The following is a 120,969-nucleotide window of genomic DNA, read 5'->3' on the forward strand; positions in this document are numbered from 1 at the left end:
GGCATCACCGACTCGATGCACATGAGTTTGAGTAAACTCCGGGAGTTGGTGATGGACAGGGAGGCGTGGCGTGCTGTGATTCATGGGGTCGCAAAGAGTTGGACACGACTGAGCGACTGAACTGAACTGAACTGAACCATGGGCTGGGCATCGTGACAGATGCTGGGCTAACAAAGTAAATGGTGCTTCTAAAATCCTCTAGCTTCAGTGTTCAGTGTTTTTCCACACTCTCCTCTTCCTCTTTAATTCCACCTAAATTTTAACTCAATGAAAATCAATATCATAAAAAGTATTTGATGCAAACAGTAGTAGATAGGACTACTATTAGTACTACTAGTAGTAGATGTACACTGTGAGTGCTAGGTCGCCTCAGTCATGTCCAACTCTTTGCGACACCATGGGTCATAGCTCACAGACCCCTCCGTCCATGGGATTCACCAGGCCAGAATACTGGAGTGGGTAGCCATTTCCTTCTCCAGGAGATCGTCCAGTCTGAGAAATGGAACCCCAGGTCTCTTGTTTCCTGCATTGGCAGCTGGGTTCTTTACCACTAGTGCCACCTAGGAAGCAGCAGTGAAAGTGAAAGTGAAGTCACTCAGTCGTGTCCAACTCTTTACGACCCGTGGACTGTAGCCCACCAAGCTCCTCCGTCCATGGGATTCTCCAGGCAAGAATACTGGAGTGGATTGCCATTTCCTTCTCCAGGGGATCTTCCCGACCCAGGGATCGAACCTAGGTCTCCCACATTGCAGGCAGACGCTTTAACCTCTGCGCCACCAGGGAAGCCCTTAGGAAGCAGCAGTAGCTGCAAACAACTGCATATAGAATGAACAGACAACAATGTCCAACTGTATACTACAGGGAACCATATTCAATGTCTTGGGATACTATAATGGAGAGATTCCAACACAAAGAAATCTAGATTGCTTTATCACCTTTATATTTAACTCTCATGACAACCTCATGAGAACCTGACAAGTCGGGAAATAATGAGTAAATTACAGAACAAAATGAAAACCCAAGGTTAGGAGACTATCTTAGCACTTTGCCTCTCAGATAGAAGTCTGACCAATAAAGAAAGGACCTGACCTGATGGAGGTGGTACTTCATCATGAGCAGGAAGGAAACAGTAAAAGAACAACAAAAGTATTAACCATGGCCTCAAGGATTGATATGTCAATAGTAATAACACTAACTTATGGTTGAATATGTATATAAAATGCTTGCACAGTACTTCTGCATGTATTTTTGATGGTAACAAAAATCCCATATATCATCATTCCTACTTTACAGCATTAGAGAAGTTTGCCACTGCTGCTGCTAAGTGGCTTCAGGCGTGTCCAACTCTGTGCGACCCCAGAGACGGCAGCCCACCAGGCTTCCCCGTCCCTGGGACTCTCCAGGCAAGAACACTGGACCGGGCTGCCATTTCCTTCTCCAATGCATGAAAGTGAAAAGTGAAAGTGAAGTCACTCAGTCATGTCTGACTCTAGCAACCCCATGGACTGCAGCCCACCAGGCTTCTCCGTCCATGGGATTTTCCAGGCAAAAGTACTGGAGTGGGGTGGCATTGCCTTCTCCGTAGAGAAGTTTAATGGTGTACTAATACCAGCAAGTCACACTGCTGGTAAATTCTGGCGCCAGAATGCCAGCATTTATATTTGACATATATTTTAGTGATCTTTCCTCTTTTTTTTCCTTTTGGCATTTTTTTCTATTAAAATGTGCTGCCTCTCCATAATAGTATATAGAATAAGGGTTATTAAAATTTTTTAATCAATTCAAAATTTTGACACAAAGAATTAAATGGCCCCCATTAGTTAGATCACAAAATTTATAGAATAAAATTCATGATAGAGATACAATAATTATTTTTTGTATTAAAATCTAATAGAAAAGAAATAGCTCTAAAGTCAGTCAGGCAAAAATATAAAACCCATGTTGGATGTGGACTCATTTCTGCTGATTCACTGTAGAAAAACAACATGGTCAGGAGGTAGTGGAATTCAGCTTGAGCAACCTTGAAACTCTCCTTAGGAAATGGAGGGTTTAGGGGCACAGGTGGTGCTGCTCCTTCAGCTTCTATTGAAGATCATGATTTAGAAATGGAAACTGAACAGCAGCTACCCAGATGTCATACAAAAGTAAGGTTTGTTAATTCTTATGCCTTACTGTTCCAGTCTAGTTGAGGGCATTTAGATAAGGGAGGAAAAGAGATAATGATGTCATTACAGATTCTCACGTGGAAGAAAGGAGTGACACTTCCTAACACAGGTGACAAATCCAGCACAAGGGCAAGAGACAGCGGTGAGGGGTGTTTCAATAACATGGACATCTGCTAGAGTCAAAGCCTTCTTTTAAAAAACACATCAGAAATTCTCTCTCTTTCTCTCTCTCACACACATTTCTTGCCTTTCTGATACTATCCTCATGCACAAAACTGGAAAAACACGCTTTCAGACTAGTCTGTGACATAGCCATGATAAAAATTTAGGTAGGAAATTAGCTATTTATTTTGGGATAAAGAATAACAGTAGAAATAAATCCTGGACATACTAGACATAGTCAAACAGTGAAACTGTAGATTTTACAATCTATTGAGAAATAAAAGGAGAGAATAATATGATCTCAAAGTTTTAAAACATAAACATCACAGAAGTGATATAAATTCTTTAAACAGCTCCAGAAAGGCTTAAGCCAAAAACGTCCTGAATTTTGGAAAACATGAAAACAACTGAGATGCCTTTACTTAATTCCAGGGGAAGCAATAAATAAGGAATGTCTATTTCCCTGCTGGAGTTAGATAACAGAATGTTAATGGATAACAAAGAAAAGCCCAAAAGATCCATTAAGTGATTTCATTTTTATCTTCTCCAAGGAGTACAATCTTTACAAATGTTACCCCAACTTGCCTGAGATTTTCAGATACCAACCACAAATTCTAAACAAATTCTGGAGAGCCGAGGAGGCAGCACTAAGTAGTCCTTTCCAATAAAGAGAAAATAACAGACATTTCATTTTTACCCATAAATATTTTAGTTTGTGTATCTACAAGAAAAGGATTGTTTTTATTAAAAAATAACCATTATAACTCTCTTTAAAATTAATCCAGGTACCCTCTCCCCCAAAATTAATAATAATATTTTTAATATTATCAAATAATGAGTCAATGTTCAAATGTCTCCAATTGCTTCACTGTGTTTTAGAGTTGACTTAACTCAATCAAGAATCAACCCAAGTCCAATGTTGCATCTGGTTGACATTTCTTAAGTCTCTTTAAATCATATGTTCCTTCTTTTATTCCTGCAATTTTTTTGAAGAAACAAGACTTTTATTCCTACTGAGCTTTCCACATTCTAGATTTTGCTGATTATATCCCCACGATGTCAGTTAGCATATTATTCTGTCTCCTGGTGTTGTTGTTCAGTTGCTCAGTTGTGTCCAACTCTTTGCGACCCCATGGACTGCAGCATGCCAGGATTCCCTGTCCTTCACCATCTCCCTGGAGCTTGCTCAAACTCATGTCCATTGAGTCATGATGCATTCCAACCATCTTATCCTCTGTCATCCCCTTCTCCTCCTGGCTTCAATATTTACCAGCATCAGGGTCTTTTCTAATTAGTTAGCTCTTCGCATCAGGGAACCAAAGTGTTGGAGCTTCAGCTTCAGCATCAGTCCTTCTAATGAATATTCAGGACTGATTTCCTTTAGGATTGACTGGTTTAATTTCCTTGCAGTCCGAGGGACTCTAAGAGTTTTCTCCAACACTACAGTTCAAAAGCACCGATCCTTTGGCATTCAGCCTTCTTTATGGTCCACTTCTCACACTCATACAATACTACTTGAAAAACCATAGCTTTAACTATGGGTAGTTGGATATACAAGTCTGTTCAGATTCAGCTCGATATATTGTCAAGTTGGTGCTGTGTATGCCTACTAAGAAGTATATAATATCTGGTTCTACCTCTTTCGTGAACTTTGGTGTTGCTGGCCTGATTTTTTCATTAAAATATTTTTAGCAGCTTGGGTACTCTAAGGTAACGTCTCAGGATTTTTTCGGTGACAAGGCTAGAAACACTTGCTTTAAGAGAAAATACATCATAAGTTCATCTTAATTTCTCCACCTAAATTTAGGATAAGATGTTTTTAATACTGTCATATCTCTTCTCTTTTTGATAAAAATATTGGTTCTTGGGACTACCTTGGTGGTCCTGTGGTTAAGACACCATACTTCCAACGTAGGGGCTCAGATTCGATTCCTGGTTAGGAAAAGAAGATCCCATAGTGCATCGCAGCCAAAAGAAAATTGGTTCCAGAAGGGGATGACAGAGGATGAGATGGTTGGATGGCATCACCAACTGGAGGGACATGAGTTTGAGCAAACTCCAGGAGTTGGTGATGGACAGGGAAGCCTGGTGTGCTGTTGTTCATGGGGTAACAAAGAGTTAGACATGACTGAGCAAATGAACTGAACAACATTAACATAATTACTCATTAATTATTGAACAATAAAATCAATATTATTGCTAACACTGATTACTAAAAAAAATTAATAGTTCTTTGCAGTTCATTTTCTCTTTACAGTACACTCACTAGAGTTGTACAGTCAAATTATTATGTTTTGAAGTCACTTGCGATATCTATCCTGTATGATTAACCTACCAACTCAATTTGTTTCATTTTTCTCCCAATTTTCAGGAATGGCTTTTATTTTGGATTAATTGACTGTGTAGTTACATAAAACATTTACATGGTTCCAAAGTCAAATCTTAAAACAAAAAAGATATATTCTGAGAAACCCAGCTTCCATTTCTACTTTTCTCTTCCACAGTCAGTGAAGTTCTCAAATGAGAAAACAGTGCCCCTTGGGGAACACTTGTCAATGTCTGCTTGTCACAATCAAGTAGGAGCTGCTGGCCTTAGTAGGAACAGGTCAGGGACGTTGCTAACCATCCTATGATGCACCAGGAAGCCTTAAAACAAAGAATTATTCAGTCCAAAGTTTCAATAGTGTTACTGTTGAGAAATCCTACTCTATATAACACTTTTCCTTTTAGTTTTGGGTTGCTCTTTCATTTTTTTAATACGAATTTTTTTAAAGTACTTTCTTAGATAAACAATAAGCATAATATACACAGTTTTCTCGGAGAAGGCAATGGCAACCCACTCCAGTACTCTTGCCTGGCAAATCCCATGGACGGAGGAGCCTGGTAGGCTGCAGTCCATGGGGTCACTAGGAGTCAGACATGACTGAGCGACTTCACTTGCACTTTTCACTTTCATGCATTGGAGAAGGCAATGGCAACCTACTCCAGTGTTCTTGCCTGGAGAATCCCAGGGACAGTGGAGCCTGGTGGGCTGTCGTCTATGGGGTCACACAGAGTCGGACACGACTGAAGCGACTTAGCAGCAGCAGCAGCAACAACACACAGTTTTCTCCTTTATTTTTTTTACTTATTTACCTGGAGTTCATTTCAAACTAGTATATAAATATATTCTTTATTCTACAGGAGCATAGTATATTATTATGTGGATGCATAATAGTTTGACTATTTCTCATTCATGGATACTTGACTTGTTTAAATCTTTTTATACTGAAAATAGTTCTACAAAGAATAGCTCTGTGGATGTGTTCTTTTTTACTTTTGCAATATCCATATATTTGAGATGAGTTTCTAGAAGTGGAGTTGCTGGGTCAAAGGAAAAATGCAAATACAACTTGGCTATGAATTGCCAATTTCCCTCCATAGAGTTTGTGTCTTTCTGCTTTTCTACCAGCCAATAGAGTATATTATTTTTTTATAAAATAAAAAACTTTTTAATTTTTTTATTGAAGGATAATTGCTTTACATAATTTTGTTGTTTTCTGTCAAACCTCAACATGAATCAGCCATAGGTATACATATATCCCTTCCCTTTTGAAACTCCCCCCCATCTCCCGTCCCATCCCTCCCCTCTAGATTGATACAGAGCCCCTGTTTGAGTTTCTTCAGCCATACAGCAAATTCCCGTTGGCTATCTATTTTACATATGGTAATGTAAGTTTCCATGTTACTCTTTCCATATATCTCACCCTCTCCTCCCATCTCCCCATGTCCATAAGTCTATTCTCTATGTCTGTTTCTCCATTGTTGCCCTGTAAATAAATTCTTCAGTACCATTTTTCTAGATTCCGTATATACATGTTAGAATACAATATTTATCTTTCTCTTTCTGACTCACTTCACTCTGTATAATAGGTTCCAGGTTCATCTACCTTATCAGAACTGACTCAAATGCATTCCTTTTTATGGCTGTGTAATATTCCATCGTGTATATACACCACAACTTCTTTATCCATTCATCTGTCGATGGACATCTAGGTTGCTTCCATGTTCTAGCTATCGTAAATAGTGCTGCAGTGAACAATGGGATACATGTGTCTTTTTCAATTTTGGTTTCCTCAGAGTATAGGCCTAGGAGTGGGATTGCTGGGTCATATGGTGGTTTTATTCCTAGTTTTTTGAGGAATCTCCATAACACCTTCCATAGAGGCTTTATCAATTTACATTCCCATCAACAGTGCATAAACCCTCCCCAGCGTTTACAGTTTGTAGACGTTTTTAATCATGGCCATTCTGATCAGCGCAAGGTGCTTTCTCATTGTAGTTTTGATTCGAATTTCTCTAACAATGAGTGATGTTGAGCATCTTGTCATGTGTTTATTATAGTTTTCCTGATGGTTGAAAAATTGTATGTCAGTGTAATTTTAATGGCATCCCGGGTGTTGCTAGAAAGAAAGTGAAAGTGAAGTTGCTCAGCTGTGTCCTACTCTGCAACTCCATGGACCGTAGCCTACCAGGCTTCTCCGTCCATGGGATTTTCCAGGCAAGACTACCAGACTGGGTTGCCATTTCCTTCTCTAGGGTATCTTCCCGACCCAGGGATTGAACCTGGGTCTCCCTCATTGCAAGCAGACACTTTACCCTCTGGGCCACCAGGGAAGCCCACCTGCAAATGCAGGAGATGTAAGACATTTCCCATTACAGGTGACGTTGAATATCTTTTCATTTTATTTAGGATCATTAACATTTATTATTTTTTTCTTAGTTAACTTCTGCCAATTTTCCTTAGGGTTACTGGTCTTCTTCTACTGTATGTTTTGAAGCTTTTTTCTATTGGAGATAGCATCCCTTTATTTGTAATATAATTCATAAATACTTTTCACAGTTTGTTTTGTATTTCAATTTTCTTACATCTTTTTTCATACAAAAGTTTTTTTCTATTTTGATGCAGTCAAACTTATCTGTCATTATCATATGTCTTCTACCACATTTAAAAAATCTTAACCAAGAAAGTCTTCCCATTTACAAAATAAAATTATTCCCCCATACTTTCTCTAGTAGTAGCATGGTATCACTGACACATTTGGAATTCATCCCAGTGTATGGTTTAAGGGAGAATCAAATTTTATCACTTTCCATATAGCTATTATGCTAATATCACTTATTAAAATATCCATCTTTTCAGCACTGCTTTAGATATCTTTATCCTATATCAATTTCTGTATGTATTTGGGACTATTTCTGGATTCTTTTATTCTATTCTATTAGTCTGTCTAGTTACATTAGTTTCTCTATTACATTAATCTCCCTAATTCACACAGCAATAATATCTGTTCAGTTCAGTTTAGTCGCTCAGTCATGTCTGGCTCTTTGCACCCCACTGACTGCAGCATGCCAGGCTTCCTTGTCCATCACCAACTCCTGGAGCTTGCTCAAACTCATGTCCATCAAATGGGTGATGCCATCCAACCATCTCATCCTCTGTTGTCCCCTTCTCCTCCCGCCTTCAATCTTTCCCAGCATCAGGGTCTTTTCCAAGGAGACAGTTTTTCACATCAAGTGGCCAAAGTATTGGAGTTTCAGCTTCAGCATCATTCCTTCCAATGAATATGCAGGGCTGATTTCCTTTAGGATGGACTGGTTGTATCACTTTGCAGTCCAAGGGCTTCTCAAGAGTCTTCTCCAGCACCACAGTTCAAAAGCATCAAAAGCATCTTCAGCACTCAGCTTTATTTATAGTCCAACTCTTACATCTATACATGACTACTGGCAAAACCATAGCTTTGACTAGACAGACCTTTGTTGGCAAAGTTATGTCTCTGCTTTTTAATATGCTGTCTATATTGGTTATAGCTTTTCTTCCAAGGAACAAGCGTCTTTTAATTTCATGGCTGCAATCACCATCTGCAGTGATTTTGGAGCCTAAAAAAATAGTCTCTCACTGTTTCCATTGTTTCCCCATCTATTTGCCATGAAGTGATAGGACCAGATGCCATGATCTTAGCTTTCTGAATGCTGAGTTTTAAGCCAACTTTTTCACTCTCCTCTTTCACTTTCATCAAGAGGCTCTTCAGTTCTTCTTTGCTTTCTGCCATAAGGGTGGTGTCATCTGCATATCTGAGGTTATTGATATTTCTCCTGGAAATCTTCATTCCCACCTGTGCTTCATCCAGCCCAGCATTTCTCACGATGTACTCTGCATATAAGTAAAATATACAGCCTTGACATACTCCTTTCCCAATTTGGAACCAGTCTGTTGTTTCATGCCCAGTTCTAACTGTTGCTTCTTGACCTGCATACAGATTTCTCAGGTAAGGTGGTCTGCTATTCCCATCTCTTTAAGAATTTTCCACAGTTTGTTGTGATCCACACAGTCAAAGGCTTTGGCATAGTCAATAAAGCAGTAGATGTATTTCTGGAACTCTCATGCTTTCTCAATGATCCATCGGATGTTGACAATTTGATCTCTGGTTCCTCTGGCTTTTCTAAATCCAGGTTGAATATCTGGAAGTTCACAGTTCATGTACTGTTGAATTCTGGCTTGTAGAATTTTGAGCATTACTTTGTTAGCATGTGAGATGAGTGCAATTGTGTGGTAGTTTGAACATTCTTTGGTATTCTACATTCTGGCATTCTTTGAACATTTTAATAATACTTGTTAGGACTAACATTCCAGTCATTTCCCTTTTTTCTTAGGGTTTTCCTTAGACTATTTTTGCTTGGCAATAATCCAAATAAAAATTTTAATCAACTAATATAACTCCAGTTTTCATTTGGATAACACTAAATTTAGGTGGTCTGCTATTCCCATCTCTTTAAGAATTTTCCACAGTTTGTTGTGTTCCACACAATCAAAGGCTTTGGCATAGTCAGTAAATTAAATTTCTAAATTTAGAAAAAGTTGTCATATATGTGATATTCAAGACAATAATATGGTGTGTCTTTCCATTTGTTCAAATCTAATTTTGTGCATTTTGGAGTTGTCTCATAGTTTTCTCACACAAGCTTGACTATTTCTTGTTAAGTTCATGCCTAGATACTCTATTTCAGTTCATTCAATTTTTCATCATTAATAGGATTCTTCTTGCCTATTATGCCCTCTAATAGGTTATTATGTGTAAATATGAGTACTATTAATTTTGTCTATTGATTATTTTACCTACTAGTTTGCAAAATATCAGATGAATTTGGGTTGGTGTAGCTTTCCCTTATAATGGTTGGAAGAAGGCCAAAAGAAGACTTGTTTATTATGTTTGAGAATTCCTATTTTCATCTTAGGACTAGGGAAACAGATTATCATGAATCAAAAGAATAAAACAAACACCATCAAGAAAGAATTGAAGCCCTATCAGAAAAGGAGATAGTAAATGCATACTTTTTTATTGTTGTTTAGTCACTAAGTCGTGTCTGACTCTTTGCAACCCCATGGACTATAGCCCACCAGGCTCCTCTGTCCATGAGATTTCCCAGGCAGAACAGGAGTAGGTTGCCATTTCCTTTTCCAATAGATCTTCCTGACCAAGGGATCAAATGCACATCTCCTGCTTGGCAGACAGACTCTACCACTGAGCCATTATGGAAGTTCTCAAAAAGCATACCTAAGGAGCCACTTTTCTGGAGTGATGGGAATGTTTTGCGTTTGTGTTTACGCAAGTGACATGGATTTGTCAAGATTCACAGAATTCTACACTTAGTATATCTGCATGGCACTGCATATAAATTTTACCTCATAATCTTTAAAAAAAAAAAGTGTCTAGGTTCTTTTCTAATTTTTTATTATAAATAAACAAATATCCACTGAAAAACATCAAACCGACAAAAAAAACCACAAAATTTTTACCTCCTTCATGAGCCTCTTCAAAGGAAATCAGTGATAACATTTTGCTTATTGAGAATAATAGCTAGTTTGCTGATTAATAAGTGTCAACCTGGAGTGTGTTCTGTAGCGATTTGCTGTAGAACTCTATTACTGGCTCTACCCTGTTCATCATTTTTATTGACAATGTGAATAAAGACATAAAAAGTATGTGTCTCAAAAGTGCATTTGATATGACTGTAAGAGTGACTGTTAATGTAATAGGTGACATAAAAAGGATTCAAACTAGCCCTCATACATTTAAATAAGCTAAAAATCAACATGAAAAAATATGAAGAGGAAATATAAAGTTTGAAACATAAAAATAAAACCTTAAGAACTTAGGTACAAGATGAAAATGAGTAATAGTAATTCCCATAAAAATAACCAAAGAAGTTTTAAATGACCAAAAGTACAACATTAATAATAACTCATGATATTTAAAACACATTTTTTTAATTTTCATTGACAGGAAGTTAACATCCAGATCAAAGAGGGGCACAGTACTTGATACTCACTGTAACCTGACAATGGCCAGCCATACTGACGGGTTTAATTCTGGGCACCAAACCTCAGGAAGGATACTGACAAATAACAGTGTGTCAAGAGGAAAACAAGGGTAATGAGGGGTATGGAAACTACTTTACATAGTTTATGTGAACTAAATAACTAAAAGTGATTTACACGTGGAAGCCATAATTAAATATTTCACATGTCTGAAAGACTGACATGTGAAAGAGGACAAATACAGTAGGTATCATCACAAAGGAAGAGTAGGATCAATGTATTGAAATTAGTGAAAAGCTGTGTTTATTAGAAATAGCCGTATACAACCACCTACTATACCAGCCTTGTATACATGTAAAAAAGAATAATTAAAAATCTACTTTAATTTTAGGGACAGCATGTCTTTTGTTTAATGTGTCTTCCATGCTTTGTTCATCAAGGTTAAAGATACATTTCATATCTTTATCTTATTGCCAAGTTGTCTATTGTTGAAAACTCTGGTGTATAAGCATCTATCCAACAGACTGGCAAAAGGTCCACTGTGAGTAAAATTGATAACACAGAAAAACTGTATCCTTCAAACCAGGGCCAGGAGTGGTGGCCAGCCATATACCATAACTTCCTTTCATATTTTTATCAAAATGAATAAAAAATTTTATAAGAATGATAATTTACCAGAAACCTTCAAATTACTAATTCTTCTGTTATCTAAATCTTTTTATGAATGAGATGCTGTCAGTAGTGATACCCATCATTGGTTGGTTGTGTCTTCCATCTCCTTTTTCTTCTAGTACCTCAGAGCTAAAATGGCTTGAGTGCCCCAAGGCACTCATCAAACTCTTTTTCAATAACAGATGGCTCAACAGCTGTTGACATTTGATAAATCCTTTTGTTCTTATCCCAGAACATTTTGTTTATTCACATTAAATGCAAAGGGAAGAAATTAAAGAAAACACAAGAAAGACTGTGAATAAAACTGCTCTTCAGAAAACTTTCTAGCTTAACCTATGAGCCATGAAATTAGCTGGAAATTTTACAATTTAAAGAGTCTCACAAAGTAGCAAGCCCATATATATATAAGAAAACACATAAATTATGGATATAAATTGTAATTCATATCAATACCACAAACAGACCTCCTAAAACAGGCCCACAGGCCAAATCCAGCCTATCATCTATTTCCGTAAGGCCCAGGAAATAAGAATGGTTTTTACATTTTTGAATGGTTAAATTCAAAAAACAAAAGAAGAATATTTTATGATATGTAAAAATTAAATGAATTTAAGTTTCATTGTCTCTAAATAAAATTTTATTAGAATACCACCATATCTATTCATTTACAAATTATCTATAGCTGCTTTCAGACTGTGATGGCAGAACTGAATAATTGTAACACAGACCACAAGGTCCACAAAGCCTAAGATAATGGCCATGGTCTTTTGGAGAAAAAGTAAAAGGTAAAGAGTGTCAGAAAAAAATTAATCATGTACGTGGATGCTTAATAAACCCTTTTTGAAAGCAGTACTACTGGTACATAAGTACTGGACCTGCATTCCACTTCTGATTCAAAGGCAAATAATTCAATCTTTTAATTTTAGCTTGCTCAACTGTGAAACAGAAATGAGAATATTGAACTCACCTTTTCCACATTAATAAATCAAAGATAAAAACCATATGATTATCCCAATAGATGTAGAGAAAGCCTTTGACAAAATTCAATGCCCATTTATGATAAAAAAAAAAAAAACTCTCCAGAAAGCACTCGTAGAAGGAACGTATCTCAACATAATAAAAGCCATCTATGATAAACCTATGGAGAAGGCAATGGCACCCCACTCCAGTACTCTTGCCTGGAAAATCCCATGGATGGAGGAGTCTGGTAGGCTGCAGTCCATGGGGTCACTAAGAGTCAGATACAACTGACTGACTTCACTTTCACTTTTCACTTTTCACTTTCATGCATTGGAGAAGGAAATGGCAACCCACTCCAGTGTTCTTGCCTGGAGAATCCCAGGGACAGGGGAGCCTGGTGGGCTGCCATCTATAGGGTCGCACAGAGTCAGACACAACTGAAGTGACTTAGCAGCAGCAGCATGATAAACCTACAGCAAACATTATCCTCAATGGCAAAAAACTGAAAGCATTTCCCTTAAGTCAGTAACAAGACAAGGTTGCCCATTCTCACCACCACTATTTAACATAGTTTTGGAAGTTTTAGCCACAGAAATAAGAGAAGAAAAATAAATAAAAGGAATCCAGATTGGAAAAGAAGTAAAACTCTCACTGTTCACAGATGACATGATCTTCTACATAGAAAACCCTAAAGACACCATCAGAAAATTACTAGAGCTAATCAATGAATATAGTAAAGTTGCAGGATACAAAATTAATACACAGAAATCCCTTGCATTCCTATACAATAACAACGAGAAAACAGAAAGAGAAATTAAGGAAACAATCCCATTCACCAATGCAATGAAAAGAATAAAATACTTAAGAATAAATTTACCTAAAGAAACAAAAGACCTATATATATAGAAAACCATAAAACTGATGAAAGAAATCAAAGATGACACAAATAGATGGAGAAATATACCATGTTCATGGATTAGAACAATCAGTATAGTAAAGATTAATGTACTACCCAAAGCAATCTATAGATTCAATGCAATCCTTATCAAGCTACCAGTGGTATTTTTCACAGAACTAGAACAAATAATTTCACAATTTGTATGGAAATACAGAAAACCCTGAATAGCCAAAACAATCTTGAGAAAGAAGAATGGAGCTGGAGGAATCAACCTGCCTGACTTCAGATTATACTACAAAGCTACAGTCATCAAGACAGTATGGTACTGGCACAAAGGCAGATATATAGATCAATGGAACTAAATAGAAAACCCAGAGATAAATCCATGCACCTATGAGCACCTTTTCTTTGACAAAGGAAGCAAGAATATAAAATGGAGAAAAGACAATCTCTAACAAGTGGTGCTGGGAAAACTGGTCAACCACTTGTAAAAGAATGAGACTAGAACACTTTCTAACACCATACACAAAAATAAAATCAAAATGGATTAAAAATGAAGTATGTAATTGAGTATGATATAAATAACATAAACTGCAAGTGTCAGCTCAATATACATTCACAAAGTGAACACACTTCTGCAATCTCCACAGACACCAAGAAAAAGAATACTACCAGAACCCTGGAAGTCCCCATCAAGCCCCTTCCAGTTCTAACACTCCACCTCCCCAAAAGTAACAACTATCCTGATTTCTAACACTATTGATTTTTTTTACCTATTTCGGAATTTTATTTATAATAGTGTGTATTCTTCTGTGTCCAGCTACTTATGTTCAACAGCAAATTTGTGAGTTTTAAATACTTCATTGTATGTAGCAGTACTTCATTCATTTTCATTCTGTATTTCATTACATGAAAATACCGTAATTTATTTACTCATTCTACTTGTGATAAGCATTTGATTGTTTCTACTTTTTTGCCCATTGCAACTACTGTTGCTATGAACATTTTTATATATCTCTTTTGAAGCACATGTATGCATTTCTATGTGCTACATACATAACTTTGTCTTATTTATTTACTTATACCCCAATGTATAAGGTATTAAAATTGCAATAACCACACTGGAAGTTTTATTAATAGGCAGCACCCAAGCTCCACTTATGGAGGAACAATCTTTGTCAGGAATGAAAGATGAGACTCTGAAGGTATAAGTTGGAGAGGGACATAGAAACCAAGAAATGGCTCTACAATTTTTTAAGACAGAAATTTATGGGCAAGAAAGAATATAACAGAGAGAAGAGTAAAGACTACAGAGAGAAAGGGATAAGATATGTAAAAACATGGCAGAAGGCTAAAGACAATAGAAATAACTAGCCTGTGAGAGGAGTCACAGAAGAACTTTTAAAAAGAGAATTTTAAATATTAAGTTCCATACATCATGTAAACCATGTGCACTTATTCTTACTTAAAAAATTAGTTGTCCACACAAAGGCCTTTGATAGTAAGTTAGTCCAGAAATTTTTTTTCATGAACATCAAGGAGAAAGGGAGTTATTGCACATCTGGAGTAATATAGTGCAGAATAGAGCAGAAAAATTAAGAAATCAGCAGACATGCTGAGTGTCTGAAATGATTAATGTGTTTTGTTTGTTACTGTTTATGGAAGCAAACAAAGATGAATAAGACACAGTCCTACCTTGGAGTCCTGCATAATTGACAATCTTTAAAAATTAAATAAACTATTTTTCCTAAAGCAATGTGGCTTTGTTTAAACATGAAAAAAAACAAAAAACAAAAAACAAACAAAAAAAACCTCTCTTTTCCTAAGAAAATCACTTATAACTGTGCTACCCGGAGCACGAAGAGTCCATCTTCCACATTTATTAAATGTTGATTCAGGGCTGCTTTTAAAAGATTAGAATAATCATTGTGAAACGTCTAAACACTGAGTAAATCACTTTAACTTTTTGAAATTAAATTTATTTTTAATTGAAGCATAATTGTTTTACAGTATTGTGTTAGTTTCTGCCAAACATCAACATGAATCAACCATAGGTATACAGCCTATGTCTCCTCTTTCTTGAACACACCTCCCACCTCCCTCGCCATCCCACCCCTCTAAGTTGTTACAGAGCCCTGATATGAGTTCCCTAAGTCATACAGTAAATTCCCATTGGCTATCTGGTTTACATATGGTAATGTATATTTCCATGTTACTTTCTCCATACATCCTACCCTCTCCCTCCTCCTCCACTTTAATTTTGAGATAATTGTAGATTCACCTGAAATTGCAAAAAAAAAAAAAAGTAAAGGGAGTGACCTTCTACTGTACCTTTTATCCAGTTTCTCCCAATGATAACACCTTTCATAACTTATAATAGGGTACCAAAACCAGGAAAATTACATTGGCACAACCTAGAGCTCGTTCATATTTCACTAGTTTTATATGTATTCATATACATATGGAGTTCCATGAAATTTTATCACATGGGTAGATTTGTGTGATCACCACCATCAAGATGCAGAACTGTTCATCAGCACAATGCTCCCCTCACTTCTGTATGGAAAACCCACTCTACTCTCACTTCCCATTTCTAACACCTTGCAACCACCAGTCTATCTCTGTAATTTTATTCCAATATAAATGGAATCATGTGTGTGCATGTGAAGTTGCTTCAATTGTATCAGACTGTGAGACCCTATGGACTGTAGCCAGCCAGGTTTCTCTGTCCATGGGCTTCTCCAGGCAAGAATACTGGAGAGGGTTGCCATGCCCTCCTCCAGGGGATCTTCTCCATCCAGGGATCGAATCCATGTTTCTTATGTTTCCTGCATTGGCAGGTGGGTTCTTTATCACTCGAGTTGGAATCATAAGATATGCAACCTTTTGAGATTGGCATTTTTCACTCAGCATAATTACTGTGAGATCCATCCTAGTGATTGCATGTATCACTGGTTCCTTTTTTATTGCTGAGTGATACTGAATGGCATAAATATATCACAGGTTATTTATTCATTTACCTGTTGAAGGACCTTTGAGATATCCCCAGCTTTTGGCTACTAGAAAATAAAGCCGCTAGGAACATTCTTGTATAGGAATTTGTGTGAACTTGTTTTCACTCCCTGTGGTAAATGTCCAAAAGAGCGACTGCACTTTTACTCTACCTGGAGACCTCCTCTGAGTTGTCTGGCTACCCAAATGGATCTCAGTGAGAACCCAGAGCCCAGTGCCTTCAAAGAAAATGGGCTCCTAGCAGGCCATACTCCGAGGAGGCAAAGGAGGAGGCAAAGGAATTTTCTTTGTCTCCATTTTCCCAGCTCTCATCATCAATCAGGATTTCATCCTGGCAACTTTGTCACTAACGTCAATCATACTAAATCAAATGACAAAATCTGGTTAAGGGATAAAGATTGGTAAGAATGATACAGGCTCCTCTGTCCATGGACTTCTTCAGGCAAGAATACTGGAGTGGGTAGCCATTCCCTTCTCCAAGGGATCTTCCTGACCCAGGGATCCAATCTAGGTCCCCTGCATTGCAAGAAGATTCTTCACTGTCTGAGCACCAGGGAAGCCCAATTTGGCCCAGCTAGAGCCATTTTCATTTTATTTTTACTACTTCTTCAATTATCAAGCAAAGGAGATCAAGGACATTGATGATGCAAGTGAATGCTTCTCTAATGTTTCCCAAAATAGAGACCAGAGTTTTACGAAGGCTCCACATGTCCAAGGATCACAGGAATACTGGCTTTCTGGTGTCATTCCCCATTTAGATAGGAAACATCAGTCCATCACACTGGCTTTGGGCACCAGAGTGGAAAGAATTGCATTGGGAAGTAATATTTTCTCTTTGAGGGTGTTTGAAGAATGTCTCACCTGTGGTCCCCTTGATACAAGTAATGACACCCCCCACTTCCACTCATGAGCTGTTTCCTCATGATTAACTCCTGCCACAGTCAGCAATCTCCAGTGGGGTCTCTGGGAGAAGTCCCACTCAAGGAGAAACACTCCGGTTTTCTTTCAGTGGGTGTACATCTAGTGTATAAGAAATAACACAGGAACAAATGCCCAAGTTTGGGGTTAATAATATCATCTTAATAATTTCATCTTACAAGTTTTCTTCTTCCAAGTAAAGTTTTTATTTTTATTGATATACTATGTACATAGGATTTACAAATTAAGCAGTGTGAAAAAGCTTAAAACAAAAACAGCAGGGACTTCCTTGGTGGTCCAATGGTTAAGACTCCAAGCTTCCACTGCGGAGGGCACAGGTTCAATCCCTGGTTAAGGAACAAAGATCTCACATGCCACAAGGTGCAGCCTAAGAAAGAAAACAAAACAGCAGTTTCTACTCTATCTACCACCCACAACTATTCCTCTGAGGCAGCTGCTTTCAAATAGCTAGGTAGTGTGGGAACTGAACTCTCTTTCCAAATAGTACATACATAAATTCCTATATAATTGGGTTATTATCAGTGAGTTTATTTTGGTTGTTTTTTGTTTTTTTTTTTTTAGTCTGAAGAAGCCAAGGTTGGCAGTATAGGAAAGGGGTATTTTTTTAGGAGATAAAAAATAGAGATATTTTTTAAGAGTTCCTTGGGATTTGCTTGCACTTTCAGTTAACTCTCCAGTAGTTTCTTACAAGATGGCAAGTTATCTCACAAAAGAAAATTCAAATTTCAAAGTTGTCTAGAAGAAACTGAAAAATAAACAATCAAGGGTACTCTAGAAAAGAGCTCAATGTTTTGCTGTAATAAGTATGACTATTAGGTTTTCAAATAAACATCATTATTCTGTGTACTAAGAAAATTCAGGTTGTTCTCATACATACATTTGCAAAAAAGTACTTCAAAAATAAGTTTTCAAAACTCAAACTAAATAGTTTTGCTCTAAATACTTAGAGAAACATATGAGCAATAAAGCTAAACCAGCATGTTTTACTGGTGAGATCTTACACTTCACCAAATTAAATAGGTGTTTTATTATAAAAATTTCCTGTATCCTCTAGTACTAGGATATATACATGAATGACAACAGAAGTCAGAGAAGAAAAAAACCACATATATGGAAATCATAATCAAAACAATCACTCTTAACTGACTGTTCAAATGTAACCTCACTCGTTAATTTGTTCTGCTAATTACATATGCAGTGTTCTTCATGGATTCTGGAATAAAATGATGTGATTCTCAATATGACTGACATGTACCCATTTCAGCAACTGCATTTTAGAGATGCCTCTAAATATTAAAAATTATGTACTAGGTCCTTTCTAGTTGTAGTATATCAATTAACATTTTCAGAAAGAATGATATGAGAAATTTCAGCTGCTTCTCTCAGTACAGAAATAACTTCTTTGGGAACAATAATTTTTACAGGTATTAAAGTATCTGTATTTCATTTTTTATAATATCATGAAAATGCTGAGGATATAACTGTCATCAACTGATACTTCAAAAAGACAGATATCAAGTGTTTAAATAATTTAAAAACTAGGATATAAGGAAAATGAGACTAAGCCCTACTCTTTAAGAGTTTACTGGCTGTTGGGAAGTCATATCAGGCTCCAAGTTAGAGGTACTACCTATGGTACGAGAGTGACACATAGGATTAAAAACCAGAGGCTTCTTAGAAAATGGTGTTTGAACTGATTCTGGGGGGAAAAAAAAGGAGTCAGCCACAAAAAGGAGGGGAGGCTGAAACATATCAGTGGTATTAGTGATGCACAAGAAGGTAAGGGGTTCAAAAAAGTATTTAGCAAAGAACTCCATAGGACTTTTTGATTTGTTAGCCATGGGCTCTGAGCAAGAGTAGTAGTTAAAAGTAACTTCCAGTTGTTGTCAAACCAAATGGAAATTCACATAAAGGAGCGTGCATAAGTGCTAAGTTGCTTCAGTCACGTCAGACTCTTTGCGACCCTATACAATGTGGTCCGCCAGGCTCCTCTGTCCATGGGATTCTTCAGGTACCTGGGAAGCCCAAATAAAGGAGGTAGAGCTAATGTAATGAAAAATATGAAACTAGTTTGGGCAATTCTGAGATGGCTGTGAAATGTTCATATGATGTCCAGTAAAGAGTCAGATGTATATTTCTAAAGCTCAGAGAAGATTTTGGTTTAGAGATACAGATTTGGGAGTTATCAACCTACAAATGATAACTAGAGCAATGAAAGGTGACAGATTAAAAAGAGCAGAGGACTTTGAATGAAGCCATCAGCAAACATAATCTCCAAGAATAAGGCAAAGATAAGGTGCTTACCAAGGAAACCAAAGAGCAATGACTAGAAGAAGGGAATCAGCGAAGGGATGTATATGAGAATCACAGGGGTCAGAGCTACACTGTCTAATACAGAATCCACCAGTCCCATGTGGCTATTGAGGATTTGAAATGTGCCTAGTGCACCTGAGGAATTAAATTTTTAACTTCATTTAAAAACTGGTATTTGATTTAGTTTTCGAAAAGTATTTAAGTATGCTTATGATAACTTCAATATGTAAATCTATTTTTTCAATGATGAATTTTGTAAAACTCAACAAATTTAAGTATCTCTGATAAAAATTTGGCATTAGAATTGTGACATAGATGAATATAAAATACACTCATTTTGGAGATTTTTGTATGAAGAACAGAATGTAAAAATATTTTATTAAAGCTTCTGTACACTGATGATATGCTTTTTGGTTTTGAGTTTTTTTTAACAAGAATAGTTACAAATATTTATTTGAAGTGACTTAAATGCCCATGTTTAAGTCATAAGTAGAACAGTTGTTTTTAAAACATTTAGATCAATGAACCTTTAATTCTTCTTCACAATAATTGCATCAGTGTACACGTAGTGATTTGTAACCTGCTCTTCTTGAGTGAACCATTCGGTTCACTTCAGTTCAGTTCAGTCACTCAGTCGTGTCCAGCTCTTTGTGACCCCATGAATCGCAGCACACCAGGCCTCCCTGTCCATCACCAACTCCCGGAGTTCACTCAGACTCACGTCCATCGAGTCACTGATGCCATCCAGCCATCTCATCCTCTGTTGTCCCCTTTTCCTCCTGCCCCCAATCCCTCCCAGCATCAGAGTCTTTTCCAATGAGTCAACTCTTCTCATGAGGTGGCCAAAGTACTGGAGTTTCGGCTTTATCATCATTCCTTTCAGAGAACACCCAGGGCTGATCTCCTTTAGAATGGACTGGTTGGATCTCTTTGCAGTCCAAGGGACTCTAAAGAGTCTTCTCCAACACCACAGTTCAATAGCTTTCTTCACAGTCCAACTCTCGCATCCATACATGACCATTGGAAAAACCATAGCCTTGACTAGACGGACCTTTGTTGGCAAAGTAATGTCTCTGCTTTTCAATATGCTATCTAGGTTGGTCATAACTTTTCTTTCAAGGAGTAAGCGTCTTTTAATTTCATGGCTGCAGTCACCATCTGCAATGATTTTGAAGCCCCAAAAGATAAAGTCTGACACTGTTTCCCCATCTATTTCCCATGAAGTGATGCCATGATCTTCGTTTTCTGAATGTTGAGCTTTAAGCCAACTTTTTCACTCTCCTCTTTCATGGTGATTACATGTTGAAATGATAATATCCTGGATATACCTGTTTAACTAAAACGTTATTAATTTTAATTAATTTCACTTGTTTCTGTTTTGTATTTTTTGAGTGGCTAATAGGTATCATGGCTTTTATTTCTATCAGACAAAGAATATTTCAGGAAAGAAGTAATCATGACTATTGGGAGACAATTCTCCATAGGTCTCAAGTTTCCGTAGATCTTATAAGTAAAGCACTGGTCATCCTTTATTTCAACATATCTTTCCAAAGATACTTGTATAAAGAACAGTCCTGGAAAATTAAGATAATATCTCATTGCAGAGCAAAGAGAAGGCATACTTACTGCCCATTATAAAAAATAAAGATTTCTTAAGCAAGGTTCCTCTTTTGTGATTAAATCCACTGTGTGTAGAAGTCTCACTTGACCCTCTTTGCATTGTCTTGTGGGAACTGGGGTTCAGAAAACTAGTACAAAAACGCTGATGTTCTGGCTACTGTTATTGCAATAATAAGTAATAAATTTTTGCTTTTTATAATAAACTTTTCTCCATCCCTGACCCAGAAGTCTTGGATCTTCTACTAGCATCCATGAAACTGTGTCAAGCTGACTTGTTGGCTTACAAGAAAAGTTAAATCTCACATCTTTCATAGTTCTTGACACTGACTCTGTCAGCTATATACTGCTATATAACAAACTGCCTTAAAATTTAGAAGCTTAAAAAAATAACAAAGACAGACATGTATATCAAGGGAAATAAATAGTCCAGAATAGACACAAAGAGATCAAATGACTTTTTTAGAAAAGTACAAAGGCAATTCAATGTAGCAAACAGAACCTTTTCAATGAATGGTGCTGGCACAAATGACTATATATATATATGCCAAAAATGAACATAATTCCATATATCACATCTTATAGAAAAACTAACCCAAAATAGACCATAGACATAATTTAAAATCTAAACCTACAAAACTCTTAAAGTAAACACGAAGAAAAATTTTGTGAACTAGGTTAGGCCAACAGTCCTTAGATATGTCCCCAAGTACAATCCATAAAAGAAAAAAAAATGATAAATTCAGCTTCATAAAAACTATAAATCTTTGTTGTATGAAGGACATTGTTAATATAACTCATAAAATGGAAGCATATATATGTAAATAACATATGGTAAAGGACATATCTAGGATATATAAAGGACTCTTAAGATTCAAAAGTAAGAAAACAGGCAAATTTTTAAAAGTGAGAAAAATATTTGAACAGATATACAATCTACATTTAAAAATGGGCATAGGAACAAAGGACTATTTAATCCAAATGGACAATTCAAAACTAAGATGTAAATACTACTAAAAGCAATGAAAGGACATTCAATCCTATTTGCAGTCAGGGAATTGCAAATTAAAATAAGAAAATATTTTCCCCATAAAACTGCAAAAATAGAAATACTGATAATACCATGTTATGGAGAAGGAATGAAGAAATGAACATTCAGATCTTCTTGGCTTTCATACAAATTATTTAGGAAGAAATTTGGTAATAGTTATTATAACTCAAAACTAAAATATCATTTGGGTTAATATTCTAGTAATCTATTCTATGAAAATAATATCATGAAAGTATAAAGAGGTATATATATGGATATTCTATTATTAGCTATATTGAAAAATGGGCAGCAATCACAATATCCATAAAAGCATGATCAAATAAACTAAAATGTAACCATATAATTGAAAATGAGGAAAAAATATTAGGCAAATGAGGAAAAAATACATATTGATTTGTTAGTGTAAAAAGCAAATTTCACACCAGTAAGTACAGAGTGATTCCATTCCTGAAAATATAAATGTGGCTGATTCTGTATACAGATTTCTTGCAACTGCTCAAGAAAAGATTGGAAAGAAACTTAATGTAAGTCACTTTCAGTTCGGTTCAGTTCAGTCGCTCAGTCATGTCCAACTCTGTGACCCCACTGACTGCAGCACGCTGGGCCTCCCTGTCCATCACCAACTCCCAAAGTTTATTCAGACTCATATCCATCAGTTGGTGATGCCATCCAACCATCTCATCCTCTTCTCCTCCCCTTCTCTTCCTGCCTTCAATCCTTCCCAGCATCAGGGTCAAAGGAGTCAGCTCTTCGCATCAGGTGGCCAAAGTATTGAAGTTTCAGCTTCAGCATCAGTCCTTCCAATGAATATTCAGGACTGATTCCTTTAGGATGGACTGGTTGGATCTCCTTGCAGTCCAAGGGACTCTCAAGAGTCCTCTCCAACACCACAGTTCAAAAGCATCAATTCTTTGGCACTCAGTTTTCTTTATAGTTGAACTCTCACATCAATACATGACTACTGGAAAAAACATAGCTTTGACTAGATGGACTTCTGTTGCCAAAGTAATGTCTCTGCTTTTTAATATGCTGTCTACGTTGGTCATAACTTTTCTTTCAAGGAGCAAGTGTCTTTTAATTGCATGGCTGCAGTCACCATGTGCAGTGATTTTGGAGCTCCAAAAAAGAGTCTATCACTGTTTCCACTGTTTCCCCATCTATTTCCCATGAAGTGGTGGGACCAGATGCCATGATCTTAGTTTTCTGTATGTTGAGCTTTGAGCCAACATTTTCACTCTCCTCTTTCACTTTCATCAAGAGGCTCTTTAGCTCTTCTTTGCTTTCTGCCATAAGGGTGGTGTCATCTGCATATCTGAGGTTACTGATATTTCTCCCAGCAATCTTCATTCCAGCTTGTGCTTCATCCAGCCCAGAGTTTCTCATGATGTACTCTGCGTATAAGTTAAATAAGAAGGGTGACAATATACAGCCTTGACATACTCCTTTCCTGATTTGGAACCAGTCTGTTGTTCCATGTCCAGTTCTAACTGTTGCCTCCTCACCTGCATACAGATTTCTCTAGAGTCTCAAGAGTCACTTTAGAGAAGATGAAATTTGATGCATGGGTGATAAGGAATATTCACTTCACAATCCTAGATAATTTTGTTAGACCAGTAGAATTACAGTGATTCTTCTTTCTGTTGTTTTTCAGCATTTTTCTGAAATAGAGAATAATTGCTGAAGTAAAGTCCTACAGGAGACTGAAAGGAAAGAATTGGGGGCATATACGAATAGATCCACCTCAGAAACAGCAGATGCCTCATTTTCAGGAAGTGCATGAAAGGTGGCAAGAGTTGGTAGGGCTGATCAGTTGGAATGCAGGCTGTACGGGTGGGAGGGCTGGGAGGTGAGATATGATTTACCTAACAGTTATGGTTTCTCAGTAAGGAGGATGGGACCCAGGACTGGGGAGAATGGTCAAGGTTTGGAATGGTCGATAAGGTAAACTGAAACGATGTTCACCAGGACAAGCAAGGAAAGGTGCTCCTGTGAAGTTTTTATTATCTAGTCCTAGAAGTAGCAGACTAGGTGTAAGACAGGCTGGGAGGATAGTCTTACTTTCTGGCCAGAAAGAGAACAGATTTTGGTGGACTACCATCAGTCTCTGCAGCACCTTAGATTTTGTCTGTAACATACATCACTTTTCCACCCCTTCACGCATCTGTACTCTACTTTACACTCATCTATACTCTATTTTTTTGGAACTTCTCTGGTGGCTCAGATGGTAAAGTGTCTGCCTACAAGGTGGAAGACCTGGGTTCAAATCCCTGGGTCAGGAAGATCCCCTGGAGAAGGAAATGGCAACCCACTCCAGTACTCTTGCCTGGAAAATCCCACGGACAGATGAGCCTGGTAGGGTCCATGGGGTCGCAAAGAGTCGGACACGACTGAGCGACTTCACATACTCTATTTTTAAAAGTTTCTTCTTTTATGAAGATATTACAGAATATCAAAACAGAAAAGAACCTTAGGAATACCAGTTCCCCCATTTTGTGGATGAGAAAATGGTGAGTCACAGAGATAAATGATTTTCTAATGAAGCAATAGTTTATAAATGGTAAAATCAGACTAACCCAGGTGCCACACAAACCCTGTGTAACCATGATTATATAAAGAAAGGGATACTATGTCTGCAATCATCACAAATGGTTGTCACAAAATTAAGGCAAGACTCACTGCTGTCAAAATTTAACACTGTATCCACTAAACAAAAATTATTCCTGTTGAAGGTGTGGCATGATACAAATATACTGCAACTGATTTTGAATAAGATACCTATAAGAACTGAGTAATTTGATGATGTATATTTGTAATATCAGAATCTTGTCCAAATCCTAAAATGTGCACTATCCTCAAGAACAGAAAAGCACCATCCAGGCTATGCCATGCTTTTGGAAGGATTACAGTGCCCTCTGCAGTTTCAGCAGAAATAAATAAAATCACAACTGTGATTTAAAAGAACAAAACAAACAAAATCAGTAATTTGAACACCAACATAACATGCCTCAGAAATTCACTTTACTTTTAAACTTTGAATTAAAATATTTATGTAAAGATCACTTTTTAAACAAAGTGCACTGCAGCATGTATAGCAGGTATCTATTTGTGTAAAAAGGTACACAATATAGAAAAAGATACATGTATGTGTCTAACTGTAGGTTAATTTGAGGATAATACTCTATGGCTCAGTTGCCTCCAGAGACACAAACTGGCACCCTAGGGATCATATGTGGAAAGATTATTTCCACTGTGGCTCTTCTGGTACTGTTACTGAGTCCGAGATCATTCTACACACCAAAAGACAGGCCAAGGTGTTGAAGCAAGGAATATGGCTTTATATAGAAATCTGGCTGACAGAGATGATAGCAGAGTAATGTCTCAAAATAACCATCTTATTGGGGTCTGGGTCTGGGTTCTTTTACAAATCAGAGATGGGGAAGTTAAGGAAACAAAAAGGTCATTAATGCTGCAAATATGTCCTAGAATGGCAAGCCTCAGAGTTCACTTCAGTTCAGTTGCTCAGTCGTGTCCAACTCTTTGTGACCCCATGGAATGCAGCACGCCAGGCCTCCCTGTTCATCACCAACTCCCAGAGTTTACTCAAACTCATGTCCATTGAGTCGGTGATACCATCCAACCATCTCGTCCTCTGTCATCCCCTTCTCCTCTAGCTTTCAATCTTTTCCAGCATCAGGGGCTTTTCAAATGAGTCAGCTCTTCAATCAGGTGGCCAAAGTATTGAAGTTTCATCTTCAGCATCAGTCCTTCCAATGAATATTCAGGACTGATTTCCTTTAGGATGGACTGGTTGGATCTCCTTGCTGTCCAAGGGACTCTCAAGAATCTTCTCCAACACTGCAGTTCAAAAGCATCAATACTTTGGCGTTCAGTTTTCTTTATAGTCCAATTTTCACATCCATACATGACTATTGGAAAAACCATAGCTTTGACTAGACGAACTTTTGTTGGCAAGGTAATCTCTCTGCTTTTTAATATGCTGTCTAGATTGGTCATAACTTTTCTTCCAAGGAGCAAGTGTCTTTTAATTGCATGGCTGCAGTCACCATCTGCAGTGATTCTGGAGCCCCCCATAAATAAAGTCTGTCACTGTTTCCACTGTTTCCCCATCTATTTGCCATGAAGTGATGGGACCAGATGCCATGATCTTAGTTTTCTGAATGTTGAACTTTAAGCCAACATTTTCACTCTCCTCTTTCACTTTCATCAAGAGGCTCTTTAGTTCTTCTTTGCTTTCTGCCATAAGGATGGTGTCATCTGCATATCTGAGGTTATTGATATTTCTCCCAGCAATCTTCATTCCCACTTGTGCTTCATCCAGCCCAGCTTTTCTCATGATGTACTCTGCATAGAAGTTAAATAAGCAGGGTGACAATATACAGCCTTGACATACTCCTTTCCCGATTTGGAACCAGTCTGTTGTTCCATGTCCAGTTCTAAATGTTGTTTCCTGACCAGTATACAGATTTCTCAGCAAGCAGGTCAGGAGGTCTGGTATTCCCATCTCTTTCAGAATGTTCTGCAGTTTTTTGTGCTCCACACAGTCAAAGGCTTTGGCATAGTCAATAAAGCAGACTGCTACTGCTAAGTCACTTCAGTTGTGTCCGACTCTGTGCGACCCCATAGACAGCAGCCCACCAGGCTCCGCCGTCCCTGGGATTCTCCAGGCAAGAATACTGGAGTGGGTTGCCATTTCCTTCTCCAATGCATGAAAATAAAAAGCGAAAGTGAAGTCACTCAGTCCTTAGCGACCCCATGGACTGCAGCCTACCAGGCTCCTCCGTCCATGGGATTTGCCAGGCAAGAATACTGGAGTGGGCTGCCATTGCCTTCTCCAATAAAGCAGAGGTAGATGTTTTTCTGAAACTCTCTCGCTTTTTGATGATCCAACAGATGTTGGCAATTTGATCTCTGTTCCTCTGCCTTTTCTAAATCCAGCTTGAACATCTAGAATTTGACAGTTTACGTACTATTGAAGGCTGGCTTGGAGAATTTTGAGCATTAATTTGCTTGCGTGTGAGATGAGTGCAATTGTGCAGTAGTTTTAGCATTCTTTTGCATTGCCTTTCTTTGTAATTGAATGAAAACTGACCTTTTCCAGTCCTCTGGCCACTGCTGAGTTTTCCAAATTTGCTGGCATATTGAGTGCAGCACTTTCACAGCATCATCTTTTAGGATTTGAAATAGCTCAACTGGAATTCCATCACCTCCACTAGCTTTGCTCATAGTGATGCTTCCTAAGGCCCACTTGACTTCTCATTCCAGGATGTCTGGCTCTAGGTGAGTGATCACATCATCGTGGTTATCTAGGTCATGAAGATCTTTTTTGCATAGCTCTTCTGTGTATTCTTGCCACCTCATCTTAATATCTTCTGCTTCTGTTAGGTCCATACTATTTCTGTCCTTTATTGTGCCCGTCTTTGCATGAAATGGTCCCTTGGTATCTCTGATTTTCTTGGAAGAGATCTCTAGTCTTCTCCATTCTGTTATTTTCCTCTATTTCTTTGCACTTTGCACTGAGGAAGGCTTTCTTATCTCTCCTTGCTATTCTTTGGAACTCTGCATTCAAATGGATATATCTTTCCTTTTCTCCTTTGCTTTTTGCTTTTCTTCTTTCCATAGCTATTTATAAGGCCTCCTCAAACAACCATTTTGCCTTTTTGCATTTCTTTTTCTTGGGGACAGTTGATCCCTGCCTCCTGTACAATGTCATGAACCTCCATCCATAGTTCTTCAGGCAGTCTGTCTATCAGATCTAATCTCTTGAATCTATTTCTCTTTTCCACTGTATAATCGTAAGGAATTTGATTTAGGTCATACCTGAATGGTCTAGTGGTTTTCCTTACTTTCTTCAATTTAAGTCTGAATTTGGCAATAAGGGGTTCATGTTCTGAGCCATAGTCAGCTTCCAGTCTTGTTTTTGCTGACTGTATAGAGCTTCTCTATCTTTGGCTGCAGAGAATATAATCAATCTGATTTTGGTGTTGACCATCTGGTGATGTCCATGTGTAGAGTCTTCTCTTGTGTTGTTGGACGAGGGTGTTTGCTATGACCAGTTCTCTTGACAAAACTCTGTTAGCCTTTGCCCTGCTTCATTCTGTACTCCAAGGCCAAGTTTGCCTGTTACTCCAGGTATCTCTTGGCTTCCTGCTTTTGCATTCCAGTCCCCTATAATGAAAAGGACATCTTTTTGGGTGTTAGTTCTAGAAGGACTTGTAGGTTTTCACAGAACCATTCAACTTCACCTTCTTCAGTATTATTGGTCAGGGCATAGACTTGGATTACTGTGATATTGAATGGTTTGCCTTGGAAACAAACAGAGATCATTCGGTCATTTTGAGATTGCATCCAAGTACTGCATTTCAGACTCTTTTGTTGACTATGATGGCTACTCCATTTCTTCTAAGGGATTCTTGCCCACAGTAGTAGCTATTACAGTCATCTGAGTTAAATTGGGTATGTGTTAATTTCTTCCTTTCTGCCATCTATAGGTGAACATGGTTCTGAACAACCGCACTTTAGTTTAACAGTCAGGCAGAGGAGGAGGATTCTCTGAGGCAGGCCATTAAGTATATATGTATAACAAAGGCAGCGAAAAGCAAGCCAAAGAAACAGTTCCATATGTAAAAGTATTAATAGATAGTCAGTGGAAATTCACTGTATGAAGCAGGGAGCTCAAACTCAGTCCTCTGAGACAACCTAGAGGATGGAATGGGGTAGGGTAGGGGTGAGAGGGGGTTCAAGAAGGCCGGGACATATGTACATCTATGGCTGATTCATGTTGGTATATGGCAGAAACCAACAATATTGTAAAACAATTAGTGTCCAATTTAAAAAATTAGTTTCAGCATGGAGTCAGAATTGGCTTTTCCCTGCAACAGTACTATTTAAATTTTTCCATCACATGCATGTATTGATCTTTCATGTAACAAAAGAATTACATGAACATTGGGATACACATGTCTCTTTCAATTCTGGTTTCCTCGATGTATGGCAAATCCAATACAATATTGTAAAGTAAAATAATAATAATAATAAATAAAAGAATTACATGACAAAAGAGTTAATCAATAAAAATTTTGATTACCCTTAAGAGAAGTGGTATGCATCCAAATTTTAAGCCCCTCTCTTCAGAAACTCCTTAATTTCAGACAAGTTCTTTAATCTTTTAAAAACAAAAGAGTTGCATATGCCAAGTTCCATATCAACAGAGGTTTAAGTTAATTACCGTTTTAGCTCACCCAGAAATGGAATTGTAAGCTAGTCAATCAGGAATTGCCTAAATGGCACTAGTTAAGCAATCTGACTGATAGGCCCCAGTCAATCCCTAAAGAAAAGTAACTTTTCAATTACTAGCCCAGTTTTTTGACCTGTACAAGTTCCTTGCCCCATTCTGCCTATGGAAGTCTTCCATTTTATACTGGTCCTTGGAGCTCCTTTCTATCTAGTAGACTGGATACTACCTGATTCAAATCAATTTTGCTCAAATAAAGCCTAACAATTTTTAATATGCCTCTGTTTATCTTTAACAAATCCCTTTGCCCTCCCTAACCACTTAAATTAAAACATAGCTTCTTTATCTCTGTATTATCTTATCAGATAACACCCAGCATCTTCACAGTTTAGCTGTGAGAAAAGTAGTGTATACCAGCTCACATTTGGTTAACAAAACAATATTGATTAGCCTATAAAAGAGTAGACTATTTTATTTACAGCTTTTTAATCTACAAATTTCTTAAATTTGGGAGAAAACAATCAATATTCACTAAGATATTAGTAATTATGAAATATTATACAGTAAGTGAAGTCGCTCAGTTGTGTCCGACTCTTTGCGACTCCATGGACTGTAGCCTACCAGGCTCCTCTGTCCATGGGATTCTCCAGGCAATTGTCCTGGAGTGAATTGCCATTTCCTACTCCACGGGATCTTCCCAACCCAGGGCTCGAACCCTGGTCTCCCACATTGAAGACAGAGGCTTTACCGTCTGAGCCACCAGGGAAGCCTAGATTTATTTTCTTAGTCCTCCCCTCCAAAGGAAATAAGTGTACCTTTCTAGAAATTATGTCAAAATTATTGAGTAATTGAATAGGCAATTTTTTAATTGAATGTTTACTAAACTCCAAGTATCTTTCCAGGTGCAGGGTATAAGGAGTAACTAAAAACAAAGTTGCTAACCTCACAGAGTTGACACTTTGGTGGGAGGAAACATAATATAGACATAAATGAATACATACTAATTATATCTGAAAGTTATGAGAGATATTTTAAAAGAAACAGAATAGACGAGAAAGTTGTTATACAGAGTTCTGAAAAAGCAAATGCTATTTCTGAAAAACAATTATCTAGACTTCTATTCGGAGAAGGCAATGGCACCCCACTCCAATACTCCTGCCTGGAAAAACCCATGGACGGAGGAGCCTGGAAGGCTGCAGTCCATGGGGTCGCTAAGAGTCGGACACGACTGAGCGACTTCACTTTCACTTTTCACTTTCATGCATTGGAGAAGGAAATGTCAACCCATTCCAGTGTTCTTGCCTGGAGAATCCCAGGGACGGGTCATCTTGGTGGGCTGCCGTCTATGGGGTCGCACAGAGTCGGACACGACTGAAGTGACTCAGCAGCAGCAGCAACAGACTTCTATTTCTGTTTCCCTGATGCTAGGAAATATTGAAAACAAGAGAAGAAGGGGATGACAGAAGACGAGATGGTTGGATGGCATCACTGACTCAATGGACGAGAGTTTGAGAAAGCTCCGGGAAATAGTGAAGAACAGGGAAGCCTGGTGTGTTGCAGTCCATGGGGTCGCAGAGTCCGACACGACTGAACGACTAAACAACAAATATCTGCTAATAAAAGTTTCATCTAACTACCAGTCTTCAGTAACTCTTTTCCCAAGTCAGCCTTTTAGGAACTCACAGCCAATGGGAAAAAGGGAGTGTAAGCAAGCGGAAAATGAACAACCTAAAACCCAAGACTTTTCAAACCAGTACCAGAGTCTTGTTTCTGGGTTGGGCAGTAACTTTCAACTCTTGTCATCTGAGGTACTTCGTTTGTTTCATTTTTTTTTTTTAACCTTTTTTTTTTAACAACTGTTATGTAGTTCTTTAACGTTCCTAATTCCCTTTTATTAATAAAGAAGAAAATTTTTCGGCTTCGTTTTTTCCAGATTTCACTTTAAGGATGGGGCGAAAGAAGGCGTTTCTATAAGGCTGCAAGCAGTTCAACTGCAGTTAGCAAATACTAATTATTTCCGCTATTACGCGGTGAATCGCTCACCAGGCGCTTCCTGGACCCGGTCTTTGCAGCCCGAAACCCATTATCCAAGTCCAACCCATTATCCTTGGACTTACCGCCGGCCTGGCGTCCCCCGCGCCGCGACACAGATGGAACGGGCCGTGACGTCACGAGACCGCGACTCAATCAGACGCGGCGTTTGGGAAATTTTAAATTTAAAGGCGGGGTGGCCCGTTCGCTCTGAAGCGCCGGCCGTGGAGGTTTCTGACGTATTCCCTGGGATCCAACCAGCCAGGATGGCGGAGGAAGGAGCCGTAGCCGTCTGCGTGCGGGTTCGGCCGCTCAATCACAGGTAGGTAGGCCAGACCGAGCCCAGGTCCCCACTGCGGACTCCGGCGCCGGCATGAACCGGAGGAATGAGTCCTCGCTCCTCTTTCTTGCTCAGCTGCCTAGAAACTCGGCCACTTACCCGCTTTGTGCCTCGGTTTCCTAATGGGACGGGGCAGGATCGAGGAGCTAGAGGATCCTTTTCAGCTGTGGAATTCTCTTATATCTGTAACCCAGGCTCACCGACGTCAAAGACCTTACTCCCTGCGCTGCGGTCCCCACCGGGAAAGTCGAAATCGGAAAGATCCTACTGCACTCATCACAGTGCAGTTAAATTTCACGTTTAACTGACTCTCGCTTCCCCTTTACTGTATACTCCTTAAGAGCGAAAGCGAATCAGTTTTGTTGCATTGTATTCCGTACTTCAGTCAATAAGTGAATTCCGCATTCAGAATGTTGAATGTACGATATTCATCAATATTGATTTATTTTTTAGTATAGTGTACTGTATTAAAACAGACACTACCATCGTTGCCCAGTGGATCTCACAACAGAAAATAGATAAAAGATATAGAATAATAGGTGGCGATACTGGAGTAATAAATGCTTTAGAGAAAAAGCAGGAAGGGGAAGCAAGGCAAGTCTGTTTGCTATGCCAGTCTTGGGTCCTCGCCCCAGAATGCTAACAGAGTTTTGTCTGTGAGAAACATTTGTTAAATCTTACTGGGCGCTTAATAAATGAGAATATCAAGATGAGGAATTTCCTATTTTTAATAAGTTTATTGATGCATTAGAAGACAGCTACATAAAGAAACCATTATAATATATCTTGACAGATGTTATGATAGACAGTTAAAGAATGTTTGCTAGCGAAGCCATTAGTCCTTTAGTGAGATGACTGTAGGAGAGGAACAGGGCAGTGTCAGGGAACACCTGAATCATGAATGAAAGAACAGTTAAGGTACTTAGTGGAAACCTCAGTCAGGGTATTCCAGGCAGAGAAAGGTTGAATCTGATTTTGGGAGTGAACTTCAGGTAGTTGATTCCTCTGGGAGTTAAGGTGTGTACAGAATTTAGAAGATGAGATTTAAGAGAAAAATTATAGTGATAGAGGTATCATGTACCAAATTAAAGATTTCAGATGGTTTTTAAATGTTTTAAGAGAGAGAGACATATCAACTGCCACTACTCCATAGGAAGGTGGAAGTGAAGAGTTTCACAAAGAAACTCCCATGAAAGTGCAGGAGGTCACTGAAGCCCCATTTAAAAGTGTTGCCCCCTCAAAGGTAGATTTTCCACATTTATCTTATTTATGGTATTAGTCATTACAATCTTTTAAAATATTTATCAGAAGATGAAGTCTTTCTACTGTCTCTCATATAACACAGCTTCTGTGACCAGTTATTCTAAAATTCAGTGTTTTTATTCTTTTAGAGAAGAAGCGCCTGAAAAAGATACTCAAGTTTACTGGAAAACTGACAATAATACAGTTTATCAAGTTGATGGGAGTAAATCCTTCAATTTTGGTGAGTTCATAATAGCATCAAAAGTTAACCTGGTATCCTTTTTCTTTTATGAGTACAAAAGCCTTATGAATAACACTGGATTTGTCACTAAAGATCAAACCAAGCGTTCAATAAACTGCTTCAATGGAAATTTTGAAAAATCGTTCATCCATCATTTATAAGCTAATAAACTGATGCTTAAATACAGTAGTAGTAAAAAAGAAAAGAATTTAAAAATTAAACACATATACTATTACTGTAGTCACTATAACTTATGGCTGAAACTAACATTCTTCTTCTTACTCATGAGAGTACTTGTGGCCTGAAATTCTGTAAACCCAAAATATGTTGCTTAGTGTCAAGTCATCTTTAAGATCTTCCAATTTGTTTTTGTTGTTTTGGTTTTTTTGTTTGTTTTTCAACTATTTTCAAAACTCTTTAAAGAATAAATAGTGAAGATATTGCTTCTTTGTCTGCTGGAATGCAGCAGGAACCTACCTCTGGTCTTGTGGAGCTTATATAATGGAAAAAAAGGCTTTAAACAAGTAATTTCACCCGCTGACATAAGCTTTTGCAGAGATCTAAACTTGGTGTCTGGAATGGTACCATTTACACCAGGACCTGCAGGATGAGTGAGAGCTAGCTAGAACAGAGGGACTTCAGGCTCTGATGATTAACTAGACTGATTTGTACATTGATTTAGCATGTATATAGTGCTGACAACTATATACCAGTGCCACAGTGCCAGGCACTGTTCTGAGCACTTCCTATATATTCACTCATTTAATCCTCCTAACAAGCCTGTGTATTTGGTGCCTTCCTGTTTTAATGAAGAACTGAAGCACAGTGGCCTGGAGTCACATAGCCAGCAAATAAGAGAGAAAGGCTCCAGATCTGTATTCTAGCCATACCACCATGCTGCCACTTAGGCTCCATAGAGCGACAGTGACGTCCTCTGAACAACCTCATAAGTAATCGTGGTTAAGTTGTCAAATTAGTGTGAAACTAGAAAGCCACACCCCACTCCAGTACTCTTGCCTAGAAAATCCCATGGATGGAGGAGCCTGGTGGGCTGCAGTCCATGGGGTCGCTAAGAGTCGGACACGACTAAGCGACTTCACTTTCACTTTTCACTTGCATGCATTGGAGAAGGAAATGGCAACCCACTCCAGTGTTCTTGCCTGGAGAATCCCAGGGACGGGGGAGCCTGGGAGCTCCCATAGAGGGAGCCAGGCTGCCCTCTATGGGGTCGCACAGAGTCAGACACGACTGAAGCGACTTAGCAGCAGCAGCAGCAAAAAGCCACAAAGATGTGTGGAAGAGAAAATGAATTCTGGTAAAGGAATGTTTGATGGTATTAACATAATTTTTTTTTCAAACTTTTTATTTTGTGTTGGGGTATAGCCAATTAACAACGTTGTGGTAGTTTCAGGTGAACAGTGAAAGAACTTAGCCATACATATACATGTATCCATTCTCCCCCAAATCCCCATCCCATCTAGTCTGGCACATAACATTGAGCAGAGTTCCTTGTGCTGTACAATAGGTCCTTGTTGGTTATCCATTTTAAATGTAACAGTGTGTACATAACCTTCCCAAAGTCCCTAACTCTCCCTCCCCTCTGGCAACGATAAGTTCGTTTTCTAAGTCTGTGAGTCTCTGCTAGAGATTAAAAAGCCTAAGTACCACAGATTCTCAGTAGCCATATATGCCCATAAAGAATTTGGACTTATCCACCTATCTGAACCACATAACATTAAGGTTTGAATCATCTGCCATTTCTCCTTGCTCTGAGATAATGACCCTTAAGCAGCCTTCAGATGGCACTTAGGTTTTCCACAGTGTTCTGCTAATAGGGCAGATTTGTGGTCACTGTGCAAGGAGTATAATCACTGAACTATTGATTGCAGGTAAATCCCTCCTGATTTACAAATCCATTTCTTGTGAGCTTTTTAAAGTGAGGCCACCACTAAAAGAGTGGTCTATTTTTAATGTGCTAACAAAAGCAGAGAACCACATCCTGGACCTGTGAATTCGTCAGTGTAAATACCACCCTAAACACCAGCCTTCAGCAGCCAGCTCATTGATCATTCCCCATAACACTTTAGCTTTGGTCAGTTCTTTTCTTCCAGATAATCTGCATTTCTTGGTTTAGTTTGAGCTAGACTTTCTTGCTAGGTATGTTAGAAACATTAGAATTTCTCAAAGAATAGTAACAGTCTGCATTTCCTAAGTGTTAACATATGTTCACAATAATTCTATGGAGAAGATATTAGATGTCCATTTTACGGATTAGGGAACTGAGGCATGGAGCCATCAACCACTTGCCCAAAATCACACAGCCTATAAGTGGCAGAATCAGGATTTGCAGTCTTGATTCCAGACCCCCTTATTCAGATTCAGCCACCATGCCCTACTGCCTCTTGAAAGCACATAGGATAATAGACTTGTATTTTTTCTGTGTAAGGACCAACACATTTTACCTAGAGAGTATTTTCATTGGACCAATGAGTTGAAGAAAATATTGTACCTTAAATATTCTATCATACCATATCCTGACAATTTTATTTCTTTGGGCAACTACTAATTCAGAATGAAAATACAATCAATTTGTTTGGTTTAACTTAAATATGATTTGTTTTTTAGATCGTGTCTTTCATAGTAATGAAACTACTAAAAATGTGTATGAAGAAATTGCGGTACCAATCATCGATTCTGCCATTCAAGGCTACAATGGTGAGTATTCACTGCAGAAACACTGCAGTCTGTGGTGTCCGTTCAGTAGGCGTCGATCATTTTCTACACTGTAGATTCACTGTAATCTCTGCATGTGTTTGTTTTGTTTTTGCAGGTACTATATTTGCCTATGGGCAGACTGCTTCAGGAAAAACGTATACTATGATGGGTTCACAAGAGTATTTGGGAGTAATACCTAGGGCAATTCATGACATTTTCCAGAAAATTAAGAAGGTAAAGAACTTAGCTAAGTTTCTAGTACGTGCAGGTAAAAATAGTGATAATAGGATAGCAATCTTACTGTTCTCTTGTAATGATGAAAAGAAGTAGATTTATACTTATCTCTTAATTATCCAGGGGGAAAGAAGGAAGCCATAGCATAGATTCTTTTTTTTTCCCCCATAAACTTACTTAAGAAACTTAAATATTTTTTATTCTTTCCCTTAAATCATGAAGCAGTACTCCCACCAAACAGTGGGCATTAAGGAACAGGAAAACTTTATCACAGTTGGGTCCTTATTGCCTTTGTTTAGCTACCAGTGATTATTAAGGAGCAGTAAAAAGTAGACTGGGTAAAAGACAAGGAGACCAGAAGGCCAGAATAGGCAACCTAATTAGTTAAGAGTTGATTTTAAATTACTTTTTCATCATTATTGTAATGATTTTCAATTTTTTGAATATATACAGGTTGAGTTTTATTTTGAGGTTAGAGAGTTGAATGGGGTACTTTCCTGTTACAATTCTATGATAGTATTGGTTATTTCTGAAACTGTGTATTTTGTTGTTGTTAATAATTATTGTCGGTATAGAAACATAGGGAGGAATTTTTTGTTTTTTTTTTTGTTTTATAATGATAATTTCTTGAAAGACAAATACCACATGACTTCACCTCTATGTAGAATCTAAAAAAAAAAAAAATGAACAAACAGAAACGGACTCATAGATAACAAACAGGTGATTGTCAGAGGGCATGGAAGTTGGAGGAGTAAGAAATAGGGTGAGGAAGATTAAGGGGCACAAACTTTCCTTTAGAAAATCAATGAGTCACAGAGATGAAATGTGCAGCGTGGGGAATATAGTCAGTAATATTGTAACATCTTTGTATGGTGACACATGGCAATTAGACTTCTGTGATCACTTGGAAATGTATGGAAATAGTGACCCACCATGTTATGTACCAGGAACTAACATAGTGGAATGGGTCAACCACACATCAACTAAAAAATAAGTTAAAATTCTATAAATGTGTTTTCTCAAAGGATATTTTAATATTTAATATTAGCACGTGAGCATTTGTTATTAGGTTTTCATAACTAGATGATCTCTGAAGTCGTCACATTATCTTTTTCTTCTAGTTTCCTGATAGGGAATTTCTCTTACGTGTGTCTTACATGGAAATATACAATGAAACCATTACAGACTTACTTTGTGACACTCAAAAAATGAAGCCTTTAATAATTCGGGAAGACTTCAATGTGAGTAACAGAGTTAACAGGGTGGCTCAAAAATTAGATACACTGATTGGGATTGTTTTTTCTTGAACATTTGCCTTTAATTTCTGTATACTTTAAAGTATCTCCTATTACTGTGGTTTGTTTTTTATTTTCTTTCTTAGACACTTACAGAGATTATCTCTTAAGTAATAAGTATAGTTTTTAAATATTGACAGTTAAAGTATTTTGGTGTAAGTGCTTAAAAAGAGTGAGATGGAACTATCAGATTAGAATTTGGTATACTTTGGCATAGGAAATACATTGTAAATATCAGAAGTATACTTATTATTTTCATACAGAATAAAAATCCCCATTTTTCACATGACATCCACAAATGAACTCTGTGATAGTTTGTACTTTCTTTTGAAATGCAAACTTTTAAGTGACTTATATTTCCTTACTTTTACCGTAATTAAACTTGTTTCAGAGGAATGTGTATGTGGCTGACCTCACAGAAGAAGTTGTTTATACATCAGAAATGGCTTTGAAGTGGATCACTAAGGGAGAAAGTAAGACTTCGTACTATATTTCTTAAAACACTTGTAGAAACTATTTAATTGAATGTATTTAGACTTTAAATCACACTTTTCATCTAAAATACAAGTTGTGTTTTTCTTTGGATTTTAATACACACAGCTGAAATGTGACTCTCTTACAGAGAACAGGCATTATGGAATTACAAAAATGAATCAGCGAAGTAGTCGTTCTCATACCATTTTTAGGATGGTAGGTAATTCTCTCTATATTTTGTCTTTCCAATTAAGAATACACTAATTTTTCTATAAGTTGCCTTTTCTTTCTAGATTTTGGAAAGCAGAGAGAAAGGTGAACCTTCTAATTTTGAAGGATCTGTCAAAGTGTCCCATTTGGTGAGTATTGAGGAACCGTGATAATGTACTATACGAGTCAAAGCAAAATTTAATTTAGCTGCTGAAGGTTTGGTTTCATAAGAACTATTGACCATTTGGCAAAAGCATCTATAAATTGGTAGTTTAGTCTCACCAGTAACATGAAATTTCTAGCAGAAATATAGGAAGAGGTCAGAGGATCTTACTTCCCGTGATCTTACGCTGCCACTCCCTAAGCTTTAGGTGTAAGAACTGTAGGAGTGGGGCCTTCCCTAACCAGTAATGGAGAAAGGGCTAATTCTATGCACACTTAAGAGTTAATGTAATCTTGGGATTCGATGGGGTTTTGTGTGTCTGTGATTTTGGGGTTTTGTTTTTTGGCCTCCACCAGTGCAACTGAGACTTGTGAGATAAATGAAAACCTGGGTGAAATAGTTTAAAAAAATCACATTACTCTAGTTTATATTCAGTACCTGTCTGTTGGTAGGTGAACATAAGCATTATGCAAACATTCCTTCTTGCTGAACTGCATCATTTTTCTTTTTTTTTTTTTTTTTTGTGCTTCCTTTCTATTCCTTACTGTTATTGTTTTGTTCTCTGTCTTCAAGGCCTGAATTCTTTAGTTTGATGTGGGATATGATTTAAGATTACTGCATTTGATTTGATTTTCAAGGGAAAAAGTAATAAATCTATAATATGTTTACTTTCAGATTTTGAAAACTCAGTTAAATATCTAATTCCGGTTCACCTTAGTTATTTTACCGTATAAGTATAGCATTTATTTTAATAGACTGGTCTTTTAATAACAACAAACCTAACTTCTGTTTTGTTGTCCAAAGCTGGCCTGTATATATCACTACAATTTTAACTTTTAATATAATTTAGCTTTACTAGTCTTGACATACTCAGTGATCCATTTGGTGTCTTTTCTCATATTTTTTGATGATCTATCATCTAGGGACCATAGATACTATTTAACCCAACACTCCAGATTTGCCACTTACTCTTAAGTATCTTATTGGAAAGAGGACTTCCCCAAAGAGTCATTTTCTGGCTCTTTAAAGATGGTTTTTAGTTGTTTTTTGTTTTTTTTTTCCTGAGTGTCTTCTCACCTTCCTGGAATAATAAAATCCAAGTGCTCTCAGCCCAGGTCCTTTATTATCAGGGTTTCCTTCCTCCTACCCTCCTAATCAAAGCACAAGAGTGTTCTGTAGCCTTTCTTCACTTGTTTGCCCTCAGGCATTGTTACCATTTCTGTGTTGATGATGGTCAAATATTTATTGTTTCTGAAGTCTCTGAGTTCTAAGTCATGTCTCTCCATAAAGATTGTCCCACTGTTAATTATCTCAAGCTTCAGTGGGTCTAAAGCCAAATTAATTTATTCCTATCATAGTGAATATTCCTTGTACCAGTAGTACTTATATCTTAATTTCATGCTGCTTTCCTTACCACTATCCCCCTTTGTTATGCCCCTACCTAGGTCATTTGTGAAGTGAAGTCGCTCAGTTGTAACCGACTCTTTGTACCCCATGAACTGTAGCCTACTGGGCTCCTCTATCCATGGGATTTTCCAGGCAAGAGTACTGGAGTTGGGTACCATTGCCTTCTCCAGAGGATCTTCCTGACCCAGGGCTTGAACCCAGATCTCCCGCAGTGTAGGCAGACGCTTTACCGTCTGAGCCCCAAGGTCATTTGTAGTAGATGCTATATAACAGCGAGTAGATTTCCTTGCGTATTTTAGTGAAAATAGTACATATCTGAGACAGAACTGTAAAACAAGAGTACATAATTATCTGCCCATTCCGCAAAGAAAGAAGTAACTTAAAACTCCACTTTTTTAAAATACATTAAGACTATTTCCTGGACTCTGAAATTTAAAAAAAGAAGACATCCCTCCACTACTTGCTGTCTTCACTACCACCTCCCTGAATGGTGTAGTGGTTTTCCCTACTTTCTTCAATTTAAGTCTGAATTTAGCAATAAGGAGTTCATGGTCTGAGCCACATTCAGCTCCTGGTCTTGTTTTTGCTGACTGTATAGAGCTTCTCCATCTTTGGCTGCAAAGAATATAATCAGTCTGATTTCGGTGTTGACCATCTGGTGATGTCCATGTATAGAGTCTTCTCTTGTGTTGTTGGAAGAGGGTGTTTGTTATGACCAGTGCATTTTCTTGGCAAAACTCTATTAGTCTTTGCCCTGCTTCATTCTGTATTCCAAGGCCAAATTTGCCTGTCACTCCAGGTGTTTCTTGACTGCCTACTTTTGTATTCCAGTCCCCTATAATGAAAAGGACATCTTTTTGGGGTGTTAGTTCTAAAAGGTCTTGTAGGTCTTCATAGAACCATTCAACTTCAGCTTCTTCAACGTTACTGGTTGGGGCATAGACTTGGATTACTGTGATATTGAATGGTTTGCCTTGGAAACGAACAGAGATCATTCTGTCATTTTTGAGATTGCATCCAAGTACCGCATTTCGGACTCTTTTGTTGACCATGATGGCTACTCCATTTCTTCCGAGGGATTCCTGCCCACAGTAGTAGATATAATAGTCATCTGAGTTAAATTCACCCATTCCAGTCCATTTTAGTTTGCTGATTCCTAGAAGGTAGACATTCACTCTTGCCATCACTTGTTTGACCACTTCCATTTGCCTTGATTCATGGGCCTGACATTCCAGGTTCCTATGCAATATTGCTCTTTACAGCATCAGACCTTGCTTCTATCACAGTCACATGCACAGCTGGATATTGTTTTTACTTTGGCTCCATCCCTTCATTCTTTCTGAAGTGAGAAATAGATTTAAGGGCCTAGATCTGATAGGTAGAGTGCCTGATGAACTATGGAATGAGGTTCGTGACATTGTACAGAAAACAGGGATCAAGATCATCCCCATGGAAAAGAAATGCAAAAAAGCAAAATGGCTGTCTGGGGAGGCCTTACAAATAGCTGTGAAAAGAAGAGAAGCAAACAACAAAGGAGAAAAGGAAAGACATAGGCATCTGAATGCAGAGTTCCAAAGAATAGCAAGAAGAGATAAGAAAGCCTTCCTCAGCGATCAATGCAAAGAAATAGAGGAAAACAACAGAATGGGAAAGACTAGAGATCTCTTCAAGAAAATTAGAGATATCAGGGGAACATTTCATGCAAAGATGGGCTTGATAAAGGACAGAAATGGTATGGACCTAACAGAAGCAGAAGATATCAAGAAGAGATGGCAAGAATACACAGAAGAACTGTACAAAAAAGATCTTCACAATCCAGATAATCACGATGGTGTGATCATTGACCTAGAGCCAGACATCCTGGAATGTGAAGTCAAGTGGGCCTTAGAAAGCATCACTACGAACAAAGCTAGTGGAGGTGATGGAATTCCAGTTGAGCTATTCCAAATCCTGAAAGATGATGCTGTGAAAGTGCTGCACTCAATATGCCAGCAAATTTGGAAAACTCAGCAGTGGCCACAGGACTGGAAAAGGTCAGTTTTCATTCCAATCCCAAAGAAAGGCAATGCCAAAGAATGCTCAAACTACCGCACAATTGCACTCATTTCACACGCTAGTAAAGTAATGCTCAAAATTTTCCAAGCCAGGCTTCAGTAATATGTGAACCGTGAACTTCCAGTTGTTTAAGCTGGTTTTAGAAAAGGCAGAGGAACCAGAGATCAAATTGCCAACATCCACTGGATCATGGAAAAAGCAAGAGCGTTCCAGAAAAACATCTATTTCTGCTTTATTGACTATGCCAAAGCCTTTGACTGTGTGGATCACAATAAACTGTGGAAAATTCTGAAAGAGATGGGAATCCCAGACCACCTGACCTGCCTCTTGAGAAACCTATATGCAGGTCAGGAAGCAACAGTTAGAACTGGACATGGAACAACAGACTGGTTCCAAATAGGAAAAGGAGTACGTCAAGGCTGTATGTTGTCACCCTGCTTATTTAACTTATATGCAGAGTACATCATGAGAAATGCTGGACTGGAAGAAACACAAGCTAGAATCAAGATTGCTGGAAGAAATATTAATAACCTCAGATATGCAGGTGACACCGCCTTTATGGCAGAAAGTGAAGAAGAACTAAAAAGCCTCTTGATGAAAGTGAAAGAGGAGAGTGAAAAAGTTGGCTTAAAGCTCAATATTCAGAAAACGAAGATCATGGCATCTGGTCCCATCACTTCATGGGAAATAGATGGGGAAACAGTGTCAGACTTTATTTTTGGGGCTCCAAAATCACTGCAGATGGTGACTGCAGCCATGAAATTAAAAGACGCTTACTCCTTGAAAGTTATGACCAACCTAGATAGCATATTGTAAAGCAGAGACATTATTTTGCCAACAAAGGTTCGTCTAGTCAAGGCTATGTTTTTCCTGCGGTCATGTATGGATGTGAGAGTTGGACTGTGAAGAAGACTGAGCGCCGAGGAATTGATGCTTTTGAACTGTGGTGTTGGAGAAGACTCTTGAGAGTCCCTTGGACTGCAAGGAGATCCAACCAATCCATTCTAAAGGAGATCAGCCCTGGGATTTCTTTGGAAGGAATGATGCTAAAGCTGAAACTCCAGTACTTTGGCCACCTCATGCGAAGAGCTGACTCATTGGAAAAGACTCTGATGCTGGGAGGGATTGGGGGCAGGAGGAGAAGGGGACGACAGAGGATGAGATGAATGGATGGCATCACTGACTCGATGGACCTGAGTCTGAGTGAACTCCAGGAGTTGGTGATGGATAGGGAGGCCTGGTGTGCTGCGATTCATAGAGTCGCAAAGAGTCGGACAAAACTGAGCCACTGAACTGAACTGAACTGAAAATGACCTCTGGGTACACAGTTTAAAAGAGCAGCTTATTCAGGGAATGGGAGGAGGAAGGATAAAATCAGCAAAGCTACACTGAGCAAGTAACATTTGCCTTGGATCCTGAATAAAGAACTTTAGAGGTAACAGAGAATGGCATAGGGTAGCACTTGGAAGTGTAGAAGTATGTGAGGTATTCAGGGTGTAGTGAGTAGTTCCGCTTGAGTTAGGCGTAGGTGATGAGTAGATATAAGGCTGAAGCAACACAAGTGCCAGATTGCAAAGAATCACATTCACCATGATACGGTTCTGAACTTTGTGTAGGAAATAGAAAACCTGTTCTGGCGGCATTATGGAGATATGTTGCGTTACAAAGAAGGAACAAACGTTCCGGATTGGTTTGACAAGGCAAGGCCTAAATGGTGGGGTGAGAGATGAGGTCACAGGTGGAGTGTTCAAGTAAACTGTGTGATTAAAATGTTCTTTCAGTGGTTTGGATTTTATCTCCAGTTATACTTTCTAAAGGTTTATTTCCATCTGTCTTACAGAATTTGGTCGATCTTGCAGGCAGTGAACGGGCTGCTCAAACAGGTGCTGAAGGTAAGGAAAACTTAAAGTGCTGCCGTGCATTTTAGAAACTAATAAAGTAAGGATAATAATAATATTGTGATAAAAGTCCTCAGTGTAAAAAGTAGCTTCTGTATCTGACTGATTATCTCATTTGGGATACTGTGTGTGTGTGAGTCGCTGAGTCATGTCCAGCTTTTTGCAACCCCATGGGCTGTGCGTCCCCATGTGACCCACCAGACTCCTCTGTCCGTGGAATTCTCCAGGCAGGAATACTGGAGTGGGTTGCCATTTCCTTCTCCAGGGAGTCTTCCCTGGGCCAGGGATTGAACCCATGTCTCACACTGAAGGCAAATTCTTTACCGACTGAGCCACCAGGGAAGTCCTTGGGCTACTGTACCATCAATTTTTTAAAAAGCCAGAACTATGCAGTTTCTAGAATTGTATAGCTGAAGAGTTTATGAGAGTACCATGAAAACCATCTAAATTTTCATAATTAGTAAGAAAATTCAGAAAGGTCATGGGGTACACAATTAATATTCAGACATTAATAATTCTTAAAGACAACCAGCTACAATATTTAGTGTACAAAAATATGCAATATACAATAATAGGTTAGAAGATGTAATACCTCAGAAGAAACTCAACAAAAATTGCACAGAGCCAAAAAAATAAAACTTCAAAAACAGACCTAAAGGACATAACCAAATATTAATACATAAACAAATGGAAACGCACACTTAGATGGAAAGGTGCAAAATCATAAAGATGTCAAGCCTCCCTCGTGTTAATTTCCTGCAGCTTGACATAAAGTTACCCAGCTGAGCATGGCCCATCTCCACCAAATCAGACCTATGAACAGGAAGTACATACTGTTGTTTCAAGTTGGCTTATTAAATAACAGTATTATGGCAGCAGCTAAATAATGCCCCTGTGAAATAACAGCTATTCAGAGTTATTTGATGCATTATTTTGTGTGTACATAGTAGATTGGAATCCTACATATCCCTCAACAGGGTTCTGGGTAAGTAATTTCTGATACGTCCATACAGTGAAATTCTGTTATGAAAAAGAATGAAAAAGACCAGTGTTTACTAATCTGATGCAAGTGAAAAAAAGCAAAGGACAAAATAGTATATGTAGTATGCTACTATTTGTCTGAAAATTAGAGAAATGAGTGTATATGAACTTGTATTTCTAAAAATCTCCAGAAGAATAAATAATAAACATGGTTTCCTGGTAAGAGGGGATAGGAAATCTGTCCTGGTAGGGGCATAAAACTGGAATAGAGCTTTTGCAGAGTACTTGTTCTTTTTTTAATGTTAGAATCATGTGTGCATATTTAGTTTTAAAATTAAAGATTTTGGGGTTGTGAGTCCATATAGGAACAAATTTGGTTTTAAGTCTGTAGTTGTCTGTATTTGAAGTTTTAAAAAAACTAGATTCAAAAGGAGTAATTAGAGGGAATCTTTTAGGAAACGGACTTTTCCTCCCTCTTGTTCTTTTTTTTTTTTCATCTTTTTTGTTGTGCTGTTTCTCTCAGATGATAACCTTTCTGATTCATCTAATAGGTGGGAGGGTAGGGAGAGAGCACCTCCATTGGTGATATTAAAGGTAGACTCAGATTTAGTCCAAAATAGAGACTTCAACATCTGTCCCTTTAATTTCTACTTTCTCTCATAATTTGCTGATAAATAAGTTCATCATCCAATACAAAGCTCAATATTAGTATTTATATTTGTGTAATAAATACAGGTTTGCGACTCAAGGAAGGCTGTAATATAAATCGAAGTTTATTTATTTTGGGACAAGTGATCAAGAAACTTAGCGATGGACAAGTTGGGTAAGTGTACCCCACTGTACATTTGTCTGTTAATACTTATGTTTAAATTAGGTTGAAAATTTTAATAGTTTTGTGTGTGGTTGCTCAGTCATGTCCTACTCTTTGCAACCCCATATCCTGTAACCCACCAGGCTCCCCTGTCCATGGCATTTTTCAGGCAAGAACACGAGTGGTTTGCCATTTCCTACTCCAAGGAATCTTCCTGACCCAGGGATTGACCCACGTCTCTTGAGTCTTCTGCATTGGAAAAGGCAGATTCTTTACCACTGTGCCATGTGGGAATCCCTTAGTGACACTCAAAATATATGTACCTATTTCTTTCATATATTCAAAAGCTCTCATGACTGTGAGCATTTGTGGCTTCTTATACATATGATTGTGTTCTATTAAATTTACTTTCTGTATTTTAAATATTTTTTTAGTTAACAGTTTCAATCTACCCCATATAACCTGTAAAGAACTAATTTTATAACTATAGCTATTTTAAGGTTCTCCATTAAAAACCAACCAATTTTGGTATATAAAAGCTTTCTCTTTTTCTTCCCAAATTCATTTCTCTTTAAGTGGTTTCATAAATTATCGAGATAGCAAATTAACACGAATTCTCCAGAATTCCTTGGGAGGAAATGCAAAAACACGTATCATCTGCACAATTACTCCAGTGTCTTTTGATGAAACACTTAGTACTCTCCAGGTGAGTTTGATTTTTATCTCAAACTAATATGAGGGGATATCATCTTTAAGAAGGAAAAATTACCTACTAAAAATAGGTATAGGTCTTTTAATTGACATAACATACCTGATAAAATAAGATTGATATGTTTTTCCAAAATCACAAAATCCAAAATCCATTATCCCACCTCCACAATTTCTGCCACATTCAACACTATTTTACTGAAATTGACTTGATTTTTTATTTTTACAAACTCACTTATGAAAGGAAACTTTATATCAGTTCCATAAATGAAGAACTAATAGCACTTAGAACAAATAGAAGGTGACTCAAAAAACATTTATGTGTGTTTATAACAACAACAAAAAAACTTCCAAAACTCCTGCTAGCCAATTGTTGCCTGTCTTTGCACTGAGCCTAGGTCCTGCATTTTATGTTTAAAGAAAAAAAGGAGGAGGGTTAGGGTGGGAGAACTGAATTGTCAGTAGAATAGCTGTCTCAATGAAGGATTCAGTGTCATATATAATGGACAACTTCATGTACCCACTTAAAGTTACTTCTGATACACTCTAAGAAACATTGGTTTAAATAGCTACTGAGTTCTAGATCTAGGTACTGTCAGAGAAAAAAGATAGAAAATAGAGTCATGGGCTTCACAGAATTGATAGTCTTATAGGGAAGACAAGACCTTTCTTCCAACGTGATTGCCTTGGATTAATGCTTAAGTGGCTAGTTAAGTAGGATAGAGTTCAAAGGAAGGAGAAGGGCTTTTGATGGGAGCACTATTGGCCTTGTTATGGAGACATAGAATGCTCTCTGTATCAGAAGTATTAAACTACCTGGGAAGGGAAGAGTACTGATTTTTTTTCTTTTTTTTTTTTTTACAAATCTTAATTACAAGAAAACCAAGTATTATTAATTTGTGTGTATGTTGAGTGCATAACACTTCTGCATTTTTTCCCAGTTTGCCAGCACTGCCAAATATATGAAGAATACACCTTATGTTAACGAGGTATCAAGTGATGAAGCTCTCCTGAAAAGATATAGGAAAGAAATAATGGATCTTAAAAAGCAGTTAGAGGAGGTATGTATGAACCATGTATTTCAGTAAAGAGAAGAGACAGATTTAGAATTGAGATCTGCCTAAATGCCCAGAGATTCTGAAGCCATCAATAACTGAGCTTGTAAACTGAAAGTTTAAAACAATTTTCAACTAAGAAGAAATCAACTCATACAAAATTTAGTTTAATATACTATAAACTAAAAGACTTGGTTTCCTGAAATTATTTTAGGTTTTGTTTTTCATTTTCAAAGGGCAAAATTTGATGTTTTCAAATGGGCCAAGTTGACAGAGTTTTTGTAAAAAATTATCACAAATACATAGGAAATTAGGTTAAAAAAGAGAGAGGCCATGTATAGTTACCTAAAACTACTTTCCAGAGTTTCACATTATCTTGAACTTTTCTTTCCAAACCCAGAATAGGAATTCAATAAAATAGGATAATCACTTATAATTGTAATTTGTTTGTTTTGACTATTATGGCCCTCGATTTTGTGTAAATCTTGCATTCTGGTGATATTTTTAGAAGTGATCTAAAATAACAAATGGTAATCTTATGAAAACATCTCTTCTTTGCTGTAGGTATTCAAGTCTCTGCTTTTATCATCTCTCTGCCTTCTATTTATATATTTTAAGCAGTTAATAGAATTGCCTTAGCTGCATTGTAATAATTTTACACACAGCATTTAGAATAAAGACATGGGAAGAAATGGTTATTTTACTTTATTTTTAGTTTGAGAAATTAGTGATTATGGTAACTGTGTATTAGAGTTCTGCACATAGAGTATGTTTTATTTCAATATAGTTAAAATTCTCTTAGTTCACATACAAATTTCTATTCTGTTCTTTTAAGCTACTTTCAAGGTTTTAAAATATAGCTACATTTATTATTAACATAATCCATTATTACATTCTGTAGGTTTCTTTAGAGACTCGAGCCCAGGCAATGGAAAAAGACCAACTGGCCCAGCTCTTGGAAGAAAAAGATCTACTTCAAAAAGTCCAGATTGAGAAAATCCAAAACCTAACACGGATGCTAGTGACATCTTCTTCCCTCTCATCACAGCAAGAATTAAAGGTAAAATTTAAAAGATGACAGCTTAAACTTGGTATACAGAGAATAGAACTGGACATTCCTATATATTTATTACATAATTATTCGTTTATCATCTTTCACTACATTATATTCAAGAAACCAAGAACCTGTTGTATATTTGAAGTTCGTTAAAATTACCGATCCCCTGATGTAGAAGTACTAATTCAAAGATTCAAGCTTACTACTTAAGTTTTCTTCTAGGAGTTTTATGGTTTCAGGAGTTAACATTCAAGTCTTTAATCAGTTTCAATTGATTTTTATATATGAGAAAATCATATATTATATACATGTAAGTATAGCGGTCCAGTGTAAATGTTTCTCACTTACGTGTAAGTAAGATAGTGGTCCAGTTTCATTCTTTTACATATGGCTGTCCAGTTTTCCCAGCATCACTTACTGAGCAGACTGTCCTTTCCCTATTTTATCTTCCTGGTTCCTTTGTTGTAAATTAATTGATCATACATGTGAGGGTTTATTTCTGGGCTTCCAGTCCATTGTTTTTATGCGTCTGTTTTTGTGGCACTATCATGCATATTGTTTTGATTGCTATAGCACTGTAGTTTGAAATCAGGAAGCATGATGCCTCCAGCTTTGCCCTTCTTTCTCAAGACTGTTTTGGCTATTTGAAGTCTTTTGTGGTTTTCAGTCTACAGTATAGCAAAGGAATCTGTTTGCAATAGGTTTCTTAAGAAATTCTTATATAATTCATTAGCTGATTGGAAACCATGGGTGTCTGAAGTATATAGGAATATTTTCTGTTTAAAGAAACAAGAATGTTAATATCAAGAAATTGATCTAGACTATAGATCAGCATAGTAATCAAAATTCTAACTTCCGATTTGTATGTTTTTTGTTTTTAATAGGGTTTTATTTATCTGACAGATTTTTTTTATTTAAGAAGATAACCTTTGGATTTCAACTCCCTGGGTATGAATCCCAGTTCTGTCAATTCCTAACACCTCACCTTAGACAATTTCTCAAATATACTTTGCCACAGTTTCCTTATCTGTGATATAATAGGTTGATCCCTACTTCATAGGATTGTTGTGAGAATTAAGTGAAGTAACATACAGTATGTGCATAACACTATACTTTACACTCAGAAATCCTCATTAAATGTATACTGCTAAGATTATTACTGGGCTTTCCTGGTGGCTCCATTAGTAAAGAATCCACCTGCCAACATAGGAGACAGTTTTGATCCCTATTCTGGGAAGACCCCAAATGCGGAGCAACAAAGCCTGTGCTCCACAGCTATTGAGCTTGTGCTCTAGAGCCCAGGAGCTACAACTACTGAAGCCCACTTTGAGCCCATGCTCCACAACAACAGAAGTCACTGCAATGAGAGGCCCACTCACTGCAATTAAAGGAAAGCTTGCGCACCAACGAAGACCCTACATAACCAGAAATAAATATGTTTTTAAAATATATGTATTATTAATAGGTATCATGTACAGATCACCACACTAAGTATAAAGACACTCAAGATCTGTTTTTTGACTGGGTGATGAGTAGAAAATAGCCCAGTGGAAGGTATAGGGAATAGTATTTCAGAAAAACACATATGCAAAAGCTTGAAGTTGTGGGACAACAATATATTAGACTTTCTGGTGGCATGGGCATTGTAAACCACATTAAGGGATTTGAACTTTGCATTTTGCTAAAGACAAGGAAAAGCCTTGTATAGAACGTAATCGCAATTGCATTTTGGAAAGGTGTGATTGCTATGTGCATCAGATTGATTTGGCCTCTACAAGGATTGTGGTTCTGAAGATGGAAGAAATTGGATAAACTGGAGAGCCATTTGGGAGGCAGACTCAACTGGACTTTGTGGTTGTTGGAATGCAGGGGCAAGGAAAAAGAGAAGGAGGCATCCTGAATGACTTGCAAGCATTAGTAGGCTTTCTGGGCAGTTGGTAGTGTGTGTATTCACTGAATGAAGAGTAGTGGAGCTACTCAATGTTTGATTCAGGACATCTCCATTTTAAGAGATCAGGCAGTTGGAAATGTGAAAGGTCTGAGATGGAGATGTTAGTTTGGGTATTAACTACAGCTGATCCAATTTAAAGTCCTGGGAATGGATGAGCTTGCCCTTGGAGCATGTTGAGAATGGAAAGAACAGAGGGTCAAACACAGAACCCCAAGAAACAACAATTTTTAGTCAAAAGCAGAATAAAAGAATCCCTAAAGGAGCCCATGTTGAGCTCTAGAATTGAAAGGAAATCAGGTGAATGTGGTAAGCAGTGTCATGTTCTGCTTACATCTGCTTACAGATGCTGAAGACAAAGATGCTTCAGATTTAGAAATGAAAAGCTTATTTGCAAAAGCAGTTTGAGTTATGCGTTGGTAATAAAAGCCACCTTCCTGTGGGTAGAGATACCCAAAGGGATGGGATCTTGAATATAGTTGAAGAGTCTGGCCTTAGAAGGAGAAACATCTGTTCATTTCAACAAGGACAGAAGAAGGAATGCTTTTGTAAGTTTAGGCTTATATTGTCTTTGTGAAATAGGTTTAACTTTTCTGCTGAGATATCAGAAGATGGTTGGAGACACACGTTCATAGTGCTCAGAGTTTGAAATAATATAGCGCATGGTGTTGAGCTGAAGGTCATTGGAGTAAAATATTTATGTACAGCTGGGTTTTGCAGAGCAGGCTGTGGAAAGGGCTGGCTGTCTCAAACCTAAAGGTAGTGTGTGTAGAGGCATGAAAGCGAGCAGTGTATTCTGGGAACAGCAGTTAATCTTGAGATGCAGTGCAATAGACAGAAATGATCCTGAAGAGACAAAGAAGAAGTAGATAAATGATGAGGAAGAAGATAGTGTATAAACTAAAAGAAAATGGTAGCTAGAGAGAAGTGAGGAGGCAAGTGTGTTTCTTTAAAAAATCAAAAGCAAATAAATAGGCTTGAGCATTTGTAAAGCCAAGAGGAAGGCGCTAGGGAAGGTGACAGATGACCAGATAACTGAGGGAACGGAACTGGGTTGTTAACTACAGCAACTATCGAAGTGCTGTTGATAGCCATGGGGTAGCAGCAGCAGCTGTCCCTTCCTTGTAACACCAGAGTACCTGAAGAGTTGTATGTCAACCAATTCCTTTCAGTTATGTTCCAGAAAAGCTTATAAGTAAACCTTCAAATAAAACATATAGTGTAAATGATGGTTTCATCAAAGTTTTCAGGGGTTAAACACTGATCTGAAAAGCTTGAGTATATTTTCTTATCTCAGGATATCCTTAAACTATTAAGATACTAAACTCAACTTAGTAAAAATTCCACCAAGGCAATGGTTTTTTAAAATGGAAACTAGTTCCTTTGTTTTACAGTATATGATAGCCCCAATCTATGTGAGGTAATTTTGATTTCTTTCTTTTTAGGCTAAAAAAAAACGAAGAGTCACTTGGTGCGCGGGGAAAATTAACAAAATGAAGGACTCAAACTACGTAAATGAATTTAATATGGCAGTGAATGTAACAACAAGAACACATAAGGCTACTGTAAGTTTAGGAGAAATTGATGAATGTGAGTACTTTTCCAATTACTTTCATTTATAAAAGCATCCCTATAAAGAGGGACTTTTTTTTAACTTTATTTTTTAATTGAAGGATAATTGGTTTACAGAATTTTGTTGTTTTCTGTTAAACCTCAACATAATCAGCCATCAGTGTACATATGTGCCCTCCCTAAAGCAGGACTTTATTTATAACTCAGTAATGTGATAAACACATTTAAATAAAATGTATGTATTAATATTTTAAGTGTAATTACAATGGAGATAATGAGAAAGTTAAGTGATTTTTAAAAAGTGAACGTTCATGAAGTTTTCTATTATTTCCACATCTCTTAAGAATGATGATGCATTGTAGTTGAAGCACACATTTTTGTTATAATAATTATCCAGTTAAATTAGTATCCACATAACGTCAGCCTTAAACTACTCATCTTGAAAGAATTCCTGTGTTTACAACAGAAATCTGTTTCAGAATTGTCCCCAACTTAGTTATAAGTATTTTTTAGGGGCATTTTATTTATTTATTTTTTGCTGTGCTGACTTTATTTTTTTTTAATTAATTTATTTGAATTGGAGACTAATTACTTTACAATATTGTAGTGGTTTTTGCCGTACATTCACATGAATCAGCCATGGGTGTAAATGTGTTCCCCATCCTGAACCCCCTCCCACCTCCCTCCCCATCCCATCCCTCAGGGTCATCCCAGTGCACCAGCCCTGAGCACCCTGTCTCATTCATCGAACCTGGACTATCGATCTATTTCATATATGATAATATACTTGTTTCAATGCTGTTCTCTCAAATCATTCCACCCTCGCCATCTCCCACAGAGTCCAAAAGTCTGTTCTTTACATCTGTGTCTCTTGCTGTCTCACATATAGGGTCATCGTTACCATCTTTCTAAATTCCATATATATGCGTTAGTATACTATATTGGTGTTTTTCTTTCTGACTTACTTCACTCTGTATAATAGGCTCTAGTTTCATCCACCTCATTCTTTTTAATGGCTGTGTAATATTCCATTGTGTGTATATACCACAGTTTTCTTATCCATTCGTCTACTGATGGACGTCTAAGTTGCTTCCATGTCCTGGCTATTGTAAACAGTGCTGCGATGAACACTAGGGTACACATGTCTCTTTCAACTCTGGTTTCCTCGGTGTGTATGCCCAGCAGTGGGATTGCTGGGTCGTATGGCAGTTCTATTTCCAGTTGTTAAGGAATCTCCACACGGTTCTCCATAGTGGCTGTACTAGTTTGCATTCCCACCAACGTGTAAGAGGGTTCCCTTTTCTCCACATCCTCTCCAGCATTTATTGTTTGTAGACTTTTTGATAGCAGTCATTCTGACTGGCGTGAAATGATACCTCATTGTGGCTTTGATTTGCGTTTCTCTGATAATGAGTGATGTTGAGCATCTTCTCATGTGTTTGTTAGCTATCTGTATGTCTTCTTTGGAGAAATGTCTGTTTAGGTCTTTGGCCTATTTTTTTATTGGGTCGTTTATTTTTCTGGAATTGAGCTGCATGAGCTGCTTGTATATTTTTGAGATTAATTCTTTGTCAGTTGCTTCATATGCTATTATTTCTCTTAGGGGCATTTTTAAATCCACTTAAAATAATCAAATCTCAAATTTAGAATTTGTCCTTTTTACCTATACTGTACTAAGGATCCGTGTATTTTATCACTTATTCTAACCAGTGATCTTAATTCACACAATAATACAAATGTTCACATCTGTTTTTAATGTATTCTTCTCATTCATATAGTAAGTACATATTAGTTTGAGTTTATTACCTCTAATGAGAATTTTTTTAATCTTTGAGTTTTAAGAAGCTTAATAACATATTTATGGATAAATTTCTTTTCTCTATAATTATAGCTCTCTGTTCAGAGTCTGATATTTTCAGTAACACTCTTGATACATTGACTGAGATAGAATGGAATCCAGCAACAAAGCTACTAAGTCAGGTAATTTAAGTGTATTTTACAGAGCATTATGCTTTTACTCTTTTTAAAATTCATTTGTTATTGGTGTTTATTGTTGTTGTAACACATTTCTAGCTTTCAATTAATTTCAGTAACAGTTTTAGTTTCGTTTAGGGCTTCCTGGGTGGTGCTAATGGTAAGGTGAAAGTTAAAGTTGCTCAGTCCTATCCCAATTCTTTGCAACCCCATAAACTATACAGCCCATGGAATTCTCCAGGTCAGAATACTGGAATGGATAGTCTTTCCCTTCTCCAGGGAATCTTCCCAACCCAGGGATCGAACCCAGGTCTCCCACATTGCAGGCGGATTCTTTACCAGCTGAGCCACAAGGGAAGCCCAGTGGTAAAGAACTCACCTACCAATGCAGAATACTTAAGAGATGCAGATTCAATTCCCTGGGTTGGGAAGATCCCCTGGCAACCCACTCCAGTATTCTTGCCTGGAGAATCCCAGGGACAGAGGACTCTGGTGGGCTATGGTCCATAGCGTCGCAAAGAGTCAGATGCAAGTGACTTAGTGACAATCCCCTAGGGATAAAAAGGGTTGACTTTTAGTGTCAAAATTCTCAGCTGTATATTAGAAGAATGATACATGTTAGGGAATGGTAAGATTGCCAGATAATACTGAAAATTAAAAGTAAGTGTCTATTGTCTTATCAAGAGTTTAAGAAATAAATAGTATAAACAATACTATAGTAAGTTAAATTATATATTTACTTTCTAGGCTCTTAATGTTCAAAGAAGTATAGTTTTACAAATGTATTTATTAAAGAAAATTTTATTTTCACTTTGGAGGAAAATTGCAGTAATTCTTGGGAATTATTATGACCATTAGCTGATCATTGCAACTAGTTTTAATTAGTTAAGTATTTAGACAAAGTGTTTGTATGTCCCTAAAACATACCCTTGAAGTTCAGTGTTTTTTGAAAATCCTTGATGTTAGTTTTGTTTTTAACTCATGGTTTGACTCTCAAACAGTGTAGAAAGCAGAAACAGACCCCTTTTGAATATAGGAAAACCTAGCAGCCACTAGAGTTTTAAAGATCAATAATCTGTTTCACTTCTTAAATTCAGAGATACCTGAGAAATAAAATAGTAGTCAGACAAATGGACAGTTAAATTATCAGCTTTATAACTAACGAGTTTAAAGACCTGTATTCCATTTTATGAGCCCTACCTCCTACTTTTGACTCGACTTTTCCAGTCAGGAACAGGAAGAGCATTGGTTTATATGATCCTTTTTTTTTTTTCATCCTAACCTTTTCAAAATAGTCTTCTTCTATTCTGAGTTAGTTTACCAAAATTGCAGACCCTTTATCTTACTCTGTATCAAGCTGGACTGTTAAAAAGATATTGAAGAAGAAAATGGCCTGAACCACCAAATGATTCAAAGTTAAATTAATTATTTGATTAATCTAAATTTTAGTTAAGAAAACAAAGAATATATGATTAGACTTCTAACTTGAAATTTTGGTTTTGTTTACAATAGGAAAACTTAGAAAGTGAATTGAATTCACTTCGTGCTAACTATGATAACCTCGTACTAGACTATGAACATTTAAGAAGAGAAAATGAAGAAATGGAATTGAAATTAAAAGAAAAGAATGATTTGGATGAATTTGAAGCTCTAGAAAGAAAAGCAGAGAAAGATCAAGAGGTAAAGAGTGTGGAAATGTGAAACTAAACTAAAAACACAAGTTTAAAGGAAGTGTTCTCTTAAAAATATTTATTTCTAAACTTGAGATATTGAAGATGTACCTGTTTTCCACATATATACACAATTTAGGGAATTTAAGAAATAATTTATTTATATTATTTTAAAAATAGTTAAATCATATTTGTTTCTCTTGTGCTTATGCACAAGAAGAAATTAAGAACATCTTTAGGAAGGTTTGGTGAATCTGCCTATTGATGGATTTGTCTTGAAGAAATTATTTCCTTATAATTTGTATATTAAAGTATTTAATTTGTTGAGCATATGAGAAGTGCTGCCTAGACTATAGCCATTTCCTTCTGAGACCAACATGAATTTTAATATCCAGATGAATGTTTTATATATAGATACTTTCTATTAATGAATTTTGTTTTTTTAGAAAGTATATACCTAAATAACTGTGTGTAGTATTAGGCTACATGTTAAGCTAATGCAGAAGCCATCAGACTTTGGGATTTGGAAACTGTCCAAAAGATTCAAGAGATTTCTTAGTGTAGAGTCCTTAACCTAGAGTTCATAAACATTTTGAAATTATTTTATGGAATTTTGAAGTTCATATTCAGTTTTCTAGAGTAAGAATCCACAGCTACTATCAGACCTGGGACATGATCCTTTAGTGAAGTGCAAGTCTCTCAGTCGTGTCCGCCTCTTTGCAACCCCATGGACTGTATAGTCCATGCAGTTCTCCAGGCCAGAATACTGGAGTGGGTAACCTTTCCCTTCTCCAGCAGATCTTCCTAACCCTGGGATCGAACTCAGGTCTCCCGCATTGCAGGTGGGTTCTTTACCAGCTGAGCCACAAGAGAAGCCCAACATGATCCATGAATCCCCTTAAAAATGAGTCAGTGTTTTGGTGTAGGTAAAATATATGAGTTAGTTTGTAGCTGCTTCTCAGATTTCTGTGTGGAGAGCCCAGAGGGACACAGTTCTTTTTTCTCAGTTTCATAGTTTCTTACCTGTTTTTCTTTCTTAAGCAAAAAAGAATTCTGTGCCACAAGTTCTACCTACAAACTGTAGTATATTTACTTCTATATTTCATAGGTATAGTGTGAGAGGCAAAAATCTGTAAGTTCTCCACAGAGTTCCATTGAACTTGTTTTAAAATTTGTGAATTCACAAAATGTAAAACATCACGAAAAGAAGAGTGGAGTTCAACGTGTAATCTGAGCTTTATTGAGAGGGAAGTTCTGGTATCGTGTTTAAGAACATGGTCTCTGGAGCAGACTGGCTGGAATGAAGCTCTGGTTTTGCTATTTATTAGCTCACCACCAATTTGAGCCTGGCATGAATTGTGGGCACGGCTTTGAGGAAGTCATCAAATCTCTCAGGGCTTACTTTTCTGTGTATCTTCCTTCTTGCAGTTAAATTGGGAGCTTTTCAAGTCCCCTTCTAATGCCAAAATCTTACCTAATTTTTTATATGTATCTTATAAATAAAATGGTATAAAATTAACTTTGGGCAATTTTATACCCAAAGTATAGCAATAATGTCTCTAATTTTTCTTACATTAAATAAATATATTCCATTAATCACTAAAAGTGAACAAATTCACCGAATTGAATCACATACAGAAAGATTACAAAAATAACACAGTCTCACATCTTGATTTTTTTTTCCTTTTTACTATGAAAGGGGTAAATAATCCTATTCTCTTCATTTTCACTTGGAGACACTTTGAAATTCTAGGTTCTGTGAAGTAACCTAAAAGTTTAAGTAATACAAACTTAATCTGTTCAAAGACAGTTTTACAATATCCATTCCATATTAAACTAAAAATGAAAGTCTGTTCATTGTAAGCAATGAAGTATTTTCTAAAACCTACATTTTGGGGGAAAGTTTAGCCAAAAAGGAGTAAAAGTCAAATTACAGCCTTAGGACACGTGACCATTGTCCGGGCTTCTAAGGGTTTTGTCAAAAATCACTAAAGCTGTGGGTAATTTTCAAGTAAAGATACAGTAGTAAAGATATTTAAATAGTAATTTTAGAGAAAGGAATAAACAAGGTCAAGTATTACCATGATCAGGGAACAAGAGAAATTTCATTTCTCTACCAATTTTAGCTTGATTTAATTTTATAATTTTCACAACTTAGAGATATTTATGTTAATTAAATGTTTCATTTCACCTGCTAAAAATTACAGCTGAAATATGCAACATTTTTTATGTAGCAGTGGATTAACTTTGACCATATCATATGCATTCTCTACTCTCTGCATTTTAAACAATACATCATTGGAAGAATACACTAATCTCTTTACAAAAGTTACTTAATCTTTTTCTGTTTATCTGAACCAGTACTTAAAATGAAGAGCAATTTCAAATGAGAAGTAAAGGAATTTTTCCTCCTAAATATTTTCAAAACTTAAAGTTAATTATTTAGTTCTTCATTTCTGTCAAATGTGGTTTCCTTGCTCAAAAGTTAGAGAAGAAAAGGTAAAAGAGCCAGCCAATTTAAATTGTAACAATACAGATTAAAACTTTGCTGAACAATGGGCTTGCCACTAATCACATGTGCCAGCTGAGCACTCGAAATGGGGCCAGTCTCTACTGACCTAAGTATGAAAAAAAGATGAAAGGTTACATGAATTTAATACTGATTACATGAAGTAAAATAGTTATATTTATTAGATTAAATTATATTAAGGGGCTTCCCCAATGGCTTGGTGGATAAAGCATCTGCCTGCAGTGCAGGAGACACAGGAGACCTGGGTCCAATCCTTGTGTTGGGAAGATCCCCTGGAGGAGGAAATGGCAACCCACTCCAATATCCTTGCCTAGAAAATCCCATGGACAGAGGAGCCTCGCAGGCCACAGTCCAAAGGGTCGCAAAGAGTCAGACACGACTGAGCATGAGCACGGCATGGCTAATTATATTAAAATTAATTCTACCTATTTCTTTTTACTTTTAATAGTGGCTACTAGAAAATTTTTAATTATAAATTTGGCTCATATTATATTTCTACTGAATAATGCTGACCTAAAATAGAAAAATGTCAAACTAGCAGTAGTCTGAAATTTAAAACTAGATAGGACTGAGTTATTCATCCAGAAAATTTTATTTAAATGAGATGCTATTTTTGTAAGCCCCTTATATTTGACTAGAAGTTGCTTTTACTCACTAATGACTCATCTGATTATGAAGATTAAGGAACTCTAAGAGGTAATACACTTATCTTTATTATAGTTTACTTGTTTTGAACACTAAAGTTTCTGGTACTTAAATATTTAATGCCGCAGATATTTCAATAAAAAAGAAACTTCAAAAGAAATTCTCATATCTTTAAGTAATCTTTATACTTTTAGACAGTTGAACAATGTAAAGCAGTAACACCGTCTTTCCAGTATTTCCAGTAGAATAAACCAACAAGGTAATATTTCATAATCCCATACATATCTCTGTAGCTTTGGTGAACAGTAAAATATTATAAAGGTACCACTTAAAACTGTCGTAATCCAAAACTAAATTTCAAGTCACAACTCATTAAAAGTATGCCAGTATAAAGCTAGGTGGATAATTTATCAAAAGAGAGAAAAACCTTATAAAATAAATACGTTTCTGACCTAACCCAAAACAAAAATCTATTAAAAAGTATGTTTTTTTTAAGAGTTTGATTACCACTATGTCTTCTACAAATGGTGAATGCTAATTTGCTTTTGACGTTATTATAGCTTTATTAACAGATGACGTAGCTATTTTGGGGTCATGCTTAGGCTTTTTTTCTTTTTTCTTATTTGTTTGTTTTGTAGGGTTTGGGGATTTTTTGTTTGGCTGGAGATTTTGGGGTTTTATTTGTTTCTTTTTAAATAACGAGGTGCTTTGTTGCAGTAGCTTAAACAGTTGCTTTCCCAGTCCTTCTTGCTGTGTTGGGTGATTCTAGAGCGGTGAATGAATGCTATCTTTTTTTTTTTTTTTTTTTGCTTTATTAACTGTTGGTTTGCTCTGTTGCCTGTTCACATGCTCTTACAGATGCAACTAATTCATGAAATTTCCAACTTAAAGAATTTAGTTAAGCATGCAGAAGTATATAATCAAGATCTTGAGGTGAGCATTTATGTTGATATTTCTGTTGATAAGGAGCCCAAACTGTAAAACATCTATGTAATTAAATATGATTTCAGAAAATAGAGGGAATTATATTTTTAAAATCTCAACTCTTTGAATTTTGCTATCTACTGATTTAAACTATTAAATGTAAGTTCTTTTTAATTCCTTAAAATTGAAACCCATTTAAATTGTTTCATTCTCCTTTAAATGTTTTAGAATGAACTAAGTTCAAAAGTAGAGCTGCTTAGAGAAAAGGAAGACCAGATTAAGAAGCTACAGGAATACATAGAATCTCAGAAGTCAGAAAGTAGGAAAATGGACTTGTCATACTCATCGGTAAAAGTCAGATTTATTTTATTGTATCATCATTTTGACATTTGACATTAGTATTTGTAGTTATACTATCATCATCATTGCAAATATGTATACTACTATGTGCTGGGCATTGTTCTAGTTGTTTTAAGTACAGTATTTTATTTAATCCTGTGAGAGAGGCACAATTAATATCATTTCCACTTTATGGATAAAAATTAGAGTTAACAATACTATCCTTCAATCGAACGTAAATAAGTTAGTGATGAACTTCCATTCAGTTCAGTACAGTCGCTCAGTCGTGTCGGACTCTTTGCGACCCCATGAATCGCAGCACGCCAGGCTTCCCTGTCCATCACCAACTCCCGGAGTTCACTCAGACTCACGTCCATCGAGTCAGTGATGCCATCCAGCCATCTCATCCTCTGTTGTCCCCTTCTCCTCCTGCCCCCAATCCCTCCCAGCATCAGAGACTTTTCCAATGAGTCAGCTCTTTGCATGCGGTGGCCAAAGTACTGGAGTTTCAGCTTTAGCATCATTCCTTCCAAAGAACACCCAGGGCTGATCTCCTTTAGAATGGACTGGTTGGATCTCCTTGCAGTCCAAGGGACTCTCAAGAGTCTTCTCCAACACCACAGTTCAAAAGCATCAATTCTTCGGCACTCAGCTTACTTCATAGTCCAACTCTCACATCCATACCTGACCACTGGAAAAACCATAGCCTTGAATAGACGGACCTTTGTTGGCAAAGTAATGTCTCTGACTTCCATTAAAAATCAGTAATTAAAATTTTTTTTAATTTTTTTCAATGGCTTTATACAAATACATAGAGAAATATATAATCAGTATCTTCAGGTAAGCACTTGACATTGGTTAGTAATTAGAACTATAAAACATGTAACTGGGCATGATTTCATAAATTACATTAATTTTATTTCACTAGTATATATATTAATGCATTCTCATTATAATGAAGTAACTGTTTTAACAGTTTGATATTTTTCAGAAACTGTAGCTGTAGGTTATTTTGGTCAGTATAAGATCGTGCCATTAAACAGTACTGAATCTTATGGTGGAATTACCTTTTTTTTTCTATTTTCTTTCAATTCACTTGATTACTTCAAGAAAGTATCAGTTGAATTCTAGTTTTTAACTCTCTTTTTAAAAGGCAGCAATTTCTAGCCAAAAATTTTAGATTATTAGCTGCTATTGTTCTTCTTTTGTTTGCATTTGAGTTTTTCAGAGTACTTTTTGTTATCTTCTGTTGGTACTCTTTTATTACCTTTTGTTAATGGCAAATGATCTTTTTGAAAGTGTTCTTATTGTTATAAGGCCTTGGAGAGAAAGACACTTTCATATAATCCTGGTGTGTCTATTGATAGAATGAGAATTCCGCCCCCCACCACCTTTTTTTTCTTAATTTTTTTGGCTGTGCTACATGGCATGTGGGATCTCAGTTCCCCAACCAAGGATCAGATCCAGGCACCCTGCATTGGAAGCTTGGAGTCCCAACCACTGGACTGCCAGGGATGACTCTACCCATTTTTTTTTGTTTGTTTGTTTGGGTTTTTTTTTGTTTTTTTTTTTAATTTTTAAAATTAAAAAAAATTTCAGGTATACACGTGCTCCCCATCCTGAACCCTCCTCCCTCCCCCTCCCCATACCATCCCCCTGGGCCGTCCCAGCGCACCAGCCCCAAGCATCCAGCATCATGCACTGAACCTGGACTGGCATCTCGTTTCATACATGACATTTCACGTGTTTCAATGCCATTCTCCCAAAACTTCCCACCCTCTCCCTCTCCCACAGAGTCCATAAGACTACTCCATACATCAGTGTCTCTTTTGCTGTCTCGTATACAGGGTTATCATTACCATCTTTCTAAATTCCATATATATGCGTTAGTATAATGTATTTATGTTTTTCCTTCTGGCTTACTTCACTCTGTATATTAGGCTCCAGTTTCATGCACCTCATTAGAACTGATTCAAATGTATTCTTTTTAATGGCTGAGTAATACTCCATTGTGTATATGTACCACAGCTTTCTTATCCATTCATCTGCTGATGGACATCTAGGTTGCTTCCATGTCCTGGCTATTATAAACAGTGCTGCGATGAACACTGGGGTACACGTGTCTCTTTCCATTCTGGTTTCCTCAGTGTATGCCAAGCAGTGGGATTGCTGGATCATAAGGCAGTTCTATTTCCAGTTTTTTAAGGAATCTCCACACTGTTCTCCATAGTGGCTGTACTAGTTTGCATTCCCAGCAACAGTATAAGAGGGTTCCCTTTTCTCCACACCCTCTCCAGCATTTATTATTTGTAGACTTTTGGATCGCAGCCATTCTGACTGGCGTGAAATGGTACCTCATAGTGGTTTTGATTTGCATTTCTCTGATAATGAGTGATGTTGAGCATCTTTTCATGTGTTTGTTAGCCATCTGTATGTCTTCTTTGGAGAAATGTCTATTTAGATCTTTGGCCCATTTTTTGATTGGGTCATTTATTTTTCTGGAGTTGAGCTGTAGGAGTTGCTTGTATATTTTTGAGATTAGTTGTTTGTCGGTTGCTTCATTTGCTATTATTTTCTCCCATTCTGAAGGCTGTCTTTTCACCTTGCTAATAGTTTCCTTTGATGTGCAGAAGCTTTTAAGTTTAATTAGGTCCCATTTGTTTATTTTTGCTTTTATTTCCAATATTCTGGGAGGTGGGTCATAGAGGATCCTGCTGTGATGTATGTCAGAGAGTGTTTTGCCTATGTTCTCCTCTAGGACTTTTATAGTTTCTGGTCTTATGTTGAGATCTTTAATCCATTTTGAGTTTATTTTTGTATATGGTGTTAGAAAGTGTTCTAGTTTCATTCTTTTACAAGTGGTTGACCAGATTTCCCAGCACCACTTGTTAAAGAGATTGTCTTTAATCCACTGTATATTCTTGCCTCCTTTGTCAAAGATAAGCTGTCCATATGTGCGTGGATTTATCTCTGGGCTTTCTATTTTGTTCCATTGATCTATATTTCTGTCTTTGTGCCAGTACCATACTGTCTTGTAACTGTGGCTTTGTAGTAGAGCCTGAAGTCAGGTAGGTTGATTCCTCCAGTTCCATTTTTCTTTCTCAAGATCGCTTTGGCTATTCGAGGTTTTTTGTATTTCCATACAAATTGTGAAATTATTTGTTCTAGCTCTGTGAAGAATACTGTTGGTAGCTTGATAGGGATTGCATTGAATCTATAAATTGCTTTGGGTAGTATACTCATTTTCACTATATTGATTCTTCCAATCCATGAACATGGTATATTTCTCCATCTATTAGTGTCCTCTTTGATTTCTTTCACCAGTGTTTTATAGTTTTCTATATATAGGTCTTTAGTTTCTTTAGGTAGATATATTCCTAAGTATTTTATTCTTTTCGTTGCAATGGTAAATGGAATTGTTTCCTTAATTTCTCTTTCTGTTTTCTCATTATTAGTGTATAGGAATGCAAGGGATTTCTGTGTGTTGATTTTATATCCTGCAACTTTACTATAATCATTGATTAGTTCTAGTAATTTTCTGGTGGAGTCTTTAGGGTTTTCTATGTAGAGGATCATGTCATCTGCAAATAGTGAGAGTTTTACTTCTTCTTTTCCAATTTGGATTCCTTTTATTTCTTTTTCTGCTCTGATTGCTGTAGCCAAAACTTCCAAAACTATGTTGAATAGTAATGGTGAAAGTGGGCACCCTTGTCTTGTTCCTGACTTTAGAGGAAATGCTTTCAGTTTTTCACCATTGAGGATAATGTTTGCTGTGGGTTTGTCATATATAGCTTTTATTATGTTGAGGTATGTTCCTTCTATTCCTGCTTTCTGGAGAGTTTTTATCATAAATGGGTGTTGAATTTTGTCAAAGGCTTTCTCTGCATCTATTGAGATAATCATATGGTTTTTATTTTTCAATTTGTTAATGTGGTGTATTACATTGATTGATTTGCGGATATTGAAGAATCCTTGCATCCCTGGGATAAAGCCCACTTGGTCATGGTGTATGATCTTTTTAATGTGTTGTTGGATTCTGATTGCTAGAATTTTGTTTAGGATTTTTGCATCTATGTTCATCAGTGATATTGGCCTGTAGTTTTCTTTTTTTGTGGCATCTTTGTCAGGTTTTGGTATTAGGGTGATGGTGGCCTCATAGAATGAGTTTGGAAGTTTACCTTCCTCTGCAATTTTCTGGAAGAGTTTGAGCAGGATAGGTGTTAGCTCTTCTCTAAATTTTTGGTAGAATTCAGCTGTGAAGCCGTCTGGACCTGGGCTTTTGTTTGCTGGAAGATTTTTGATTACAGGTTCAATTTCCGTGCTTGTGATGGGTCTGTTAAGGTTTTCTATTTCTTCCTGGTCAAGTTTTGGAAAGTTGTACTTTTCTAAGAATTTGTCCATTTCTTCCTCGTTGTCCATTTTATTGGCATATAATTGTTGATAATAGTCTCTTATGATCCTTTGTATTTCTGTGTTGTCTGTTGTGATCTCTCCATTTTCGTTTCTAATTTTATTGATTTGATTTTTCTTCCTTTGTTTCTTGATGAGTCTGGCTAATGGTTTGTCAATTTTATTTATCCTTTCAAAGAACCAGCTTTTGGCTTTGTTGATTTTTGCTATGGTCTCTTTTGTTTCTTTTGCATTTATTTCTGCTCTAATTTTTAAGATTTCTTTCCTTCTACTAACCCTGGGGTTCTTCATTTCTTCCTTTTGTAGTTGCTTTAGGTGTAGAGTTAGGTTATTTATTTGACTTTTTTCTTGTTTCTTGAGGTGTGCCTGTATTGCTATGAACTTTCCCCTTAGGACTGCTTTTACTGTGTCCCACAGGTTTTGGGTTGTTGTGTTTTCATTTTCATTCGTTTCTATGCAAATTTTGATTTCTTTTTTGATTTCTTCTGTGATTTGTTGGTTATTCAGCAGCGTGTTGTTCAGCCTCCATATGTTGGAATTTTTAATAGTTTTTCTCCTGTAATTGAGATCTAATCTTACTGCATTGTGGTCAGAAAAGATGCTTGGAATGATTTCTATTTTTTTGAATTTACCAAGGCTAGCTTTATGGCCCAGGATGTGATCTATCCTGGAGAAGGTTCCATGTGCGCTTGAGAAAAAGGTGAAATTCATTGTTTTGGGATGAAATGTCCTATAGATATCAATTAGGTCTAACTGGTCTATTGTATCGTTTAAAGTTTGTGTTTCCTTGTTAATTTTCTGTTTAGTTGATCTATCCATAGGTGTGAGTGGGGTATTAAAGTCTCCCACTATTATTGTGTTATTGTTAATTTCTCCTTTCATACTTGTTAGCATTTGTCTTACATACTGCGGTGCTCCCGTGTTGGGTGCATATATATTTATAATTGTTATATCTTCTTCTTGGATTGATCCTTTGATCATTATGTAGTGACCTTCTTTGTCTCTTTTCACAGCCTTTGTTTTAAAGTCTATTTTATCTGATATGAGTATTGCTACTCCTGCTTTCTTTTGGTCCCTATTTGCATGGAAAATCTTTTTCCAGCCCTTCACTTTCAGTCTGTATGTGTCCCCTGTTTTGAGGTGGGTCTCCTGTAGACAACATATGTAGGGGTCTTGTTTTTGTATCCATTCAGCCAGTCTTTGTCTTTTGGTTGGGGCATTCAACCCATTTACGTTTAAGGTAATTACTGATAAGTATGATCCCGTTGCCATTTACTTTATTGTTTGGGGTTCGAATTTATACGCCATTTTTGTGTTTCCTGTCTAGAGAGTATCCTTTAGTATTTGTTGTAGAGATGGTTTGGTGGTGCAGAATTCTCTCAGCTTTTGCTTGTCTGAGAAGCTTTTGATTTCTCCTTCATACTTGAATAAAATCCTTGCTGGGTACAATAATCTGGGCTGTAGGTTATTTTCTTTCATCATTTTAAGTATGTCTTGCCATTCCCTCCTGGCTTGAAGAGTTTCTATTGAAAGATCAGCTGTTATCCTTATGGGATTTCCCTTGTGTGTTATTTGTTGTTTTTCCCTTGCTGCTTTTAATATTTGTTCTTTGTGTTTGATCTTTGTTAATTTGATTAATATGTGTCTTGGGGTGTTTCGCCTTGGGTTTATCCTGTTTGCGACTCTCTGGGTTTCTTGGACTTGGTTGATTATTTCCTTCCCCAGTTTAGGGAAGTTTTCAACTATTATCTCCTCAAGTATTTTCTCATGGTCTTTCTTTTTGTCTTCTTCTTCTGGAACCCCTATGATTCGAATGTTGTAGCGTTTAATATTGTCCTGGAGGTCTCTGAGATTGTCCTCATTTCTTTTAATTTGTTTTTCTTTTATTCTCTCTGATTCATTTATTTCTACCATTCTATCTTCTAATTCACTAATCCTATCTTCTGCCTCTGTTATTCTACTATTTGTTGCCTCCAGAGTGTTTTTAATTTCATTTATTGCATTATTCATTATATATTGACTCTTTTTTATTTCTTCTAGGTCCTTGTTAAACCTTTCTTGCATCTTCTCAATCCTTGTCTCCAAGCTATTTATCTGTGATTCCACTTTACTTTCAAGATTTTGGATCAATTTCACTATCATTATTCGGAATTCTTTATCAGGTAGATTCCCTATCTCTTCCTCTTTTGTTTGGTTTGGTGGGCATTTATCCTGTTCCTTTATCTGCTGGCTATTCCTCTGTCTCTTCATCTTGTTTAAATTGCTGAGTTTGGGGTGTCCTTTCTGTATTCTGGCAGTTTGTGGAGTTCTCTTTATTGTGGCTTTTCCTCGCTGTGTGTGGGTTTGTACAGGTGGCTTGTCAAGGTTTCCTGGTTAGGGAAGCTTGTGTTGGTGTTCTGATGGGTGGAGCTGTATTTCTTCTCTTTGTTCAGTCGCGCTGTGGGGAGGGAGGGAGGGATGCTGCAAACAAATAACACTGGCATGCGCTCGCAGTGCCTCAGCCACACTGGGTCTGCCCCCGCTCACGGCGCGTGTAGCCTCCCTGCCCACACTGCTCGGGCTCTAGGTTGTTCCGCCGGGAACAATCCGAGGCTGGCCCTGGGTTGCATGTACCTCCCAGGTCCAAGCCGCTCAGGTTCAGGCACTTGGGTAGTCCTCAGAGGCGCAGACTCAGTTGGGCCTGAGTTTTGTGCTCTTCCCAGGTCCGAGCAGCTCAAGTGATGAGGTGTTTGGCGAGCGCCAATGCTGCGACTTATCGCCTCCCCGCCACTCAGTTATCTGGGCGTAAAACCGGCGCACCTTCTCAGACAGATGTTAACCGTCCAGACCCCCAAGAAGTTTTAGTTAGCAAAGAAGCCTGCTTACAGTTTTATAGATAATGTCTCTCTGGGGCTGCGATTGCCCCCTTCCGGCTCTGGCTGCCTGTCACCGGAGGGGGAAGGTCTGCAGCCGGCTATCTCTGTTCAATTCTTTGTTCCGTGCACGGGCCTGGCGGTGTCTTAAGTTGGGGCTGGCTTTTCGCGTGGTAGATATACCACAGTCTGGTTTGCTAGCCCAGATTATTTCGCTTAGATAGTGCTCAGGGTATTCAGGCCAGATTCTTACTCTAAGCGATGCAGCCTGCGCTGCGCCTCCCTGCCCAGCCCCCACTTGCTAATGGCGCGTGCAGGCGTCTACCATGCTTCTCCGCTGGGGGAGTTACTGTAGGACTCGCAATCTTCGAGTTTTAATTGTTTATTTATTTTTTCTTCCTGTTATGTTGCCCTCTGTGCTTCCAAAGCTCGGCACAGATTCGGCAGTGAGAAGGTTTCCTGGTGTTTGGAAACTTCTCTCTTTTAAGACTCCCTTCCCGGGACGGAACTCCGTCCCTCCCTCTTTGTCTCTTTTTTTGTCTTTTATATTTTTTCCTACCTCCTTTCGAAGAGTTGGATTGCTTTTCTGGGTGCCTGATGTCCTCTGCCGGCATTCAGAAGTTGTTTAGTGGAATTTACTCGACGTTTAAATGCTCTTTTGATGAATTTGTGGGGGAGAAAGTGTTCTCCCTGTCCTACTCCTCCGCCATCTTGGCTCCTCCTCTCTACCCATTTTTTTAATTGTTGTTTATTTCTTTCTCTTTATTCATCCAGTTCATTGATTCATGCATGCACCCATTAATATTTTGCCAAGGACATATGGTTGAATTCATGTATGGTTAAAGTCATGTTAAACTGCCACTTCTTTCTAAAAATGAGCTAAATTTTTTTTTTCATATTTATCAGTCATTTCCTTTTTCTCTTTTGTGAGTTGCCTGTTCATATCCTTTCTCTCTTTTTCTACTGAATTATTTATCTTTTTTTAATTTGTGATTAAACATCCTTAATTTTAATTATTAACTACTCACCTGTCATGTTTTGCAGAGAGTAACTTAAAAAAAAAAAACAAAAAAAAAAACAAAGACTTCCCTAGCATTCCAGTGGTTAAGACTCCATACTTATGCTTCAGGGGGCACAGGTTCAATCCCTGGTAGGGGGACTAAGATCCCATTTGACCTGCAGCAAGACCAAAACAAAACATAAAAAACGAGTAAAGCAAAAAATAAAAATACATAGAAAACTTTAACAGGCTAGGTGAGAAACAATTATGTTATCCTTTTTAAACAATAGCAGAATTACTATAGTACTTCTACATGATGCATGTATAATTTGAAACATTATAGCTAGAATTTTTTTTTTAATTTTTCTCTTTTGGCTGTATTACATGGTTTGTAGGATCTTAATTCCCTGACCAGGGGTCAAACCCAGGCCCTGGCAGTGAAAGCATTGAATCCTAACCACTGAACCCCTTAAAATTCCCTAAAATATTTTTATTATGAAAAATGTTATTCATTTTTATCTTAATTCTAAAAACACATTTGGTAATTTGCATATTGTAATCATTTTTCATTTCTTAGGAATAACATACATGTATATATTGGCTTTTCCAAATCTAACAAAATTAGATTTCACTAAATCCTTTTTGTCATGTGTAAAGGAAAACACTGAAGACCTAAAACAAATGAAACAGACTCTGCTTGATGTCGAAACCGTAGCTCTTGATGCTAAGAGAGAATCAGCCTTTCTTAGAAGTGAAAATCTAAAGCTGAAAGAGAAAATGGTGAGTGATTTTTATAATAATATTTACAATAACAGTTGAAATTCATTTCACAGTACATTTCTGTGAATTTACAGTGTTTCTCTCAATAGAAAGAACTTGCAAGTACGTGCAAGCAGATGGAAAATGATACTCAGTTATATCAAAGTCAGTTGGAGGCGAAAAAGAAAATGCAAGTTGATCTGGAGAAAGAATTACAATCTTCTTTTAATGAAATAACAAAACTCACCTCCCTTATAGATGGCAAAGTTCCAAAAGGTATTTTATCATTTCAGACTTACCTCTTTGCAAATCTGTCTTTATATAGAACAATACCTAAAAGATTTTGCAGCTGTATTCCAGTGATTAAAAATCCATTATTCTCTGGTGTTTTTAATTGCTTAATGTTAAATGTTACTGTCATTTGGTATCAGAATTTATAAACGTTAAATCATTTCTATCAGACATTAAATCAGAAGAGTTTAAAAATTATTTCTCAAATAAATTGAACCCAATCTTGGACAAGGTGATTAACTATTGGATTAACTATTTACCAATACTGACTCTTTCTTTAATAAATTTTATACAATCTGATTAAATAATCTAATTACATGCATAATTTAAATTGACCCAATAATTGCAAGCTGTTTTAAACTTACTAAAAATTTTCTAGATTTTCTGTCTAATATGGAATTGGAAAGAAAAATAACCCATCTGCAGAAAGAATTGAATAAAGCAGTCGAAGAAAATGAAACTTTGCGTAATGAAGTTAATTTGCTGTCAGAGTTGAAATCTTTACCTTCAGAAGTAGAAATTCTAAGGAAAGAGGTAAACATATTTTTAAGAAAACAACTCATGAAGTAAAAACCTTTGCGAAGTACCTTAAATATTTTGCCGTAATTTATTATAAAGTGCCAGGCAAGAGACTATGAATGTTTGATTCAGTTTGTTAGCAATAGAAATACAAGTAAAATTCTAGGAAAAATCATGCAATGCCTGCCTCATCAGAAAGATAGAAAACATTTTAAAATGATAGGTAAGGATTTAAAGACACATCCTGATTGTGTTTCTACTGAGTGTCCTTCTGTGTGCAATTCTTATTAGAACCAGAGATTAGAAAGCAAAGCTTTGAAAGTAAACAGGATAGTATGTGTTAAAGAGATATGACAAGAAAAATATTGCCATTTCTCAATCAAACCTTTGTTTAATTTCAGTGTCTTTAGTGGGGAGGGAGTAAGGCAAAGAAAGCTTTTTTCCTCAAAACTGGTCAACTATATCATATCTTGCTTTCATAGTTAAGTTTTCTTTCTTTTCCATAGATACGTGATAAATCTGAAGAGCTCTATATAGTAACATCAGAAAAAGACAAATTGTCTTCTGAAGTAGTTGATAAGGAAAGTAGAATTCAAGGTTTACTTGAAGAAATTGGGAGCACTAAAAATGATCTACCAGCTCCCCAGTTGAGTTGTGAAAGCACTGATCAAGAATTTCAAGATGTTAAAAATCACCGTATTGAATTTGAGCAAAAGTATAAAATGGTCCTTGAAGAAAATGCCAAATTGAATCAAGAAATAGGAAATCTCTCTAAAGAAGCTGAAGAACTTGGGTTAAATTTGGAGGCTTTGAAGGCAGAGGTTAGTGCAGGACATCCTCTAGGGAAATGATCTTTGTTCTGGGGTTTTGCTTCCGTATATATGTCACAGAATGATCTGCTTTTCACATTTATTTTTTCTTATCTTACAGCTCTCTCACAAAACCCAAGAACTTCAACAAAAAACAACTGAGAATCAAGAAAGATCAAAGGAAGTGGAAGAGCTGAAGAAACAATTAGAAAGTAGGGATTCTAGGCTGCAAATGGTAGAAAAAGAAAAAACACTGATTACTGAGAAATTTCAACAAACATTAGTAGAAGTAAAAACCTTAACCCAAGAAAAAGATGATCAAAAACAACTCCAAGAGAGCCTACAAACTGAGAGGGACCAACTCAAAAGTGACATTCAGGATACTATAAATATGGTAAGGTTTTGACTGAACTTTTGAAATCTTAGAGCTTCTTTAAAAACCTCTCAGAAGCCATCATTTATTATTTACGATCAAGCAGTAACTGTAAAATTATTTTCATTGTTTCATATTCTAATGAAAATTATTTTCTATTTCTCTGACAAAGAATATAGACACCCAGGAACAGCTACGAAATGCGCTTGAGTCTTTGAAACAACACCAAGAAACAATTAACATGCTAAAAATGAAAATTTCTGAGGAAACTTCCAAGAATTTGCATATAGAAGAAAACTTAGAAGAAACTAGGGATGAATTTCAGGAAAAGGTAAGGAGTGTTTCTGGTCAAAGATATCATAAAACCTTGACCTCAAACACTAAAGTACATAATGGTAATCTCAATCGTTATTATTCACAGTAGTAATAACTCAGAATAATTTACATGCTTAAGCCTAATGTCTTTGAAATAACTTCAAATATAACTGCTTACCATCAGTTTGAAAAGGAAAAGACAAAAAATACTAATTCAGATTTTGAGCTGACCTTTTTTCTGAGACCTGATACGATTTGCACATCTTCAAAACTCACTGAACTCTAAGAGTGTGAGAAAGATTCTGTGCTTATTATGGCTAAAATATTTGTTTTATGTTGGATTTTGTATACTTTATGTTTGTTTTGAGTTTGCTATAGAATCAACCTGTATATCATGTTTGTGTCTATTTCTAGGGTTTGGGCCTTAATTTTACTCTTAGGTGCTTAAATCTTACCTTAATTCATTCTGGATAGTAAGATTCATTTTGCCCTGAGACTTTAGAAGAAAAACCACTTTAAAAAAAATAATACCTAACTGATTATTCAATCAGTTACAAATTTAATTATATGCATTGGGATGCTAATGGTGATTTTTTTAAAGGGAGGCATATTAGTCTGCTAGGGCTGCCATAACAAAATATCACAGACTGTTTGTAAACTATGTGTTTATCTTTGCAGAAATGTCTGTTCAAGTTTTTGCCCATTTTTAAGTTGGTTTTTGTTGTTGTAAGAATTCTATTTTTTGGATATTAACCCTTTATCAGTTTTATGATTTGCAAGTATTTTCTCCCATTTCATAGGTTGTCTTTTCACTCTATTGATTGTGTCCTCTGATGCACAGAAGTTTTAAATTTTTATACAGTTTAAGTTAGCTTCTTTTTTCCCCTTCTGCCCTCACACACAATATTCCGGTGCTGGAAAAGGAGCTTTCTCTTCTCTCTCCTATGCTTAAGGCCTTTCACTTCTTCTATTATCTCATGTTCTCAGTTTGTCTATAATTTGGATCAACCGTGGGCCAAAGGTTCTTGACCTTAATTTGAAGTTTATAACTTCTGCTTTCGTAAGGGGAAGGTTTTTTGAATAGTTTATTTAGAATAAGATATAACAATGTATATCTGCTTTAAAACTAATGCAATCATAGTGCCCCATGAGAAGGAGGCCTGGAGAAGGAAATGGCAACCCACTCCAATATTCTTGCCTGGAGAATTCCACAGACAGAGGAGTCCATGGCGTCACAAAGAGTTAGACACGACAGAATGACTAACATACACACACATGAGGAGACAATAAATGAGAAGTGAGGAAAGTTATACTCATTGGGACCACCTGGCTTCTGTAGTATTATGTTCATGCTAGAAGCTTCCATGGTGACAAAGGGTCTGATGGAATTTTCGGCACCATTCTGTTTATTAGAGGTCTTGAAGTCTGGGCGGGAAGGCTGAGATCACCTTGGTCCAGTGATAACCATATTCATGCTGGAATCACCCATGTAGATAAAAGAGAGGGTCCAGGAATCTCCTGGGACCCCTCTGTTCTGGGCACCACAGAGGTCTATTAGTAGGTCTGTCAGAAATCCTCTTGGAGTGCCCATTTTCAACCTACTTGATGTCTCTCTCTTTGGAAATGCAGTTTCTCTAGTGTGTCTCTACAGAAATTAAATTTTACTCATAACCACAGTAGCTGAAATATTTCCTAGTCTGAGTTCAGTTTTGAAATGTACCTTGGTTATCAGAATACTTTGTCTCTATCTTCTTTGTCTTTGTAGATATTTCTTTGTTTAGGAGTAAAGATTCAGATGGAGAAGGCAATGGCAGCCCACTCCAGTACTCTTGCCTCCAGTACGGAGGAGCCTGGTGGGCTGCAGTCCATGGGGTCGCTAAGAGTCGGACACGACTGAGCGATTTCACTCTCACTTTTCACTTTCCTGCACTGGAGAAGGAAATGGCAACCCACTCCAGTGTTCTTGCCTGGAGAATCCCAGGGACGGGGGAGCCTGGTGGGCTGACGTCTGTGGGGTCACACAGAGTCGGACACGACTGAAGTGACTTAGCAGTAGCAGCAAAAATTCAGGAGTGTGAATTATAGTATCTGACAAACTGCTCCCAAAGGCTATATGTTCCCCAGCTTAAGTTCTCATACAGTTAGCTTCATGGTGTGCAACATTGTCAGAAGCTCATGAGTATTGCCAGCACTTAAGAGGGTAACTAAACAAAGGATGGTTTGTCCTTATCCACTCTAGAGAACAAATAAACTACTAAAAATACTAATTTGAAGTTTACATAATAGTATGGGAAAATGCATATGATCTACATGAAAAAGAAAAGCTACAATGAATCCTATATATGTAAATTAATTATGATTGCTATGTTTTTAAAAAGTTAACGGAAAACACTGGGATGAAATATTCCAGAATTCTAATAGTGGTTGTGTTGGTGATGATGATGATATTTTTTCTCTTTATTTTTCAGATTTCTTTCTAACATTAATTATAGATCTTTATAAAAACCTTTTAAGACATATGTGACCAGTATGGAGTTGAATATTTATTAGACTAGTATAAAGGTATATCAGATCAGATCAGTCGCTCAGTTGTGTCCGACTCTTTGCGACCCCGTGAATAACAGCACGCCAGGCCTCCCTATCCATCACCAACTCCTGGAGTTCACTCAGACTCACGTCCATCGAGTCAGTGATGCCATCCAGCCATCTCATCCTCTGTCATCCCCTTCTCCTCCTGCCCCCAATCCCTCCCAGCATCAGAGTCTTTTCCAATGAGTCAACTCCAATTTCATGCCAACAATTGTGATGTTAGTCTTAGTCTTCTTTTACCAGGGACTTCACATTTTAAGTTACATTTGGTTAAGACTTATTATGGATAAATGAATTTATATAACGTGCTTTTCTTAAGCAGTAATTGAAAATTATATATTGAGAAAAGATGAATTATACTGTTATAATGTGAGATATATTTCTACCAAAATTACTTTTCCCTCTACATGTATACTTACAATGGTGCACTACTTCTGAAAAGTATGCACTACTTCTGAAAATGAAAGGTGGGAATATTCTTATTGGGAATAGGGAATGATTTCCAGCTTTTAAGGAAAGAAATAAAATGATAGAGCCCAAAGTAGCTTACTTTTTCAGAAAATCTGGTTAACCCATCATACATAAAGATAATTGTTATATCTATAGCTGTTTCAGTTCAGTTCAGTTCAGTTGCTCAGACATGTCCGACTCTTTGCGACCCCATGATGCATAATGCCAGGCCTCCCTGTCCATCACCAACCCCAGAGTTTACTCACTCATGTCTGTCAAGTTGGTGATGCCATCCAGCCATCTCATCCCCTGTCATCCCCTTCTCCTCCTGCCCCCAATCCCTCCCAGCATCAGAGTCATTACCAGTGAGTCAGCTCTTCGCATGAGGTGGCCAAAGTATTGGAGTTTCAGCTTTAGCATCAGTCCTTCCAATGAACACCCAGGACTGTTCTCCTTAGAATGGACCGGTTGGATCTCCTTGCAGTCCAAGGGACTCTCAAGAGTCTTCTCCAACACCATAGTTCAAAAGCATCAATTCTTCAGCACTCAGCTTTCTTCACAGTCCAACTCTCACATCCATTCATGACTACTGGAAAAACCATAGCCTTGACTAGATGGACCTTTGTTGGCAAAGTTATGTCTCTGCTTTTGAATACGCTATCTAGGTTGGTCATAACTTTCCTTCCAAGGCGCAAGCGTCTTTTAATTTCATGGCTGCAATCACCATCTGCAATGATTTTGGAGCCCAAAAAATAAAGTCTGACACTGTTTCCACTGTTTCCCCATCTATTTGCCCTGAAGTGATGGGACCAGAAGCCATGATCTTCATTTTCTGAATGTTGAGCTTTAAGCCAACTTTTTCACTCTCCTCTTTCACTTTCATCAAGAGGCTTTTTAGTTCCTCTTCAGTTTCTGCCATAAGGGTGGTGTCATCTGCATATCTGAGATTACTGATATTTCTCCCTGCAATCTTGATTCCAGATTGTGCTTCTTCCAGCCCAGCGTTTCTCATGATGTACTCTGCATATAAGTTAAATAAGCAGGGTGACAATATACAGCCTTGACGTACTCCTTTTCCTATTTGGAACCAGTCTGTTGTTCCATGTCCAGTTCTAACTGTTGCTTCCTGACCTGCATATAGGTTTCTCAAGAGGCAGGTCAGGTGGTCTGGTATTCCCATCTCTTTCAGAATTTTCCACAGTTTATTGTGATCCACACAGTCAAAGGCTTTGGCATAGTCAATAAAGCAGAAATAGATGTTTTTCTGGAACTCTCTTGCTTTTTCCATGATCCAGTGGATGTTGGCAATTTGATCTCTGGTTTCTCTGCCTTTTCTAAAACCAGCTTGAACATCTGGAAGTTCACGGTTCACGTATTGCTGAAGCCTGGCTTGGAGAATTTTGAGCATTACTTTACTAGTGTGTGAGATGAGTGCAATTGTGCGGTAGTTTGAGCATTCTTTGGCATTGCCTTTCTTTGGGATTGGAATGAAAACTGACCTTTTCCAGTCCTGTGGCCACTGCTGAGTTTTCCAAATTTGCTGGCATATTGAGTGCAGCACTTTCACAGCATCATCTTTCAGGATTTGAAATAGCTCAACTGGAATTCCATCACCTCTACTAGCTTTGTTTGTAGTGATGCTTTCTAAGGCCCACTTGACTTCACATTCCAGGATGTCTGGCTCTAGGTCAGTGATCACACCATCATGATTATCTGGATCGTGAAGATCTTTTTTGTACAGGTCTCCTGTGTATTCTTGCCACCTCTTCCTAATATCTTCTGCTTCTGTTAGGTCCATACCATTTCTGTCCTTTATTGAGCCCATCTTTGCATGAAATGTCCCCTTGGTATCTCTAATTTTCTTGAAGAGATCTCTAGTCTTTCCCATTCTGTTGTTTTCCTCTATTTCTTTGCATTGATTGCTGACGAAGGCTTTCTTATCTCTCTTTGCTGTTCTTTGGAATTCTGCATTCAGATGCTTATATCTTTCCTTACCTCCTTAGCTTTTCGCTTCTCTTCTTTTCACAGCTATTTGTAAGGCCTCCCTAGACAGCCATTTTGCTTTTTTGCATTCCTTTTCCATGGGGATGGTCTTGATCCCTGTCTCCTGTACAGTGTCACAAACCTCCATCCATAGTTCATCAGGCACTCTATCTATCAGATCTAGTCCCTTAAATCTATTTCTCACTTCCACTGTATAATCATAAGGGATTTGATTTAGATCATACCTGAATGGTCTAGTGGTTTTCCCTAATTTCTTCAATTTAAGTCTGAATTTGGCAATAAGGAGTTCATGGTCTGAGCCACAGTCAGCTCCTGGTCTTGTTTTTGCTGACTGTATAGAGCTTCTCCATCTTTGGCTGCAAAGAATATAATCAATCTGATTTCTGTGTTGACCATCTGGTGATGTCCATGTATAGAGTCTTCTCTTGTGTTGTTGGAAGAGGGTGTTTGTTATGACCAGTGCATTTTCTTGGCAAAACTCTATTAGCCTTTGCCCTGCTTCATTCCATATTCCAACACCAAATTTGCCTGTTACTCCAGTTGTTTCTTGACTTCCTACTTTTGCATTCCAGTCCCCTATAATGAAAAGGACATCTTTTTTGGGTATTATTTCTAAAAGGTCTTATAGGTCTTCATAGAACCGTTCATCTTCAGCTTCTTCAGTATTACTGGTCGGGACATAGACTTGGATTACTGTGATATTGAATGATTTGCCTTGGAAACGAACAGAGATCATTCTGTCGTTTTTGAGATTGCATCCAAGTACTGCATTTTGGACTCTTTTGTTGACCATGATGGCTACTCCATTTCTTCTGAGGGATTCCTGCCCGCAGTAGTAGATATAATGGTCATCTGAGTTAAATTCACCCATTCCAGTCCATTTTAGTTTGCTGATTCCTAGAATGTCGACGTTCACTCTTGCCATCTCCTGTTTGACCACTTCCAATTTGCCTTGATTCATGGACCTAACATTCCAGGTTCCTATGCAATATTGCTCTTTACAGCATCAGACCTTGCTTCTATCACCAGTCACATCCACAGCTGGGTATTGTTTTTACTTTGACTGCATCCCTTCATTCTTTCTGGAGTTATTTTTCCACTGATCTCCAGTAGCATTTTGGGCACCTACTAACTTGGGGAGTTCCTCTTTCAGTATCCTATCATTTTGCCTTTTCATACTGTTCATGGGGTTCTCAAGGCAAGAATACTGAAGTGGTTTGCCATTCCCTTCTCCAGTGGACCACATTCTATCAGCTGTTTAGGTAGTTCTTATTAGTGATCAGGCACAAGAGCACACACTGGAGCCAGAGCATTGGGTTCAAAACCTGGTTATTCATCTCTGAGTGACCTTGGGCAAGTGACCTATCCTCTCTGGGATTATTTCCTCATCTGTCAAATGGAGATAATAATAGTACCTACCTCATAAAGTTATAGTGAAGATTAAGTATGTCAATATATGAAAATATTGCCTGATATATAAGTAATATGTGTTGGCTGTTTTTATTATTATTATTAAAAGTATTGTTAACTAAGAAACTCTTCACTGTATTTATATTTTAGATGGTTGGCATAGATAAAAGCCAAAATTTGGAAACCACAAAAACCCAAGCTGTGATCACAGATGCTGAGGATAATGAGCTAACTGAGCAACAGAGAAAGATATTTTCTTTGATACAGGAGAAAAATGAACTGCAACAAATGTTAGAGAGTATTACAGCAGAAAAGGAACAACTGAAGACTGACCTAAGAGAAAACATTGAAATGGTAGGATTAAGCACTGTATACTTTGCAGTACGTTTTCATCCTTGTGTATTTTAGACTTTTACAGTTTTATTGAGGTATATCTTACATGCCATGTGATAAATGTAACAGATGCAAGTATACGGTCTGATGACTTTTGACAAATATCTCTACTGTGGACTTTCAGTTTTCATCAGGACGTGGAACATCACCCCAGAATGTTCCCTTGACCCCTGATCTGCTCAATCCCAATCTTAGTCTCTGCCCCATGTAGTCACCATCTTTATGGTTTTTACCTTAATCACGTTGTCTCTTGTAGAAATTCATACAAATAGAATCACACGGCATACACTCTTTTGTGTCTTCTTTCTGGGTGTGCGTGCTAAGTTGCTCCAGTCGTGTCCAACTCTTTGCAACCTATGGGCCATAGCCTACCAGGCTCCTCTGTCTGTGGGATTCTCCAGGCGTGAATCCTGGAGTGAGTTCCCCTGCCCTCCTCCAGGGAATCTTCCCGACCCAGGGATTGAACCCTTGTTTCTTATGTCTCCTGCATTAGCAGGCAGGTTCTTTATCACTAACGCCACCTGGGAACCCCATGTTTTCTTTCTAGTCTCCTGCTTATTGCTGGGTAGCATTCCATTGTTGGAAAGGCTACAATTTGTTTAGACTTTCTCCTGCTGGTGGAAATTTAGATTCTCTTCACTATTTGGCTATTTTGAATAACGATGCTGTAAACATTCATAAACAAATATTTTTATGGAGATTTTTTTTTTTATGTCTCTAGGATAAATATCTAAATGGAATAGCTGGATCATAGGGAGATATATATTTAACTTGCTGAAAATTTACTAGATTGACTTCCAAAGTAGTTGTGCCATTTTATATTTCTGTCAGCAAATTAAAAGAATTCTGGTGACCCCACATCCTCACCAACACTTCACAGTATTGTTGTGTTTAATGGTAACCATTCTGTTGGGCGTGTGCTTCATAGTTTTCATGGCCTTTCCCTAATGACTATAAAGATATTGGGCATCTTTTCATGCTTACTAGCATGAGATTGCTTATTGGCCATTGTTTATCTTTTTGTAAATTATTTGCTGTGTCTGTGATATGTAATACTTTTCAGTCTACAGATCTTTTCCATATTTTCTTAAATTTGTTCCTAAATGTTTCTCTTTTATATATGCTGTTGCAGTTTTTTTACTTCATTTTTAATTGTTTATTGTTAATGTTTGCCAATATTTGCAAACCTACTTTAGTATTTTTTTCTAAATTTAGAGACAATATAATGTACCTAGAATGAAATTAATACTTTGAGAAGTTTGCTATAGATCAGAGTAGCACCTGACCTTCTGTGTGGTTTTCTGTGTTTCTTGGGATTGTCTTTTGGTTAGAATTATTGACTGTAAGTAACAATACAGACAAAAGTCATATTCATTTATCAGTCTCTGGCTTGAGATGCTTTTGTGACTTAAGAATGTTAAGTATTCTTAAGAATACTTAAGAATGTTACTGTTTAAGCTTAATAACTTGAATTAGTCCATCTCATGCTACTAAGCAGTGCTGCCATTTTGAGCTTGCTATTAAGCAATGTGTAAAATCAAAGCCATTCCAGCATATGAAAAGACCATAACCATATATAGATATATAGATAAGTGTCTCATATTATCTGTTGTCAACAAAAGCTTAAAAGTGTCTTTTGGCTTAGGGGTAGAAAATGAGCAAATCTCTCATGATAAAATACTAAACCCAGTTCTAATTCTCATGATAGGATTGTAAGGTGAGCAATGAAGAAACAGTACTTAAAAAATCAGATTCTTGGCATTTATATGATTAAAGACTCACTTTTTATATTAATCTTTTCCAATATACTTTGTCATGATCTCTTCATTTTTTGGCTAAAGTAAATTCTGTTTTTTACCTGATTTCTTAAATGTAAGTTAGTACTATTTTGATCTCAACTTTTTAAAAAAAATTCTAGACCATTGAAAACCAGGAAGAATTAAGATTTCTTGGAAACGAACTTAAAAAACAACAGGATATTGTTGCACAAGAAAAGAACCATACCATTAAGAAAGAAGAAGAGCTTTCTAGGACCTGTGAAAAACTATCAGAAGTTCAAGAAAAGCTAAAGGAAAAGGTGACTTTTTAAAGTTATCTTCCTGGTCATTTTTCCTGACTAAAATTTGTACTTTCCAGCAAACCTAAATTGAAATAACCTCTCAGATGAACAGATCTTAATGGACAATATTTTGGACAGTTTCAACTCCTACTGAGATGTTAACCAACATCCTTTGTGACGATTATATTATTCTGGAGGCTTTAGATGGGGGAAGGCCTTCATTTTTCTAAACAAGTCATTTGATATATTCATTCATCAAGTGTTTATTGAGCACTGCTGTAGCCAGGCACTCTTCTGGGCTCTTGAGATACATTGGTCAACAAAACAAAGATTCTGCCCTTGTAGGGATGCATTAGTCATGCTCTGAAATGTGAGATTCATCTCTACAGTCAGCCCTCTGTATCTGCAGGTTCTGCATCCATGGATTCAACTAGCCACAGATCAGAAATATTCAGAGGAAAAATACAGAAAGTTCCAAAAACTGAAACCCAGAATTGCCACACTTGGGCAACTATTTACGTAGCATTTATATTGTATTCAGTACCATATGTAATCTAGAGATGAGTTAAAGTATATGAGAGGATGTGTTTAGGTTATATACAAATAGTTATCATTTTATAAAAGGGACTTGAGCGTTCATGGATTTTGATAACTGCAGAGGTCCTGGAACTACTCTTCCGTGGGTAACAAGGGATGACTGTATTATCACTTAGATATTGTCAATAAGATGCTATTGTAAAATTTGTAGAAAAGTCTAAGACTCTCGTAATAATTATATTCCCCGAGTAATTCTAAAATGTACCCACTGAGATCTTTCTGTATATTCTAGAAGCAGTATCACATTCATTACAGATAATGTATAGTGATTTCCATTGTGCTTCTGTATATTTTTTCCTAATATGGATTCTCTTAATTCTCATCCCTTTTACTATAACCTAATTGAATATGTTAAAACCTAATTTCTATTTCATATTCCTCCTAAAGGAGGGAAATCATTGAGCTTATGTAAAAGTTAATGCTTCTTTGTTTGTTTGGGCCACTTCATATGGCCCTCACTAGAAATGGAAGTAAATTATTCAAGTTCTTAAGAGACGTGGCATTATAGTTATTTGGCACAGTGATGTCTGCATATTTAATTAATCTCTTTTGTTCTTTAGTTTTTCTCATTTTCACATTCTTCCTTGATTAACCTAGTGGCACTATATTAGTTTCCTAGGGCTTTTGTATCAAATTACCATAAACTTGATGGCTTAAAACAACAAGAATTTATTCTTTCACAGTTCTGCATCTTAGAAGTTCACAATCACAGTGTTGGCGGGACCAGGCTCCCTCCGAAGGCTCTAGGGAAGAATCCTTTAATTCCTCTTCCTGTCCTTGACTCCTAGCTGACGCTGGTGTTTCTTGGCTTATAGCTACATCTCTCCAGTCTCTGCCTCCATTTTCTCTGTGTGTCCTCCTGTCTCTTATAAGGACAAGATTTAGGATTTAGGGCCGACCTTAATCTAGGAGGATTCCTTCTCTGTCCTTAACTGATCACATCCACAGAAACCCTGTTTTCAAAGAAGATCAGGTACTCGGGGTCTGGGTAGACTTGAATTTGGTGTGGGATGCTATTTGACCCACTAGACATTGTACCTAGAAGGCTATTTTACTTTTAATGCCCCTTGTCTGCTTATTTTGGAGTAGTCGGCAAGGCTGTGATCATGATTATTTCAGTTTGCAAAGTAGATTTTACATAAGAATTTTAAGAGAGTATAGACAAAATAGTAATTATAAAAACTGTATTTCTTAAGAGCCAACAACTGCAAGAAAAACAGCAGCAACTGCTTAGTGCACGAGAAGAGATGAGCGAGATGCAGAAAAAGATGAATGAAATGGAAAACTTAAAGAATGAACTAAAGAACCAAGAATTAACATTGGAACGTATAAAAATTGAGAAGATAGAGTTAGCTCAGAAACTTCATGAAAATTGTGAGGAAATGAAATTCATAACCAAAGAAAGAAATGATCTAAAGAAATTACAGGAGTCATCTGAAGTAGAGAGAAATAAGCTTAAAGAACACATAAGAGAGATTGAAGCTACAGTAAGTCACGGCCTTTTCTTTCATCTATTAAATGTTTCTTTAAAGACTGAGTCGATTGGAAAGGGGGAGGCAGTGGTGGATGATGTTCTTCCAATTATTCTTTAAATTTCACTTCCTAATAAAGGGTCTAGAAACAAAAGAAGAACTGCAGATGGCCCACCTGCATCTACAGGAACACCAAGAGACTATCGAAGAACTCAGAAGAACCATTTCTGAGAAGACAGCTCAGACAGTAAATATTCAGAAGAACTTAGAAAAATCCGGAACTGAACTGCAAGAAAAGGTTTGTCCTTCCTTCTTTCCATCCTTTCTTTTTCTTTCCCTTTTCTTTCTCCTTTGAAGGAAAGATAGGTAGTGATTGGGTTATAATTAATTCATTTATTGAGTAATATTTGTTGAGTTTTTAATGTATCAGGTACAGTCCTGGATTATAGAAATAAAGTGGGAACAAGGTGGACAGATCCTCTGCAGTCATAGAACTTATTTTGTAGTGGAAAGAGATTATCAACAAATAAGCAATCAAATGAATAGGATAATTTACGATAATAACAAATGCTATGGAGAGAATGAAACATACACTAGACCAACCTATGTTAAAAGCCTGTTGTGTGCTCAGTATTGAGACTGTGGATATGAATAAGACATTGCTCTTTTTCCCCAATATGAGCATATAAAAAACATTCTCAATTCCAATTTGATAAATGCAGAAATATGACAGTAACATTAGTGATCATGGAAAGAGGAAATCAATCTTTACACATAAAAAATTTGTTAAGTAGCATTAAAATTAATCTGAGAATGGGGCCATTCATTTATTGGGATATAATCTGCTCAGCTCTGAATTTTCTCCGGTTGTATTTGAGAACTAATATAGAAATGAATCAGTGAAATGGAACTAGTGTAGCAATGAATCAGAACTAGTATAGAAATGAATCCAGAATCACTGCAGATGGTGACTGCAGCCATGAAATTAAAAGATGCTTACTGCTTGGAAGAAAAGCTATGACCAACCTAGACAGCATAATAAAAAGCAGAGACATTACATTGCCAACAAAGGTCCATCTAGTCAAAGCTATGGTTTTTCCAGTAGCCATTTATGGATATGAGAGTTGAACTATAAAGAAAGCTGAGCACTGAAGAATTGATGCTTTTAAACTGTGGTGTTGGAGAAGACTCTTAAGAGTCCCTTGGACTACAAGGAGATCTAACCAGTCCATCCTAAAGGAAATCAGTCCTGAATATTCTTTGGGAGGACTGATGCTGAAGCTGAAACTCCAATACTTTGGCCACCTGATACAAAGAAGTGACTCATTTGAAAAGACCCTGATGCTGGGAAAGATTGAAGGCAGGAAGAGAAGGGAACGACAGAGGATGAGATGGTTGGATGGCATCACCAACTCATGGACATGAGTTTGGGCAAGCTCCAGGAGTTGGTGATGGACAGGGAGGCCTGGCATGCTACAATCCATGGGGTTGCAAAGAGTTGGATGTGACTGAGCAACTGAATTGAACTGATAGAAATTAAGCATGCAGCTGATTGGATTAATAATTTATTGGTAAAGTGTACTTTGGGTATAAACTGGAGAAGAAAGAAAATTATGACAGAATATGACTAGCAGTCATGAATAGTTTGAGTAGGAATCAAGGGAAAGTGAGTAAATAGGAGATTGTGGTCCGTGGTAGGCCATGAAGGTTTAAAATCACTTCCGTTGCTATGGAGAATATCCTCGTCTTTTCCCTTTAAAAATTATGACAACAATGTCTAGATAGTACCCTTAGTATTATATGAATATGGCAAGATCCCAGTGCTTCATGAGGAACGGGAGCTACTTCCTAATGTGAAAGAAATCACTGCTACTCAGGAAGCAATAGATGAACCAGAGCTGTTGAAAGAACAATCCAAACCAAAGATTCAACAACACTAGCAAGAATAGACATGGAAAGTCTCAGGATGGCTGCAAAACTTCAAGAAAGTCACAAGGAAATAAAATCTCTCACTAAGGAAACAGAGAATATTAAAATGACAATAGAAGCACTTTAGATTGAATGTGACCAACTGAAGAGATGAGAGAAACTTTGGCTAAAGTATGTCTCATCCTTTCCTCCCATTAATAAGTGTTTTATATTTTATAAGTGAGAAAGAGAGCATTCATAGTTATAATATTCCTACCAGTTTTCTTTAAGTGTCTCTTAATTACGAAGTGATTGGAAATAGAACAACTAAAAACTGCTCATAAATACTAAGAAACTATGGATAATGAAGGAAAATGTTTCAGGGAAGAGACTTGTTTTCTTAAGTATTGAAAATGATTTAGAAAAAGCAGTGTTAAATTACAGGAAACGATAAAGTCAAAAACACTGTTTTCTTTCTGTGTTTAAACTTATTTCTCCAGCATCCCATAGGCATTACCATTTCCCTCACCGATCCAGTCAGAAATCTGAGAATCAACCCTACTACTATCCCTTCCTCCCCACTCCCTCTATAATCCAAGAATCAAAACCTTGTCAATTTTAAGGCATGTGCCTATGTGTGAAATCCTCCCACTCTTCTCCATATTCTGTCATAATTTTCTTCTCCAGTTTACATCCAAAGTACACTTTGCCAATACCCTAATCCAAGCCAGGATTATTTCTCTCTGGCTTTCCTGCAATAGCCTCCTAACTGGTCTCTCCATTCATTTCATACTTCTGTAATTCATTCCCCATTCTGTGCCAAGGTGATGTTTCTCCTTAAAACTTTTTAATAGCTTATTATTGCTCTTGAAATACAGACTAGTGTCTGTATTTCACATGATCCTGGATCCCAGACCTTGCTGGTTTCTACCCCTGTTTCATCTACTCTTCCTCCTGTTCATTGTGCTCAGGCAACTCTATAGTCTATTGCTCTTCCACATCTCACAGCTTTCAAATGGTCTGGTCTTCCTTCCTGTAGTATTTCCATACTCCTCTTTGCCTAACAACTGCTCTCAGCCTTTAGATCTCAACTGAAGCTTTCCATCCCCCAAGAAGCCCTTCCTAATCACTCAGAATAGATTAGGTTTGCCACTGGTACCCTGAAATAACCCACCACCTCTGTTTGGTTAAGATTTGATATAATATGTATTTTTCCTTCTAAAATGTGTAAGTCTCAAAAAGGCCGATCATGTAAAGTCTCATTTACCATTTCATCTCCAACTTCTAATATTATAGGATACTGACAACACAGTGAATATTCAATAAACGTGTTAAATATCTGAATAATGGAAGAGTGGGTGAGAGGAAATATTGTTCTGGAAATGAGCCGTTAAATCCCTGATTTAATTGTTTTAGAAAGCATCCTTGTTTCTTTTCCCCAAAAATGAAATAAAGTATCTCTGGGTATCAACTGTATCATTTTATGATTCTCTTTAGATCCAAACATCTCAAGACAAACAAGAACAGTCCTTCGATATGAAAGAAAAGGACAGTGAGACTAAGAAATTAATGAATGAGATGGAGCAATTGAAGGAGCCATTCAAAGACGCAGCACTACTAAAGCTAGAAATGGAAAAGCTCGAATTGTCTGAAAAACTTCAAGAAAGTCATGATGAAGTGAAAGCTGTAGCTAAGGAGAGAGCTGACCTTCAGAGGCTACAGGAATTTCTTCAATCTGAAAAGAGCCAACTCCAAGAAAACTTAAGAGAAATGACAGCTAAAGTATGTGTCATTCATTTTCATGTGTGTGTGTGTTAATATTCTGTAAGCAAATATCTTGGTAAAAACTAAACCTTTGGGGAAAAGGAATTCGTCACCATGTAATGATTATAATGTTTTCAAATTTTCTTGCAATTTCCTTTAATAATAAAGCAACTAGAAACTGAAGAGAAACTTAAAGTTGCTCACTGTCACCTAAAAGAACAAGAGGAAATTATCGATAAACTGAGAGTGGATCTATCAAAGAGAGAAACTGAAATATCACATATTCAACAGGAATTAGAAACCGCAAATGATAAATTACAGAAAAAGGTAAAATGGGAGTAAAGGAACAGGGGAAGCAAATTTAAGGGAAGTAGGTAACTAGATTACAAAGACTACTGTTTACTTACTAAATTGTTTTAGAAAGCATCCTAAATTTTTTTCCTTAAAAAAATATATATATACATATACATATATAAGCACATTTTTATGTGTGTTTGTGTGCAAGTATATTTTTGGCTTTTTCTTTTTTAGACTCAAGAGCTTTATGAGAAACAGTTTATTACTATCAAAGAAATCAGTGAGACTCAGGAAAAAATGAGTGAACTGGAACAGTTAAAGGAACACCTCAAAGCCAAAGACTCATCACTACAAAGAAAAGAAAGTGAGAGGCTCAAGTTGACTGAAAAACTTCAAGGAAGTCAAGAAGAATTAAAAACCATAATTAAGGAAGGAGATGAACTGGAAAGGGTACAGGAGGCCCTTCAAAAGGAAACAGACCAACTCAAAGAAAACACTAAAGAAATTGTAGCTGATGTAGGTTTCCCTCTTTTGATGTTTTTTGGTTATAAAAGTAGTGTTAAGGTGATAATGATGATGTTCACTATTAAGTTAGATTAATTTTCCTCGAATCATAAAGGAACAGAAAATCAAAGCAGAACTAAAAGTTACTTATATCCTTCTGAAGGAGTACCAGGAAACCATTAATGCATGGAATAGTTCAGAGAAGACAGATCAGGGAACAAATATCCAGAGAGGTTTAGGGAATTCAGATACTGACAGGCAAACGTAGGTCTCATATTGTTTAGAAAATGACATCCTATTATTGTGTTCTTCATATCCCTTAAGGAAGAAAATAATACATACATTAAACTAAAATATAAAGATGATTGGCATAATTTTAGAAACAGTTGTTTTTCCTAATATTTTCTGCCTATGTCCTAACTTGCTTTATAATTTTCACAGATTCAAGAACTTCAGGAAGAAGAACATCAACTTCTTGAGATGAAAGATGTCAGTGAGACTTGGGAAAAAATATGTGAAATGGAAAACTTGAAGAAGCAACTTGAGGCCCAAAAGTCAACTCTAGAAAATACAGAATGGGAGAACATCAAGTTAACTCAGAGACTCAATGAAAATATTGCAGAAATAAGATCTGTTACAAAAGAAAGAGATGACCTTAGGAATATGGAGGAGACTCTCAAAGTAGAGATAGACCAGCTCAAGGAAAACCTAAGGGAAACAATGAGTAGAGTGAGTTACCATCTTTCACCCAACTTGTAAATGTGAAATCGTGTCCTAAAAGAACTGTGATTGATAGAGTTGGTGGAGATGTAAAAATGGTCCAACCGTTGGGGAAAACTGGAGGGATGGATATGTGGTGGTGGTGGTTGTTCAGTCTGACTCCTTGCGACCCCATGGACTGCAACATGCCAGGCTTCCCTGTCCTTCACTGTCTCCCGGAGCTTGTTCAAACTCATGTCCATTGAGTTGATAATGCCATCTTACCATCTCATCCTCTATCATTCCCTTCTCCTGCCTTCTATCTTGCCCAGCATCGGGGTCTTTTCCAGTGAGTTGGCTCTTCAAATCACATGGCCAAAGTATTGGAGCTTCAGCTTCAGCATCAGTCCTTTCAGTGAATATTCAGGGTTGATTTCCTTTAGGATTGACTAATCTTGATCTCCTTGCTGTCTGAGGGACTCTCAAGAGTTTTCTCCAACACCACAGTTCAAAAGCATCAATTCTTCTGCATTCAGCCTTCTTTATGGTCCAATTCTCATATCCATACATGACTACTGGAAAAAACATAGCTGTGACTATACAGACTGTTGTTTGCAGTAACCCCCAAAATCCAGTTATTGCTGTTTATCTGCACACATTAGCATACTTGTGCAAAGATGTTTATAGACAGATATTCATTGCAGCAAGTTGCAATAACAAAATTAAGCAACCCCCCTCACCAGTAGGGAAATCCTCACTGTCCATTAGACTGGTTGAACAAAAATACAGCACATTCAGACCATGGAATACCAGCACATAGGTAAAAAATGAGATAGAGCTGATTAAAAAGTTTCCGATGGGAAAAAGGAGTATTTAGAATATACTGACATCCAGAAGTTACTTTCAGAGGATGAGAACTGAGAGGCCCAAGGAGGAAGGGGAAATTTTTACTTCTTACCCTATGCCTTTCCTACATATTGTTGAATTGTATTATTCTGAATGTATTATTTTTCTTTCTCTAATAATAAAGGACCTGGAAAGACAAGAGGAACTAAAAATTGCCCAGATGAATCTGAAAGAGCACAAAGAAACTATCGATAAACTCAGAGAAATTGTTTCAGGGAAAACAGATGAAATATCAAATATCCAAATGAATTTAGAAAACACAAATACAGCCTTAAAAGCACAGGTATTTCTTATAATATCTAAGTAACTGAGAGTTTGAATCAGGTCTTTTGTGTTATAAAACAGGGTATGAGTTGTCAAATACTGAAGATAAGTAGAGATTTTCCTATTTAATTTAGAAACTATTTTTTAACTTTCTCTCTGTATCTGTCTATATCCTAACTTACTGTTTGATTATCTCAAGGTCCAAGAACTTCAGGAGAAAGAACATCAACTTCTTAAGGTGAAAAATGATCTCAGGGAAAATATGTATCAAACAGAGCAATTGAAGAAGCAATTAGAGACTCAGAATTCAATCCTGGAAAGCATAGAAACAGAGAAGTTAAGGCTGACTCAGAAACTCCATGAAAATGTTGAAGAAATAAAATCTGTTACTGAGGAAAGAGATGACCTAAGAAGAATGGAGGGAACCCTCAAAATGGAGCGAGATCAACTCAGGGAAAGCCTCAGAGAAACAAAAGCTAAAGTAAGTTACACTCATTCCTCTTGCCAGCAATTTAATATGATGTTTTCCTTATATCAGTGAACCCTTCTTTGAAATGAGTGGTACTTTTGGTGAGAGTTAACAGGATACCACCTTTTAGGCAGGTAATTTGGCATTATTTTTGAAAATTTTAAATTCTGTAACCAGCATTTTCTTTATGGGCTTTACCCTACATGTACATTTGCTCAATTGTTAAGATAAAGAAAAAGTAAATATGTGTGCATGTGTGTGTATTCATAACACAAACATATAAGCATACATACCATAAAGTTGTTCGTTACAGCAATTTGTGATTTAAAAAAAGATAGGAAATAACCTAAATGTGCATCACAAGGAAACTGAATAAATATATGCAATATGTCCCAGGTGTGGAGAAGGAAATGGCAACCCACTCCAGTATTCTTGCTTGAAAAATCCCATGGACAGAGGAGCCTGGTGGGCTACAGTCCATGGGTACAGAGAGTGGGCCACGACTGAGCACATGTCCAGGTAGCACAGTGGGAAAAGAATCCACCTGCCAATGCAGGAGATGCTGGAGATACAGGTTCAATGCCTGAGTTGGGAAGATCCCCTGGAGGAGGAAATGGCAACCCAGTCCAGTATTCTTGCCTGGGAAATCCCATAGACAGAAGACCTGCTGGGCTACAGTCCATGGGATCGCAAAGAGTTGGACACAGCTGAGCGACTGAGTGTGCACATACAGTATACATGCAACCCCTAAAAAACGAAATAGATTTGAATGTTCTAATATGAAAGCCCAAAGTAAACCTTAGGGGGAAAAGCAGGTTGTAGAAGAGCACATGTATAGCATGTTCGCCTCTGAAAAATGTGAGTACATTGTGGGGAGGTGAGGCCAGGGGAAGGGAAAACCTACAGTTTTCTAACAACCTCAAAGATGTGGAGGAAGAAATAAGAAATTTATCATTTTTACTAAGAAAATATTGCTTTCATTATCATAACACTAAGCTATGTTGTTTTTTTTTTTTTTTTCCTATTAAGGATCTGGAAAAACAAGAAGAACTAAGAATAGCTCACTTGCATCTGAAGGAGCGCCAGGAAATTATTGATAAACTCAGAGGGATTGTCTCTGAGAAGGCAGAAGAAATATCAAATATGCAAATGGATTTAGAAAATTCAAATGCTAAATTACAAGAAAAGGTATTGAGGGGGTCATGGGGCTTATATGTTCGAATACCCGATATATTCCTAGAATAAAAAGTAATACCTAAAATCCTTAAGGGATATAAAACACTTCAGCCACATTAGAAAGCAACTTGGTAGTTTTTACTAACCCTGAACCATATACCTGCTTGTGGCCCAGAATTTTCTCTCCTTGGGTATGTACCTAAGGAAAAAGAATGCATTCTTCCACATAAAGACATACAGGAGTGCTCACAGTACTGCTGCAATCATAATTGCGAAGAACTGAAAGCAACCCATATGCCTATCAACAGGAGAATCAATATTTACATTGTGATGCTTAAGTTTAAAAGTAGGCAAACGAGCTTATGTTTGCCACAGGGTAAGAGTGAGGGGAAAGGATAGTTAGGGAGTTTAGGATAGACTTGTGCACACTGCTATATTTTATTTTATTTTATTTTTATTTATTTTAATTGAAGGTTAATTACTTTACAATATTTTATTGGTTTTGCCATACATCAACATGAATCCGCCACAGGTATACACTGCTGTATTTTAAATGGATAACCAATAAGTTCTTATTGTATAGCACAGGGAACTCTGCTCAGTGTTATGTGGCAGCCTGGACGGGAGGGGAGTTTCGAGGAGCATGGATACATGTTTATGTGTGGCTGAGTCCCTTTGCTGTCTACCTGAAACTGTCAGAACATTGTTAATCAGTTTTACTCCAATATAAAATATTTAAAAGACAACAAATAAAATTTTTTAAAAAGCAGACAAACTGATCTGGGATGAAAAAGGTCAAAATAGTGATTTGTTCTAGGAAGAGCACACAGGTAAAGTAAGTGTTCTATATTTTGATCTGAGTTTTAGTTATATAGCTGTCTGCATATGTTGAGTATAGCTGAGCTGTATACATGTAAGATTATATGTAGTCATGAATATTATATCACAAAAGACACTAAATCCTGTATGAAATTATACAGCACATTAATGAGTAAAATGGGATAACTATTGTCTTAATCAGTTTAGAAACTATTCTTAATCCTTCCCTAAAAAATTTCCAATTAATCCTAACATGATTATCTTAAGGTCCAAGAACTGAAAGCAAATGAACAGAGACTTTTTAAGTTAAAAGAAGAAATTAGTGAGACCAAGAAAAAAATGTGTGACATTGAGCAACTGAAGAACGAATTTAAGTGCCAGAGTTTAACTATGAATAAAATAGAAATGGAGAACTTAAACTTGGCTCAGAAGCTTCATGAAAACCTTGAAGAAATGAAATCTGTAATGAAAGAAAGAGATAACCTAAGGGGACTGGAAGAGACCCTCAAACTGGAGAGAGACCTACTCAAGGCCGACCTGCAAGGAAGCACAGCTAGAGTGAGTTGTCCTCCTCCTTCCTGCCAAATACCTGTTTTTATTCTAAGAAGTTTGAAAATAATTGATGCTATTCATGAAAATTTAAATGTTATAACCTTTCAGGGAGACAGTTTGACAATAGTATTTTAAAAATCTATCAACAGAGACATTTGCTACAGCAGTTTCACTTGTAGGAATTGATCCTACCAGTATATCCACATATACGGGCAGAAATACAACCACATTCACTGCAGCACCATATGTGATGAACAAAATCGGAAACAATCCAAGTGTCTGTCAGTAAGGCGCTGGATAAGTGGGGTTCGTCTGTACAGTGGAAAACTAAGCAGAAGAATAGGACACTCTTTACATGATACTGACTTAGAAAAATATCCAGATGGTACGAAATGTGGAAAATAAGTGGCTGAGTTGAGCATGTTACAGGACTGGGATGGGTGGGGCTAGGGTCAGGGCCTTAGACTGTATGTCCTTCTGAACTATTCTAATTTGGCAGTGGCATGTTGGTTATTTCTAACTATGAATATGTATTTTTTAAGATTTGGTTTAGCTAGTTCATTGTTAAGAAAAGGTAATCTGCCTTAGGTCATATTTCTCAATTTCTTCTGATAACAAAGGAACTGGAAACACAAGAACAACTAAAAATTGCTCATATCCGTTTGAAAGAACACCAAGAAACTATTGATAAATTGAGAGAGAGAATTTCAGAAAAGACGTTTCAGGTTTCAAATATTCAAAAGGATTTAAATAAATCAAAAGATGAATTACAGAAAAAGGTATGTGTTGTTTTGTTCTTTGAGGGAACATGTGCATGCTAAGTCACTTCAGTCGTGTCCAGCTTTTTGCGACCCCATGGACTGTAGCCTGTCCACGGGATTCCCAGGCAAGAATACTGGAGTGGGTTGCCATTCCCTTCTCCAGGGGGTCTTCCTAATACAGGGATTGGACCCTGTGTCTCTATGTCTCCAGCGTTGGCAGGCGCATTCCTTACCACTAGCACCACCTGGGAAGCCCCTAACTCTGGGGGAATAACTGTCCAAAATTATTTATGAAATGAGAAAGAACATAGATACAGATATGTCAATATAAATATATACGTATGTATACCATAAATAGACTCTATTTTACTTTCTTTAAGGAATTCTGTTTGTATTCTAACTTGTTTTATAATTATGTCAAGATACAAGAACTTCAGAGAAAAGAGCTTCAACTTCTTAAAATGAAAGAAGATGTCAGTAAAACTCATAAAAAAGTGAATGAAATGAAACAATTGAAGCAGCAGTTTGAGGCCCAAAGTTTATCTATGCAAAGTGTGGAAATGGATAATTTGCATTTGACTAAGAAACTTTATGAAAGCCTTGAAGAAATAAGAATTGTAGCTAAAGAAAGAGATGAGCTGAGACAGATAAAAGAGTCTCTCAAAATGGAAAGGGACCAATGCAGAGAAAAATTAAGAGACCTGATAGCTAGAGTGAGTTCAGAATCATTCCCTATCTAGTAACTATGAGAATCAAGCTTTTTTTGGAAAGCGTGACAATATTTTGTTGTATATTTATGTCTGCAAACAGTAAAAGATAATGAAGGAAACTTAACTATAGTTTTCACACAAATAGAAAATGCAGTTTTAAAAAGAAGCCAAAATATTATTCAGGAAATACCACATTTTTTGTTGTTAAGAATTTTTTAAAATAGAAGTATACTATATATACAGTATTATATGTTGTAATATACAGTATAGTGATCCACAATTTTTAAAGAGTATACTCCATTTATAGTTACTGTAGAATATTATCTGTTCTCCATACTGCACAGTATTTCTGGGTAGCTAATTTTATACGTAATAGTTTGTACTTCTTAATCCCTTAGCCTGGTATTGTCCCTTTCCCCTTCTCTCTCCCCTCTGGTAACCACTAGTTTGTTCTCTATATTTGTGAGTTTGCTTCTTTTTTGTTAAATTCATTAGTTTGTTATATTTTTTAGATTCCACATGTAAGTGATATCATACAATATTTGTCTTTATCAGGCTTATTTTACTTGGCATAATACCCTCCAAGTCCATCCATGTTTTTTGCAAATGGCAAATTGTAGTTCCTTTTTTGTGACTGAGTAATATTCCATTGTGTACGTGTTCCACATCTTCATCTATTCATCTGTTGATAGATATCTGGGTTGCTTCAGCATCTTGGCTATTGTAAATAGTGCTGCTGTGAACATTGGGGTACATGTATCTTTTCAAATTAGTGTTTTTGTTTTGCAGAAAATACGTTTTTAATTCTCTAGTTTAAAAAAAAAAAAACAAAAAATGTTAAATAAAGCAGACTATTTCCTTCACTGTAGTTTTTTAAAGGATTTCTAAGCCAAGAAATCGCATTATTCTCAGTGGAGAAATATTTGAAGGATTATAAAAGATTAAATATTTGAAGGATTTATAAAAGATTAAATATCTCATTTCTGTGCTTCTGCCTGGTAGAGTTTTAAACATAGGCTCTTGTTAGTGAGTTTTGAAGGAAAAAAGACAAGTATAAATAAGGAAGTTCTTGTAATATGTATTTATAAATATTCACATATGTTAAAGAACCTGAGTCACTCTATAAAATTCAGATGAATAAGAAATTGTATAAAATCTATAAAAAATCTTTTTTATTCTCATATTTCATTTTCATGTTCATCATTATCTTCTAGTAAAGAAATAGTGGAAAGTAATATCATTTGTAATCTCAGTAGAAATATCAGACACTTGGAAATCATCTTTAGTGGGCCCTAACTAAATTTATAAAGAGACGAAATGTATTCAATAAATATTTATTGAACAATATTTTATTTTGCACTTTTAATCAGAAATACAAAATATAAACAGGGTATGAATTTTCTGTTCCAAGGTTCTGGAAAGAATATATCAGTAGGACTTAGAGCACCATAAGTAATATACTTGGTTTTGCTTGCATATCGAGTTGGCAGCAGTGATTCTAAGGCAGAAATTTGGAAGAGTAGGAACCAGGAAATATATCTAAAATCCAATTTTCAACTATAAGTAGTAAAGGAACAGTTCCTATCTTCCAAAATTATGTGGTTTTGCCACTTTTAGCGATGACTTGAGGTCACTCAAGACTTACTGATACCGTTATTTATTTTCTGAGTATTTTTAAGACTACTTTAAGTTAGATGTGTTATGTTTAATTCTATTATAGAAAAGATATTAAAATGTAATCAAAGTATATGATTAGACATATGTGAATATAGTTACAGCTGAAGTCTTGCTGATTTCTTTCTATCAAAGCAGGATCAACAGAACCACCAAGAGGTAAAATATGAAAAAAGGTTACTATGTGATGGAAACCAACACCTGATAGGAAGCCTGAGAGAAAAGTGCTGTAGGATAAAAGTAAGTGTTCTCCTGTTAAAGTTACAAATGAATATTTGTACGCTTCCAGAAGTCTAATGTGGATTGAATAGATAATGCTCAACACTTTTCTAAACTTTATAATCTAGCACTAGTATGTACATGTATACATAGATACACGCATACACCACACGCACAAAACAGAGGAGTTTGTGATCATCAGGCTTCACTGGAAAGGTGGTATTTGAGCAAATGCCTGAAAGAGGTAAAGGATCAAGCCACACAGGCCTGTATCCAGGGAAAGAGCAGTGTAAGCGGAGGGAACAGCAGGTACAAAGGTTGCTTGGTGGGTTCCAAGGTCTTCAGGAAGGAGGACAGCCAGTTAGAAGTGAGGTCTGGAGTTAATGAGGAAGAGGCAGACTGTGGGGCTTCAAGCGGACTGCGGGCTTACTCTGATTAAGATGGAGATCTCTTGAGAGATACATAATCTGACTTAGATTTTAAAGAAATGGCTCTGTTAGGTTGAAAATGAGTGGAAGCGGGAGGACAATTGAAAAACTAATTCCAGTAATCCAGGCAAAGGTGATAGTGGCTCAGCCCAAAGAGGTAGCAGTGGAAGTGCTGAGAAAGTGTTGGATTCTGAATATATACTAAGGGTAAAGCCAACAGGACTCTTGTCACCCCTGTTAAATGCAGTCCCTAAAAACTGTTTGTGTTGCTTATGGCTGTATCTCTTAGCACAGTTCCCGACAGAAATCAGCATTGAGAATGCCTTTTTTAAAAGTACAATGAATGGCATATAGTGCTGCTCCATGCCATAATATGATTCATTCTAAGACTAAAGGCAGCATCCCCCCTGCAACACCCACAGATTAATGAACATCTATCTAGCTTTTCCTTAAATTATTAAAAAAAAAAATTCATTGTGGTCAGCAGCCCCTTCCATAATTTAACACCCTGAACATGTTATTTATTACATGATTGTAGCAACTTGATGTTCCTCCACCTGTACTCTCACCAAGGGCTCAGCTGCCTGGACTTTCATCATTTGTATTTATGGGCCCAGACTCATTGTCTTCCATATGCAGGCACTGTACTTACCTCATGAGATAGGTTTCATTGTTCCATTTATAAACAAACTGAGGCTCAGAGGAAGTTTAGTGGTTGCCCAAGTTCACATAGCTAATAAATTAGTAGAATAAGGATTTGAAATCAAGTCTGACAAAGTGTAAAACTTGGGCATAGAAGCATTTTTACAAATATAATTTTTACTTCCTTTAAAATAATATCTAGTATTTTGTAGATTGCATATATTCTGGTATCATTTAATATTTGATCCCCTAGAAAACTCTGTGGCAGTTATTGTAATCTCATTTTATAGTGGTGAAAATGGCTCAGTGTTTCCCCAGTCAGCGAGTGGCAGAGCTGGAATCTAAACTCAAATTCTGATAAAAGGTTAGAAAACTTAGACTCTAGGCAAATAATAGAAATGTGTGAAGAAGCTCCACCAAATTGACAAATAATTAGTTTGATTCTTGGTCACGTATCTGCTCACTCATACTGCCCACTGTAAATATAAAACAGCATTCAGACTTGAGCTACAATACATACTAGATTGAATTCACTCAAATTTCCCTTCAGACTTTATATAAACAAATGCTCCTTCAAATCATGGATGTTCAAAAGACCAAAAGAAAATGCATCAAATGATAACAATGATTGTTTCTGATTTTCTTTGTTATATTTGTTTAATTTTTAAAAAATTTCCACAGTAATTTTTATAATCCAAAATCAATAATAAGTTTCCTTTTGTTTTTTAAACACAAACATCATAATTTATTTTCCTCCTACAAGAAGTAGTAAATCTTTTTGTTGCAGTTCTAGGGCTGGGACTATTTCTTGTTAAATTAGTACATTGAATAAATTCTAATTTTCTTTAGGAGCTTCTTAAGAGATACTCAGAGATGGATAATCACTATGAATGTTTAAATAGATTGTCTCTTGACTTGAAGAAAGAAATTGAAACCCAAAAAGAGCTTTCAATTAGAGTAAAAGCAAACCTCTCACTTCCATGTCCACAAACCAAACAAATCCAGAAACTTCTCACTGCAAACCAGAGGTGTTCCATGGAATTTCATAGAGTCGTGATGAAACTTCAGGTACCATCTTTTTAAGTAATATCTTTGTAAATACTGCTGTAAATTTCTATTACTAACGTGTGTAAGTCCTACCTTGAAAGTTGGCCTGTCGTGCTGCAGTCCATGGGGTTGCAAAGAGTCAGACACAGCTTAGCAATAAACTTTTACTTTTTTCACTTTTTGAGAGTTAGCATATTCACTATTAAATTGAAGATTGCATGGGTCTAAGAACAGTGTGTGCAAGACCCTCAGTGCACCTAGGACCTGTTTATTCAACAAAACCTGAGCTTTGCCTGTGGACCTAGACACTGTCCAGGTATTTAGGAGACAGATGTGAATAGCATCTCAAGAACCTCATAGTGAGTGAAGCAGACATATAAACAGGTAATAAGCATTGTTATAGAAGTATATTTAGATTGTATGACATACCAGATAAAAAGTTAGAGAAGATAAGACTGTAGTGGAAGACAGGCTTAAGCGATCAAGCTTGGAGTTCATTTTGTAGATGAGGCAGAGCCATTGGATAGTTATTTTAAGGAGCTGGCAGTGGCATGATCAGGTTATTATTTTAGATACTTCCCTATAGACAAAGAGGAAATGAGTTTGTGGCCAGAAACAGTTGCACTGGGTCCAGATAAGCTGTAACAAGTGACACTCCTACTAGGGAAGGATTCTTGGGATGGAGGGGACAAACCTGTGACAGCTCGAGATAGTAGTCCATGTGATTGATGGTCGAGGTAAGGGAGAGGAGTTTAAAATGAGAATCAAGGTTCAGATTTAGCCAGGTTTGTAGACAGTGTTACCATTAACAAATAAAGAGGGGAAAGAGATTAGGTGTTCAGTTTGACATGTTTTGAGGTAGAAATACCTGTGACAGAGTGTTTAAGAAGAGAGACCAAGTAAACATTCAGTTGAGAGTCTGAGACTTGTCAGGAGAAATGTCAGGACTAAAGCTAAAGATTTGGGATTCATATAGATGATACATTGCACAACATCTGTGAGTAACATCACCCAGATTCTTCAAGAGACAGTAGCAGAAAAGAGCAGCTTATGGGTTCAAGGTTAGAAAAAGTCAAAGTGACGGAAGAGAACCAAGCAAAAATGCTATCACTGAAGTCAGTGAAAGAGTCTGCCAAAGATGAAGTGGGCAAGAGGGCAGATGTGTCAGCCGGCATAAGGACTGAAGAGATCCCCCCAATTTGTTGATAATAGAGCTCACTGGTGACCTCTGTCGGACTGGTTTTAGTTGAGTGGTTAAGGAAGAGGCCAAATTACAAGAGATTAAGGAATGGTGGAAGTTAAGGGAAGTGGAGAACTGGTATCTGGCCTTCCTGTTTGGTAAATTCCCCTGCAGGCCCTGATACTCTTCCACAAACCCTGGCAATTGGATATCCAGAACTTACTAAAGAGATCCATGCAGCATATGATATTCAAATTATTATCATCTTAAAGCCAGACATCTAAATACACTTGACAAGTAAATCTTGTGACATGTCATACCCATTTTTGTTACCCGGTCAAGGCAGGCAGAAGATGTTGAAAATGATCTCAGGTATCTAGCCGGGAAACCTGGGTGGTTGATGATATAATTAACCAAAAAGAGGATAATAGACATAGATGGGTTTCTAGGGAAAGTAATCATGTACATTTTAAGCCTATTGAAATTGAGGTGATTGTAGGACATCTATGCAGTGTATTGCAGGAGGAAGTCAAAAATATAGAACTAGAGAGAGGCCTGGAAGTTATTCTCCCAAGTTGCTGAGAAGAGAAAATTGAGAGTAGAATGGCTCTTTCCACATTCCTCACTTAACCAGGGAACATAGATAAACAAGAGATGCCATCCTGCCTCATAGTCTCAGGGGTCTAAAGCTTCATCTAAACATGGTACAAGTTTCATTTCCCAATTTGTTTTATGTTTCTCTGCAAGTATGTGCTAAGCTATGTTGCAAGGACAAAGGAAGAACAACATGAATCCATCAATAAATATGAAATGGCTTTTATTGATGAAGTGGAAAAGCAAAATGAACTGCTAATGAAAATACAGCACCTTCAACAAGATTATGATGTACCACCCGGAGAATCAAGAGACCTCAGATTGAACCAGAGCATGGATCTACATATCGAGGTATGATTTGTTTAAAATGGGTTTAAGTAGATGTCAAGCCTTTATCAAGTTGAAAAGTACCTTTGCATATATTTAGAGTCATTTTTACTTACCAAAAAATAAAAAATCAGTTGCAGAATGACAGCTGGCGAGGTGTGAAGAGTGCCAGATAATAGTGTAGCATCCTTTCAGAACCCCAAAGATATAGAAAAATAGATGTAATATCATCAAGTGGGAATTCATGGAACCCCAGAATAAGTTTCCAAATGCCTTCTGAAACTCCCTAGATCTGTGACTGGGAGTCAGAAACATTTTCATTACAACTCCACATGAAGTGTCCTACTCAGCAGTATGAGGCCAGCATCCAATTTCCAATACCATGTGCAGCCTGTTATGTGCACAGAAAGCAACATCCAGAGACTGTTCATATATTGTGATAATTAGTCACAGATGTATAGTTTTGAGGGGCTTTAATTTGAGCAGGATTTGTAGACTTGCCTTTGTTACATAGGTTGTACTGCCAAAATTTTATTATCAATAACTAAGGTTTTAAACTAAAATTATATTTACTTTAAAATATTAAGAATAAAGTTCAGTAAGGTGTTTTTCCCTTTTTATGATATTTAGATTAAAACTTTTCTAATGTTCAGGTGATTCAATGCTTATTTTTCACAGGAAATTCTTAAGGACTTTTCAGAAAGTGATTTCCATAGCATAAAGACTGAATTTCAGCAAGTATTAAGTAATAGAAAAGAAATGACTCGGTTTCTGGAAGAGTGGTTGAATGCTCATTTTGATATAGAAAAGCTTAAAAATGTCATCCAGGAAGAAAATGATAGTATTTGTCAAGTGAATAACTTGTATCATAAGAAAATAACGGTAAGTAGTAATTTTCTTGTGCTACCTCATTCTTCTTCTTGTTGTCTGCTTTAATTTTTCTACCTCATTTGTTTAAAAAAAATCTAAGAACAATTTAATTTTAAGTATTTTCTTAAAATTTATTTGCGTGTGCTTTGTGAAAAAAGTTGACTGCACAACATCTTCCTTAGGATAATTAAAGATATATTTATACTTGTCAAGAAGATAAAATCTTGCTGTGTAACAATCAATTTTTTACGCTCAAAATCCTCTTGCCATTTTCCTCTTTCTATTCTCACTTTGGGCTGCTTCTGTAGGAACTGAGCCTCTTTTCCAAGCAGCCCCCGACAATGTGAGCCCAGAGCCTGTTTCAGGGCTACAGGCAACAGCTAGAGGAAACCCCTGGACAGCTAGTCAGCTGCTTCATTAGTAAGGCCGCACATGCTTCTCATCTCGGCAGTGTCACTGTCACATGCCCGGATCCTTCAGCTTTGATGTTCACACCGTGGTTTGTAATCATCGTTCCAAAGGTGACCAGCCCTAGGGAACAGATTCATAAGAACCAACATCGCTTTCAGACAGTTTGTTTCACCTTTTACTAATCAGAATATTCATTACCTAGAAAAATACACAGTAATGAGAACATTGCTTATTACTGCATGTAACCAGTGGAGAAGGAAATCGGTGGAAAAGGCACCCCACTCCAGTATTCTTGCCTGGGAAATCCCATGGAGAGAGGAGCGGGTGGGCTACAGGCCGTGGGGTCACAAGAGTCAGACCCAACTTAGTGACTAAACCACCATAAGTAACTGGAGCAGAGGGACCTGGATTAATGTTACAGCGTTTAATATTAGTGTTATGTCTCTGTGTTTGGGTAGTTATTTCCAAACAAAGACTTTAACTTCATCTGGAAACAATACTTTAATCATATTGAAATATAGATAATGTTTCTAAAAAAAATAATTGCCTGTGACTGGATTGTTCATCCATCTGTTAAATAATCCAGGCTAGCAAAATAGTAAATGAGTTGTTTCAAAAAAAAAAAAAATAGTTCACAGTCAATGGAGAAACGCATAGCCAGTGTTTGGATAAGGTAATCTCCACATATTTAAGTGTTGTTCTTGTAATGTTGAAGGCCCAGTTGTGATCAAAAAGTAGGAGTTCCTCCAGCAAGTTCCTACTGTTCTGCACAGGGAACTGTACTCAATATTTTGTAATAACTTGTAAGGGGAAAGATCTGAAGAAAAAGTAAGAGAGAATAGTGATAGAGGGAATCGCTTTTCTCTACACCTGAAACTAACACAGCATTGTAAATCAATTAAACTTCAATGAAAAAAGAAAGTAGGGACTCTTGCAATGAGGACCAGCATGGATATATGGCTTCTTCCAGCACCCTGAAAGAAGCAGCTGGTAATTCTATGTAGTGTGAGGTCCTAGTTGAGAGCCATGGAGCATCCAGGATGCTGGCAAGAACACAGCTAAGTTAGGATCCAACTCTGACAAACTGGCCGTAAAGCCACCCAGAAATAAATGGGTGAGACCAATAAGGCATCCATGATGACAGCAAAAAGCACATCCCTTAGAAGTTAGGAGTAAAAGGATGATATGAGTAATTTCAGAGCCAGTTAGGCTTTGATGTAAAAGAAGATATTGATTGATCACTATTCCCTGCACAGAAGTACAGGGTTTTCAGATTCATTACGAAAAGTCAGTGAATGATTTTCCCTATAAACACTGAGGTTTAGAATGAAAATAGCTTGTTCAGTTTACTGGGTATGTCCTGCTATTAGATGTCAGTTAATGTTCATGTATGATGTGGTATATGTCATAACGTGCATAATAACTTTAACCTGCATAACTCTTCAGATTCTTCTTCGTATGTTAGTCGGGATCCAATACAGTGAGATTATCATCTTGCAAAGCAGCACAGGTGCTCTTCAGCTCTTACTGTTTTATTCTCATCACCAATATCCAAACGTCATTTGAAATTTCAGGAACTGATTTGAACCACAAAGAATGTTCACATTCTTTTAAAGTTCTTTTCTGGAGTGTGCTGAATAATAGGTGTCAACATATGCCTTGTCGTAGAACACTAGTATTTTCATAGTGTTTTCCTTTTTTTCTTTTATGTAATTCATTTCATTTTAGAGCTATAATGGTGTTTTTACAATCCAATAGGCTATAATGAATGAATTAACAGAGTTTGAAGAAAGAAATGCTACCATAGCCAAAGAATGGGAACACGATCTGAAATCAGTGAAAGAAAACAATCAAAAACTATTTAAAAACTACCAAACTTTGAAGCTCTCCCTGACCCCTGGTGCTCTTGTTAATCCTACTACACAAGACAGGAATCTTCATGTCACAACAAGAGCTACACAGCAAGTCACAGAGGTGTGTACTTTCTTAGATTTTTCAATTTGCAGTTTCATCAAAATCTTAAAATGCCTTTAACATTTTATATGACATTTATATATAACAGGTCTTACATAGCATTTCAGAGCAAAATTATAGTATTGAATGTGTTAGGGAACATGGGTTATCTTTGCATAGGTGTGATGGGCTTGTTTTTTTAAATAAAGTTCTATTGTGGCTATCATTCAGCTAATTAAACAGCTAGGTGTTATATAAGATCTTCCCTTTGGATTATGAAGCAGAAGTAACTCATAGCTTAATTTGATTACTAGATGCATACACCACTTAAAGTATTGTTACCGTACAGTGTAAGCTTCCTAAATCTTGTGACTTTCTATTAAACTATAGTCTGTGTCTTTATACAAAACTAGTTTAAGGGGAAAGAGCAATTTAGGGTTTCTCTAATTATCATCAATGTCTTTCATATTGGTTAATGTTATAATCAAAATAAAAATGGAAGAGGCTAAAAATAGATTTTGTAAGCAGATTACCTGTGCAGAAGAATCAGTATGTTACTTGAATAATTCAATTACTTTACCCTTACTGGGACTCTGTAAAGCAAACATGGTATTTTATTTTATTATCACACAAAATGAATTAGAGGGGAACCCAAGAGTAAATTATAACTGGTCATTTTCACTGAAATAAACACTCATAATAAAACAACAGCCACTAGTTTAATAAATACCAGCGGAAACCAGAAGGCCACTAGTATACAGTAGATTGGTGTATTGATTACTGCAGACCTCAGTCAGCTGGCAGGAATTTGAAACCCATCCCACAAAGCAGTAAGATGAAGAAGCAGCAACCCAGGACATGCCTTATCAGATAAGAAGTCGTATGCTATTAGTTTGGAAATTATGCCAAATTAGAATAGTTTGGTAATGATATAGGAATAGAGAAGTAGAATAGTTTGGTAATGATTCAGAAATAAGTAAATAGAGCATTGGAACAGAACAAAATTCAGTACACTCAGGAAAGTTTGAGAATTTGTATATGATGATGGTTAACAATCAACTCAGTGAGGGAAAAATGCTTTACTTAATATTTGATTCAGAACAACCAGCTTGACATCTGGGGAAAAAAAAATCTGGATTTCCACCTCACTCAAACAAAAATAAATTCTGGGTAGGCCAAAAAGAAATTATTTTCTGAGAAACCTGCATGTATATCTATGTGAATAATCTCATAAATATGAACAAACTCAGATATTTAAATTCCAGTATTTTTGGTACCTGGAAAAAAAAACTAGAAATCACCTAAATGTTCATTAGCAGATGATTTCCATGAAACAGGATGTATGTATCCATGAAAACAAATATGAGAGATCTACATAGATAGCATCACCAACTCAATGGACATTAATCTGAGCAAATTCCTGGAGAAAGGAATGGCAACCCACTCCAGTATTCTTGCCGTGGAGTGAATTCCACGCACAGAGGAGTCTGGCTGGCTACACCCATGGGGTTGCAGAGAATCGACCATGACTTAGCTACTGAACAGCAACAATGTGCATTGATAATGGAAAGATCTGGAAAATATATTGTCGAGTTGTTTTTTTTTTTTTTTTAATGCAGAACTATAGTATGTTCCTACTGTGTGTGTGACTGTTTTTATGAATTGAATATTCACGTATGCTTAGATACACATAGAAAACTTCCAGAAGGATAGACCTGGAAGAGTCAAGTTGTTACCTTAGGATCAACTAGGGTACTGAGGTGGGGAAAGTTACTCTTCATCAGTTGTTCCATTATGCTTTTATTTTTCAAGTTCAAAACTAGATAATAAAAATAAAGGAAAAGACATATTAAAGAGCTAATTATCAACTCAAGTTGTGTTCATTTAAAATGTAGGTGCCTATTTAAAATGCTTGGTACCATGCTAACTAGTAAATAAACACTAAACCTTATAATGTAAAATCTGGGCATTTTTTAACTCAAAAAGTGTCAGCTTATAAATTAAAAAAAAATACATGTGTAAATTGGCATTTGGCTTCTCCTTCTCTTTTACCCTTTGTTAATGCGATCTGTGAAAATGATTACCTGTATATGATCATCTTTGTCTTAATTGTGACTGTCTTTATGGCAGATGTTAAATGTATACTTTTTCTAATAGAAAATTCAAGCTCTGGAAACATCACTCCGTGAAGCTAAAGAAAGTGCTATGCATAAGGAGGGCAAGATTATGAAGATGCAGAAAGAACTTGAGATGACTAATGATGTAATAGCAAAACTTCAGCGGCAAGTTAATGAATCAAATGAACACCTTGAAAAAACAAAAGAAATGATCCAAGTGCTTCAGGTAATTTAACAATCTCATTTTACAAATATAAGAGTGGTTTTTTGTTTTTGTTTTTTTTTCTTTTACTGTTGAATTTGGCAGATGCTTTGGGACTCAGCTTTTACTTGAACTTTGTATTATCTATGCATATCTGAAGTTCAGGACTCAAAACTTTTAAAAAGCAAGTGACAACTTTGAAATGTAGGAATATATTTTCATCCAAAATGATTTTTATCTTCCTAAAAAAATGTTTTTAAGAGACATATAAATATTATTCTTTATATAAATATAAAATATATTTATATATATATTTTATATATTTATATATATATTTATATAAAATATAAAATAAAGTATATTTTTTTATTTTTCATAAAAAAGCTTCAGATCCAAATAATATTCTTTATTAGATAAGTACATTTTAAAAGTCTCTTTTCTTCCACTTAATCCCTTGTTGTTGAGTCCCACCTGTTAGCCTGTCAGCTGACTCTGACCTGTATTTTAAGGAATGTCTATGAATGTTTTGACCCTGAGTGCCATTATACCGTCTGTGCCCTCGTTCGTTGTGTCTTTACCACTCCCTTTTGTTTTAGCCCAGCCACTTCTCATTCTTCTTTTACTTGAGTCCAATCCTAATAGGTATTTGTGTTATCTCTGCTCCAGTGTCTCTTCATTGGAGGTAAAATCGGGAACTAGTCAAGAATGTCTCTTCTTTCCATTATTTAATATTGTTCTAAAAATTCAGGCTCACTCAATGAGACATGAAACAGAGAGGCAAGAGAAAATAATCTTTTTTGTTTTGGTGACAAATGTTGGTATAGCTAAAACCAAGAAAATTCACTGTGAAGCTTTAGAATTTTGAGACTACTATTTTAATATTTCAAGTAATTTAATGACCACATTTTTATTCATTCAACAAATATTTGTTGGCTACCTGCTATGTGTTAGTCATTGTTCTAGATGCCACATGTACAGTGATGGGATAAAAAAGTTTCTCCCTTCCTTCAAGGAGTTTACATTATCATTCAGGAAGTGAGAAAATAATGAAATATATATGCGTGTGTCAAATAGTGAAAAATGCAATGGAAAAAAATTAAGCCAGACAAGGTACGGGGATATTGAATAAAGTAGGAATGTAAGGGAAAGAGATGTGATTTTATAAAGGGTTACTGAGGAGGGCCACACTTTTAGAGTGATGTGAAGTGATGGGGTGAGCAGTGTGGTAGAAGGGCCTTCTAGGCAAAGGAAGTAGCAAACATGAAGGTCTCAACACAGAAACAGAAAGTCTAGACATGTTTAGGAAACCACAAGAAAGCCAGTGTCTTCCTGAACAGAGTGAACAAGAGGATAGAGGTGGGAAAGGAGGTGAAAAATAGCAGAGAGCCAAATCAAAAAGGGTCTTGCAGGCTCCTCTGGTTTTTATTCTAAGTGGGATGGAAAATCATCAGAGGATTTTAGCTAAAGGATATCATGGTCTTAGTTAATTTTTAAACAGTTGTCCTTTGAAGAGAGAATCCAGGAGAGTGTGTTAATGTGACACACTAGCTGCTATAAAAAAAGGGAACCAAAAATGCAATGGCTCAAATAAGATGGAAGGTTATTTCTTCTCTAGCTCATGTAAAAGCCTGAGTTCCAAGTTGGTGGATGGACCATCTTTGACTATAAAATATCCTCAGCAGGGAATCCCCTGGTGGTCCAGTGATTAAGACTCTGTGCTTCCATGGCAAGGGGATGTGAGTTCGATCCCTGGTTGGGGAACTGAGATCCCGCACACCATGTAGTACAGCCAAAAATAAACAAAAAGTTTAAAAAAAAAAAAACCCTCAACAATGCTGAGTAATACTTTGTGCCTTAAATTTGATTCCAGTTTGATATTTATATTGTTTTACTGACATCTTTTTCTTTCATTTTCCTGATTAACCTGTCTCTATCCATTTCATTGTTTTCCACATCTGTTTCATTTGTTTAGGTAGATTGTTTTAAATTGGGAAAAAAAACTTGTTGAGAGAAACAAAATTATATGTTCTCTAAATACATATTCGCTTCCAATTACTTTACCTCAAATATCTATCTGTTATTCATTTCAAGGTTAAAATTTGTGCCTCCCCTGCTTTTCATATATTAAAAGATTGCTGTTTCCAAATGTATCTGCCAGATCAAGGCAGCTCTTCAAAATTTCTATACAATTATTATATTTTTCTGTTCTTTAAAACATTTAGGACAAAGCTGCTTTAGGAGCTAAACCTTATAAAGAAGAAATAGAAGATCTCAAAATGAAGCTGGTGAAAGTAGACCTAGAGAAGATGAAAAATGCAAAGGAGTTTGAAAAGGAGTATGTCTTTGCCTTAATCGAACATGCTTTTAAAAGCTTAAATCTCCTTTAACTATATAAATTTCTTTACATTAGTTGTTTTTAAAATATAAGAAATTATTATTATTTGCTTTTCTAAAAATAAATTTAACCACTCACGGATTTCAAATTTATTAAATTCTCATTACATATGTAAAGGTTTTAAAATAAGCACAATCCCGGTTGCTAACACTATGTCTTTTTTTTGGGGGGGGGGGTGCTTTTTGCTCATTATGTATAAATAGCTTTAAAATACCCTTTTTATGCTTGAAAGTGAATGTTAAAAACCCTGTGGTGGGGAGTTCCCTGGCAGTCCAGTAGTTAGGACTTGGTACTTTCACTGCCACGGCCCCAGGTTCAGTCCCGGGCCAGGGAAGTAAGATTCAGCAAGCCACAAGATGTGGCCAAAAAAAAGACCTGTGGGTTCCAGTTTGCTAAGGTTTCTGTTGGTTTTTACTTATTTTATTTATTCTTTCTGTCATGTTTTTGTGGAAAAGTTGTATTTCCTTTTAAATTATAATACCTAATACCCAAGTGAGTGAGTGAAGTTGCTCAGTCGTGTCCGACCCTTTGCGACCCCATGGACTGTAACCTACCAGGCTCCTCCATCCATGGGATTCTCCAGGCAAGAATACTGGAGTGGGTTGCCATTTCCTTCTCCAGGGAATACCCAAGAGCATATTCTTTTTTACTGATTTATTTATGTAGTACCATATACATGGGGCTTCCCTGGTAGCTCAGATGGTAAAAAGAATCTGTCTGCAATGTGGGAGACCTGGGTTCAATCCCTGGGTCAGTAAGATCCCCTAGAGAAGAGAACGGCAACCCACTCCAGTATTCTTGCCTAGAGAATTCCATGAATAGAAGAGCCTGATGGGCTACAGTCAATGGTATTGCAAAGAGTTGAACACAACTGAGTGACTAACACACACACACTCACACACACACACACCATATACATAATAGCATGCCTGAAGTTCTTTGTGATATAGAATAATGAAAAGACCATTAGTGTCAGGGAAACTAAGTTAGAAATATATTGCCTCTAATGAATATATCACCTTTAACAAGCTGTTTATCTCTCTGGGCTTCACATTCATAATCAATAAAAGGATTGGTTTATATTAAAGGATTTCTTATCCCTCCTGGCTCTTAACATTTTTAATTCTTCCTATAAATCTTTAATAAATATTTAATGATAATGTGTAATTTTGCTAAATACGTAGCACTTCAGATCTTCATTCGTTCTAACCAGCCTTCCAGTGATAAAAAGTGAAACATATCTGTTAAGATCTTCATCATAAAAAGCAATTTTACTTACAGAATAGAATCAGCAGATACTGTCAGCCTCTAAAAAAAGCAGAGTATTGTACAATTTATCTCTGCTGATTAATGCTTAAGCGAACAGTTCATAAAATGTCTCTACCAGGGAACAGTGAGCAGAATTTGACCTTTGATTATAACGCTTTGGACCAGACCTGCAGCTAGGGTTTGCTTTCCTGACTTTAGAACGGAAGCTGCTTTTTGCTTTCATGCTCTGGTGATTGTTACACCTTCTTGGTATTTACTTGTTTTATGGTGCCCCCAGGTATAACTTTACTCAATATACCTTTAATAGCTATTGAGCTTCCAGAAATTTAAATAGAATTGATTTCTCAGTGTTAAAAAAAGAAATCATTCCTGCAACCAGGCAAAATGCTTCCAATTTGATGATATAATAGCTGTGAAATGTGTGATACCAGGAAGGTATCATGAGGGGTTACCTACTGCTACCTATAAACATTATGTTGATATGATGTGTCTTCTTACTAGAAAATTCTTGACAGCAGTTGTGTTTATTCCTTCATTAAAAATCTGTTTCTGGGTTTTTACATATTTCTGTTGCTCTTAATAGAATTGCTTCAACAAAAGCCACTGTAGAATATCAAAAAGAAGTTATAAGGCTATTGAGAGAAAATCTTAGAAGAAATCAACAGGCCCAAGATACCTCAAGTAAGTGGAAAATGCTGATACTTCCTGATCTTTCCATTTTACTTCAGTACACTTGACATTTTGAACAGTACTATTATAGGTAATGACGATCAAGAATAAACCTAAGTTAATCACTGATTTAGAAAAAACTTGTTTTTTCAGATGAATTCATTGGGCTTATATTTATCCTGTGGTATCTTCTTAGTTTCGTATAATCTTGACTGTTTCTCCATTATAGAGTCTTAGAAAATAGGAAATTTGCTTTTGCATTATCAAATCTTTACATATTAGTGAAGATATCTTCAGTACTATAAAAGAATGACTTAACTATCAGGGTATAAGTATAATTCCCAATAAAAATACAAGCACATATCTTAGTAGATTGTAACCATATGCACAGTAAAAATATCCATTCATAGTAAAAATAAATATTATCCAACTTGTTCTTACTGGCAGGGTGTTTGAAATTTATCATAGGAACAGTCTTCAAGTCCAGTGATCAATTTCTGTCTATATATCTCTCAGTTCAGTCGCTCAGTCATGTCTGACTCTTTGCGACCCCATGAATTGCAGCACACCAGGCCTCCCTGTCCATCACCAACTCCCAGAGTTCACTCAAACTCACATCCATCGAGTCGGATGTGATGCTATCCAGCCATCTCATCCCCTGTCGTCCCCTTCTCCTCCTGCCCCCAATCCCTCCCAGCATCAGAGTCTTTTCCAGTGAATCAACTCTTCGCATGAAGTGGCTGAAGTACTGGAGTTTCAGCTTTAGCATCATTCCTTCCAATGAACACCCAGGACTGATCTCCTTTAGGATGGACTGGTTGGATCTCCTTCTAGTCCAAGGGACTCTCAAGAGTCTTCTCCAACACCACAGTTCAAAAGCATCAATTCTTCGGCACTCAGCTTTCTTCACAGTCCAACTCTCACATCCATACATGACCACTGGAAAAACCATAGCCTTGACTAGACGGACCTTTGTTGGCAAAGTAATGTCTCTGCTTTGGAATATGCTATCTAGGTTGGTCATAACTTTCCTTCCAAGGATTAAGCATCTTTTAATATCATGGCTGCAGTCACCATCTGCAGTGATTTTGTATCCCAAAAAAATAAAGTCTGACACTATCTCTCAAACTATACCTTTTTCTGTATTTCTGTTTCTTATGTTTCATTTATAAAGAGAAAATGCTAACCAATACTTAGATCAGCTTTGTAGAGTAGGACAAGCATTGAATTCACAGTCAAGGACAGGTCTCTGAATTGATTGCCCTCGTTTAACGCTGTGTGAAACCCTGAGGACAGCCCTGACTTAGCTTATGTGTGTAATTGTTTGAAGGATCACACTAAAAGTTGTATGTGCGAGCACGCTGAAAATTCTGAAGGTCTAGCAAATGTAGGATGATATTTGTGTGTATTATTGTCCACTCATTTAAAAAAAAAAATCAGAGTACACTTGGCTGGTGATCTGGTGGTTGAAGAATCCACCTTGCAACGCAGGGAATGCAGGTTCAATCCCTGGTCAGGAAACTAAGAACCCACATGCCGCAGAACTACTAAGCCTGTGTGCCGTAAGTAGAGAGCCCGTGTGCCATAACTAGAGAGCCTGTGTGCCACAACAAAAGAACCCACATGCCTCAACTAAGACCTGACCAGCCAAGTAAAGAAAGAAAGAAAGAATCAGAGATAGTGTTAAGGTGATCACAGCTGCAACCTGAAAAACTTCAAGAGATAAAAATAGACTTGAGAGTTCTTGTTGTTACAGGAGGATCACTATAAGTACTCTTGATTTGTGACTTTCATGTTGTCCCTGATTTCAGAATCATTCAAAAGGAAATGGACATCAAGTATCTTCCCCACACATACCTGTACCCTTCTGTAAGAAATTGCCAGTGACCCAGTGGATTAGTCTACGTCAGAAAGCACCTCACAGTTTCATGCAGTTTTATCTAAAATGCACAAAGCAGTTCCTTACATTTCTTCTGCACACATAGGGTAGAATCTTTAATAATGTATGCTTTAATATCAACTCAGGTTCATTTAGTGAACAGTATTGAGTACTAGAGGTTCACTGAGTGGTGGACACACACACGCTGTAGGAGGAAGTCTGCCAGGTGGTTCCGCTGGTAATAGAAGACCGACAAGTGAGGGACGGCTCTGTCTGGGGAGGACCCTTACTACTGCAGCCACGGAAAACAATACTAACAGGGTTATGGTAGTGGGATTGATTGGTAGAAAGCAGCAGGAGGATTCTAGAGCTATGTGAAATTGATGGCCAAATAGGCATGTGAGGTAAGGGAGAAGGAAGTCAAGGTTGACTTCCAGATAGAGGGTAGTGGAGGTATTTTTATGACTTACTGCCCTTTGTTATGGTTTTAATTTTGAGCTATTCAAATTATCCCCCACCTGTCTGTGCTTTTGCGTCCCACAGTACTATCAGAACATATTGATACTCAGCCTTCAAATAAACCCTTAACCTGTGGAGGTGGCAGCGGCATTGTACAAAGCACGAAAGCTCTTATCCTGAAAAGTGAATATATACGGCTGGAAAAGGAGGTTTCTAAGTTAAAGCAGCAAAATGAACAGCTCATAAAGCAAAAGAACGAACTGTCAAGGTAAGATCGCCTTATATGATACAGAAATTACGTCTGTTACATGTTGGGGAGAATGGTGTAAACACATAAGTTTTGTCTTTTTAGTTTGTTTTCTTTTAGAGGGGGGGACTTTTTCCCAACTAAATATTTTTTTGCATTTGATAATCCTTGACACAATATGGAGAAAGTAACTTTTAAAGTTCATATGTCTTTTCTAAAAGGAATAGGAATACACTAGCACCATTCCATCTGTTTGCCATGTATCAACTGACCTACGTTTAACTAAGCCAAGAACCAGGAAGTAAAAAAAGATCTTTGAGGGGCAGCTCATATATACCACAAGTCCATATACCCAAGTCAGTGGGCCCTACTCAAGGAAGAGCCCCTTAGGTCCCTTACTGTAGCTGCTTAGTTTTACTTGTAAACGTATCTAACAAATTTAATTATTTGGCTTCTACCCAAGAATAGAATCTTGTACTAACCTCTACCAGTGATACAATAGAGGAAAAATAGGCATTAAACTAAGTAAAGTCCACAACTAACTAATTCTTTGTAGTGAGTGCTGTCAAGCAAACAGCAACATCAAAAAGTAGGACATGAGGAAAGAGTATATAACAGAGAGATGAAGTCTTGGTGTGGGGAGTGGTGTTGAACAAGAGATTAATCTTTAAGATTCAGTGTGAAAACTGAATAGAAGTTAGGCCAGATGAAAGGAGAGGCAGGTAAGCTCTCTAGGCTGAGGGAATGGCATGTGCACATGCTCTGAGTCAGAAACAGTGACCTGCTGGTGGAGCTGAAAGACATCCAGTGTAGCAAGGGCAGAGATGGAGACAGTGAGGCGTGAGATGAAACACCAGAGGGAACTGGTCCGGATAGCACAGGCCCCCAGAGGTCATTGGGAGGACGTTTGGAGGGGATCTGAAATGTAATGGAAGGATTGCCTCCACTGGAGGAGACCTTGACCTTCTGAGATCAGACAGGATCTCAGTATAGGAGGCCCCAACTTAGGAATTGGTTTATTATTGCCCAAGCAAAAGATAGTTTTGGCATGGACTGGAATGGTGCCAGTGCAGATAAAAATAAGGAGATGAATTTGAGGAATAAGTATGAGGAAGACAGGGCCCTAGGATTGTTGCCCAGGTTTCTCTCTGGAGGAACCAGAGCAATGTGGTAGCATTTCCTCTATGAAGCAAGAATATAATGAATCCAGGAAAGCACCACGAATTATTTCTCTTAAAATAACAGATACATTAGAGTCATCTATCCCAGAGACTAATTTATCAAATTATGGCCACAAAATACACTAGATCATATCATCGATTCATTTAAAAATCTGATATCATTTCTTTTCAAACCCCCACGATTATGGAGATTTACTACAATTACTCAGTTTATACTGACCTCATTTCATTTTCTGAACTGTAGAAACAGTCCAAACAGGAAGCATTAGGTTGAAACAAGAATGTAAATATGATAAAATGCTAAATGTTATGTTATATATATTGTAACACACACCACAATTTAAAAACATTTTTTTTTAAGTGTGAATACATTGCAGGAATTGCAGTCTGTGGTCTCCTTTTTTCTCCTACTCCCCCTCGCCCACCACCACCACATTTAAGCTATTATCATCATCTTTCCAGTGAGGTCAAGACATGGAAGGAGAGAACGCTTAAAAGAGAGGTTCACAAAGAAGTAACTTGTGAGAATTCTCCAAAGTCTCCTAAAGTGACTGGGACACCCTCTAAAAAGAGACACCATATGTCTTCTCAATGCAAAGAACGGAATGTCCAAGATCCTGTGCCGAAGGAGTCGCCGAAATCTTGGTTTTTTGATAACCGATCAAAGTCTTTACCAGTACCTCCTCCAGTTCGCTATTTTGATAACTCACGTTTAGGCCTTTGTCCAGGTAGGTAAATACACTGGTTACTCAGAAATGGGGGGATAACAGTGGGAACTTCTCTTTACCACATGACGCCACAGGGCAAGTACCGACAGGAGAGGATGGAGTTGACCAAGCTCACAGGGCAGAGACTTCATTGCTTTCTGGGGGGGACAGAGTTTCTCTGAAGCACAGTCACTTTTTACCCTGAGTGAAGTCTGTGTGTTAAACCGTCAACTTTTCCCTGAAATGGACAAGCAACATTCCCAAGGACATAAAGACGCTACCCTATTCACAAAACTACTTTTACTGAAAAAGACTTTCTTATGAATTCAGTGGGCCAGGATTTCCAGTAGGATTATATATTCATTTTACACAAGCCAGATCATAGACTTGTATCATTTACTGATTCATTCAGTCAATTCTTTAGTATCAGAATTCTTTAATATCAACTCTGTGATACATATTATACCCTAATGGTGAAGTAACAAGCAAAACTAGATGCGGTTCCTGTCCTTCTAGAGCTTACAGTGTACTAGGTATAGACAGCAATCAGGTAGTCAAAGGGAAAATTCTAGAGTGCAAACGGCTCTGAGGCTTAGAGTAGGTTTTTGTTTTAGGAATATTATGGAAGTCTTCCTTGAAGAGGGGAACTGAGATCTAACAGGTTAACGGGAGCTAGCTGAGCAGAGAGAGGAGGGCAGAGCATTTACAGACAGAACATTGACAGCTCCAGCCAGAGTAGGAGGGACCACGGTCGGGGGAGGGCTGAAAGAGCATGATGTGGAAAAGCAGGCTTCTGTGGATGGAGTCAGTGAACCAAAGAAGAGAGGCAAGAGCCAGACCTGCAGGACTCTGTAGAGAGTGTAGAGAATTTAAACTTGACCCTGAGAGTAGATGGAGGAAGCCTTCAGATTTCAAACAAGAGCAGAGGAGCATGATGGCGCGTACATTTTGAACACATTGCCTCAGCTGTAGGGTAACCCACAAATCATGGGAGCAAGAGTTTAACAGGTGCCTGGGCAAGGGGACAGCGTGAACTTGGGCAGGCACAATAGAGTCGAGGAGATGCGACAGATGGGAGAGATCTGGAGGTAGAATCAGCAGGCTCAGTGCCTGATTGGATGGAGTGGGTGTCGGGCATCAGGCTTACGCCCAGCTATGCGGAGGCACTGTCCACAGAGATGGGGAACGTGCCGGGAGAAGCTCTGTAATATGGTGTGTCTTAGCCTTTCTCACCATGTGCCCAGGAGTGCATGGCCAGAGCCCTTGTGACAGTGTCTCCACCTGTCAGAAATACCCTATGATGCATTTGTAGAAACCTAAAACAAAAAAACCTTCATCAAAAGAGGCAGCTGCCAGATACGTAAAGCTCTGAGCAAAGGTTGCCAGAGTGTATGAGAGCTCTGAAAAGTCAAAGTTTTAGTCGCTCAGTGGTGTCTGACTCTTTGGGACCCCATGGAGCATCTCTCTCCAGGCTCCTCTGTCCATGGAATTCTCCAGGCAAGAAAATGGGAACTGTGACAAAGAAGGAATCAGTTCATTCTCATCAGCTGCACATCAAAATTGAATCAAGTCAGCACCTTGACAGTGCTCTTAGGGAGATAGTACAGAACAAAGCAATTTGGGAAAAAAACTGAAACTCTTCAGCTCTTTGAATAGTATTTAACAAACACTTAAGGACCTTCCACTAGTTAACCCTTCCATAGAGCTTTTGGTGTGTACACACACACATACACACATACCATTTTAGAAGAGTCTTTGGAAAAACTGATATGTTTTCTAATCACCTTTTGATTTTATCTGAAAGTGCCAAAGGCACAAGCATAATATGGACTAATCAAACTGCAAATAAAAATGCTTAAGTCTTTTTATAAATACATGGATCTTTCGGGTATGATTTTTAAGTGAAATAAAAGGCCGGGGGGGATACATAAATCAAAAATTCACCAATTCAGAATTAAAGGACATAATCCTTGAATTAGTATTAATAAAATATCAACCTAAAAAGTTAATGTCAGTTTTTAATTTTAATTATAAAAGGAAATTTTCATTATCTCAAGATCAGCTATCCTATATTTATGCATATATAATTTTAAAACAGTTATTACTTATAAGTAAATAGATGCAGTTAAAGTGCCTTTTTAAAGCTTCAAAGAAAGCTTTCCAACGATGGCTAAGTATTCTCTAAAATGCATAGTAGTGTATAGCACACTAGTTTTTCCCTGAAAACAGGACAAAAGAAAATCAAACTCAGCTAATCTGTTTGATTCACTTTGCTTCTCAGATTGATGGATTCCAACTAAAAATTTATTACTTCTAGGTTTTATGTACAATATGGTTTTTCTAACCATTCATTTTATGGGAAAATGGGGAATAAACATCTTCAACTCTGATGAAGTGAAGCGTGCTTTTTAACAAGGAAATTAATGACCGTGTCGAAGTGCCATGTTTTATTCTGCACATGTCTCTACTGTCACAACATCCTTTCCACTTTAGTTATATTTGGGTTTTGTCTATGTTTTCACTAATATTACTTTTGTTGTTGATATTTTTTTTTTTTCTCCTCAGAAGAACAAACTGCTGAAGTGGAGACCGAGGATCCCCAGCCAGGTCCTTGGCAAATGTCGTCAGGAAGAGATGTGCCAGAGTGCAAGACTCAGTAGACTCCGCTCTGCCACTTTCCTGGAGGCCCAGCATTCCATGTTTGGAAGTGTCTGTGTTTATTTCTTTATGTGTCTATCCCTGGCAGTCCTGTCTCAATCCAACTTCAGTTCAGTTCCCACTTTGCCACTAGGATTGGAAGATGAAGGAATGGGATGCATTCCCATAATCTAGAATGGTGATAGCAATATACCTTCTTCTTAAACGTGGTAATCCTTTAGAAGTTGAAAAGTTTTATTTATTTATAGGTTTTATAAAGAATAAAGTTATTGAAGGAAATTTCCAATCTTTCCATGTATACATAAAATGTATATATTTTTATTAATATAAAATTATCCACATATGACTTAGAGAATTCCAAAGCATAAGTCATAAGTTAATATAAAATATCATTTGATTAACAAAATTACAGACTCTTCTTTTAGTGTCTTGAACATTCAGTAAATGTTTGATTACTTGTTCCAGATCACAGCACCATGTAATTTAACTGATGGTTTCTTGGGGGGATACTCAGAGTGTATCTGGCCCTCCTCTCTTCTTCTGTGTTGACTTTCAGAATTTTCCTGTAAAAATATACATATGCATTCCATATTTCGGCTGTTAAGGGATATCAAGTGATACAGCCTCTGCATTTTCTAGTTTTAATCTTCCTTTTGCTGAAACAGCTATGGAAGTTGTTTCTCACTTTCCAGTTACAACCCACCCCACTCTCTGTGCAAGCACTCTAAACTGGTTTGTTATTAGACTTTGTAGTCGGTTGCACTTCATTAGCAACTGGAAAAAAACCACACCAATTTATTGTGTCCTTTAATTTTAGACATGAGGAAACAGCGCCAGAGTTTCTATCAAGGTAGAGTTTTCTAAATCTGAGGTGCCCACAGATACACAAGGCATCTGGACTTCATGCAGTCTGTAAAACCTCTTAAGTTCAATATTAACTTGTGTGTGTGGATCCATTTTTCTAGGATACTAAGGTCCATACTGTCTCTTGTCATATCCCCAGAGGGGTCTCTGACCTATAAGAGGTTGTTATGAACTATGGTTTTAGAAAGTATCTGATACTTTATATCACAGGATTTTGAAAAACCACACAAAACAGCAAGATGCATTTAGAACAGAGTTAGTGATTTCAAGGCATTCTTGGCTCTTTGGTAAGACTATTTATTCAGAGAAAGAGATTATGAATTGCATCATAGTCATCATTCTAAAGTCTGTGGATAGGATATTTTCCCTTATCTTAACACTGTCATAGGAATTCACTAACGCTAAGGGGAAAGTGTCCCCTCCTATAATCCTCTCACCTGGACCTGTTTCTCCTTTCCACCGTTACCCAAACAAAACACTGTAACAGCACTGCGGGTTTGATTCTTTACAATGTCCGCTTCCCCCAAAGTATTGATAATGGTAGGTAAATTCACCTGACTAATAAAACTGCTCTGTGTATGCTCACACAATTGTGTCCAACTCTGTGACCCCACAGACTATAGCCCGCCAGGCTCCTCTGTCCATGAGGTTTCCCAGGCAAGAATACTGGAGTGAGTCGGCATTCCTTTCCCCAGGGAAACTAAAGGCCATTAACAGTAAAATCAGTCATCGGGTTTCCAGTCTAACAGAATGCTGCTTAAGTCTCTGAATTTGGATGTTCAGTTCCTTCCTCAGATTTGGGAAGTTTGGGGGCCATTATTTCTTCAAATCAACTTTTTGTCCCTGTCTCTCCTCTCGAAGTACCACCATATGTTGGTCCACTAAGTACCTTAGGCTCTCTACACTTTTCTTTTTTCCTTTAGGCTTCTCTGACCGGGTAATTTCAAATGACCAGTTTGTTGATTTTTCTGCTTGATCAAGTCTGCTGTTCAACCCCTCTAGTGAATTTTTCAATTTGATTATTATTCAGCACCAGAATTTGTTTGGTTCTTCTTCATAGTTTCTATTTACTAGTTAATATTTTCATGCTGTTCATGCATTATTTTCCAAAATTCATTTAGTTGTCTGCATTGTCTTGAGATCATTGAGCTTCTGTTATTTTTAATTCTTTGATAGGTGATTCTTAGATCACCATTTTTTTGAGTTTCGGGAGATTTATCTTGTTTCTTTCGATAGTCCATGTTTGTGTGGCTTCTGACGTTTTGCTGGGTTTTATGCATTTGAAAAAAAGCAGCCACCTCTTCTAGTCTCATACAGGGAAACACCTTCATCAGTCAGCTCGTTTATAGATTCTGGGGAGCCTCTGAAACCTTTGGAGGGTATGCCCTTCCCTGGGCTTGCAAATGAGAGGGTTGCCAAATTCTTTTTCAGGCGCTCATGATCTCTCCCTCTGGTGTCTGTCTGCAGTACTGCAGGCTCTTTGGTGCTGCAGCAGCAAGTCACACCACGGTCCTTTTTTCTCATCAGCCCCCACGCGTCCAAAGTGTATCAGCTTCCCCGTCAGCACCCCAAGTCAGGCGAAACACAAACCACTCTCTTGTGCAGCCATTCAGAAAGCTGGAACACCAGACACTCACTCTTCTCCTCCCTCCCAAAAATGAAGCCTCCAGGGGGTACGTGGGCCTCACTGCAAGAGCCACACCAGTCACTGCAAGTTCTCTGGTGCCAAGCCATGCCAGTTCCATCAAGACTCCAAGTCAGGGGAGAGTAACCAGTCACTCAGGCACCCCTCAAAAAGCTGGAACTTCCGGTGAACCTTCCACTCTCCTCTTTCCCCTACTCCCCCATGATGGGGAAACTGAGCCAGGGGCTAAGCTGTGCTAGCCCAGGGATGGGTGGCTGCAGGTGAAGTGAAACAGCTCTCCTCACCTGCTTCAGTGTGGCCATTCCCAGCTTTGCCCTGACCTAGGGTACTGCCACCAGGGAAGCCCTTCTTAACTGGCTTCTAAAGTTTTCACAAAAGTATTTTGGCCCATATATTGTTGTTAAGTCGGTGTCTGTCAGGGAAAGAGCTTCTGTCCCTCCATCTCTCTGACATCTCACTTGGTATGTGGTTTACCTCTAATGATAACAAATTTCAATATTGTGAATGACTGCAAAGGAATGATTATGAAAATCAGCAATGGAAACTCACGAGAATGTTAAAAAACAATACTATGGTCAGACAATACTAAAATGATCTGAAAAGCAAAATTAGGAACAAAGAAGACAAAATATTATTCATAGGAGACATGCTCTCGAGCCTCACAATTATTACCGAGACCTTACCATTCATATTCAGCAAATATTAAACAACCATCAACTACGTGCTCATCATCGGTCTGGGCACCAAAATGTACCGCCTTTGTGGAACTCGTCGTATTTGGAAAACAACGCATATAGTTTTAATATGAACTGATCACAATGTAAAGGTGGAAAAGTTACAGTCCCTAGCTTTGGAGAAATTTAGTCCGCTGAAAATACAAATGGTTAAGCAGATATTCGCATTACCATGAGACAGGCGGTCATAAAGCAACCACTACTGTTGAAGATCAGGGGATGAAGGAAAGCTCAAGAAAGCTGCCTCAAGAAAAAGTATCAGAACTGTCATGTTCATAAAATGTGTATTCCAAAATCTTCAAAAGTCAAAGAAAAGGGATTGTTATTAAAGCAAGGAGCACAGCTGGATAATGGTTTCAGATCATTAGACTCAACAGTATAAACTATAGTAAGGCAATGAGGTTCTGTTACCAAAAACTAGGCCAGGGTGTTTTGGGTTTTGGTGCCTTTTTTTTTTTTTTCCTAAGGACAATATTTTCTATCCATTATAATTGAATTTTTAATAATGTTTATTAAGTACAAAAACACTCTTTTATCAAGTACTCCAATACTTCAGCCACCTGATGGGAAGAGCCGACTCATCGGAAAAGACCCTGTTGCTGAGAAAGATTGAAGGCAGGAGGAAAAGGGCATGACAGAGAATGAGACGGTTGGACCGCATCACCAAATCAATGGACATGAGTTGAGCAAACTCCGGGAATTGGTGATGGGCAGGGAAGCCTGGCGTGCTGCAGTCCATGGGGTCACAGGGTCGGACACAATAACTGAATAACAACAAAGTACAAAAATAGCATATTCTACTGATGGCTTCACACGCCAAGTCCTTCCTCCTCGCGACATCGCTGGGGCAAGTGCTGTGATCGTTCACAGACGAGAAAATTTGTACAAGACGAGATTTGTAGAGTTAAGTGACTGATTTAGCTAGTGAGGGAAAGATGGGGGACTTACCTTCATCCTTCTGACTTCACAGTCTTTGTTTCGAGCCACTGTGATTACTATAAATACACATTCACTCCAAGAGCAAAAAGCATGATCTAAAGAAGTTTATTTTCTCACATAAGTTCAGAGAGCTGATTTTCAACAGTTATGGTTACTATAGGACAACCTGTCACATGGTAATGCTGTCAACTTAAGGCTGTCTTCAAGGAACCAAGGCCCTTCTCTCACTCACCCTGCTGTCTTTAACGTATGCTTCTGACCTCACACCAAGTCACAACATGGTTGCCATGTCCCTAGGCATCACAACTGCATTCCAGGAGAAAAGGGCAAAAGTCAAAAGCTTTTTCAGAGAGTCCTCAGGGTTCTATCCAAGAAGGAAGATCTTGGAGATTTCAGCTTACATTTATTTCATTGACCAGCTCTAGAAGCAAAGACGGCTGGGAATTTGAGAGTTGTTTTCCAGCTTTTATAAAGCAAAAGGCAGGGGAAAGTGAGTTACGTGGGTATTGAGAGACCCCTACTTAAATAGCACATGCACAAACTAGCCTAAACAGTCTCTAGGCTCAGTTACATGCCTGTTAAGTATGAGTTAGTAAGCCTTGTAGAGAG

At 37.2% G+C, this 120,969-nt stretch overlaps 1 protein-coding gene across 7 annotated transcripts; it reads left to right on the plus strand.

Moving 5' to 3' along the window:
• Positions 1-31,564: 31,564 nt before the first annotated feature.
• CENPE (centromere protein E) lies at positions 31,565-117,632 on the plus strand. 7 transcript variants are annotated; one of them, XM_061419499.1, is made up of 49 exons: positions 31,565-31,753; positions 33,163-33,254; positions 35,880-35,969; positions 36,085-36,203; positions 37,325-37,444; positions 37,890-37,971; positions 38,121-38,188; positions 38,266-38,331; positions 43,648-43,699; positions 45,422-45,509; positions 46,074-46,203; positions 47,147-47,266; positions 48,162-48,320; positions 51,711-51,855; positions 53,729-53,817; positions 55,324-55,491; positions 59,515-59,589; positions 59,809-59,928; positions 68,839-68,961; positions 69,051-69,216; positions 69,611-69,765; positions 70,257-70,571; positions 70,681-70,953; positions 71,105-71,263; positions 77,851-78,054; positions 80,012-80,170; positions 81,946-82,236; positions 82,361-82,519; positions 85,627-85,911; positions 86,062-86,220; positions 86,425-86,706; positions 87,136-87,423; positions 88,424-88,582; positions 88,763-89,044; positions 90,062-90,220; positions 91,295-91,585; positions 92,200-92,358; positions 92,763-93,053; positions 94,860-94,964; positions 96,863-97,081; positions 98,988-99,185; positions 99,840-100,043; positions 102,201-102,416; positions 104,553-104,738; positions 106,937-107,049; positions 108,962-109,059; positions 111,470-111,653; positions 113,276-113,541; positions 116,086-117,632. In XM_061419499.1, the coding sequence occupies exons 1-49, from the start codon at positions 31,698-31,700 to the stop codon at positions 116,178-116,180; spliced, it is 8,082 nt and encodes a 2,693-aa protein (XP_061275483.1). In that variant the 5' UTR covers positions 31,565-31,697; the 3' UTR covers positions 116,181-117,632. The 7 variants fall into 7 exon arrangements, with proteins under 7 accessions (XP_061275483.1, XP_061275484.1, XP_061275486.1 ...); XM_061419500.1 differs by having other exon boundaries at positions 94,863-94,964; XM_061419502.1 differs by lacking the exon at positions 80,012-80,170.
• The last annotated feature ends 3,337 nt before the right edge of the window (positions 117,633-120,969 follow it).

Source organism: Bos javanicus, chromosome 6 (assembly GCF_032452875.1).
Source record: "Bos javanicus breed banteng chromosome 6, ARS-OSU_banteng_1.0, whole genome shotgun sequence".
Lineage (NCBI taxonomy): Eukaryota > Metazoa > Chordata > Mammalia > Artiodactyla > Bovidae > Bos > Bos javanicus.

Bases quoted from the DNA above. Each gene is read 5' to 3' on its own strand.
- CENPE (XM_061419499.1), top strand. From the start codon at position 31,698: ATGGCGGAGGAAGGAGCCGTAGCCGTCTGCGTGCGGGTTCGGCCGCTC. The intron at 88,583-88,762 runs GTATTTCTTATA...GATTATCTCAAG, and splicing joins ATACAGCCTTAAAAGCACAG to GTCCAAGAACTTCAGGAGAA. The intron at 111,654-113,275 runs GTAAGATCGCCT...TCATCTTTCCAG, and splicing joins CAAAAGAACGAACTGTCAAG to TGAGGTCAAGACATGGAAGG.